Below are 144,179 nucleotides of genomic sequence, written 5' to 3'. Positions count from 1 at the left end.
ATAAATCTAAAATTTCATTCCAAACTTGGAACTATAGTAGGGTATCCCCACAAGATAACATTGCTTTTAAACTTCAAAACGTTTATCCTTCCTCTTGGTATGGTTAATTAAACTTGAACCTTTTCATTGCAATAAACACATAGTTCAAACCCAAGCACCTTGAGAATTTTCAATCCAATAACTCGATTTCTCCCATCCAAAGGCAACTATAATTTCAACCATCTTGGCATTCCTCGACCAATTCATCTTACCTAGGTCTTGTAAAGAGTTCCTCATACTATCGCTTTATCCTCCATCTTATAATTCTTCTTCCTTTTAAGTACGTTACATAAAGAACCAAAACACTATACATTACTCGCTCCACCAACTTCAATACCATGAAAGTGATCATGACCTATTAATCCTTTCAAAAATTTTCTTGGAACATTTTGACTTTAACATCTAGTAATCCTTAATAGAATTTATGGTCTCTTCTTCACCTCTTTCTTACCTTATAAAGAAACTTTAATCTCGTAACTAAGAACGTATGCCTTGTGATAAAGTTCCTTGTAGCACCACTAGTTTTATTCTCGTAATACAAAACGTAATATTATTCCTCAGTGAATTTCCAATTCACCTACCTTATTCTATAGCTTAACCAAATACATCCATTTCTTTCTTTCATGTCATAAGTGCATAACACTTCATAGTTCTATCAGGTTTCAATATCCTTAAACAGAAACATATGTCCATTTCTAACAGTCCCTCCATGAATTAAACTAACGCCAAATGACCTTATTATGATCCTTCTTTCTTTCCATAACACAAAAACAAAATAGCCATCTCATACTAACTTCTTTCAGGTTGTTAAACTAGCAATAACAATCAGTCAATACATAAAGAGACATGAAGGCTTTTAAACACATCTTCCATAAAACATTTAATGAAAGAACATACCTAGCGAGGATGAATGATTCGTGAATAGCCATAAGGGACACAAAACCAAGACTTACATCGTAAGTCAATCTACAGAACCTAAAACTTAGGTTCTGATACCGACTGTAACGACCCAACCTTTTTTAGTACTCTGATAAGGGTCGTTACTCATAATTACACATTTACATTCAAAATATTTTGACCATTGAGGAAAATAAATTTCATTAAAATAATAAACATAGTTTTCCAAAATAAATAACAACTAAGTAAAACCTTTGTTCGAGGCCCCTAAAATAATGAAGAAAAAAAATAACTTAAACAAATAAAATTTTGACCAACATTGAGTTTCAAATCAAAACTTTTAAATAGTTTGAAAACGAAACTGAGTAGAAGTGATGTCCCATATGGCACGATCACAGGTCCCTCTCATCACCCGCCGGTCCGCTCCTATAATTACCTGAAAAACATAAATTAAGAAATGTTGAGTATAAAATCTCAGTAAGTGATCTCATTACCGGGATCAGGCTATGCATCCACGAGCAAAGAAAAAATAGCCTGTGGCTCATACAGCTACATCGATTTTTCATGATGAAAGGAAAACCAAAAGACGTACTATCTTGCCTTGATACACATATCTAGCGGCCCATAGGCACACCGTCAAACATAAAAATAACATGAACGTGAACCTGTCGACTCACGCATGTCTAGTGGCCCGTAGGCACACCGTCAAACATGGAAATAACATAAACGTAAACCTGTCAGTTTACGCATGTCTAGCGGCCCGTAGGCTCGCCGTCAAAAATGAAAATAACATGAATGTAAACCTGTCGGCTCACGCATGTCTAGTGGTCCGTAGGCGCACCGTCAAACATGAAACATGAAAATAAAAGTAACATTAATGTAAACCTGTTGGCTCAAGCATGTCTAGCGGCCCATAGGCACACCTCAAACATAGAAAAATAACATAAACGTGAACCTTTCGACTCAAGCATGTCTAGCGGCCCATAGGCACACCGTCAAACATGAAACTTGACTTATAGGTCCTCTGAAATAAAACATGCTTCAAGGCGAGACAGTAAACCGCTCTATTGGTCTATTCATGCACCACATACATAATATCAGTACTGATTAGAAATTCGAACATGCTCATAATACTTATAATTGTCATGCAACAAGTAAAACATAATGAAAAAATCATGCTTCAAGAGTCCATTAGTTAACTTTATAATTCTAGACTAGGTCACCTGGCACAAAGGCACCGACAATAGTACCACTTACCTCAACTTGGTAAAAAACGCAAAACAAAATCTCCTTAGAACTTCTTTAGCACACTTGAATCAACCTAAAGTTATGGCTTGGTCCAAGACAAATTCCAAAACTCGATTCAATTAGCCAATCCAAAATCAATAACTTAATTTTCCACTATTACTCTCAATCTAAAAGAATAACCATCCAACAACTTACAAAACTTACCAATCTTGCAAAACAAAATGGTCTCTAGCTTGATGGTCAATGCCTCAAAACTTCCAAATCTTGAATCTAAATTTCACACCAAAGAGAGGTTACTAATTTAACCCAAAATCAAATGAATAAATTTCACCTCCCAAATTATAAGGAAAATAAGTCTTACCCAAGGTTTTTCTCAAGATTTCGGCAAAGATCGGGTAGTGGCGATAGATGATGCATCGGCTCGTGGATACTATAGATAGGCAGCGGGTGTTGCTGTTGGACAACATAAATTTTTTAGGCTAGCGGCTAGTAGCGAAGGTCTTACATGAGAAGGGTTTGTGAGAGTGGGAGAGAAGGAGAATTTCTAGTTTTACAGATTTTATTCAACAGCAATTACGAACAAATCACAACTTCAAACAACGATCCAACCGTTCAAAATGAAACTCCATATCTCTCGAACAGACTGACTAAATTTGAGCACGATCTATTGGTTCAAACTCCAGAAATCGATAATTTTGTGAAAGTCGTCGCTGAAAAACCGAATTGCTTTCTTTTTTCTTTTTCTTTTTTTTTCGTCTTTTCACTCTCATTTAATTTCGAAAAAATCTAAACTCTTTTATTTTTTTTTTCAAATTTTTAAAAGATAAATAAAATATTTTATCACAATATCTCCAAAATATCCAAAGATTCTATTAAATTTATAAATGAATTAATTTTTCAAATTATCTTAATTTGGCTCCAAAAACCAAAATTAAAGGCATAAATCCATCCCTATGATACAAATTAAATCCTTCCAAATATTGAAATCAATTAAACCACATGAAATTAATTCTCTTTAATTTTTTTTAAGTTGGCCCTAAAATCCAAAATCAAAGGAAACAAAATTCAATATTTTCAAGATAATCAGTTTGAATATCTAATCAATTAAATTCAATTTAATCAATAATTTTTTTTCAATTATTTCAATTTAACCCCAATTTAGGAAATTTAAAATCAATAATTTTAGATAATTAACTTAAATTTTCCTAAAATTCGGGATGTTACAAACTTTTAAAAATGTCTATTTTAGTCCCTGGACTTTTAAAAAGTGTCTACTTTGATCTCTACTATTAAAATTCTGTTAACTCTTATACAAAATGATGGGATGACTTGTGTTTTTAGATGACTAGTCTACCAAATAAATTAGTCACATTAAAAACATAGGATTCTTAATTTTGAATTAGATGGTAAAGTGATTTTCTATAAAACTCAAAAGTCATTTTGCGTTCAAGACTAAACGTTTGGTTGTTGGCATTTTACTTTACCTTAATTTTGTTCAACACATGCAATCATCAAAGAGTTAACATAATTCTAATAGTTGAGACCAAAATAAATACTTTTAAAAATTGAGAGACTAAAATGATCGTTTTTAAAAATTTAAGCAAGATTTAAAGTCAAGAACTAAAATAAGATTTAAACTAAATTATATTTGTATGCCTAGTTTGTTTGAAACCTAAACTAGAAGCCCTTGTGGCTTTGTGGTGTTGCTATAACCACTTGTCATTCTCTGTTTTTTTTAGCCAACAAACCAAAAACCATCCATTATTCAATTTCTTTTTTTGATTTGTATTCAAATTTGCATTTAATCCAGAAGGCTCTAATATAGCAGTGAGTAGCTTGCTGCCCAACTACTAATTAATCATCCTATTTAATTTTGATTATAATACTCTATTTATCAACATGCCTTTTTTTTTTTTCTTTTGTTCCAAGAGAGAAAATAACATACAATATCATAAAAACAATAAAGGACTGAGATATGATATCTTAGCAATTAATTATTTCATTTTCAAAATAAATTTTGCACATTCATTATATACATATTTTAGAGGTTAGAAAATTTTATAAATATATTTTTTTCTTCACAGGTTTGACTTCCAAAAACACATTAATTTATTTGATGACAATTTATTTAAATCCAAAAGGATAAAGAAATGATTTCCGATTTCCATAATTGGAAAAAAAAAAAAAAAAAAAAAAAAAAACCTTACGTGCTTACAGAAATTGGGTTCTTTTATGGTTTTAGTACAAGCTGGGCCCAGCCCACAAATATTGGTACATTTGTATTTGGGCCTTTGATATACAGCTTTGGGTGGAGATATTTTTGGGGAATTGGAGTAGAGGGCGGTTTTTGAGGTTTTATTCCGAAAAACAATAAAACCATCAAAGAATAAGAATTACGGTAACTCATGTGACATGCATATGGCCGCAAATTTCGAAATTTCTGATTGCTAATCTTTATTTTATATTCCGTTGCTATTTTTACAATTTTAAAAAGTTTTTACTATTTGTCCAAATGAAAACTTAAATTCTGCTATTTATCTGGTCAGTCTTTTTTCATATTACGAAATAGTATCTAATAAATTTTTAAAATTTTAAAATATTTAAAAATTCTTTATCAAATAGATTCTTGATACATGTATGTTCAAAATTAATTGATTTAATTGAATATAATATTAAAATTTAAGTATAATACAAATATTAAACTTTTAATTTTGTGTTTATTAGATTTGTGCATTTTAAAAGACGTTGAATATGTATTCCACACGAAAATAAAAGTTCAAGAATTTCTTAGATACAAAATTAACCGTTTAAAACCTTTTAGACACATTTAAGAATTTGGAACACATTGGACCGAAATTGAAAGTTATGAGACCTATTAGTTATTTTTTAAAATTGTTCGTAATTGTTTGTTGTTCATTGATGTGACATCTTTTTTCTCTCCTTCTCTATCTTATTTTGTTCTTCCTCCACTGTGGATGTCGTTGCTAGGCTATATCTTGTCCTGCTCCCTTGATTCATATATTATACATTTTAATTAAGTATCCTTTAATATTTGTACATAAGAAATTATTTGAAACTCACAACATGTGTAATGTTTTACCTTAGGCCAATAAACAATTTTGATATACATAGTAAGCGATAATGAATGGTGTAATATAATATAATATGTTATAATTATTACAAATATCATAAAATATGTATAAATTGGATGTCCATGCTAAGTATCCAAATACCAAGTGTCACTATCCACTACCTCATGTGTTGTCCATATGTCTCAAGATTATACATTATTAGTGTCTATGTAATTCACCTCCTACCTGTCAAATTGCCTATAATAGTGATATTTGGTGGGTTTTGGAAGACACATGTTAATGAGAAATCCAAAAAGCTCATAGAGAAATTTCCATATTTTCATATTTTCTATAATTTTTTTATTTTATTTAATTATTTAATTTATTTAAATATATTTTATTATTATATTATATTTTCTCCATATTCAGGTTCTTGATGTGCTCCTTAATTTTACAACACGTAATCAGCACAAGCTCTTGTTGTTTCCCTACTAAAGATAAGTCCTAAAGGTAAATCGATTTTTTCTTCTTTATTATAATTAATAAATTATATGTTATTTTACATATTTAGTACATATTAAATTTCTAATATAAATACAATGTTTTGTGATAGTGTTGCCATGACAAACATTACGAAATTAGAGTTTGCAGTCCTTGACATTAATGACAATAATTATTTGTCATGGGTGTTCGATGTCGAAATCCACCTGGATGCTATAAATCTTGGGGAAACAATTAAAGAAGAAAATATGATAACTGGTAGAAATACAAGCTATTAAAACTCAAATTATTAAAACAATGGGAGAAAGCGATGTTGAAACAGGCAATATTACGATTGAATATGCCAAACTAAAAGAAAATTGTGATCGCCAACTCTCATCGTATAAAATAGTTAAATTGCGTTATTCTGTGCAGGTACAATGCGATGGCGCGTTTTGAGTTTGCGATCCAAGGGTACCTCAAAGATGATTGCATAAATACCTTACATAAAGGCGATAGCATAATTTAATGAAACATTTGGACGTAAATTTGATAACGGTCAAAGCAGAAATTCAGTTGATGGTCATTGAAGACCATACCCTTGCAAATACATTGAGCTTCCTGTGACTATCAAACGGCGCAACAGGGTATGGAAATTAATGTTGCCCATCCACACAATCATTAGTGAGAAAAACTGTTTTGCCTAGAAGTCTATAAATACCCAATGTTACCAGAAGGAGCGCGCGAGGAGGCGAGGCGAAGCTGAGGGAAGGGAATTCTTGAGAAGAAATTAATTTTTGGAGAGGTCGAGAGACTCCCGGAAAAGCACGGATGAGAGACACCCAACCCTTGCAAGAGCAAGAGTCCACAATTCGGGAAAGAATTGAAGTGATAAGAGTAGTGTAAAAAGCCAGAGGAAGCAAGACATTGCTTACCTAGTTTGATACTTCCTACACCATTTATTATTTTGTACTCAAACACTGTATTTGCAAAAATGGAAACTTCATTTCAATTTATGATCAGTCTCTCCACATCATGCATGAGTAACTAAATTTGTGAATGGGTTGAGAAGTACTTAGCTAACATGACTTAAGCTATGCATTTTATGCGATCATCTTGTCTTATGTAAGCTTCATTCATCATTTGGAGTACTTGAGAGAGTAGTCTAAAGACAGAATCTAAGCTTGAGAGAGTTGGATTAGATCGCATAAGCAAGAGTAGAGACTTAGAAATAAGTTCTATCTGCTACATTCCATACACATTTCATGCATCCTAGAAATAGGAAATGTGGCATTATGCATTGAGAAATGTAGTGCTTAATATTTGTGTATAGCATGATCGCATGACTTGTACAATATCTTAAGAAATGCTAGCTAAATCTCTTCTCAACCCCTTCATTGTATACTTGTTACAACACCACCCTTTCATCGCTGCGCATTTAATTCCATCTTTAAACAATATTCTGAACTAATTTCATGTCTTCTCGTAATCAAACAAAATAACAAGTTATTGATGAAAAATTGAGAATCTCGATCAACTGGAATAACATCATTCCCTGAAGTGAATGTTGTAAATGTAATGATCCGACTTTTTAGGATGGGTGTTGGACCATTACTACATGCATATATAAATATTGAAATAACTATTCCTAAAAAATTGACTAAATCCAAAAGAATTATGTAAAATAACTACTATTATAAAATCTTAGAAAGGAACATAAAATCATTGTTCGAGGTACCCCTAAATCCAATTTTTTTTTTAAAAAAAAAAAACCAGATAAATACCGAATAAATTAATCAAAGAATTTAAATGTTTGACTTCTAAACTATAACATTGAAAACATGAGAGAAAAAAACATATGTGAAAGCGATGTCAAGTCCCAAGGCTCAATCACAGATTCTTCTTGTCATTCGCTGATCTATCCTTGCCTTTACCTAGAAAAACATAACAGAAAAGGATGAGTATAAGAACATCCAATAAGTGATCCACTATTAGGCCCATTAGGTGAATCTATTAGCTTTCCTATCGAGACAAAGGTGTGCATCCCGAACATAGATATAGGCATAGGCATAAGGCGCGAACTTGAAAGCACGCTTTCATAGGTAGTAATCTTGAAGGGTCACAATATCATAAGCATAGGTGATGATCCCATAAGGACACTAAAACATACATAGGAGATGTACAAAGCCCGATAGGAGTGCTAACAGTCACCATCAGTCTAACATGTAACATACAATGTTCAAATTTCATATTAAGCCATAACATAATATAATAATCTTAGTAGCATAACTCATGAGTTTCCAGAACAATCTCAATACTCCATCCATCAGTCAATCATGGCAAAACATTCCATCATAAATAAAAACATACTTTTAGTGTATTCATAATCTTAACATCGACTTGGGGTTCGAGGGTGAATTGGTAGTAAGACACTTACCTCAAATTTAGACCAAGCAAATTAGCAACCCATACTCTTCTTTATCTTGAGTAAAATTCTTGAATCAGTCCAAGCATTTTTTGGTGTTTTCATTGGGATTGACTTTAGTTTATTACTTTACTTTTACAATTCGGTTTGTAAGAGCCCTTTTGTTTTTGGGCATAATTGCAATCGAGTATGTAATTTGTTAAGTTTGGTTCATTCGTGATGCATTTCGACGAAAATTTGGAGGTTTCGAGGCCAAAATAGAGGAAAATCGAATCAGAAACACGTTGTATAGAAGTTTTCTACACAGTAGCGTCACGGATGACACTCTGACGCGGCAACAAAAAGAAGTTTCCGTAACGTCACGACGCTCCAAGACGCAAAGAACACACACGTTGGAGCCAGTTCGCTAGTGGTTCGTTGTTCACGGTTCAGTTCACGGGCGGTTGGCTTTTTCCCAGTCAGTTCAATAGTTTTTTTTTATATATATAATTGTAATAATTAGTTTTTTAATGAATTAAATTAATATAAATGTTATATTAATCTAATTACTTGTTAGAAAGTTAATCCTGATCCAAAATGTGTTTATTTATATATTTTGCATTGGATGTATAATTTTTTTTATGTCATAATATATGTCATATAGAAAAAATTCCACCATAGGTTATGCATTATTCATACATCATGATTTATAAATGTTATAATATAATTGCATGATTTAATTGAGAGCATCCTCATGCATCATATAATATAAGAGTTATAATATATGAATGCATGCATTAATAACATTACCATGCATCAATAATATTACCATGCATCATTTATATTATAATGGTATAATATATATTTAGTATTTATGGATGAATATTGTTAATTATTCTCATTAATTTAGTATATAAATATTATGTATGTTAAGTAATGAAAATGAAACTATATGGAGCATGACACTACTTTATGTAATTTATAAATGTTATAATCTTACTAAGTGATAACTTGTAGAAATACATGTTATTGTTCTCTCAAAGTTGGAATAATTAGGACTAAAATGATGTAAACACATTCATAATAAAGGAAAGACGCATGAAATTACATATATGTGATAAACTCATGCAAAAGTACTATTTAAGTAGAAATTGCATCACAAACGCACTTTAATGCAGAAATCAGGAGAATTTACTAAGTGTTGCAGACAAAGCCAACACAAGGAGCATGCGTCTAACTAATTCGATGCATGGTAGATACATTTAGCTCGTGCAATTAACGTCAAATCACAACTTGCAAGTATGGGCAACTAGCAGGCGACGTCTGAATAAGGAAAAATTGTAGGTGGCTAACTCAGGATATGGAATTTAATGCAATCACATCACCAAATGGCTGAGCTGGTTACCTATATAAGGAGAATCTTCCTACAAGAGTAAAGAGTTAGACACTTAGAAATTGTACAACTTAGAAAATCGGTAAATTCTTCATCTCTGCCGATGGCAAGAAAGAAAAAGGAGGAACGATTGTCATTTCCCACTGTTGGTAACGAAGTGCTACCGAAGAAAAGCTTGAGAGAAACATCTCCTTCATCCCTTCTATGTAGTTATCAAGAGCAAGCACAAAAACAAGCCAAAGGGAACAAGAGATTGAACACCCGACTTAACTCTTCTCCCTTACTTAGTATTTTCACTCATTGTCTTACTTGATTGAATTGAGATTTTATGTAACAAAATATATTTCTTTAATTCAATCTCCATTTTAATCATTTCCAAATTTCCATATGTCGAATTACTAAGTTGTTTGTGTGTGTGAAGTTTACTTGCTTGATATTTGCACAAAGTATATTGCTTGAATCCACATGATCAGTCGATTAAAGTAAAATCACTTAGTTACTCTAGGGTGTAGAGTGATTTTAGAGATAAAGTTATTCATTTCATTTATCTGTTCATTTTGTCTAACGCGTGCATCTTAGAGATAGGATAAATGTGGCATTTACAACGAGAGGTGTTGAGCATAAACTAGAGAACAAACTCTAAAAGCATCGCGCATATACACTTAGATTCTAGCAAGCATCTTTACCATTTCCACCTCATTTTCACCGTGCTTACATAGACTTGTTGTTATAACTAGGGAATTAACTCATACCATCTAACGCCTAATCGGTTCATCCATGTATCCTCTTCCTCTTTATCTGAACTCCTACTTCCTCTTGCAAGCGTGCTAAGTTAGTTTAGTGTACATAACCAACACATACATTTAATTAGTAAAACACTGCAAACAGATCAGTAGACCATCTTGCGTTAATCTACACTATACTCCTTGCGTTCGACCTTGGCTTACTAGGACACTTAAGCTAGACTTACACTTGTGTCTAGCTTAAGAAAACTTGTATGCAACTGGCAAAATGTGCTTGAACAGTAATTTATCACCTATCTGACGCATACCATTATCTTCACGCCAAGAAATAGAATATTTATTTTTCCACAATCATTTTCAAAATCAATCATCTTCAAAAGATTTCTTAGTGTGAAGATGATTTACTTAACTTGATAATGTTTAGGGATGAAAAGGATAAGGAAAAATGGGAAGAAACCACATAGAAGGACAAGAAAGCAGTTGGTTGACTTAAATTGATGGGACGAAGAAAAGGCGGTTTTGGCAGGATATAAATGACACATCTAGAATGGTAGTTCTTCCAATTTACTCATTCTATCTTCGTGATTTTGAACCAAATGAAATATGATTGAGTGTAGAAGAAACCCTAGAGCTGTCTGAGTGATTGAAGATCAAAAAGATTGAGAAAATTTGAAGGAAACAAAGGTTGTCTGAAAATTGGGTAAGTCTAAGTTTGTTGTTTTGAAGAAGTTTTCAAGACACTTAGAGGAGGATTTTGGCACCCAAATTTTTTATAAGCTAGTTAAAAGGTCCCTTTTTATTTCCATAAAATTTATTTGAAGTTTATTTGATTGGAAATGGTGTTCAGAAGCTTTGAAAAATTGGGTTGCAACAGAAATTTCACTGGGCAAGGACAACAACCAGCCACCCCCCCCCCCCAGGCACCCCCAACCGTGCACGCTTGATGCTGTGTCGCCACCCCCACCTGCATCAGTTCCCTCATCCACCTATCTGCCTAACCACCCGTGTGCATGTCTTTCGTCTGCCCAGCCCTAAGTCGTGCGTCTCTGCCGTGCCAGTACCCCCCAACGTGCCTCCCACGCCCACGCCTAGCTTCGGCCGCCCACAACAATTGTTGGTGTCTATTTGCTTGCTTTTTAGAATTTTGTGTGTTGGTAAGAATTTTTTAAGCCTAATTAGGATTTTCTTGATATTTTGACCCTAGAATGAATAGTTTTGAATTTTAAAGTGATCTTTGGGTTATTTTGGATAATTTATGAAAAATGGACTTAAGGAGAAAAATGTGAGGGTTTAGGAGTTAAATTGAGTTCAGTTGGTCTCATTGAATCACTAAGGGTTGTTTAGGATTAATATGATCTCTTGTGAGTGTCTAGTAACCTTGGGATTTTGTTTTAGGTCAAATTAAGTTCGAGAGGGCTTATAAGCCAAGAAACTCGTGCCCGTGACTGTGAATGGTTTTTTTTTTTAGTATTTTAATATGAAAATTATATAAGTATGATAATATGCTATGATTTTTGAAATATAATGGCATAATCTGTTTTACTTGATTATTATTTAAAAAAATGTTTGAATCTTGATTCTGAATTCCCATTGAATTGATATGAGCGAGATTTATGATAATGTAGTTTGAAACCTGATTTTACATTAATTTGATTTGTATGGTTTTGTAAGAAAACTTTTTGATGGTGATTTAAGGATGTTGAATGGTTTGTGAAAGTGGTTTCAAACTAAAAATTCTTATACTTGAGAGATAGTTATTTTCTTATACTACTTGAATGTGTTTCAGTAGCACCATTTAGGCGATTAAGGGTTACCCTGGTCAGATGTGGCCAGAGTATACCAGGAAGTCTGGAGAAATCTGAGCCTGTAGTAGCACCCGGGCTACTAGGGGACTACGGGGTCAAATGTGGCCAGAGTATTGATGACGGGCAGAAATACACATCATCTTAGGCATTTTATTTAGAATTATGAGGATTATTAAGTGAAATATGCGGCAAATATGTTAGAAATTCATGAGAAAATGAGTTTGCATCGTTCAGCATTAAGAATCTTGGCTAACCCAGCATTATGCGTTATTATGCTTTCAATTGTCTATCTTTGTAGCTAACGCAGAAAGCGGGCGCATACGCAGAAGCTGGGCTATCAGAAAGACGACCGCATGCGAAAAATTTCTCCATCACAAACGCGAACGCATACGTTCGATGCATGGGTGATGTGGCCATCAGACGCATGCATCCATCGCATAGGAGTTGCGGTCGTCAAGTGAATGCGGTCATCACATAGAAAGTTACGGTCACCAAGCGAATACGGTCATCACAAGATTGTGGCTACATGATGATAACCATAATAGAGGGATGAACGCAAGGTTGGTGGAATGCAACATGAACGCATACCTCGAGAGAATCAAAAGATGGTGTTGAAATTTCACCTACCAAGCCGCGAGTAGCAGAGACTCAGAAAAGGACCATCGCGCCGCGAATGTCAGAATCAGAGCAGGTTCATTAATGTTGTCGGCGATCAAGCTCTATAAATAGAAGTCGATGAGTAGAATTTCAATTTATCCAAGGTTTTTCACCTGAGGCTCGCCTTAGGGCGGATCCTTTTGATCCAGACCAAAGTGTGAAAAGAAAGCTTGAGAGTTCTTCATCTCCTTCATCCATTCCGAGTGACGACCAAAGCCTTCGCTAGAGTTAGATCTCGAGAGAGTCAGCTCCACCGCCCTTCCATGGTACCATCGGCAGCCTTAACACACATTTGCTGGAAGCAAGAAATTGCTTCAAGCTCGTCTTTCCATTTCTCTTCTTTTCTTTTATTGTATTGTATTACATTTTGGCTTAAGGAATTAATACATTTTGTGATCAATGCATTTCTATATTTTCCTTTGATTCCATCTCCATCTTCATTTACTTAGCATCTTTAACTTTCATTGCATCACTTAGTGAGAATGTTAGAATATCGCATACTTAATCATGCGGCATAGGAATATGAAGCATGTAGCAAACCACCGGGAGGTGTGCGTTACGTGAGTGTTGTGAGAAAATCTTATTTGCTTAGTGTGAAGCTGTAGCAACGCTTGTCTATAAGCGGACGCAATGCTTGTCTATGAGTAAAGTCAGCAATAACCAACTACTCGGGAGGGTAAGTGGTTGGTCGCATTAAGCATTGTAAGCCAGTATTAACTAGAGATAGGAATAATCTTACGTCAAACAGGCTTTTGCGGTTACCTTGTCTTATGCATGCGTCCATCACACCTTTAGAGCTACTCGAGAGAGAGTCTAAAGAAAGAACCTAAGACTTGAGAGAGCTAAGTTAGAATCGAGGCTCGGGAGAGCTAGATTAAGATTGCATAAGCAAGAATGGAGATTTAGGAATAAGTTCCGTTTGCTATTACAAATCACGTTCATTTGCGTCGGGCGTGTATGGCATGATCGCATTAGTTTGCATTGGCTGGGGTTGCCCTTGTGGTCAAGCTTAGGGTTGCGATGAAGACATCCTCACATTTTATCTATTTTTCCATGCATTTACTACGCGTCAACAGTTGTCGTGTCTCTAACTCTCAGTCATGTTCCCACTGCTTTGTCTGTTAGTTAGGAATAGGAGTAGTTTATAGCTTACAACACCCATCATTCTTTTATTCATCCGCCACAAACACATCACCACATACAGTTAGCTATAAGTCCCTGAGTTCAACCTCAGATCACCCGAGAAACTTGCGTTCGCGTTATACTTGGCATAAGCATAAGAAAACTTGTGACAGGAACGCATGGTCATCGCATATGAGATCAATGCATACATTTCATTCCAATGCATGACCACCGACGCATGAGTATAAACGCATAACTTAAGACATGCATCACATATTGCGTCCCTCTAATTTTACGTCATCAAGTTTTTGGCACCGTTGTCAGGGACTTAGCAGCTAATTGTTTATTGAGTTTTGTGTTTCTGCAGGCAACCTTTTTACCTTGGGAGTATTGTAGCTTGTGCGACCAAGTTGAAAATAGTATTGAATTGTAGGCGATGCGCCGAAAGCCAGTATTGACCCTAAGATAGAAGGGAAATAAGCTGCATGAGCTAAAGGTATTTCTAAGCATGTGGTGGCCAACATGCGGCCAACAATTGCCGGAAGTTCCAATAGTCAGGGCGAACCCCTTGACCTAAGCAGTTGAGAGAAATCTTCTGCATGGGAGACTTCTTGCGGTGATAACACTCCAATTTCTCCAAGGACGTCTTCTACTCTATATTTACATTGCTTTCCTAGTTAGTTTATTTTTATTGTTATTTTGGATATGCGGTTGCTTCCTTGGTTGTGGTGCGCTTGCTCCTTGTAGGTGCGACAATAATCCTCCTCGGTGCACAGCTACAACGGAAGAATTCCCTCCCTTCTTCAACGTATGGCTTCGATCGCATGAATTCCAAAGCATGGTCGCATGCATTATTCTACTTAAGGTTCTTTTCTTGTTATCTTTTATGCATTATCCTTTTGAAATTCTCCTTGTTCGATTGCGTTCCTTTGCGATGCATCTATGATGGTATGTATAATTCACCGCATCTGCTAACTAAGCATCGCAAGGCTCTCCTTACTTTTAATAGCTTCTTCAAATTTTGAAAGTCTAAGTTTTATTGCGTGCAAACCTCTGCTCAAACATTTGTTACCGCATTCCTATTGATTTTGTCTTTAGCTTTGTGCCGAGAGTGCTGCCAACCTCTAAGTTTAGGGGTGGCAGCGATCCCAGAAAAATTGCGTTCATTACATTGCGATCATTTCTATAAATATATATATATATAAATATTTTGGCAATAACAACTCCACTATCAATGCAATGGGGAAACGCATGTTGATAAGAGTTTGTGAAAGGTACTTACCTGTAGTTGGATGCACACATGACACACGTGGGGGCAAGCCAAAACGAAGGTAAGTCGCCAGGATCAATGTGATAACGGGCAAAAATGCACATTATCATAGTGCTAAGTTCTTAAACAATGTTGGATTGCATTGATGAAATATGTTACTTTGCGTCCATTAAGCATCAATTTCATAATATTGTGGTCGCATGCATTCAGCGCATTAGAACAGTTGATTTTTGTATTTTTGTGCAGAATATGCGTTAACGCAATGCAAAGATTGTGATCATAAGAATTCATTGGTTGAGTGTAACTTCACTGCAAGGCTTTGCGTTAATCATGCTCGCAAACATTCGCCCAAGAAGGATCGTCGCAACTTGGTCAGTGCAACATGGTGGACGCATCCAGATGAAAGGATAATTAAGAGCAATGGGATAGAAAGCTGATGACAGTCGAATTCAAATTAAGTTAACAGCCGATAGAGGTTTCAAAATACATTAAGCTTTGTCGGTAACAATTATCCGGCGCATTAGTCAGATATTAAAGCTGTCTCATCTGTACAACCAGGAGAGAGAAGCCGCCTTTCACCATGGATGCTCTATAAATACTAAGGCCATTCCTTAGAGAAGGGGTTGACGAGTTAACCAGTTGATTAGTTCATCGTTACATTCATGCCTCTGTCCATAGTTTTCCTTTCCATTTTAAGGTGGAGCAAGAGAAAAGTGGTGGTGTCGGAGATCGCTCAGGGCAACTCAAGAGAACCTTGGGACGTAAGAACAGAGAGCGGGCCGACTCTCGCGAGAGCGAGATTATCTTTAGAGCACGAGTAGAAACAGTGTAAACGCCTGACAGCAAGAGATTGCTACCAGGCTCTTTATTATATACTTGCATTGTTATTTTGTACTTCATCTTCATATCTATTCAATGGAAGTTCTATTTCTACATCTGCTCACTCTCTTAATACGCATGAGTATCTAAACTAGTCAAATGGATTGAGAAGAACTAAGCTAACATGACCTAGGAAGTTCATGGCTTGTGATTGTCTTGTTTTATGCTGTGCAAAATACCCTTTAGAGTTACTCAAGAGAGTGTCTACAAAGAACTTAATGTCTCGAGAAAGTTAGGTTAGAATCTGGACTCGAAAGAGTAAGATTAGGCTTGCATAAACAAGAGATGGGGTTTTAGAGATAAGTTCTATATGTCAACTTGCATCGCATGTATCCTAGAGATGGGAATGATATTATGTGGTCGTATATTTGTGTGGATGTCATGTTGTCATTGCATAAATAGAAATAGAGGTTTATGTGTAGACCCTGTAGACTTGTCGCATATATCGCATGCGTTCCAGCCTTAGAAGCCGTGGTATTCACACCGAGAGGTGGTTTACTGTTGTATGCATGTTGCATGATCACATAGCTAGAATGCATTCTAGGGAGTGTTAGCCGAAACCCTTCTCGACCTGTTCACTGCATATTCATTGCATCTCCCATTTACCAACTCTTTTCAAACTCCGTCGCATTTGTTATTCATTTTTCATCAACGCAAACAACAAACCCAAAAATTTATTTATTTAACCGGTTACCACAAAGTCTTCATAAAAATCACCAACGCAATCTATTTTCACAAGCCCCTATGTTCGACCCTAGACTTACCAGGAAACTCAAAGAAATTTACACTTGAATTTTGTTGGGGAAACTTGAGTGCACAATGCAAATCCATCAACGCATATCATTCATATTTCCACTTTATAAACACGAGCATCACAACGCATAAGCATAACTCCTCTGTTGGGCGCAAGCCAAATCAATCAAGACAAGAGTTAAGTTGAATATGGAATGCAACATAAGTTGGATGCCCGCATGACACATGTGAGGCCAAGCCAAAATGAAGAGCGTAACCAGGTTCAATGCCGCATTTTAATAAGAACTCACAAAGCTCTGAATTGTTTTGAATGAATGCATTCTCAAAAGCTGAACGCAAAGTTGCGGGAATGCATAAAAAGTTTTTTAGTAGAGGCTTGTCGGATTTAAACTTAGAAAAGATCTTTTTGAAGAAGCAGCCGAAGTGGAGTAAAGTGTTGCGGCCATGGTTAGAGGTATGTGAAAATTATATAATGAGAGGCTAGTCATCGCAAAGGAAAGCCAGAAGGTGAGTTGAGAATTTCTTGAGTATAACGCATGCTTGAGGACAAATATAATTCTAAGTTTGGGGGTGTGATGATGAGTAGAAATGCACGTCATCTTAGGCCTTTTATTTAGAATTATAAGGATTATTAAGTGAAATATGCGGTGAATATGTTAGGAATTCATGAGAAAATGAGTTTGTGTCGTCCGGCATTAAGAATCTCGGTTAACCCACTATTATGCGTTATTATGCTTTCAATTGTCTATCTTTGTAGCTAACGCAGGAAGCAGGCGCATACGCGAAAGCCGGGCTATCGTAAACACGACCACATGCGGAGAATTTCTCCATTGCAAAGGCGAATGCATACGTTCAACGCATGGGTGATGCGGCCATCGCATAAGAGTTGCGGTCATCAAGTGAATGCGGTCATCGCATAGAAAGTTGCGGTCATCGCAAGATTGTGGCTACATGATGATAACCATAATAGAGGGATGAACGCAAGGTTGGTGGAATGCAACATGAACGCATACCTTGGGAGAATCAAAAGATGATGTTGACATTTCACCTACCACACCGCGAGTAGCAAAGACTCAGAAAAGGACCATCGCGCCACGAATGTCAGAATCAGAGCAAGTCCATTAATGTTGTCGGCGATCAAGCTCTATAAATAGAAGTCGATGAGTAGAATTTCAATTTATCCAAGGGTTTTCGCCTAAGGCTCGCCTTAGGGTGGATACTTGTGATCCAGAACAAAGCGTGAGAAGAAAGCTTGAGAGTTATTCATCTCCTTCATCCATTCCGAGTGACGACCGAAGCCTTCGCCAGAGTTAGATCTCGAGAGAGTCAGCTCCACCGCCCTTCCATGGCACCACCGGCAGCCTTGGCACACATCTGCTGGAAGCAAAATGCTCGCCTTTCCATTTCTCTTCTTTTCTTTTATTGTATTGTATTATATTTTGGCTTAAAGAATTAATACATTTTGTGATCAATGCATTTCTATTTTTTCCTTTAATTCCATCTCCATCTTCATTTACTTAGCATCTTTAACTTTCATTGCATCACTTAGTGAGATTGTTAAAGTATCGCATACTTGATCATGCGGCATAGGAATATGAAGCATGTAGCAAACCACCAGAAGGTGTGCGTTGCGTGAGTGTTGTGAGAAAACCTTATTTGCTTAGTGTGAAGCTGTAGCAATGCTTGTCTATAAGCGGATGCAATGCTTGTCTATGAGTAAAGTCAGCAACAACCAACTGTCCAGGAGGGTAAGTGGTCGGTCGCATTAAGCATTGTAAGCCAGTATTCACTAGAGATAGGAATAATCTTACGTCAAACAGGCTTTTACGGTTACCTTGTCTTATGCATGCATCCATCACACCTTTAGAGCTACTCGAGAGAGAGTCTAAAGAAAGAACCTAAGACTTGAGAGAGCTAGGTTAGAATCAAGGCTCGAGAGAGCTAGATTAAGATCGCATAAGTAAGAATGGAGACTTAGGAATAAGTTCCGTTTGCTATTATAAATCACGTGCATTTGCATCGGATGTGTATGGCATGATCGCATTAGTTTGCATTGGTTGGGTTTGCCCTTGCGTCAAGCTTAGGGTTGTGATAAAGACATCCTCACATTTTATCTATTTTTCCATGCATTTACTACGTGTCAACAGTTGTCGTGTCTTTACCTCTCAGTCATATTCCCACTGCTCCGTCTGTTAGTTAGGAGTAAGAGTAGTTTATAGTTTACAACCCCCATCATTCTTTTGTCCATCCGTCACAAACACATCATCGCATATTGTTAGCTACAAGTCCCTGAGTTCAACCTCGAATCACTCGAGAAACTTGTGTTCACGTTATACTTGGCATGAGCGCAAGAAAAATTGTGACAGGAACGCATGGTCATCGCATATGAGATCAACGAATACATTTCATTCCAATGCATGACCATCGACGCATGAGTATAAGCGCATAACTTAAGACATGCATCGCATATTGCGTCCCTCTAATTTTACGTCATCAAGTATACCGAGAAGTCCTTAGTAACCTAGCTTGTGGTGTGTATCTATATTTAGTCATGAGGCAGCTCTGCGTGCACGTATGACCCATTTATTTGGTTTACACCGCGGGGGGCATTCCTTGTCCAAAGTAACCCATCGTTGTAAACAATTATTTGTAGAGTTGGTGTGGTTTTCTGATAACTCTTAAATGCTTTATAATGCGTTTTCTATGAGATATGATCATGCCACTATTTTACTAGCATGTGTTGGAAATGATGTATCTTATATACTTCTCCAATGATTTACTGAGTGATTGACCAACATGACTGATGTTTTAGAAAGAGAACTTATGTTTATTTTAAATTATCACTCACTGGAATTTAGCTCATGCTTTTCCATGTTTTATGTTTACCCCCTCTAGATAGCAATAAAGTTCTGAATTCAAGTTGCATTGTCCACTGCCACACGACGAGGGTATCCTGCTACATTGTAGGTTTACATGTTTTGAAGTCCTATCGTAAATAGTTTGCATATCATGAACCATATGTATTTGAGTTTTGGGAGTAAGGGACAAAAGTAGTTTTTGTTGGGGTTGATGCACTAAATCTCATGGATACTGTAGTTTGTAATCGTAATGTACAAACAATTTATTTATTTAATAAAATATTAGATGTTTTATTCGACATCTAGTAGCATTAACCCACAAACTAATAAACTAACATCCAAGGTTATTATATGTAACTTAAACATGTATGTAGAGACATACGGATGGATCATGTTTAAGTAATAACCTAAATGGTCTGGAGTAGATGGATAAGGTTGGATACCTTATCCTGGTGACATTACGAATACGACCCGCTTTGTTGATGTTACAATTGTTGTAAAATGCTACAAATGATCTGATCCCGATCATTCATGTAGAGATATGTGAGCGGGGGTGTTCTATACAAAATAGTCTGTATAAGACCGAACAACGAAACGACTATCCTCATTATATAATACCGTTCATAATAGAGACTTATATTTCACCAGAATGACTATAGGTGACAGGACCTAAATCCTGAATGAGTTATGAACTCCTACCTATGAAGTGTAAGCTCTTGTCCTTTTTCCTCTTGTTTATGCTTAGGATTAACCTAAATAAGTGAGCTTATTATGTACCTAAATGGATAACTTGGATTGTATGACCTAAGAAAATTTTTATACTAAATGTTAAAGTTAAAGTTAGAAATTATTTGACAAATGTAAGTTCTTTTAGAAACTTATTAATACTTGTTATTGTTGGAGCAACTTATCAGTAATGTGCACTTGACTAGTGAATAGAATTTGTGTTTGGCTAAGTGTTACAAGGAAAGAAATAACAAAATTTTGTGGGAAATACAAGTTGGCCGAGAGGGGAGTTAGACTAATTTGTCTTGGAAAATTATTTTTGGATTAATTTCCTAAAATCTAAAATTAATTTAATTTGATAGATTATTTAGGCTACAAAGGATAAGGAAAAATGAGTAACAGCCACATAGTAGGTCAAGCAAGCAGCCGGTTGGATGGTTTTGATTGGAGGAAAAAGTGTGCAGCTTTGGCCAGAAAATTAAGATTTGAAGAAGATGATGGTTCTCCCAAATCACTCAGGAAAAATCTACCATTTTTGAACGAAATCAAAGCTTATTGAGTTGGGAGTTTAACCTGAGTCTTCCGAGGTGATTTGAAGTCGAAAAAGTGGAGAAATTGTAAAGAAAGTGAAGGTTGTCCGTAAAACTCGAAAGCTCAGTCCGTAAAACTCGAAAGTCTGAGCAAGGTGTAGTCTAGGAGAGATTCTAAGTTGTATGAGACGAGTTAAAGGATAAAAGTTTGAGGTTAGTTAGCTTAAAGGTTTCTTAACATAGTTTATGAAGGAAGTATGTGCAAATTTTTCGCTTTAAGTTGGGTTAAAAGTTGGTTAAAGTAAAACCAGTGTTTTGTCAAACAGGGTAGCAGCAGGCCAGCCACCCTTCCAAGGCTACCAACCCCACCAGTGTGCCTCTTGCTATGCCAGCACGCCTTAGCTTGCCCAGCCCTGCACACCACTGCCACAACTAGCACCCATGCCCATTTTTAATGTCCAATTGCTTGTTTTTTAGCATTATTGAAGCCCGATTAGGATTTTCTTGATATTTTGACCCTAAAATGAATACTTTTGAATTAAAAAGTGATTTTTGGGTTATTTTGGGTAATTTGAGAAAAATAAGCTTAAGGAGCCAAATGTAAATGTTTAGGTGTTAAAATGAGTTCAATTGGTCACATTGAATCACTGAGGGTTTTTCAAGATTGATTTGATCTTTTGTGATTGTTTAGTAACCTTGGGACTTTATTTCAGGTCCAATTGAGGTTGGAAAGGCTTATAATCCGAGTAGCTCATGCCAATGATTATGAGTGGTTTATTTTTTTTAATGTTTTTATATAGAAAGTAATCATATATGATAGTATGCTATGATTTAATAAATGTGATGACATGATGTGTTTTACTTTATTAATATGTCAAAAATGTTTAATCATGATTTCTAAACTTTTGTTGGTTTTATAAGAGCTTGATTTATCAAAACGTAGTTTGGAATCAGAGTTTATATAATTGTGATTTGTATGGTTTTATATGAAAACCTCTTGATGGTGGATTCAAGGTTGTTGAATGGTTGTAGAAGTGGTTTCAAACTACTTATTCTTGTACCTGATAGATGGTTATTTTTCCATCTACTTGAATGTGTTTAAATAACAAAGCTCAGGTGATCAGAGGGGCTACTAGGGTTAGATGTGGCCAAAGTATACTGAAAAGTCTAGAGGAACCTGCGCCTATAGCGCCATCCAAGTTATCAGGGGGCTACCATCGGGGTCAGATGTGGCTAGAGTATACCGAGGAGTCCAGAGTAACCTGGGCCTGTGATGTGTATCTATGCCTAGCCTTAAGGCAGCTCTGCATGCACATATGACTTTGTGATTTGGTTTACACCGCAGGGAGCATTCTTTGTCCATAGTAACCCGCGGCTGTAAACGAGTATTTGGGTATGGAGTTGGTGTGGTTTTTTTATAACGCCTGAATGTTTTATAATGTGCTTATTATTGGGGTTGATGCCCTAAACTCTTGTTGGGTCCTATAGTTTCTAAACACTGTATTGAACAAACGGTTGTGATGTAATAATATGAGATATTTTCTTCACTGTTGTTTATGAAACATAGGATGTTTTAATTACTTTACCACAAACCAATAAACTAAGATCCCTGGTTGTCGTTGTAACTTAAGCATGTATATGGAGACATACAAGTGGATCATGCCTTAAGCAATAACTAAAATGGTCTATTGTATATGGATATAGGAGGGAAACCTTATCTTGGTGACACTACGGATGCAGCCCGCTTTGTAGATAGTTACAAGTTTTGTGACGTGCTATAGATGGTCTGATCTTGATCATTCATGTGGAGACATGCAAGCGGGGGCGTCCTCTACAAAAGAGTTTGTATAAGACTGATCCACGAAGTGTTATAGTCTCGTTATATAACGTCATTCATGACAGAGACTTCACTTCACTAGGATGACCATAATATGACCTTAATCCTGAATGAGTTGGGAACTCCTACCTTTGAGGGCGGTTCTTTGATTTGCATAGGTGTGAGTGGCCAAATTGCCGATCCAAACTAACCACTTTGGGGATTCGTCTGATTGGGGAGCTGGGAACTCAGCTACACAAGATGGAATTCACTTCATCCCCAAAGTAGGGGTAAGTAGATAGATTGCTCCCTTAAGGGTTGATTCTAGGGCTTGAATGATGTGGCGCCACATATTTTCTCATGGCCTGAGAAGTGTCCACTCATAGTAGGACTATGAGATATTGTTCATTAAAGGAATCAGTGGTACTTAAGAAGTTAGATGTAATTACAAGGGCAAAACGGTATATTGGCCCAACTGTACTTACAAGCATCTGTGAAGGGTTATCGTACTATTGATTGGTTATATCCGATGGACATAGAAATATATATGTAGTGAGAAGGTGTTCGAAAGTTAACAGATGGTAGATCTTGTGGCTAAAGAGTTTAGTCAACTATTCACGTACCGTTGGAGCTTCAAACTACAAGTCTATAAGGTCCCCTTGGTAGATCAATGGATTCAAGTTGAGAATTAGTTTTTGGGTCAATTTGAAGTGTTCAAATTGACTAAAGGGAGTTTGATTATATATGATATGATTAAACTAGTTCAATTATATATGATATAATTGACATGATGTATGAGATACATTAATTGGAGGAACATGATGTAAATATGATTTATATCAAGTATAGAAGAAAAGAACTATGGTTTAAATATTGCATATGATGTGACATTAAAACTATAGGTTATAAATATAATATGATAAGTTAGTTATTATATTTATTTATAATTAAACAATTATGAGATAATTGTTGGTGGTTTTCTCCATAATCGTGCGTAAAAGTGGGAGGTTGTATTCAATTTTCATAACTAAAAGGATAAAATGAAAATAGTTTTCATTTTGGAAAGTATTGGATAATCGCTTCATAAATTGTACACTGCCTATCGTTTAGCTCACGAGAGCCTACATGACAGCTCAAAGTGTTTTCCTAAACGATCGTGTACACGCGTTTGTCTAAACGATCGTGTACATGCGTTTGTCTAAACGATCGTATACACGCGTTTGTCTAAACGATCGCGTACACGCGTTTGTCTAAACGATCACATAGATTTTACTAAACGATCGTGTTGTTTTACTAAACGATCGCACACCTGAGCGAGATTCACTAAAAGATCGTCTAAATGACCAGACCTATTTTACTAAATGATCGTGCACCTTTTCTAAACGATCAAGCAGAAGTCTATACGATAGACTCAAACTTCTCCCACTTGCTTAACCATTGAATATGATCGTTCTTTCTTCCTTCCTTCTACCAAATCCAACAGAGCCCACACCTCCTGGATTCTCACTCTGAGAATACCAAGGTCACTGAGTGGTGGTGTCCAAGTTGCTTCTTGTTCATGGAGAAGACTGATCGTTTTTTGAGCAATAACGAGAGATTTTGGTAGACGATTGGCTTGCCGTTGTAGTGACAATGAGAGGTGCTGATCCAAGCAAGAGCGAGAGATAAATAAAAGAAAAGTTCTACAAAGGTGAGTCTCTTGTTCCTTTGTATTTAATTTGTTGAAAGCATGTCGTAATTTGTTCCGAAATGCATAACTTGTATGTATGTTTGTGAATGCTTGTTTTTCTGTCATAATGAATTTGGAACGATCTTGCTTCTGCTCATAGATTCTCTTTGATAAGAGTTCCTTCAAATTCATTGGACTATAACTTATGTTCATAAGGGTCATCACAATGTTGACTGGTTATATCAATGGACATATAAATATATCTGTAGTGTGAAGAGTGCAATTATCAGTCTTTAGTGGAGTGATCGGCAGTTATGGATGTTGAATAATTTAATTAAAGGAGTTTAATTAATTATTCAAGTACCATAGGAGCTTCAATCTACGGGTTCACAAGGTTCACTCTATAGCTCAACAGGGATTATTAAGAATCAATTTTTGATTAATTTGGATTGATCAAATTAATTAAGAGAATTAATTATATGTGATATAATCAAACTTAATTATATCATGTATTTGACACATTATAATATAAAGCTTAATTGAGAGGAAATACATTTTTTTAATATGATTCAAATATTAATTATGTGAATTAAATTTAGTATAAATGAGATTTATATTAAATACAATGCATTAATGAAATAATTAAAACTATAGATTATATCGTATTTGATACAATATTAAACTATTGGTTATGTGTTATATATATATATATACCACTTATTTAGATTAAAATTAATTTAATTTAATTTTAATATTAAATTTAAAAGGGAGGGAAATAACTTCCCTCCCCTTAATTTTATCTTAAACTTACATAGTGAGTGGGGGACAGTTTGAGATGTGGTGATAATCTTCTTCACCGAAGATTTAGGGGATTTCGTGAAGAAGGTTCAATTCTTCAAGGGTAAGTCTTTTCTTGAAACCTTAATTTATTTTCCCCCTCTTTTGCATGTTGTATAATTTTATGTGATAATGCATATTTTGTTCTGTAAATTTTCATTATGTGAAAATAAAAATTCGTTCGATCCCCGCTTCCACAATGGAACTTCACAGTTTCTTCTACCAGAGCATGGTTTTGGTCCCAAATTTTATTGTTCCAGAATTGATTTTACAGATCTGGTAGGTTTATGTATTTTTCCATATGATGAATGGATGTTGAATGTGTTGCAATTTTTGGATGTTTTGGGATTGGATTTCAGTTTTACTGCTTTATTTTTACAAATTTTGATTTGTGAGATTCTGGTGTTTTGGGCATAATTAAAGCTATAGAGTCTGTCATTTGAATGTCTTGAGTCGTTTGTGATTGTTTTGGCATTTTTCTGGAGAAAACGAGGCCAAAATTGGAGGAAAATCGAAGGAATTTGAAACTGTATAGTGGCTACTGTACAATAGTGTTGCAATGTTGTGCTAGCGTTACAATGCTGCGAAGGGCAGAATAGAATGTTCTTTCCGTAGCATTGCAACACTAGGTCACAACGTTGTAATGCTCCAAGATGAAAAGAATCAATCGGTTCGCACGTGGTTTAGTTCGTGGCTCAGCTAGTTCGCATTCAGTTCACTTGGTTTGAGTGGTTCAAGGGCGGTTTGGGTGCTGGGCGGTTTGATTTGTACAGTTCAAGGTCCCGTTCGCTTGTTTTGAACTGGTTGATCTATTAATTTTTAATAGTTAGTTGTTTTTAATTAATTAAATTAATATAAGTGTTATATTAATTTAATCAATTGCTTATAAGTCCATTCTCGATCCAATAATTGTTTAAATTATGTGTATGATGTATGGTTTAATTTATATAATTATATGTCATGATGTATGCCATATAATAAAATCCCACCATAGTTTATGCATTATTCATGTATCATTTATATTATAAATGTTATAATATATAGTTGAATGATTTAATTTTATAGCATGCTCAGTTCATGCATCATATAATATAAACGTTATAATATATGTTTGTATGCATTAATAACATAGTCATGCATCATTTATATTATAAGAGTTATAATATAGGATTAAATTGACTAATAAAAGGTTAAAGTTTAGCAAATCTATCTATAAGGGACCTTTTGTCTAAGGTGAGTTATGTCTAGGCTGGGGTATTTAAGTTGACAGAAACAAAACACCCATGCCTGGGAACCTATCTTGAAAGGTGAATTAGATAGATTTTAGAACTTGTTTTATTTCAAAGATAAAAGTTGTTTTTGAGCGGACTTAATAAATGACTTAGACTAAAATCAGTAGCCAAAATACTCTAGGTTAATGAACCCCTAGGTAGAACATTCAGTGGGAGGTACTTGAGACATTTGATGTTTCATTTAAATATCTCGCGTTTCTCCCTTTATTGTCCACTGTGAGATCTACCTTCGGCCTCGTGACACCATGGAAGTATCCCCCTAAAGGATGGTGTTTGGGTAGGTCAATATCAAGATGGATGGAGAGAATGTTCATAGTAAGTGGGAGTGGGAAGTGCAACAACATATCCCATGGTCTCTCCCGTTAGGTTGATTAAAGTTTCTGCACATCGCCTTGAGGCACCCTAGGAGTGTCCCCCTATAGGATGGAAATTTTACATGTTTATTTGATCTCCTGTAAGAGGATAAGATTACTTAATCTCTTGTCCTAATCTGCTTCTTCCCTATGGTGGGCTCATTAGGACGAGATTTTGGGGCCGAAAACGAGGGATCACACTTACGTGGAATTGTTAAGGGTTAACAGTTTTGGACCAAATAAATGGTGGCTGTTAGGTTCAGTTCCAAGAGTTGTTTATGCTTGATGGTTGAGAATGTCTCATCCTAGTGAAGGGGCATCTGATCACCCCACCGGTAACATTTGTCCTGCTTCGCTGGGGCATCATTGCAAAATAGAAGTTTTAATCACTTAGGGTACTTGGAAACTGTTTTGCTAAAACTAATTGGTTAAAATGTGGTTTAGCAAAGTCTTACAAAGTTTGTTTGTTTTTCAGCAACGATTTTTTAAAATGGATACAGACATAATCGCTTTGCTTAGCGCCGAAAAACTGAATGGTCACAACTATTCAAGTTGGAAACATATGATCAGGACGATAAAAATCATCGACTATTCAAGTTGGACATGGTTCATTGGATGATGAGTTATGCTTCCTTATCGGACTCGTTTTGGGGTTTCCCAGTGGAGACGGTGATACACATACTCAATTGTGTTCCTTCCAAGAGTGTTGCGAGAACACCTCTAGAGTTGTGGAATGGGCGTAAAGCTAGTTTACGTCACTTTCGCATATGGGGTTGCCCAGGATATGTGCTTAAGGCAAACCCCAAGAAGTTGAAACCACGGTCGAGGTTATGCCTCTTTGTAGGTGATCCCAAAGGTACACGAAGGGGTTACTTTTATGATCCGTTAGAAAATAGGGTGTTTGTTTCCACGAACACTACTTTCCTCTTGTCCATTGCCGCTTATTATAATTATGAGATTTGGCAAATGGACGTCAAGACGGCCTTTCTGAATGGCGATCTTGAGGAGACCATTTACATGGTGCAGCACGAGGGATTCATTATCCAAGATCAAGAGCAAAAAGTTTGCAAACTGAATTGGTCCATTTATGGGCTGAAACAGGCATCTCGATCTTGGAACATTTGGTCTGATACTGCAATCAAATTGTATAGCTTTGATCAAAACGTTGATGAACCTTGTGTCTATAAGAAGATCATCAACAATTCAGTAGTTTTCTTGGTGTTGTATGTAGACGATATCTTAATCATTGGGAATGATATAGGTCTACTGATTGCAGTTAAGAACTGGCTAGCGACCTAATTCCAAATGAAAAATTTGGGAGAGGCTCAATTTGTTCTAGGTATACAGATCTTTCGGGATCGTAAGAACAAAGTGCTAGCATTATCTCAGGCATCGTACATTGACAAGATGTTGGTCAAGTACTCAATGTAGGACTCCAAAAGGGGCCTACTGTCATTCAAGCATGGAGTCACTTTGTCTAAAGACATGTGTCCTAAGACACCTCAAAAAGTTGAGGAGATGAGACGGGTCCTATATGCTGTCGTTGGCAGTCTCATGTATGTGATGCTCTATACTAGGCCAGAAATTTGCTATGCTGTGGAAATAGTCAGTAGGTATCAGTCTAACCCAGGCTTGGGTCACTGGACCGCAGTTAAAAATATCCTCAAGTATCTTCGGAGAACGAGGGACTCCATGCTCGTGTATGAGTCTAGGGATTTGATTCTTATTGGATACACATATTCTGACTTCCGACTGATAAGGACCCTTGCAAGTCCATTACAGGGTCAACTTTTACTCTTAATGGAGGAGCTATAGTGTGACGAAGCACTAAGCAAGTATGCATCGCCGACTCCACGATGTAGGCCGAGTACTAGCGGCTTGCGAAGCTGCTAAAGAGGCCATCTAGCTCAGAAAGTTCCTAATAGAGTTGGAAGTTATTCCAGACATGTCTAAGCCCATCACCCTCTATTATGACAATAGTGGTGCAATGGCGAAGTCCAAGGAGCTCAAGAGTCACAGGTGCGGCAGACACATAGAACGGAAGTATCACCTAATCCGCGAGATAGTGCATTGATAACGGGCAGAAATGCACGTTATTATAGCGCAAAGATATAAAATAATGAAGGATTGCGATGGTAAAAATATGTAAAACTGCGTCCAAAAGCATTAAGTTTTGAACATTGCGATCGCATGTGTCCATCGCATTAAAACAGCTAATTTATATATTTTGTGCAGGAAAATGCGTTGGCGCAAGGCGAAATTGCGACCCAAGGAAATTAGCATCCGAGCGTATAAAAGATTGTGACTGTAAGGCTATGCGATCATATGTGTTCGCGAAGATCTACTCAAGAAGGTGGTCGCATAGAGCCAACGCATCAAGGTGAAAGCTTAATAAATCACAATGGGACAGAAAGCTGATGACGGTCGAATTCGAATTTAGTTGACAAGCCGTTAATGACACGCTGTAGCAAGTACACTCAACTTTTCGGTGACAATTATTCGACACATCAAATAGAGAATTAATGACATCCCATCAGTGCAATCATTCGAGAGAAAAAGGTCTTCACCCTGAAGCTCTATAAATACAGAAGGCCACCTTCGTTAAAGAAGTTCAGAGAGTTTGGTTCCGCTATTCAGAATTTATAGTTCTTCTTCACCATAGATAGTCGTAGTCTACAATTTTCTATGCTTATAAGGCAGAGGCGAGTGAAGGGAGAATACGCCGAGAGATCATTTTGGTTAACTCAGAAGAGTGCCGGGAAACATCGAAAATAGAGAGAGGGCCAACTCTTACGGAAACAAGAACATCTTTTGGGCAAAGTAGAGAAAACCTAGTGTAAAAACCTTGGGAAGCAAGATATTGCTACCAGACTCTCTATCCTTATTTTCCATTGTCATTTTGTATTCTTAACTTACTTATAAAATGGAAATTGCATCTTTATATCTGTCCACTCTCTGTACCTTACGCATGTGTAACTAAATTGTCGAATGGGTTGAGAAGCACTTAGCTAGCATGACCTAAGATCTTCATTTTATGCGATCATCTTGTATTATGTATGTGTCATTCGTCCTTTAGAGATGCTCGGGAGGGTGGTCTAAGGATAGAATCGAGGCTTGAAAAAGTTAAATTAGAATATAGAATCGGGAGGATTAGAACCGCATAATCAAGAGATAGAAACTTAGGAATAAATTCTATTTGCTATTAACGCATCCCATGCACCCTAGAGATAGGATATGATTGTATGCGGTCACCTTGAACCTGTGTGCATCATTCATCATCGCATAGGTAAGAAATAGAGACTTAGGAATAAGTCTTATAGACATCATCGCATACATCGCATGCATCCTAAAACTAGGAGCTATCGCATTTGCATTGGAAAATGAATTGCTCTCGCATGAGTGTAGCATGATCGTAATCTCAGAAATCGTTAGCGAAAGACCTTCTCAACCTGTTCCTCCGCATACTCATTGTACTTTCGTTGTTATTGACTCTTTTCTCAATTCCGCCGCATAGACTTTATACATTAAACAAACATACCAACCAACGCATTGTTTTATTTGCCATCGCAAGGTAATTGATAATTACTATCGCATACTGTTTCCATAGTCCCTGTGTTCGACCATGGGCTTACCAGGCAACTTAGTTGGATTTATACTTGAATCTTGCTAAGAAAACTTGCATGCACAACGCATATTCCACCATTGCATTCTACACCATTATTTCATCGCATTAACCACGCATCAAGTTTTTGGTGTCGTTACCGGGGACTACAGCAATACATTGTGCTAACGGTAACTTTTTTTTTCTTTACAGACTCTCCATCTCTATGCACTACTTTTCCTTAGGTAAGGGAAGAAACGGGCATCGTATGAGTGAAGGACAAAATCCTGAGCCCGATTACGACCCAGAGATTAAGAGAACTTTCCGAAGAAGAAGAAGAAATGGCCGCCAACAACAACAACAAGAGAAAGATCCAAACATGGCGAGCAACCAGAAAATGGAGCACCAAATACAAATAATATCATGGCGAATCCCATCTTCTTGGCGAACGATCACAATAGGCCCATCTGGGACTATGCGTCGCTAACCTCTATGATTTCTCACCAGCAATCATGAGGTCAGCTCTTGACGGATTGAGGTTTGAAATGAAACCAGTGATGCTGCAGATGTTTTAAACTGTCGAACAGTTTGGCGGTAGGCATGGCGAGGATCCACACGCCCACCTCCGGAGTTTAATTGAAATCTGTAATACGTTTGTATTCCCAAACACCTCTGCTGAGGAGGTTCGATTAACATTGTTCCTATTTTCGTTGTGTGAAGGCACGAAAATGGGCTCATTCTCTCGAACCAGGGAAGATTACATCATGGGAACAAGTAGTTGAGAAGTTCATGAAGAAGTACTTCCCCCCGACGGAGAACGCCAGAAGGAGGAAGTTGATCACTAATTTTGAACAGGATATTGACGAATCGCTCAGTGACGCCTGGGCGAGGTTTAAGAGGCTGGTAAAAGACTACCCGCATAATGGCTTACCAGATTGTCTACAGATAGAAATTCTCTACCACGGTTTGAACCCTGCATCGTAGACGGCTGATAATACGGCAGCAGCTAGTGGTTTGCTCGACAAGACATATGACGAGGCGAAAAATATACTTGATCGAATTTCAAAAAATCACGAGGACTGGAAAGAAAGTGATCGACGACTAAGAATTAAAGATAGTGACATAAATAATGGGGTCATCGCATCCCTACAAACCCAAATGAACACGATGATGAATCTAATACAAGGCATCGCAATCAATAGCACAAGAACGCATAAAGGGTTGGTCAACGCAATCCCTCAAATGACCACGAGTGACCGCGAGTTGTGTCATCTGTGGAGAAGCACATCTGATTGAAGAATGCCCTAGGAACCTGCAGTCAATATGCTTCATAAAGAATAACCCTTTCTCTGATACGTACAACCCCGGGCAGAGAAACCACCCTAACTTCGCATGGAAAAATTAACAACAAAATTTTCAACCAGTGGCACAAAAGGAAGGGCCACCAGGATTTTTCCCACGAACAAACGGTCAAACGCAAAACCAAGCCAACTATTCGCAGGCGTCACAATCTTCATCTTTGAAGAGTTTACTGAAGCAATATATTGAAAAGAATGAAATAGTGCTTCAGAATCAAGCGACGTTCATCCGCAATCTTGAAATTCAAATAGGATAGATTGCGGGGGAACTCAAAAGTAGACCGCAAGGAGCGTTGTCAGGCTCAACTGAGCTCCCTCGCAACTCTTGGGGTACAGGAAAGGAACAATGCCTAGCAGTCTTCTTGCTAAACGAAAAAACGACAGCGGAAGAAGGGGAAGAGACCACCAGAACCAACCCGAATGCAGTGACAATCAAAAACCTGTTGACATATGATTCAGAAGAGCCTGAGAAGATGAACCCAGAAGTTGCGTCCACCTTCAAGCTTTTAGAACACGAGACAGAAGTACAACTACCACCATTCCCCCAAGGATTGAAAAAGAAACAGAATGATGAAGGAAAGATCGCTACAGTGGCAGCAACGCAAAATACTATGATCCCATAAAAAAATGTGAGACCCAGGAAGCTTCACGATACCCTCCTCAATTAGAGGGGTCTACATTGGTCAAGCACTATGCAATCTTGGAGCGAGTATAAACTTAATGTCGCTGTCCATTTTCAAACGATTGAATATGGGAAAACTAACACCCACGACGGAGACCCTCCTACTCGTGGACAGATCCCGAGTACACCTGAAGGGAGAATTGAAGGATGTCGCGGTATCAATAGACAAATTCATTTTATCGGTAGACTTCATCATTCTATACCATAAAGCAGACAAAGATGCACCCATCATATTGGGATGACCATTCCTATCAACCGGCCGCGCTCAAATTGATGTACACAAGGGAGAAATCGTGATGAACATTAACGGAAAAAAGCTCCAAATTGAGGCAATCAAGATCCCAGAAGAACGAGAAAAGAAGAGAAAATCGTCTTGGACGTAAAAAGACCAGATTGAAAGGAATAAGCGATCCCTACGATTGTTATGCGATTCAAATTTATCAGGGATGAAATCTTTATTTGAAGTATCCTTTGAAATCTTCAAGAACCCAATTCTACCTTCTTATATCCGTTATCATCTTTACATTCTTTTTACTCTTTGCATGTCTTAAAAATATATATATATATTTTTGCTAACTCTGTCTTTTATTTGACCCTCTCAATGTTTTCTTTGCAACGATCGTGGTGATAATTTTATTTTGCCACCGCAATCAAAGAAAGCAGTTCGACATTAAGAAGGATGCGATCACAAACAATGCAGGCGACAAAGCAAATTTGGGGGTTGTATCTTTCCTTGACTTTTTCTATTCCAAATTTTGCACTCTCGCATCGCATTTTAACTTTGATAATTTTATCATCGCATCCTCTTTAGTCGGTACAATCATTACACATTAATTAATTTAGTAAGTCACCGCATTATTTCTCTTTGCCAATTATGATTTCAATGATGAAACGCATGCCTCTATTTTTTCGTATATACTAGAGTCAACTTAATTTTAGGACAGTCAACTCATGAAATATTTCTCGAAGTTAGTGGTCCACCAACTTTCTTACAAACTGACTTTTACGAAATTTCCTAAGAGCATCACATGAATTCTTTCAATCTTTCAGCAATGAGGACATTGTTGCGTTTAAATTTGGGGGTGTGGTATTCATTTTCAACCTTGCTATTTTTAGGCATTAAAAAAAACATAACGTTGCGATCGGATCCTACTTGTAGTTAGATGTCCGCATGACACACGTGGGGGCAAGCCAAAATGAAGGTAGGAATTGTGATCAACGCATAAATAAAATGATCGCAACTCTGCTGCCAAATGGGCATGAGTTTAGACTGAGAAAGAGCGCCTTGCTCGTAGTTGGATGCTCGCATGATACACGTAGGGGCAAGCCAAAATGAAAACTAGGCACTCGGATCAGCGCAAGGTCATAGGAAAAAATATATATGTCTATACTACGCAAGGATAAAAAATTAGTTGAAAACACCCCAGTTGAAATTTTTTTTTATGAAATAAATCATGTGATGCTCTGGAAACTAGTAAAGTCTTTTTTAAGGTTAAACTTGCGGTCCCTAAATTTTAGAAATATTTAAAGAAAAGACATGGATAAGAATTAAGGAGATTTTGGTACATAAGATTTGAATAAGGCAACCTTGAGAAATCTAGGAAAGAAGAAGGTCGATTTTCTAGAGAAAATCTTTAGTCTATGCTTGAGGACAAGTATTGTTTTAAATTTGGGGGTGGATAATGAGCAAAAATGCACGTTATTACAGCGCAAAGATATAAAACAATGAAGGATTGCGATGGTAAAAATATATAAAATTACGTCCAAAAGCATTAAGTTTAGAACATTGCGATCGCGTGCGTCCATCCCATTAAAGCAGCTAATTTATGTATTTTGTGCAGGAAAATGCATTGGCACAAGGCGAAATTGCGATCCAAGGAAATTATCATCCGAGTGCATAAAAGATTGCGACCTCAAGGGTATGCGATCATATGCTTTCGCGAAGATCTGCTCAAGAAGGTTGTGGCATAGAGTTGGCGCATCAAGATGAAAGCTTAATAAATCACGATGGGACAGAAAGCTAATGACAGTCGAATCTGAATTTAGTTGACAAGCTGTTAACGACATACTATAGAAAGTACACTCAACTTTTCAGTGACAATTATTCGGTGCATCAGACAGAGAATTAATGACATCTCATTACTGCAATCATTCGAGAGAGAAATCTCTTCACTTGAGGCTCTATAAATACCAAAGGCCACTTTTGTTAAAGGAGTTTGGAGAGTATGGTTCCGCTATTCAGAATTTATAGTTCTTCTTCACCATAGATAGCCATAGTTTGCAATTTCTTATACTTAGAAGGCAAAGGCGAGTGAAGGGAGAATACGCCGAGAGATCGTCCTGGTTAACTCGAAAGAGTGTCGGGAAGCGTCAAAAATAGAGAGAGGGCCAACTCTTGCAGAAGCAGGAACATCTTTTGGGCAGAGTAGAGAAAACTCAGTGTAAAAGCATTGGGAAGCAAGATATTACTACCAGGCTCTCTATCCTTACTTTCCATTGTCATTTTGTATTCTGAACTTACTTATACAATGGAAATTGCATCTTTATATCTATCCAATCTCTTTACCTTACGCATGAATAACTAAACTGTCGAATGTGTTGAAAAGCACTTAGCTAGCATGACCTGAGATCTTCATTTTATGCAATCATCTTGTATTATGTATGCGTCATTTGTCCTTTAGAGATGCTCGGGAGGGTGGTCTAAGGATAGAATTTAGGCTTGGAAAAGTCAAATTAGAATCGAGGCTCGGGAGGATTAGAACCGCATAATCAAGAGATAGAAACTTAGGAATAAGTTCTGTTCGCTATTAACGCATCGCATGCACCCTAGAGATAGGATATGATTGTATGCAGTCACCTTGAACCTGTGTGCATCATTCATCATTGCATAGGCAAGAAATAGAGACTTAAAAATAAGTCCTATAGACATCATCGCATACATCGCATGCGTCCTAAAACTAGGAGCTATCGCATTTGCATTGGAAAATGAATTGCTCTCGCATAAGAGTAGCATGATCGCATAACTTGAACGCAATCTCAGAAAGCACTAACAAAAGACCTTCTCAACCCGTTCCTATGCATACTCATTGTACTTTCGTTGTTATTGACTCTTTTCTCAATTCCACCACATAGACTTTATATATTAAACAAACATACCAACCAACACATTGTTTTATTCGTCAACACAAAGTAATCGAAAATTACCATCGTATATCGTTTCCATAGTCCCTGTGTTCGACCCTAGGCTTACCAGGCAACTTAGTAGGATTTATACTTGGATATTGCTAAGAAAACTTGCATGCACAAAACATATTCCACCATCGCATTCTACACCATTATTTCATTGCATTAATCACGCATCATGCATCGAGGGGACGTGATCGTCACGAAGATCACTTTGGAGCACAATGTTGTTGACCCGTTTACGAAGGCTCTCACAGCTACAGTGTTTGAGGGTCGCCTTTAGAGCATGGGTCTACAGGATTGCCCACGGCTGGACTAGGGCAAGTGGGAGATTTTCTTATACTTGGCCTTAGTGCCCTAGTTTATTGTTTTGTACTAATATTTGTACACCCCACTCGCTTTAGGAAAAGTGGGAGATTGTTAGGGATGATGCCTTAAAGTCTCGTGTCCTGTAGTTTGTAAACACATTTTGTACGAACGTTTGTGATGTATAATATATGATATTTTCTTCACTACTTGACTTTGTACATTGGATGTTTATTTGCTTTACCACAAACCAATAAACTAAAATCCCTAGTTGTCATTATGTAACTTAAGCATGTATGTGGTGACATACAAGTGGATCATGTCTAACCAAAATGGTATGTAGTATATGGATATAGGATGGAAACCTTATCCTGGTAACGCTATGGATGCGACCCGCTTTGTGGAACATGTTACAAGTGTTGTGACTTGCTACAGATGGTCTGATCCTGATCATTCATGTAGGGACGTGTGAGCGGGGGCATCCCACACAAAAAAGTTTGTATAATACCTGACCACGAAGTGTTAAAGTCTCGTTATATAATGACGTTCATGACAGAGACTTCACTTCACTAGAATGACCATATGTAACATGACCTCAATCCTGAGTGAGTTGAAAACTCCTGCCATTGTGGGTGGTTCTTTGATTTGCGTGGGTGCGAGTGGCCAGGTCGCCGATTCAAACCTACCATTTTAGGGATTCGTCTAATTTGGGAACTGGGAACTCAGCTACACAAGATGAATTTCACTCATTCCCCGAAGCAAGGGTAAGTAGATAAATTGTTCCCTTAAGGTCTTTTCCCGGGGCTTGAACGATGTGGCGCCACACACCTTCTCATGGCCAGAGAGGTGTTCACACATAGTAGGACTATGTTGTATTGTTCATTAGAGGGATCAATGGTACTGAAGAAATAAGATGTAACTACATGCCAATTGTACTTATGAGCATCTGTGAAGGGTTATCGTACTCATGATTGGTTATATCCAATGGACACAGAATTATGTCTATGGTAAGAAGAGTTCATTTGTCGATCTTTAGTGGAATGCCTGGTAGTTAACAGATGGTGGATCTCGTGGCTAAAGAGTTTAGTCAGCTATTCACGTACCGTTGGAGCTTCGAGCCATAGGTTCATAAGATCCCCTTAATAGCTTGGGGTCGGTTTGAAATGTTCAAATTGATAAGAGGGAGTTCGATTATATATGATATGATTGAACTAGTTAATTATATATGATATAATTGACTTTATGTATGAGATACATTATTTGGAGGAAATTGGATATAAATATGATTTATATCAAGTAAAGGAGAAAACACTATGGTTGATATATGATATCAAACTATAGGTTATGAATATAATATGATTATATTTATTATTAATTTAATTGGACAGTTATGGGATAATGACCAGGCGTTTTCTCTATAATCATACGATAGTGGGAAGTTCAATTCGGTTTTCGTAACTGAAGAATAAAATGAAAATTGTTTTCATTTTGCAAGTTTATCGAAGGAACACGCTTAATTGTTCACAGAGTGTTTTGCATTCGATTGCTTAGTAATTTAGAGCCTATACGATAGCTCACGTTTGCTAAACGATCAATTATACCAACGCGCGCCTTTTGTAACACCTTTTTTTCTATTATTATTTATGTAATTCAGTAATTTTTTTTCTAATTGAGGGCATTTTTGGAATTTTTGAACTTAAGTGTAATTGAAGGAATTTAGTTATTGACGTTGAAATTATTCAATTTGAAAATTAATGGCAGGAATTGATTGCATTTTGGGAAGGAAAGAAATTTAATAGAATAAAGAGGAATAGGAAAAGAATAAAATAAAAATAAATAAATATTATTTTATTTTATTTTCCTTCCTTTTTCTTTCTTTTTCTTTCTCCTTTTCTTTCTCTTCCCTTCCCTTCTTCTTCCAGTCGCCGACACCCCCCTCCCTCAAAATTTTCCCTCATCGCTGTCAAGCCCTAAGCAACCTTCAGCCCTCTGATCGCTCGCTACCCTTCGCTGCTGCCGCCGATCGTTAAACCAACGCCGTTAGTTTCGTTGATGGCATCTTCCATCATGCGAAAGGACGCCCCCAGTTCTATCTCCGTCAGTTTCTTCGTCGCGTCCCTCTAGCGCTCACGCCCGACGGTCATCCGACGCCTTCTTCACCGGTCAAATCAACACCGCAAGTAAGTTCGTAGAGCTTCCTTCAGTCAGTTCCACCACCAAGTGCGTTCACGTCAGTCATCGTTATTCGTCTCAGCCCGCTAGATCCGACATCTAGCCATCGTTTCTGCTTAGTTTCACTAGTCACCGTTGTTGAGAACTCCATGACCGGTGGGAGATCTAGTGGGTAAAGAGATTCATGAAATTTTTTGGTTTTCTTTGGTTAATTTTGGTTACCCACTTGATTTTGGTTTGGATTTTTAATATACCCATTATGGTTGGATGCTAGATTTGGAGGTTTGACAGTTTTGAGATACTGTCCAGTGGGTTGAAGGTTGTTTTGGTGTGTCGTAAGTCATTTTCCAGCAGATTCGAAGTTGTTTCGAAGGATTTTAGTGAGTACGAAGGTTTTGAAACCCTTTTTGGTTGATTGTTATTGCTAGAAATTGGTTATGTGAGCTTTAATTGTGACTTATGCATAGGTTGGAGTCCATTGGTGAAGTAATAAAGTGGATTTGGATTTTAGCCTAATTTTTTGGGTAAGTCATGTTGGTAAGTTTGGAATGATTGGTCTGTTGGACTTGTGCTTAAAAATTAAAAGTGATTTTTTATTTGTGTTCTATGATCCAATTTAAGGTTTGTAGGAAGCTAGACAGGAGTTTTTTCGCTTGGACTAATTTTGGGCTTAATTTGAGGTAAGTAATCTTAATACTAGAACTGCCCACGGGCCAGACACTAGATATATGCTAGCATGATAGATGAATATTATGACACAACGATAGCATGATAGACGGATAGTATAGTATGACCGATATATGTTCTTGTATGAGGATCTAAAAGATTTATTTGTACACTTAGATACTTACATGCTAGTATGAGATGATACTTAATTCAATGAGGTTGTATTTGATATGAGGATATTAAGGCATAAATGCATGTTGTAGAGCCACAATGTTGAGGTGCATATGCATGTTATAGAACCATGTTGTGATACTTGTGATGTTGAGATTATGATAGTATCTTTACTGATTAGTTAGATGCCCACTAGATGTTGTGTTTCCTTCGGAATTCACCAGAGATTGTGTTTCCTTCGGGATTCACCGGAGATTGCGTTTCCTTTGGGATTCACCAGGAGTCGTGTTTTCTTTGGGATTTACCAGGGGTTGTGTTTCCTTCAAGATTCATCAGGGGTTGTGTTTCCTTCAGGATTCACCAGAGGTTGTGTTTCCTTTAGGATTCACTAGAGGTTGTGGGTCCTACGGGACTTACTAGAGGTAGTGGACATACTTAACTACAATAGGATAGAAATCAGTTTTTCATGTATGTATGTGTCCTATGAGAACTAGAGTAGTTTATACGTTCCACCATAGGTAGGCATCTAGAAGACATAGATGCCTAGCCTGACCCCAGTAGTGGGGTTACTTACTGAGTATTTTATACTCATCCTTTCTCATGTTGTTGTTTCAGGTAAAGGTAGAGATGCGCCGGCGATTGACAAGCAAAATTCGTGATCGAGCCACTGGGACCCGTTTATTGCTTCCACTCATGAGATTTAGATTTCTTTTCATGTTTTTTTCTTAACTTTTAGTTTTGATGTTCGAAACTTACTATTAAGAATTGTTTTCAGACTTATTTATTAACATTTATGATTTATAGGTACCCTATTGTTTGTTTTTAATATTTAAATTTAATGAATGACTTTTGAATTTACCTTATTTATTTGCATTTATTTCACCATAAAAGGGTGTCGTTTTAAGTTCCATGCATGCATGTATTTAGTAACGGCCTAACTTGAGTCCTAGGGAGTCGGGTCATTACACCTTTACTAGACGATCGCTTATAGTTTACTAAACAATCACTTAGTGCCCGAGCTTTACTAAATGATCATATAGATGATCGCCTAGCTTTTCCTACACGATCGTGTAACACGCCTAAACGATCAAACATCTTGACTATATGATAGTCGTTGCCTTCTCCCACTTGCTTGATCGTTGTATACGATCTCTTTTCCTCCTTCCCTCTACCAAATTCGAACAAAGCCCACTCTTTGGATTCTCACTCTGAGAATACTAGGGGCTCTAAGTGGTGGTGTCATCCCTATTTCCTGTTGTTCATGTGAAGCCATTCGTACTAGATGACCGGGATGTTGCTGAACGATAGCTTACTATTCTGGCGAGAGCGCAAGGAGGCCGTTCATGGAGAGAGCGAGTTTTGCTGTGAAGAAAGTTTTCAACTGGTAAGCTCCTCGTTCTCTTGTTTATTTATCTTGAAGCATGCTAGTAATTTAGTTGTTAAATGCATATCTGTTTGGCGAATGTAAATGTGGAAATTCTATCACAATGGTTTGAAAAGAACCGCTTCCATTCATAGGTACTCTTGTATAAGAGTTCCTTCATGAGACAGTGCTAGCATTTTGTTCTTATGATCCCGAAAGATCTCAATACCAAGAACAAACTGAGCCTCTCCCAAATCTTTCATTTGGAATTGGGTTGCTAGCCAGTTCTTAACTGAAATCAGTAAGCCTACATCATTTCCAATGAGTAGTATATCGTCTACATATAACACTAGAAAAACTATTGTACTGTTGATGATCTTCTTGTAGACACAAGGCTCATCAACATTCTGATCAAAGACATAAGATTTGATCACAGTATCAAACCTTATGTTCTAAGATAGAGATGCCTGTTTGAGTCCATATGTGAACCAATTCAGCTTGCAAATCTTTTGTTCTTGACCTTGGACTATGAATCCCTCGTGTTGCACCATATAAATGGTCTTCTCAAGATTTCCATTCAGAAAAGCAGTCTTGTCATCCATTTTCCATATTCATAGTCATAATATGAGGCAATGGATAGGAGGATGAGGATAGACTTCAGCATGGCAACAGGCAAAGTCTCCTCATAGTTGACTCCCTTTACCTAGGTATAACCCTTTGCCACTAGTCTAGCTTTGAAGGTTTGCTTCTTTCTATCACCACCCTGTTTCCTCTTGTAGATCCATTTACAACCTATAGGTAATCCCATCAGGTTGATCTACTAGATTCTAAACTAAATTGAAGTACATAGACTTCATTTTGAGATCCATGGCTTTGATCCATTCATTTCTGCCTACATCCTCCATTGCCTTCTTGTAAGACAATGGATACTCAACCTCGCCATCAGCTACCATAGCTAGGATTTCAGTTAACCCATATAGTGAATAGGTGGGTTCGCAACCCTCCCATTACGTCGAGGTTCCCTCAACGCTTAAGGGAGATTTGACATACTAGATGAACCTACGTCAACAACTCTTGTTGAGGTAGCAGGCTCTTCAATAACTCTTGTTGAAGATTTAATAGTTTCTTTGGAAAGCTCATTCAACACGATTTTGCTTCTAGGTTTGTGCTCCCTTATATGATCCTTCTCAAGAAAAGTAGCATTTGTCGTTACAAAAATTTTGTTTTCTTTAGGGTCATAAAAATAACCCCCTCACGTCCCTTTGAGGTAGCGTACAAATAGGCATAACCTCGAACATGGTTCCAGTCTCTTAGGATAAGACTCAAGCACATGTGTTGGGCAACCCCAGATACAGAAATGACGTAAACTAGCTTTACGACCATTCCACAACTCTAAAGATGTTCTGGCAACACTCTTGGAAGGAACACAGTTCAGGAAATAAGCTACAATCTCTACTGCAAAACCCCAAAACGAGTTACGTAAGGAAGTATAACTCATCATCGACCAAATCGTATCCAATAGGGTTTGAATTCTGCTCTCTGATACACCATTCTGCTAAGGTGTACCAGGTGCTGAGAGTTGGGAAACTATTCCATGTTCTATCATATAGTTCTAGAATTCATAATCCAAAAATGCTCCACCTCGATCAGATCGAAGTGTTTTAATCATTTTACTTAATGCGTTTTCAACTTCAACCTTGAACTCTTTGAACTTTTCAAAGGACTCAGTCTTATGTTGCATTAAATAAATGCACCCATACCTCGAATAATCATCAATAAAAGTAATGAAATATTCATAGTCTCCCCTGGCTCGCACATTCATCGGACCACAAAGGTCTGAATGCACGAGCTCTAGAGGCTCTTTGGCCCTATAAGTTTTTCCAGTAAAAGGCCTCTTAGTCATTTTGCCTTCGAGGCATGACTCGCACACATGTAAAGAATTTTCTTCTAACTCGCTTAGAAGTTCATTATTCACCAACCTTTCAATCCTATTGAGATTAATGTGCCCTAAACGTAAGTGCCAAAGTTGGGCATTTCCTTTAGGAGAAATTTTAAGTCGTTTATGTTGAGTTACGACAGTTTTAAACATCTTTAATGTCATGGAGGGAATTTGTTGCTAACGACCTTAACACATACAAATTATTTTCCAGTTCAGCTGAACATATATCAACACCATTTTTTGAAATAAATACTTTATTTATAGAAAAATGTATTTGATAATTACATTCAAGCAACAACTTTACAAAAATTAAGTTCCTCTTTAACTCAGGAACTACATACATATCATTCAAAATGATAAACTTATTTTGTAAAGTCAACCGGAGACCTCCCACTGCCACAACTGAAACGACGTGCCCGATTCCAACTCGCACTGTCATCTCACCAGCACCAAGCTGCCGCCAAGAACTAATTTCTTGAAATGAAGAACAAAAATGGTTAGTGGCCCCAGAGTCAATAATTCAAGAAGAATCATCATTCTCCATTAAACAAGTTTCCAAAACCAGTAATTCACATTTACCTTGTTTGACCTTCTTCTTCTCAGCCAAATAACGTGGGCAATTCCGCTTCCAGTGCTCATCCTGGTTGTAATGAAAACATTTTCCCTTATCAATCCTCACTGCTTGCCTACCCATGGAGCAACAGGCTGTGGGTTAGTAGGTGCCTTCTCCTTACCACCCTTCTTCTTCTTCTACTTTCTGGTGGCGGAAGTAGAAGGTGCAGACTTAGTTCCTGAGGTTGAACCTTTATGGAACTTTTTGGAAGATGAGGCAACATTTGCCTCACCAACCTTCTTTTCCTTGCTTTTTAGTAAAGATTGGATAGTCTGCAACTCATTGAGTAGAGTTGTAAGGTTGTAATCAACCTTGTTTAGAACAGTATTACTTACGAAATGAAGGAAGCTTTCTGGTAATGACTCCAGAATTATGCTAACCTAGCCGGCCTCATCGATGCTCGACCTGTTCATCTCTGCCACATTGAAGTGGACCATCATATTGATAACATGTTCCCTAACAAATTTTCCTTTCTTCATACGCGAGTTGAAGGTGTACTTCAAAGCATCGTGCCTGAGCTGCACGGACGGTTGTCCGAACATTCCCCTTAGGAACTCCATGATCTCGCATGTAGTGATCATGGGTTCATGCTTATTGACCAAAACATCGTTAAGGCTGACCAAGATATACACTCGAGCCTTTTCGTTCGCCCGTGTCCATCTCTCATATGTGTCTCGAACATTTCGAGCAGTGTTAGAAGGTGGAATAGGAGGACACTCCTCCATAAGGACGAACCTCAGGTCATCGATGAACAAAATCGTATTAATCATATTCTTCCAAGTAGCATAATTCTCACCAGCCAATTTATCATCGGCAAGTAGTGATAAAGTAGCGATTGCCATAATTTTAAATTGCTGAAAAAATGAACAAACTTAATAAGTCTACTTGCATTAAACCACTTTTAGAACCAATTAAGTTTTAGCAAAATAGTTCTATTGTATCCTAAGTGACATTTATTTTGCAATGATGCTTCAGTGAGACAGAACAAAAGTCACCGTAAGGTGATCAAGTGCTCCTTCACTGGAATGAGATAATCTCAACCATTAGACAGAAACAACTGCTTCTAACTTAATCTAATAGACATCATTGTTCGGTTCAGAATTTGTTAACATCCATAACAATTCTGTGTAAGTGTAACCTCTTATTTTAGGCCCTAGAATCCCATCCTAATGACCCAACCTTAGGGAAAATCTGATTAGAATAAGAGACTAAAGCAACCCTATCCATTACTGAAGATAAGATAAAGAGTTGTGCAAACAGTCATCCTTTAAGGGACATTCCTAGGGTGCCACGAGGTGATGCACTAAAAATTTATCCAACTTAATTTGAGAGACCAAGGGATATGTTGTCACACGTCCCACTCCCACTTCCTATGAACATTCTCTCCATTCACCTTGTAATTGACCTACCCAAATGCCATCCATAGGAGGATACTCCCAGGGTGCCTCGAGGCCAAGGATATATTTCACGGTGTGAACTTTTTAGGGAGAAACGTGTAGAGATAAAGTGAAGTATCATATACCCCAAATACCTCCCACTAAATGTTCTAACTAGGGATTTGTTAACTTAGAAAATCTTACTACTGATTTTAACAAGTGGTTTGTTTATTTTGCTAAAAAACAACACTTTCTTTTAATGATTAAACAAGTTTAATTCAAGTATTATTAAACACTTTAATAGACTTTCATCAAATTTTCATGCATGTAACAAATCTATCTAATTGACCTTTCCAGGTAGGTTCGCAGGTAGGGGTGCGACGTTTCCATCGATTTTAGTACCCCAGCCTAGCCAGAACCAACCTTAGCCAAAAGACCCTTTATAGATATATTTGTTACATATTTAATCTTTTATTAGTCAATTTAATCCTAAAACCGAACTAAAAGATTAAATTTGGGTTTCTAATCTCATTAGGAACGTGATCTTAGGTCTATCTCAATCAAATTTTAAAACTCTTTTAAAACATGATTAAAGCCTTAGGTGTGCATGTAACTCTTTCATATTGATTTTAATTTTAATTTCATTAAATATAACCCTTATAACAAATGAAACAATTAAAACAGTCCACATTGCTAGCTAGACATTCACAAGGTATTTATAACTTTTATAAATAAACCTAAGTGTCATGCTTAATGCAATGTTCATTAATTACTAATATATAACTGTTATATAACAAAGTAATCAACTAAGCATACATTCCCTGCTAGCATACAACCTTATATTATAATACTTAGAATATAGATGATGCATGGATATACTTTAATGCATGCATATATTATAACTCTTATATTATACGATGCATGAGCATGCTTTAAGTAATTTAAGCATGCATACTAATATATTACAACGCTTATAATATAAAGATGATGCATGAATAAAATGCATAACCTATGGTGAGTTTTAAAACTATATGACATACATTATGGCATATAAAATAAATATACATCACATGCACATTTAATAAAATTTGATGAACCGGGATAATTTTCCTCAAAATAAAAAAAAAAATGCTAAACTATTACAAGAGTTGGAGTCAACCGGTTCGAACAGATGAATCAGGTCTTGAACCGCCTGCCTTGAAGTCTCGTCACTTGATCATGTAGCAAATCATTTGATCGTCAGTAACGCGTGTCGAGTGTAACGATCGTGTAGCAATGACCGCGTGGCTTAGGACTATGCGATGAGCATGAAAGTCCACACGATCGTGCAGCGCGCTTCGAGTAACGCATGCCACGCAATCGTGTAGCTAATGACTATGCGATGAGCATGATAGTCTACATGATCAAGTAGCAAGTGTCGAGTATCGTATACCATGCGATCGTGTAGCTACTTGTTGGGTTTTATGTCCTAAAACTCGTGGTTTGTAAACAATAGAACTTATTCTGAAAATTCAATAAGGTGTTATTGAATAGATGTTTTGCTTAATAGAAATCCAATAAACCTAAAAGTCCCTTGACTATTACATGAGTACTTGAACTTTATGTGGAGACATAAAAGTGGATCAGGTTCGAGTAAATAGTCAAAATGATCTATAGTATATGAATAAAGTTTGGTGTCTTATTCTGGTAACACTATTGGATGTGGCCTACTCTGTAATTATTACAAAGAGTTGTAAAGTACTACAAACGAAGTGATCCTAATTCTTACATGTTATGACATGAGGAGTAGGGGCATCCTGTGCAAATAGGTTTGGTACAAGATCAGACCACGAAATCAGTTACTCTTACTTTATAACACCGTTTACTATTTAAGACTGACTATTTCAAAGCGATGACCTAGGTAACTTGACCTTAATCCTGAGTTAACTATGAACTCCTGTTTATTCGATATTATCCTTAGATTTGCATAGGTGAGGGTTGGCTCAACAGCGTCGGCTCAATAAACTTCCATTTCAGGGGTAAGACCGAGTAGATAGCTAGGGACATAGGGTGCAAGAAGGAATTCACTCCTACCCGCTTTTAAGGATAGTAAAGAGGTTGTTCCCTTAAGTGTTGACTCTGAGTATTGAATAAAGGGCCTATACCCTCTCATTGGCCCGAGAGGGACTCGGTTTGTTGATTAGATCACAAATCAATTGTTCATTAGAGGATCAGTGGGACTTAAGGAACAAGAGGTAATCTCAGGAATAAAACAGATAATTGACCCAGCTGTTATTACGAACAATCTATGAAGGGTCAACTTACTAATCATGGTATATCGAGTGGACATAATAGATCTACAATGAGGGAAATTCAACTATGGACTTTAGTGGAGTGACCCATTAGTTAATGAATTGAGGTTAATTTGGTGTAATGAGTTTAGCCAATTAATCTCGGATTGTTAGAGCCCATGATCTGTGTGAGGTCCCCCAACTAGCTCGTAAATGAATTAGCTTTAGAGTAGCGTGATAAGTTAATTTGAAACATTCAATTTAGAATTATGAGATATAATTACACGTTTAATTTTAAGAATTAAATGGAATAGGAGAATTAATATTTAAATATGATTTAAATACATGAAGGTGGATTTGTGTAAAATTAATTTAATATTTGATATTAAATTAATTAGAATTATTTAAATTGTTTAAATAATTATTTATTAATTTTATTAAAAAATTAATTTATAAAATTAATAATATTTTTTTTATTTTTTAAATCAAATTTATTTTTGAAATAAATTTTGTAGAAAATGAAAAGTTAGAAAAATACAAATGGATTTTTTGTTTTTTCCACTACACCTTCAAAGTAGCTCATACATAACTCACTTCTTTTGGCTTCAATAACTCCAAGCATGAACTACATCTTATGCAACCATCTTCTTTGCATAATAGTCTACAATATATTGAGAAGATTGGAGTGGAATTGAGGCATGCAAGCTATAGAATTTTTGCTGAAAAATTCGTGTTGAAGAAGGAGTTCTTCAAGTGGGTTGCTGCAGTGAGCTCTTCTCCAAGTTCTTTTCATTCAAGCTTATTTTGAGTCCCACAACTCAATCTAAAGCTCCAAGAAAATAGTAGAAAAGATCTTAAGGTGGTCTACAACAAGATTTGGAGAAGTTTGCAGCTCAAAATCAAGATTTGAAGAAGTTCTACAAAGGTATAACTTGAAACCCACTTGTTTCTGCAAGAGCATGCTTTAGTATCTGCCAAAATTAATGAATTAGAGTGCTTATTGATCCTTGTTACTTCTCCTGCTTGCTGATACATTCCAACAATTGGTTTCAGAGCATCATTTAAGCATTCATTTCGGTTTAATTTTGGTGTGGTGGGTATTTTTCATGAGTTATATGAAAATGATATGTTTTTTGAGTTTTGGCATTTTATTTCTCTTTGATTTCTCGACTAAATTTGTAATTGGCTCTTGATTGATGACCTTATATGTGTTCTCAAGAGTGTAATTTATTTGGAGTCATTAGAGTTGAAATTAAGATGTAATTGAAGAAATAAGTGAAGAAGGTCAAGCTACAGATTTCAGTTTTTCAGCCTTTGTTTAAATCTAAATACAAAGCAAGAGCGAGAGGACTAGATGATCGTGTAGCTACGGACACTAGGGGTTAAAGTGTTGTAGACAATCGTGTAGCTACGGATGTTGGGCGTTGAAGTGTTGTAGACAATCATGTAGCTAAGGGTGTTGAATGATGCGTTGAAGAGCTATGCGATAGCACTACACGATCGTGTAACTATGCGCGGGAGCTAAACGATCAGTAGAGGCGCTATGTGATAGCGCTACACAATCGTGTAGCTATGTGCGGGAGCTAGACGATGGCGAGAGATGCTATACGATAGCACCACATGATCCTATAGCTTTGTGCGGGTGCTAAGTGATGGCACTACGCAATCGTGTAGCTTTGTGCGAGCGCTAGACGATGGCAAGAGGCGTTATATGATGCCGCTATACGATCAAGAAGACACTAGACGACCGCACTAGACGATGGTCGTCAGTGCTACACGATGGAACTAAACGATAGGCACAGTTTCTATGCGATAGGCTATGCGCGAGATCGTTGAGAGCAAGATCATTGAGTGCGAGAGATTGCTAAACAATTGAGCTACACGATGATCTTAAGCAAGATTCTTCAACGGAGCTAGCGAGAGTTGAATCGAGCGATACCAGAGCTGGCGAGAGTAGCCGGTTCGATCGGTTTTCTCGAGGTTCTGTCTAGTTCAGACTTTGCTGGTCCGATTCAGACTCTTCTAGTTCGGTTCAGATTTATCTGGTCCGATTCAAGCTGTTTGGGTTTGGTTTGAAGTGGTTCGAGCGGTTTGGAAGCAGTTTTGAAGTTGTTACTTGCTATTTTGTAATATGTAAGGCTTTTGTTTGCTTGTTTATGACAAAACTAAAACCATATCAGTTTGTGTTTAATATCTATGTATTTGACATATGTTATAATTAAATAAATCTTGTATAAGCATACAGCATGCCATGTAGATTTAAAATCTCACCATAGGAAGCATGTTACATGCATTGAAAGTATATTATAAAATGTTATAATATATAGTATGCATGTTTAGGGTTTTTTTATTTAATATAATTATTATATTAAATATTGAATGCCTTTGATGTATCGTATAGTCTCTCAAGTAATCGTGTAGTATGACTTTCTTACTCGATTACTAATAGCATCTGTGAGATATCTATCATGTGGAGTAATAAAACCAATTTTATTTATCCCACTTTTCCATAAAACCGAATAACTACCCACTAAGGGTGGTTATGGAGAAAAAAGAGTAAATAATTAATAAATATAAATAAATATGATATCTAACTTATCATACTATATTTATAACCTATAGTTTTAGTATCGCATCATATACAATATATAAACCATAGTTCTTTTTCTCTATTTTATGACATTTAATATAAATCATATTTATATTAAATTTCATAACTATGAATCTCATTCATAGAAAATATATTTGAACTATATTCAAATATTTTTCCTCCAATTAAACAATAATGTATCAAATACATTATATCAATTATATCATATATAATTTAATTAATTTAATTATATCATATATAATCAAATTCCCTCTTATTAATTTGAACATTTCAAATTAACCAAAAAACTGATTCTCAACTTAAATCCATTGAGCTACCAAGGGGACTTTGTGGACCTGTAGCTTGAAGCTCCAACGGTACGTGAATAATTGGCTAAATTCTTTAATCACATTATCCACTATCCATTAACTGTTGGGCACTCCACTAAAGATTGACAACTGCATTCTTCGTACTACAGATGTATTTTGGTGTCCATTAGATATAACCAATCAACGGTACGATGATCCTTCACAAATCGCTCGTAAATACAACTGGGCCAAATTACCGTTTTGCCCTATATTTACATCTAACTCCTTAACTATCACTAATTCCTCTAATGAACAATAGATCATAGTCCCACTATGATTAAACTTCTCTCGAGCCAAGAAAGGGTGTGGCGCCACATTGTTCAAGACCCAGAATTAGCCCTGAAGGGAACAATTTATCTACTTACCCCTACTTCGGGGAATGAGTGAATTTCATCTTGTGTAGCTAAGTTCTCACCTCCCTAATCAGACGAATCCCTAAAATGGTAGGCTTGTTGAGTTGATGAGCTAGCCACTCTCACCCATGCAAATCAAAGGACCACCCTCATAGGCAGGAGTTCACAACTCACTCAGGATTAAGGTCATGTTACCTATGGTCATCCTAGTGAAATGAAAATCCCAATTATGAACGACATTATATAACGAGACTAAAAATTTTGTGGTCTGGTCTTATACAAATTCCTTTGTATAAAATATCCCCGCTCGCATGTCTAATACACAAATGATTAGGATCGGATCATTTGTAGCACTTTACAACAATTGTAACGCCTACAAAGCGGGTCATACTCGTAGTGTCACCAGGATAAGGTACTCAGCCTTATCCATATACTATAGACCATTTAGGTTATCACTTAAACATGATCCACTTGTATGTCTCTACATACATGTTTAAGTTACAACGATAACCATGGATCTTAGTTTATTGGTTTTTGTTTAATGCAACTAAAATATCATATATTTCATAGACAGAAGTGAATAAAATATTATATATTATTAATCACAAAATGTTTGTTCATACAAGTATTTACAAACTACAGAACCCTAAGAGATTTAGGGCTTTAACCCCAACAAATGGAGCTTTCTAGGATTCACAATGTGTTCCATGTATCGATGTTGCGTGAATATGCTCCAGACCCGTCACATGTTCTAGCATCATGACCATTACAACTTAAGGAAAATCTATCCTATGAAGAAAAACCTGTACAAATCTCAGACAAAAAGGAAAAAGTATTAAGAAGCAAGATAATTCCACTAGTTAAAGTGTTGTGGAGGAACCATGCAGTGGAGGAAGCCACCTAGAAAGGCGAACAACAAATGAGAGCCAAATATCCTCAGTTATTCTCCTGATGACTTCTAGCTAACTTTCGAGGACAAAATAAAGAAAAAATGGGGTACTTACTTGTATGCCCTTGTTCTTTTTCCTCTTTTTTATGTCTAGGATTAACTTAAATAAGTGAGTTCAGAATTTACTTAAATGAATCACATTGATTATATGAGTTAAGCATGTTTTGTTGCTAAGTATTGAAGTTAGTAGTTGGAAATTACTTTACAAGTGCAAGATCATTTTTATTTCTTTACTAATTTAGTAACATTATTGATTGTTGGAGTATTTGATTATGAGTGGGCGATTGGCTATTGAATATGAGTGGTGATTGGCTAAGTGTTAGAAAGACAAAAGAAACAAAATTTGGTCGGAGGAATAAAGTGGGCCGAGAGTGAGGAGAATGAGTGTTTAGGTTTGAAAATATTTTTAAATGAATTCCTAAATTTATAAATTAATTAAACTTAATAAAGTTAATTGGGGATGAAAAGATTAGGGAAAAATGAGAAGAATCCATGTAGAATGACAAGTAAGCAAGTAGTTGACTCAAATTGATTGGATGAAGAAAAAGTAGTTTTTGGCAGCATATGAAGGGTTTTTTTGGAAAGTAGTTCTTCCAATTTATCTGTGCTATCTTCATGATTTTTGAACCATATGAAAGCTGATTGAGTGTAGAAGAAACCTTAGGGATGCCAAAGTGATTGGAGATAAGAAAGATTGAGAAAATTTGAAGGAAATAAAGGTTATTTGAAAATTGGGTAAGTTTAAGCTTGTTGTCCTAAAGAAGTTTTCAAGGAACTTAGAGGAGGATTTTGACGCCCAAATTTTTTGGTAAGCTAGTTAAAGGATCCCTTTTGAGTTCCATAATTTTTTTTTAAGTTTATTTAATTAGAAATGGTGTTTTTAAACTTTGAAAAATTGGGTTGCAATAGGAATTTCACTGGGCAAGGACAACAACCAACCACCTCCCCAAACGTTGTGTTGCCACCCCTGCGCGTATCAGCTAGCTCGTCTGGCCATCTGCTCGGCCACCCACGTATGTGTCTCCTGTCTACCTAGCCCCACACCGTGCGCCTCTGTCGTGTCAGCGCCTCCTAGCGTGCCTTCCACACCCATGCCTAGCTTCGGTCGCCCACACCTATTTTTTGTGTCCATTTGCTTTTTTTTAGCATTTTGGGTGTTGGTGAGCATTTTTTAAGCCTAATTAGATTTTTCTTGATATTTTGACCATAAAATGAATAATTTTGGATTTTAAAGTGATTTTGGGGTCATTTTGGATAATTTGAGAAAAATGAGCTTAAGGAGCAAAATGTAAGGGTTTAGGAGTTAAATTGAGTTCAAGTGGTCTCATTGAATCACTAAGGGTTGTTTCAGACTAATTTGATCTCTTGTGAGTGTCTAGTAACCTTAGGATTTTGTTTCAGGTCAAATTGAGATCGAGAGGGCTTATAAGCCAAGAAACCCATGCCTGTGACTGTGAGTGGTTTATTTTGTAGTATTTTGACATGAAAAATATATGCTACGATTTGTGAAATGTGATGACATGATCTGCTTTGCTTGATTATTATTTAAAAAAAATGCATGAATCTTGATTTCTAAATTCCCATTGATTTGATATGAGCGGGATTTATGAAAATATAGTTTGGAACCTGATTTTACATTAGTGTGATTTGTATGGTTTTGTAAGAAAATCTCTTGATGGTGGATTTAAAGATGTTGAATGGTTTGTAAAAGTGGTTTCAAATTACTAATTCTTGTACCGTTGAGATATGGTTATTTTTCCATGCTACTTGAATGAGTTTTAGTATCATCGCTCAGGCGATAACTATTAGAGTCAGATGTGGCCAGAGTGTACCCGGAAGTCCAAAGGAACCTGCACCTGTAGCGCCATCCAGGCTATCAGGGGACTATTGAGATCAGATGTGGCCAGCGTATACTGGGAAGTTCAGAGTAACTTGGGCCCGTGGTGTGTATCTATGTTTAGTCTTAAGGTAACTCTGCGTGCACGTATTATTTGGTTTACACCGCAGAGGGCATTCCTTGTCCAGAGTAAGCCATTGTAAACAAGTATTTGAGTATAGAGTTTGTGTGGTATTTTGATAACTCCTGAATGCTTTATAATGTGTTTTTTATGAGATATGATCATGCCACTATTTTACTAGCATGTGTTTGAAATGTTATTGACTCTTATATACTTTTCCAATGATTTATTGAGTGATTTGACAACCTTTACTGATGTTTTAGAAAGAGAAAACTTAGGTTCATATTAAAATATCACTCACTGGGCTTTAGCTCATGCTTTTCCCTGTTTTATGTCCCCTTCCCCCAAGTAGTGATAAAGTTCTGGATTCAAGTTGAGTTGTCCACTGCCACACGACGAGGATCTCCTGCTACATTGTAGGTCTACATGTTTTGAAGTCTTATTGTAAATAGTTTGCATGTCACGAACCATATGCATTTGAGTTTTGGGAGTGTGTGACAAAAGTAGTTGTATGGTTGTATAGTTATAGAAAGTGTTTATGTAGTACATGAAATTTATTGATGGTTTATACATAATAGGCGATGGAAAAGCTATGAAATGTGTTTGTGAATGTCATGAAATAGAATATGTGAATGGAAATTAAATGTATTAAATGATCATTGTGTAACTGTTTAGGATCATGTACAGGTTGAGTTGGTTAGTTGGATGCTAAATGCCATCAAGGAAAGTGATATTTAGCATCTTCACACCTATTTTTAGATTATGTGGGTAATCTAGGAGAGGTATGACAACTTAAATATAATTGGAACTCCTGAAGAGATTCCAAAGGTAATTGAATATCTTAAGAAAGAATTTTATATGAAAGATCTCGGAAAAATAAAATTTTGCTTTGGTTTGCAAATTGAACATATAGCAGATGAGATATTTATTCATAAGTCAAGTTGTGCAGGAAAATTTTTGAAAAGATTTTATATGGACAAAACACATCCATTGAACATTCCAATGGAAGTTTGTACCCTAGATGTAAAGAAATATATATTTCAACCTCGAGATGATAATGAAGAACTTCTTGGTCCTGAAGTACCATATCTTAGTGCAATTGGTGCACTTGTGTATCTTACTAATAATACAAGACCAAATATTGCAATTTCAATCAATTTGTTAGCTAGATATAATTCTTCTCCAACAAAAAGATATTGGAACGAAATTAAGCATATACTTTGTTATCTCTGAGGAACAATCAATATGAGTTTGTTTTATTCAAATAAACCAAAATTTGATCTAGTTGGTATCGTAGATTCTGGATAATTATCTGATCCACACAAAACTATATCTCAAACATTTTATCTATTCGCATGTGGAAGAACTGTTATGTCATGGCAATTGATGAAACAAGCCATAATGGCTACTTTATCAAATCATGTTGAAATTCTTGCAATTCACGAGACAAACCGAGAATTTGTATGACTAAGATCAATGACTCAGCACATTCGTGGAATATGTGGTTTATCTTTTAGTAAAATTCTTTCAACAATATTATACGAAGATAACACAACTTGTATAGCTAAAATCAAAGGAGATATAACAAAACATATTTCACTAAAACTTTTCTACACTCATGATCTCGAAGAAAATGAGGACATCACTGTACAACAAATTTGTTTGAAGGATAATCTAACTAACTTGATTTCAAAATCATTACTAGCCGCAACTTTTGAAAAAGGTGCATAACATTTGAATACGGTAACTCGGAGATCTTAAGTGACGTTTTCATGAATGGGAGCAAACATATTGTTTTAGAGTATAAATTATATGAAATACGTACTATTTTTCCTTTACTATTTTTTTTCCATTAGGTTTTTCCTAATAAGATTTTAATGAGACATATTTTATATATATAATGAGCATCTAAGGGGGAGTATTACAAATATCATAAAACATGTGTAAATTAGATGCCCATGCTTAGTGTCTAAATACCAAGTGTCACTTCTCCATTACCCCATGTATTGTCCATGTGTGTCAAGATTACACACTATTACTATCCATGTAATCCAACTTCTACTTGTCAATTTGTCTATAAATAGTGGCATTTGGTGAATTTTGAAAGATACACACATATTGATGAGAAATCCAACAAGCTTTAAGAGAAATTTTCATATTTTCCCATTTTCTATAATTTTATTTATTTAATTAGTTTAGATATTTTTATTATTATATTATATTTTCTCCATGCTTGGATTCCTGTTGTGCTCCTCAAGTTTACAACAAAAATATGATTTTTAGTCCTTGTATTTTTAGATTTGTTCAATTATATAGTCTCTGTACTTATAAATATCCAATTTTAGTCCCAATGTTTTTAATAACTTTCATGCAAGGAAATGTAATATGTGAATATGTTTTCAAAATTTTTAGAGTGAACATGCTAATAAATAACTAGAAGCTTTTTTTAAAATAAAAAAAAAAATCAACAATAAACAAGCAGTAGATATTGAAATTAAGATTTCTTGGAAGTACAATTACTAAAGCTAGACATTTGAAAATACATAGACTAAAATTGAACAAACTCTAAGTTCATGGACCAAAATTGTATTTTGACCTATTAATTAATTTATTAAATATAAGACCAAGGACAAAAATATTGTTATCAATGTAAATATCGGTAACTCAAATTTATGGATATATCGACGAATATTCTAGGAAAAATCACGAATATCATGAAAATCTAAAAAAATATTGTCAACTTTCAAGTGAAATTTTAGAACAAACTTAGCCATAAACTAGGACTTTAAGTACATAAATCAATAATTAGAAGGTAAACATAATTTGTAATTGAATGATAGATAATAGTGAAAAACGAAACATGATTATGAACTTAATATTTAGTTCAAGAGTTTGCTATCTAGTGAATTAGTGATTTAGTTTCAAATCAAGTAGGATCAATTTAGTTCAAGAGTAAAATAGGTCTAGTTTACTATTGATATTCTCCTAAAAAGTGTGTATTTTATATAATTATAAGAAGTAAAATCAAATTTCGAAACAAGAGTTGAAAAAAAAAACAGATGAGGAGTAAAGAGAGATGCCCAAATATAAAAATAGAAAAAGTATATATAAGGGAATATATATATATATATATATAAAGGGAGGAGAGATGATGGCTGTGAATTATAATAAGAGTAAAAAACAAACTACAAAGTATAAAATAAATGAAGATTGTATAATAATTATAAAAAAAAAGTTAAAACATGGAAAAAGAAAAAATATCGGATATTTAAAAAGACGACAATTAAACAAAAAAAAAAATTGAGTAGATAAACATCAACTAAGATCGAGCATATGCACTTGTGGATGAAAGTATAATGTTCCACCCACTCGACTCATTCATCGGAGTACGTTGGGCTAGAATGCCTCCATTCCTATTCCATATTTTATTTATGATCTTTGGACCTTCTCACTATGAATCCCCGTGCAAAGGCATATAAATATATAAGGTTCTTTGACCTCTTTTCCCCTCAAATTGATAGGGATAAGAATTCCTAGAAGAGTCTTGAAGGTCATTTTGTCATCTACGGAAAAGAATGCGTGATACAAATACTCCTATATGCAAAGGTCATTTTCGGTTAAAAATTCACATTTTATATACTTTTGTGTCATTAAAAAAACTCAAAATATCGCTAAAATATCGGCATATCATCGAAATATCTTTTCGATAATAAGATAACTTTTTTTTTAATAAAAAAGACATTATCCTTTGATTTTTCTATCGGTATCTCGGTTTTAGTAAGATTTCGACGAAATATCGCAATTTTTTAATCCTCACATAAGACCAAGGCAAATGAACCGTTGTTATTGGCTGTTCTTTATAGTTGTTTTATTTGTTACCATATTTTCAAGTGATCATAAATAAGGATTTTCATCATGGTCTACTTTTATGGATAAACCTACTAGAAATTCCACTTTTTATATATATATATATATATATATATATATATATATATATAATTTTTCTTGGGTTGGGACCCAAAGGTTTTCAACCACTCCTTTTGGGTTAATTATAAATGAGGACAAAATAACACAAAAGAGATTGAAGGATTAAAGTAATCATGATGATCATTATTGCTTTGCAACTAAGCAATCTCATCTCACCTCTCTCTCGTTTCTCTTTACAAATTTTAGGCCTAATTAGGTTTCGTGTTTTGATAATAATTGTTAAAGGCCGGTTTAGATTTCGTTTTTAGTGTTTATTTATTTTTTTTTATAAAAAAGTTAACCTTATAAATATCTATTCCACCCTAAAATTATCCAGAAATTTGACTAAAAATTCAATTGTTTTATTTAAAGATGCAAACCATGGTGAGCCATTGAGAAGAAACATGCTTAATTTTAAAAGATTAAATTAATGAACTACAATAAATCTACTTTTATACTAATTATATATTTTAAGACTCGCCTCATTTGTGAACGTGAAAATTTGTATAAAGTTCAAATAAATAACAAGTTATAATTAATTTGAAAAGATAATGACATTACAGGAATTTTAACACAACACATCTCATTTAATATAATGTTAAATCGTGCTTTAGTGATTGCGGTGGATATTCTTTTTTTTGTTTTGATATGATGTCATCTTCATTCGATTAAAGTTTTGGTGTTAGTTGTGTTATGTTTTCAAGTTTTTTTTTTTTATATGATTTTGATGATATATTATAATTGCATAAAATATGTCAATCGTATGAATGATATGTATCTCAAATATACTATTGATAGTACACTAATAAGGGTAAACTTGGTATAATAAAAAAAAGAAAATCAAATTTAATATTATTTTTAAAAAAATCGATAAATTGCTAATTACAATTTTTTCTTTTTCTTTTTTGCTACTTTTTACTTCACAAATTTTGGATAATAATGAAGTTAAAAGAGAGAAATAGTTGAAGTGGTTTCTTCCTTGAGAAGAGAAAAATATTGCAAAGACGACCTCCACAGTTTCCCAAGTTTTTATCTTTTTATTTTTGAAAGAGAGACGGTTTGATTCAATATTTATTTATTTATTTATTTTAGGATGCAACCAAAAAATCCAGATAAGAAATGACATAAGACCAACAACAACGAATCACTCGTTTAGACAGCAACAATCCTCTTATGCTCTTCCAACATTTCAATGCATCTTTGAGAGCGTTATAAAATTGTTACATCATTCTTGTCGTTATTCAAAATCACTGTAAAAGTTGCTTTTAATAATTCGTAATTAACTTAATATTTAATTTCATTTTGAAATGTGATTTTCATATCATAAAAGACATCATAAAAATATATTATGAATGATTAGATATTCGTTTTAGATCGATTTTGAAAATGACAGAAGTTATTTTAACAATTTCATAATCACTCCCAGATATGCATTTAGTCGCAAGCGAGTGCATCAAAATTAGGGGTATTCAAAAAAATTCGATGACCCGAAAAAAGATATCAACTCAATCCAACCCTTGCAGTTTGGGTTGGATTATGAACTCTTTTAGGTTGAGTTTAGTTCAAATAAATGAAAATTTTATGAATCGAGTTGGTTCATTGGTCACCTGAAATAATCCAAGCCAACCCAAATTATTATGAACTTATGATACAATTAGATATACATATATTTATTTTAGTTTTATTTAATTTCATAGTTTTTGGATAATTTATTTCCCAACCACTTTTTAAAAATAGTTTTTTAGCACTTTAGAATAAGGTTACATTATATAAATTGAAATTGAGTCGTTAATCTTCATTTAATATATGAAAATAGTTAAATCAAATTTTCCATATTAACATTTTACTTTCTTTTAAAATAAAGATTTAAATAAATGATTTGAGTAATTAGAACCAACTCAACCCAAATGTTGGGTTGAGTTGAGTTCATTTTTTTAAAGAGGGTTATTTGAGTTAAAAAACTTTACAATCCAAACAAGTGAATTGGGTCTAAAAGTTATTCAACCCAACCGAACATGTGAATACCTCTAACCAAAATATTATGACAACACATTGATCATTGGAAAAAAAAAAGACATCACCATCTCAAGAGCACAATGTTTCACCTCGTCAATGAAAAAGAAACTTCAGTTAGATTCACATAGACGACATTGGGCAGGATAACAACATCTAAATTGCTTGACCCAACCAAGGTATTACGAACAATAAGAGATAGAAGACCATTAAGACCATCACAAATAACTTTTAGTTAAAGAATTTTAACCTGTCACGCAATGATTACCATTTTGTCCACCTCCTTAGGGGAACCACGCCCAAGGATCCAAGTCTAACGATCTTGATTACTCCACCACGTCTTGTCATCACAAAGAGTATCAATATTGGTAGAAAAAAACAAGGTTAAATTTTCGTTGATACATGACATTTCCACATTAAACGAGTAACATTTTTTAGATGATTCCTACATAGAACATACACGGGATCAGCATGAACTCTATCATTTTTCAAATTAGATTTAGTATAATTAGGGTGTATTTGGTTAAACTTTTCAAGCATTTAATTTTGAAAAGAAGTAATTTTGAATTTTTTTTTAAGCAATCACTCAAAATAGGTTTTTGAAACATTTTTAAAATATATTTTAAACGGATTTTATCAAAAGAGTTTAAATTAAAATGACATTTTAGAAAACATTTATTTCTATATTCAATCCAAACAATGTCTAATATCCGGCTTTCAATAATTTTTATTTTGTGTAATGTAAACTTTACAAAATAATAGAATTCATACAAATAGAGCTCATTCAAAATACAATAAATAATTTACACGTTGTTAGTAAATTAGAAAATTAAAATTAAAATTAAAGTAATGTCGAGAATAGTTATTTTCTTAACCCATCCCCTCAAAAGAAAAAAAAAATCTTAATCCATCGTGACAAAAGAAAAATATCATCTTCCGATAGAAAAAGAGGAGAAAAGAAAAATATAAAAAAATGCATAAACTATATTCAAATACAAACAAATTATTGATTGTGTACACAGCTGTTACATCAGTAACCAGATTCCTTCCCCCCCCTCGAAATAAAAATGTTATTTTCTTTAAACGAATTATTTTAAAATATAATTTCATCAATTCCAAAACTTTACAAAATGGAATCTGAAATATCGACAAAACAAAAGAAATTTAATTTACAGTTTGGAAAGGGCAAATCGTGTAAATACCTACTTTTCTGGGGGCCCGGTTCTTGTGTCTACCTTCCTTCTCCCGCTCAGCAAGTCCTTCCCTTTCCACCTTGCTTTCGTTTTTTCTCTGCAAAACCCTAATTTAGCCTTGTTGATAAACAGAGAAGCAATTCGAATTATCACTAGCTCGCCACTGGGGGACCCGGGAAGACTTTTCTTTGTTGTCGTCTTGAGGTTTCCTGGAGCTCTTGACCGTTAATTTCTCCAGCACTTGACTTCTGGTCTGCTTCAACTGTAAGTACCAATTGTGTTTGTTTTTCTGGTGTTTTAACTTTTCCTGGTTGGGTCGTTTTATATTTGGAGTAGTTTTCTGTGCTCGAGTTGGAGAGACGTTGATGGTTGGAATTGATTTGTCACTTTAGTTGATACCTTTTAGTTCTCCAGCTCTTGCTTAGATGCCCATGAAGTATTCGGGAAAGGGAGTTTTGAAAAATTTGCCGATGTTGATTAGGGAAGCCATTTTACTCTGTATCCCACCATTCAATCGAGAACCCCATTTCCCCTCTCTGAAAGTTGATGTTATAGAGGAGTAACTTTTAGTTTCATGTTGCTGGCTCTTCTACGATATGGTTGATTCACTTCCCATTCGGCCGTATTCATTACATTTTTGTTTAACTTAATAACGCATGAGTTTTATTGTTTTCTTCATCAGGATGCCATTGCAAGTATAGGGAGATATGGATACAAATGAGACTCTGGAGGAGAATGGTAAGATGCAGCTTACTGAAAATGGTAAACTAGATGATAATCTGGGCGATGACTTCCTCGAGGATTTTGACTCTTGTTGGCAAGACATTACTGATCGGTTGACCATTTCGAGGATGGTAAGTGACTCTGTCATCAAGGGTATGGTAAATGCAATTTCTCAGGAGGCGCATGAGAAAATTACACGGAAAGAATTGGAGGTGTCTGAATTGAAGGAAATAATACACTCTTACCACTTGGGTTCCGAGAATACTAAGTTTTTGGCATCTCCATCGAGGCCGTGTCAGCAAAAAAGTACTGAATTTGACAGAAATGACAGCATCTGTGGTGCTCTCTTTGAGCATGATGAAATGAGAGAATCAATGTCGAGCCTAAGGAACACAGCTAAGGAAAACTTCAGGAAACTAAAGAAAGAAATTGATAGAATAAGAGGATGCAATTCAATTAGAAAGATCAATTCAGGATCTGAGTTGGTTGGACTTGGATTGAGTGGTATACTACAAGAAAAAGCATCTTCAAGATGTATTGACGTCGATAAAATAGTTGATGATCTTCAAGATAACCTAGATACTTTGTATAAGCGGGTGGAAGGTATAGTTCAATTGTCAAAAACATCTCTTGGTCAGTGGCAAGTTGAGCAGGAGTACCTTGCAGATATTGAAGGTATGGTGATTAGGAATTATATCTGGAGCATCCAACAAGAGTTTGAGGAGAAATTGTGGGACCAAAATGCTAAAATTTTGAGTAATGAAAGAAAGATATCAGGCGAAAAGATGAAAGAAATTTCATGTTTACGACAAGAACTAGATATAATTTCAAAATCACTATCTCCCTCTGAAGTTGGCCATTTGATTTCCTATAGTTCCATGGATTCTGACCATTCTCACCGCAAGTTATTAAGTAATCATATGACTTCATCAACTTTGCATTGGGAAGGAAATGGCAAACATGAAATGTCCAAGACGAGTCTTCCTGAGAATGTGGACCCTTCTCGTCTGAAGCATTTGGGCAGAGATGAACTAATTAATCATTTTAACACTGAGATGACAAAAATGAGTAGAAACCACGAGTCCCAAGTACAAGAAATTATTGAAGAAAATTTCACTCTCAAAAGAGAACTTTTGAAAGAAAGAGAGAAGTCATCTTTGTTGAAGAAGGATAAAGAGTTTGAAATACTAAGGAGAAAAATCCCCGACATTATTCTAAAATTAGATGACATTCTTTTGGAAAATGAGAAGTTACGATCATCTGGTGCTAATGATGAGAACCTAGGCACAATGAGGAATAGACTGGAGTCTCTTATTTCAGAAAATCACCACCTTAAGGACTTGCTTGGAGAAAAGAAAAAGGAGATTAAGTGTTTGTCTTCTCAAGTTTCAAGCCATGCCGAGAAAACGTCTCAACATTCTCTTTTACTTTCTAAGTCATTAAATACGATTGAACAAATTAAATGTGAGATGCAGGATGCACAATTTGAAGCCTCAGTTTGTGAGGATATAGTCAAATGCTTCTTAAGGGAGATGATGGATCAAATCAGATGTGCCACTGAGGAGTCAGCTATGAGATATGATATCATGCAAGGAATTTATGAAACTGTCTTTGAAGGAGCGTCATGCATAGGTGAGCTTGCTAGTACATCTGAAAGTGAACATTTGGATGAGGAGTCCATCGTTATGCAAGGTCTTCTAGGAGTGGTTTTACAAGAATCCTTGAAAGAAGCCAAGGAGAAAATGTCTGACTTGCACAACAGATATATGGAAGAGATGAGTACTCGACTGTCCCTTGAAAAAGAGGTGTCACATCGTGGAGAGGCATTAAGAGTAGAGGTTATTGAAAAAGAGAGGCTAGAAGCAGAACTAATGTCGTTTAGAGCATCATTAAAAGAAAAAGAACAGCTTGTGCGAGAAATAACAATCGTATTAGAAAAAGATAAAGAGAAGCTAGCTTTAGCTTATGATGAGGTTGGCTCTTTGAAGGATCAAACCAACAGGCAGGAAATACTGATTTTGAAAAGCCTTGAAGAGTCAGATACTACCAAGCTTAAATTGACAGAGGCCATGCAAAAAGTTGGATTACTTGAGGTGGAAATTTGTGAATCGAAACGGAACCTTGAACTAGCAATAACAGAATTTAGAAAGGTTGATGAAGAGAGAAGGATGCTTGTTGCCATGGTGTCAGAGAATCAGGAGACTAAGTTATTGGTCGAGGAGAAAGAAAAGGAATCTAGGAAGCAGATGGAATCACTCATTTTTGTTGTCCAGGAATTACTGAAAGAAGTTTTTGATTTTGAACATAGGGTGATTGACTACATTTCAAGGAATAATGAAAGGTACTTGACAAATACTTTGATAATTTGTTTTGGTACTATTGCTGCAACTTGGATTATTGGTAATCTTCAAGATTGTTTTACTCCTTTTCTTCTTTGTCCCGGCATGGCTATGCTTGATTATTTTGCTTCTATCGGGAAGCGAATACCATGTCTTCCAATCTTACCTTAGTTACCCCTGCTCATGTGGCCCGGAGGTGGGAGGTGGGGTTACTTGAGTAGGTTGCTTCTTTCTTGGCTATCGATGTCATAAGTGGATTACAGTTCTTCTGTTATCATATCACATTTTTTTCTCTACAAAGTATGGTCTTTTAATGAGGTTCTATAAGGAAAGATTGAATATTGAGGTGGAGTTGTAGCTCACCCTCACCAGGCCCCCAAGTTTAATATTAAGACACCTAACTTTACTTCAAAGTGTTGTCTGAAGTGCTAGACTATACTTTCTCATTTGTCTTTTTCGGCTTTAGACACATTATTATTTCTTATCATAGTGAGATTTTATCTTCTTATTCACATACATGAAGGAACTTTCTTACCTCACACACATGAAATGACTGATTCTTTTAAAACTGGTGTAGAACATCATCACTTTTTCTGGAATGCTTTATTTTTTTTATGTTCATTATCGTGAAATGAAAAACATGATCGAGTTTGCCTCTTTTTCTTCCATACTTTGAGAAGAGAACCTCAAGCTCATTAACTAATATGAAATTAGTTACAGACTTATTTTTTTATCGTTAAAAAAGCTGCTCATATAAGCTAATCAATCAATGGTTGATCACTCCATGTTTTTTTTCTTTTTCTTTTATTATTTTTTCTATTGAAACAATAACTTTCATTGAGAATGAATAAAGAAAATACAAGGACATAAAATAAGCCCTCAAAAGGGAACTCTCCAAAAGGAAAGGGTTCCAATTGTCAAAATAGAACCTATAGAACAATTACAAAAGTTTCTCGAAGATGAAGCTCAAAGAGAAACATGAAATCAAAAGAGAGACTAAACATTCGAGGGGTTCCTCCCCAAATTGCAAAGCACTCTGTTATTCCTCTCACCCCAAAGATCCCACAAGATAACACACATCCCAACAAGCCAAACCATAAGAGCCAAACATTTTCACTAAAAGGTGGATTGAGGAGAAATGCCCTGAGCATATCAATAGTATCCTTATGGTGTGTAAACATGAAACCAAAAGTCTGGAAGAAATGATCCTAAACTAATCTCGCAAAGGCATATCTCCACAAAATATGATCTAGGTCTTCCACTACCTTCTAACAAAGAATGCAACAGAAGGACTCCTAGTAATGAGGGCAACTTCTTCAACCGTCGATTCAGAGTGTTAACTCTTCCACGTAAAACCTGTCAAGTAAAGAACGTCACCTTCTGTGGAATCTTAATCCTCTACCAGGCAAAAGGAAAAGGTTTGTTAACTGGAAAAAAAATTATAAGAAAACCCATTCGAACAGTCAACTCGAACTTGAAAATCCCTTTTCCCAATCCTATAGTCGCACTCCCCTCTCAGAGACAGGAGAGAGGAAAAATCCGCTGCTTCACTATCGGTCAACGAATGCCTGAAACCAAAAGAAAAAGAAACATAGGTACTTAAGCAGACCAAAAGATGAGCCACCACACGATTCTTAAGGAAGATAAACGATAAAGACAAGGAAATGAGAGGAGCAGAGGGATGTTCCCCCACCCACCACTCCTCTTAGAAGTATGTTTCCTTCCTTTTCCCCACCACACAATGGACAAGTTGAGAGAAGGAGGGGAGCTCATGAGAAATATCTTTCCACAAATTTTGATAGGTGTCTTTAACTTCTCGCCAGTCTGCTACTCAAATAGGTGAGGACCATACTTGCTCTCGACAATCCTATGCCATAGAGTCTTGGGCTTGAGGGGAAAACACTAAAGCCATTTAGCCAACAATGCTTTGTTCCAGGTCCTTAAATTCCCAATTTCTAACCCACCTTGGTTAACAAGCTTATCAACAACCTCCCATCTCACTAGATGCGACCCTTACCTTCTTCAACTCCTCTCCAAAAGAAATCATGCATGAGCTTCTTGATATCCTTACAGACCAAGATAGGGGCTGTGAACGGGGAGAAATAGTTGATGGGGATGCCACTTAGAACAGAACAAATAAGGGCTAATTTACCAACTTTAGAGGAAAAGGTCTTCTTCCAAGAGGCCTTTTTTTTTTCTAGCCTTCAGTTGCATTCCAAAAAGAGACAACCTTTGGATTGCTTCAAGGAGGAAGCTCTAACTAAGAGGAGGGAAAAGAACCTAAATCACAACTCACCACCTCAGCCTGACTTTTGAGCTTCTTTGGGTGTCATAGTTGATATGCATAATTTGACACTTACCATATTAATCCTAAGTGTTGACATGGCTTGAATGAAGGCCAAAATATGTGTTAAATTACCGATTGATCCAAAATCTTAAACTGATAGGTGAAGGTAAATTTAATATTATATCACCTAACAATATGGTTCAACAAAAAAAAAAGAGTCCTTTCCATATGAAAAAAAAGATGGTATCATCGGCAAACTAAGGATCGGATTGGGCAACTTTCCTCCAGCCAACCTCAGTGGGTTCAATCACTTGACCTTGCACTCCCTTAGTGACAATCCTACTCAAAACAATCATCACTAACAAGAAGAGAAAAGGGGATAAAGGGTCACTTTGCTTGAGGCCTCTCATAGTCTTTATCTTACGCCTGAGGCTACCATTGATGAGAAAATAGTAGCTTACATTCCTTGTGCAACTCTAGTCCACACTTTCCATTTATACACTAACGCTTTCTTTTTCAGGACCCTGTCCAAAAAGTTCCAATCTACATGATTGTAGGCATTTCTAAAATCAATTTGGTAGATCACTTCTTTCTTCTTATGTCTGTAATCCTCTATGGCTTCGCTAGCTATAAGAGCTTGATCAAGAATTTACCTCCCAACTACAAATGCTCCTTGCGACTCAAAAATTGTCGACGGTAACATTTTTTAAACGATTGGCCAAGACCATAGCTACAGTTTTATAAACACTTTTAATGAGATACTCCATGTCTTAATCAAACCAAATAACATATCAAGACTCTTTTTACTCCATGTTTTGATTAAACAGAAACTTGTTTTGATTAAACAGAAACTTGTCATGAAGCTCGTTTCTTGAAGTTTCTAGATCAATATTCTTTCTTCGTAAGCATGTGTGTGAATGAGCCAAACTGATCCCTATATGCTTTTTTCTACCCCCAGTTTCTGCCGTTCCCCTACGACCTCTCTGTTTAGTTATCCATTCATTGGGATGCTTAAACCTCTTATTTTGCTCATAAATGAATAAAAATTACTAGTCTTGTAATTGGCCCTTTATATTTTTTTTATTTAAATGTTACGTGCTAGAATTTATGCTCCAAAGCCATTAATATTTTGTTTTCAGGTTGGGGAGTTTGAGTTCTGAGACAAAGTCACTTATCCAGAATGCTTCTATGGTGAAAAGGGAATGTTTGCTCTACAAGCAGAGGCTTGAGAAGAGGTGTTCTGATCTCCAAAAGGCTGAAGAAGAGGTATTAAAGCAGATTTTCCAAGTGAATCAATTTGTTAGTTCTATTTTCTGATATTGATTTTTTGCTTATGGAACTTGTACATGCAGCCAGGTGGATGGATGATTTCTATAGACTTTTTGACAATGATTTTCTGGTTTTTCTTTTCTTTAGAAATTAGAGTAGTATTACCGTTTGATTAACTACGGCAATCAATCTTCCTATTAATTTTATGTTTGAAACCCATTTTCTCATAAATGATTTATGTTTCTAAGATACTATCTCCAAGAGTTTTAAGAATCTATTATTATTTTGATGTAGAAGTTCAAAGTTCACAATTAATTAAATGAAAAAGATGCATGCTTGTCAATAAAGTTAAAGTTAGCATTGAGTTCCTCAACAAGGAACTTCCAGATGATTTGGTTGCTTGAAAGACATCTAGAAGAAGCGTCATAAATAGTAAGCCGTTGTGAAATTCTGCAGTTTGTGGTTCATTAGATGGAATTTATAATCCACGTGTTGAATTATCGTTTTATCTGGATATGGTATTTGTTCTCTTGTTATTCTCTCACTACTCAGTATGTCTGGTATAGACTTACAACTATTAATTTGCGTTTCTGTTTCAGGTCGATCTTTTGGGGGATGAGGTTGATGCTCTTTTACAACTTCTTGAAAAGATGTACATTGCTCTTGATCATTATTCACCAATATTGAAACATTATCCTGGAGTAAGCTACTTTTCCTTTAATTTTTAGTTGCTTTCTTTATTTTTTAATACACTTTTGTTAATTCTTACCGATGTCTCCTGTCAAGAAATTGAGAAGAATAGTTTCAATTCACAAACTATTGTTTTTACTGAAAATGTTAAGATTTTAGGATTTGAAAATATTCAGTTCATTACTTGAATGCAGAATACATGCTTTGAGAACCTTTTTGTTCATCTCCTTGAATATTGGAATTATACTGTGAAAATTTGAGAGGAGCGGAGATAGGAGTGGATAAATAAGACTTTTGAAAATCATATATGGGGATATATAGAAAACTACTTGAGTTTTAAGTGGTTCAAGTCTCAAGTCTCTCTCTCTCTTGCATCTGATTCCTCTAGTTATAACAACTAGTCTTCAACCAACTTCTTACAAACTGCCTTTTCAATTCCCACAATCCACATTACCTTTTCTCTCTACTCCCTATCAAAAGCTTTCATCTTTGGGTGAGCACAGGGATACAATTTGAAAATCTTTCAACTATTCGATTGAATGGAGGACTTGTATTTAAATGAATTGGTGATAATGTACTATAGATTAACCTTTTGGTTCTATTTCTTTGAGATTTATATTTTCTCTAAAATAGTTTCGTCATCTTTGTACATGCTGAAGGAAGAACTTTTGGAAGGTTGACAACCAAAATTTATTTTGCATCTTTAACCCTGAAATTCTTATCCTGATTGCACTGCAATCGATCATCTTGATTGCTAGATTTCACCCACACCTTTCATTTGTTAAGGATCCGTGGAGTCTAGTAACCATTGACTGTCAGCTTGATATCTAATTTTTTGAAATTTGGTGATCATTACTACATATAATTTGGTTTTATTTTTTAAATTTATTTATTTCCGGTTAAGTAGTGTTGACAAACTAATAATTTTGCCCCCAAACAAATAAAAATAAAAAGAGAACAGATATTAGTTACATTACCACAATAATTTTGAGGTCCTCGGTGATTGGATACATTTTTTACTTTAATTTTTTTTACATTACCACAACAATTTTGGGGTTCGTTTGGTTATCTGACTTTTGTGGATGGTTATATTGCGTGTGCTCGGAGTAAAATAATTTGTGTATATGTATATATATATATTCACTTATGCCTTAAATTTGCCAATAATTTATACTTGTATTTTCTTTTGTATTATAGATTGTTGATATCTTGAAGCTTGTAAAAAAAGAATTGAGTGGTGATACGAGAGAGGCTTTTTGACATGCTTTGACGAGGTAATGTCTACAATCAAATTGTCACATCCTAATCCATTGCAATCCTATGTATTGACTTTTTAGCGATGGAATACCTTGTAATCTTGATGCATCTTTGATTGGATTTCATTTGGAAGATGATAAGTACAATTGATTCTTGTGCATATTGGGGTCTTTTCTGGGAAACAATCATCATACCTTTTCTTTTCCGTTTGTTTTTCATTAGACAGGTAAAAAGCTGTGAGTTCCCTGCTGCAATGTTTAGCAATGCAGGATTTCTGGAAAAGGCATTTCTAAGCTATACATCGCCTCCGAAAGGGAGGAACAACTGTAAGTAGATAGTTTACTAGATGTGTGGAGGCAGGAAACAAATGTCCTCAAAACTTCAGTTACCAGTACTAATCTCATCCGACGTTAACCTGAGAAAATATATTGGCAGAAATGGGATTAACACAACAGCAATATAGATTGGAGAACAGGATTTATAGGTATAAAATAAGTGATTCTTTTTGTCTTGGGCTTGTAGGCTCCTCGTTTTCAGTTTAACCCTTAGGGTTCTTTTTGTTAGATGTTTATTGTTTCTTATAGTTCTCTTTTCTCTCTCTTTCCTCTGTTGTAAAGCTTCTTTCATCCAGTAAAAATCAAATGCAAGATAGTCTATTTTTACAGAACGTTCATGTTCTTTTCTCAATATATGGCTAAGATTGGGGTCGAATTTCATGAATCAGAACACTTCATCTGTCTTCTTCACAAGATGAAAGAAAGTTAATGTTAGAGTAGAGAGTTACGCACTTATCCAACTGGAGTTTTGTGATCAATCTGGAATCTGCAAGTTGTTAAGATAGGGACTGTCGGTGATTTCATTGTTTCTTTAGCTTAATGCCTGTAGGTGTTGTTTATGAGTCAAAATCATGCTGTGGACACAAGTTTGAGTTTAGGCTTTTTATAACCTCCCCTGTTCCTTTCCCTTTTTCTGCACTAATCTTAAACAAAATAATTGGATTGCTTGTCTCTCCTATATTTATATATGTATTAAAATAATCAATAGTTGTTGGCATATCAAATCGAATCTGAATAATGATGGGGGGGAAAGTCTTGGTTTTTTTTTTTTAAAAAATAAATTTATTTATTTAAATGTGGATGGATCCGACAAGACTTGGTTTTCTTGTGTTAAAATTTTGGGGCATCTGTGTATGGAGGGAGCTTTGATTGTGATTGAGAAGGCTAGCCAAATGAAGGGCCATTCATGGCCAGATCTGTCCCTTTTTTGGTACTCTTTATTTCTTTGATGATTTGAAAATGCATTCTTTCTTTCCTATTCGTGATTAATACTTGCATTGGACGTTCTACTGACCACCCCCCCTTTTAATAAAAAAATTATTTTAATAAATAGGGAAAAGTACCTTTTGGTGTTGAGATTTTTTATCTAATTTTCATATAGTTTGTAAGTTTCAAAATGTTACACTTTTAGTTCTTTCGGATTTTAAGTTTGATTTCTATTTAGTATCTAGGTTTCATAATGTTACAATTATATCATTAAGGTTTAAGTTTTGTTTTAATAGGATTTTATATTTCAAGATGTATACTTTTAATTTCATTTTTCCACTAAATATTCACTTTCATATCTAGTGAGTATTTAACATTACCATTTATTTATTAATTAAAAAAATTATAATTATTTTTTATTATTTTTCCTATTTATTAAAATTAAATTTAGAATTTCTCTTCACATTTTTTTAAAATTAGTTAATAAACATTGTCGCCAAAGATTGAATTGAGTATTTAGTGAACTGAAGTCAAAAGTGTAAATATTAAAATTTAAGAACTAAATTGAAACAATTCTTAAATCTCAAAGGTTAATTATACTATTTTGAAACTTAAGTGAAAAAATTAAAATCAAACTCAAAACTTAGAAGTAAGGGTATTCATGAATTAAGATTAACAACTTATTTTCAATTTATAGTATGAAACTTGTTGTTACAAAGTGCTAAGAAATTATTTTTCGGAGTTATTGGAAAATAAATTATCTAAAGAAAAGAAATAAAATAAAATAAAATAAATATATGTATATATAATTGTATCATAAGTAAAAAAAACATATTTTTTGAAATTAATAATAATTTTGAGTTAGTCGAGTTTGATTGGGATATGATAGGTGAACCATGAAGCAACCCAACCCATAAAATTTAAATTTTTTTGAACCAACTCATCTTAGGTTGGGTTGATCGGATTTTCGGGTCATTAGTTTTTTTTTGAACATCCCTACTTAAAAGACTAAAAATACAATGTACATGGAAATTAAAATGGTAGTTTTTCTTCTTCCAGTGAAATGTACTTTTCTATTATTAAATGCAACAAAATATCACAAGACACCACTTTTAGATCTTTTGAGAATGTATAGTTTAATTGAGATTGGCTTAGCTGTCTTTATTTACTAGCTTACAATTATATATTATTGGTTGGTTTTTAATAGGGGTGTGACAATTTCTGTAACATATGGAATTTGGAAGGTTATATGGAAACAAATAAGGAGTTTTGGTGCAGTGGAGGCAACCTCTTTTGATTTTCAAAATCTAATTATTAAAACACATATGGAAATAAAGTAAGTAAAGCATGTGTATGGATTGGGTCCAGGCTCCAGGCTCCAGGCTCCAGCTACAATTTTAAAATATCCTAATTTGCACCTTTGGGGAAAAGGGGCTGTTTATCTTAGCATAACATGATTGGCTTTTGAATGCTATCTTTCCGAATTATACAAAATAGCAAAATTTTAATATCTTTCATAGAAGTTGAATAGAAGTCTGTCAGTGTCTATCAGTAATAGAAATTGATAGAAGTCTATCATTGATAAACGAAGTCAATCAGTATTTATCGGTATTTTTTTTACTAAATAGTTTGACATTTTTTCTACGTGTTGAAATTTCCCTTTCTAATTTTGTTTTCACTTCTTATTTTAGCGGATAAAGTCGAGAGGAGTACATATACCAAAAATTTGTTAAATCATAAATTTAGTTTATTTTCTAAATTTCTTTCTATTTTGTATCAAAACTTTCAAAAATATTTCTCTAAAAAAGAAAAATCTTTTAAAACTATTTAGTAGGTAAATGAACTCTCAATTTCGTATTTAACAAGTGGTTAAATTTTATAAAGTGTTTATTAGTTTCCTCTACTTTCAATTCACTTAAGTGAGTGTCTAATATGTTCTTAAACTTTCACTTCTATTCTCAATAAACTAGTAAATGTTTAATTATGTGTCTAAAAGGTCATTGACATGGTTTCATCAAATATAAAATTAAGATTTTTTTTTTTAATTTTTTTTTTGAATATGTAAAGATCTATTAGAAATAAAATTAAACATTTAAAAATATATTCGACGTTAAATTTAGAGACTTATATAATATAAAATCTAAATCTCAATATTTATTTGACACTTTTGTAAGTTTAAAGACCAAATAAAAATAAACTTTGAAGTTCATGACTAAACTTGTAATTTAACATTTTTTCGACAACTAACAATAGTTAGGACTAATTCAGTCCTTTTTTTTTTCTCCAAAAATTATTCCATGAATGCACGAGTCAAACATACGTTCTCATCAACTATTACTACAAGATTGACTAAAAAGAAAAGGAAAATTATTCCTATAAGATATGCATGACCCTAAAACACATCGAGAAGCAGTATAATTTTATCCTAGATAAGTAGCTTATCAAAGTATTTGATTAAATATTTTTGAAGAAATACTTAATTAAGGTCTCGTTTGTTAATAATTTGATTTTTATTTTTGAAAATTAAACTTATATCATTCACATTTCTTACAATAATTTGCATATTTCTTAAGTCCAATGGTTCAATTCTTCGTCAAATTCTAAAAACAAAAACAACATTTTGAAAGCTATTTTTTTTTCTTTTCAAAATTTGGCTTGGTTTTTTAAATCAATGGTGGAAAGTAGATAATAAAGGATTTAAAAGTAAAAATAGTATTAATAGTTTTAATTTTCGAAAACAAAAAATAAAATGATTACAAACGAGACATAATTTTTTTTTGCTTATGGGCTGAAAATAGGCTCAACCGTGAATCAATCTCTACTCTTATTTTGTAGAATGATCAATATTTATTGATCTATGTTCATATGGAGCCAAGAACTAAGCTGAAAGTCAAATATAGTTATAGAAATGGGAAGTGAGAACAAAGTGGAAGGCAATTGTTAGATATAAAATGAAGACTGAGTTTTGAAGGTAAGTGAAGAGTGAGGACTGTTTAGAGGTACCATGTGGTACGGAATGGCAAAAAAGACAAGCAAAATGGCCTCTAATTTATAGTTTAAAGTGTAAGAGAATGGTAGTTTTTTGAGGAAATGCCGCAAGAATAATTGCTTTTGCTTATCTTCCTCCGGACATAAGCATGTGACCCATCTCCCAAATAATGGAGCCCCATCTCTGGCAACCCAAAACCTGCCTCTTCCATACCAACTCAACAATGGCCATAAAGTAAAGCTGTGTGTGTGAGAGAGAGAGAGAGGGAAAAAAACACAGTGAATCAATGAAAACTTTGCATTTCAGTTACATTTACGGGAATTTGTATTGTATTACGTGCGTGCGTTTCAATGGTGTCAGATCTTTTGGCTCTTTGGTGAAGAAGATATGGTGAAAAACTAATTTCGTGTCGACCCTTCTTCTATTTGTTTCCAACAACAACAATCCGTGTTCTAATTTCTTTTTTTTTTTTTTTGAGAGAAAACCCCACTTCAAATGCTCCTTCCTTGATTTTCTTGTGGGGGGTTTGTTTTTTTTTTTTCTTCTTTTCTTTTCATTATCTGTTTATTGGGTTTTTTTCTGTATGAGACCCCTTTTCCCCTTCTGGGTTTTTGTTGTTCAGATCTACCAGTTAGCTGAGGCTGTTGGTTGGAGATAAAGGTTGATTCCAATTTCTTAGAGGAATTTGCAGTTGGGTTTCTATGGCTCTTGATTTCTGATGCGCCTATTAGTTTTGTTAAGGTAATACAATGTTCTTGCAGTTGAAGTTTATTTGGAGTTGGGACATCCAACTACGGAATGAGTTTTGATAGGTTTGTGATTCCTGTTGGCTGAAAATATAATTGAAATTTTCTTTCTTCTTTATATTGAAAGAGCATATATGACAAGATTTCGTTTATTGGGGAAGATGGGGAAGTTTCAAATCCGGAAATTCTTGGTTCCATTACTACTTGTGATAATTTCTGAGTATCTACAAACTGGAGATGCCAACTTCAATTCCCTTTTCATTAACTGTGGATCAAGTTCAAATGAAACTGCTGATGGACGGAAATGGATTGGTGATCTGACTTCAGAAGGGAACTTTTCTGTGGGCAGTCTTGGTGCTAATATCAATGCCTCCACAACCACTTTAAATGGCGATTCAGTCTTTGAGCCGCTGTATAAAACTGCTCGGATATTTACTAATTCCCTGAACTATACTTTTAAAGGTGTTTGGGGTAATCATGTTGTTCGGCTTCATTTCTGCCCCTTTCCTTTTGAGAATCGCAATGTGAACGAGTCATCATTTTCTGTCTCAGCAAATGGTCTTCGATTAGTTTCAGAGTTCAGCGTTCCCAATGAGATTGCATATAAGAATATGGAGTTTCAGCGTTCTGGGGTCAATTCAAGTTCATTCTCTTTGATTAAAGAGTTCATTATTTCCGTCAATTCAGAAGCATTTGTTATTGAGTTCTCCCCTTCTGAGGGATCATTTGGGTTTATCAATGCTATTGAAATCGTTCCCCTGGTGGATGAGCTTTTTGGAGGTTCCATTGATAAGGTGGGTGGAAGTGCTGTTAGTTTGAATGTGAGTGAAAGGGGAACTGAAACTATGTACAGATTGAATGTTGGAGGGCCTGTGATCAAGCCCACTCAAGATTCAAATCTTTGGAGAATGTGGGAAGTGGACTCGAGTTATATGATTACAGCAAATGCTGGGTCTGAGATACATAACAGTTCTAATGTAACATATGCTTCCACGAATGACCCCATTGTAGCTCCTCTTCCTGTGTATGAAACAGCCAGAACGATGTCGGAGACTGAAGTGCTCGAGAAAAGGTTCAACATGTCGTGGAAATTTGAGGTTCATCCCGGTTTTGAGTATTTGATTAGATTGCATTTCTGTGAGCTGCTGTTTGAGAAGGCAAGAGAGAGGGTCTTCAAGATTTACATAAACAACAGGACTGCGGTTGAGAATTTTGATGTGTTTGTACGAGCGGGGGGAATGAACAGAGCATATCATGTGGATTTCCTTGAACCAATATCGTCCAAAATCAACACCCTTTGGATTCAATTAGGCCCTGATACGGCTGCAGGTGCTGCAGGAACAGATGCTCTCTTGAATGGTCTGGAAATCTTCAAGCTGAGTCAAAATGGGAATCTTGCGTACATTGACAGGTTTAATGCCTTGGAGGAATCAACGGGAAACTCAAAATCTCAAATTCTCTGGATAGGCATTGGAGCAGGTTTAGCATCTGTTGTTTTTCTTGCTGTTATTACCATTCTCATCATCTATTTCTGCAGAATCCGGAGAAGGAATTTCACTAAGAAGAACTCTTCTAGGTGGAGAGCAGGATCCAGTCATGGGGCCACTGTCACCAACACTTACGCCAGAGGGTCTTTGGGGGGAGGCCAAAGTGTATTTGGGACCTTGCCATCTGTCAGAGTTGGCAAATGGTTTACATTAGCGGAGATTCTTGCAGCGACAGATAACTTTGATGAAGCTCTGATGATCGGAGTTGGCGGTTTTGGTAAGGTCTACAGAGGGGAGATTGATGATGGTACTCTTGTGGCAATCAAGAGATCAAACCCACAGTCTCAGCAGGGACTTGCCGAGTTCGAGACCGAAATCGAAATGCTTTCTAAACTTAGACATAGACATCTGGTCTCCATGATCGGCTTTTGCGACGAGCAAAAGGAAATGATCTTGGTTTATGAATATATGGCGAATGGCACTCTTAGAAGCCATCTCTTTGGGAGTAATCTCCCGCCCTTGACATGGAAGCAGCGGTTGGAAGTGTGCATTGGTGCAGCCAGGGGACTCCATTACCTTCACACAGGAGCTGAGAGAGGAATAATTCACAGAGATGTGAAGACGACCAACATACTCTTGGATGAAAACTTTGTTGCAAAAATGTCTGATTTTGGTCTTTCAAAAACAGGTCCTGCTTTGGATCATACCCATGTTAGTACTGCAGTTAAAGGCAGCTTCGGCTACCTCGATCCGGAGTATTTCAGGCGCCAGCAGCTGAGTGAAAAATCTGATGTCTATTCTTTTGGCGTGGTATTGTTAGAAGTTGTTTGTGCACGAGCTGTCATAAACCCAAGTTTGCCTAAGGATCAGATAAATCTTGCGGAATGGGCAATGAAATGGCAACGCAAGAAGTTGCTGCACACCATCATAGACCCACATCTCAAAGACAAATATTGTCCAGAGTCTCTGAAAACATTTGGGGAGATAGCAGAAAAATGCCTTGCTGATGAAGGGAAGATTCGTCCAACAATGGGGGAAGTTCTATGGCACCTAGAATATTCTCTGCAACTCCATGATGCTTGGATCCGCACTAATGATGCACAAAATTCTTGCACAGTAAACTTAGAAGCACAGGCTGAGGAACAGAGGCTAAAGCTTGATGAAGAAGAGGAAAGCTCCAACATGAAAGCTTCAACTCCAACTGATCAGTTATCCTAATAGATTTGGTTACATAATTTGTAAGGCCAACTGCCTTCTGCCTATATTCAATTAAATTTTTTTTTTGTTATATTCTTTTTTGAATTTGTTCTTCCACTATAGAAGTATGAACCTTAGATTTTCCTGTTGCCTTCTAGTTCTATACTAATGGCTGCATTACTGTATTGCTCAAAATGTAATTGGTTATACACGATAGGGTTCTTTGCTTTTGTTCATTGCATTTCTTCACATACAGCTTTCAAATTCTGCACAGTTTCCTCCAAATATCATTTATATTGTTATCATTTGTTAGGTTGAAGTCTACTATCATTCTGGGAAAGTGAATTTGAAGTACTTTTTTTGCTGCTTATATTAAGTAGTTCTCATGAAAAACACATTTTAGGAAGAAAGTGATTGGCCAGAAATCTTATACAGTCAAAACACAACTGTTCTGAGCATCAATGGCCATTTCATAAACTCCTCCGAAAATACAAAGAGGGATGGAGATGTTCAGTGGAAGGTAACAACAATGCAGGAAATGTCATCGTAGCTCATCTTAGACAATGCCTTTTTGATCAATTCCTCTGAAGCCTTTTGAGCATCCATAGCCATTTCTCTGATGCAATCACAAGCCTCCTGGTTTGACATCACCTGCATTTTTAAACAAAAAAGCAAAACAAAGTACCATCTCAGTAGCTCTTGGGATCAAGCAGCCAGCCATGAAAGTTACCACCATTGTTTTACACACCATTGTTTTACAGTACAAGAGTGATTAACTATGGAAGGAGTAGTCCTCCAAAATCCCACATGGAAATCTCTGAGCTTTCTTTAGATCTTTCTTATTGGGTCAATGTCTTTGTTAACCATTCAGTATCAGAAGAAAGCCTTCAGGTGCCAAAAGCCCCCATTTTTCCATTTTTTCCCTCATATGCCGAGCGTTTGATTTAGAATGTTTTGTCAAGTGAATCGAGGATAAGACAGATGAGCAAAAGAAATGAACCTTCCAGAGGCCATCACTGGCCAAAATGGTGAACTCAGTCTCATTGTCAATAGTGAGGATCCTGATATCTGGTTCTGAAGTAACGTGTTCTTTCAGCTTTGCATCACCAAATGCCCTTGACATTGCTAGCTGACCATCCACCCGTGGCACACTTCCTATCAAACAAAAATTCAATAGTAAACAACACATGGAAAATCAACTGAAGAGTTTATTTGCAGATTCATTTGTTGTCATAGGACCTGGCATTTGTACAACAAACCCGCCTCGGCTCTCGACAAGCTCCTTCTCCTTCTCTGGTTCGTGATCAACCGTAATAGGCTTCGCTGAGCCATTCCTGCATATCACCGCCCGTGAGTCGCCTACGTGAGCCACAATTAGCTTATGTCCATCAATTAGTATAGCAGTGACTGCTGTTGAACCTCCTCTCTTTCTCACTTTTTTAGCCAAAATCTCTTCATCTGTTGCTTTATATGCTCTCCTGATTGCTCCTTCAGGGTCTTCCCAGAAATCAGGCTGTCCAAATTATTCACAAAAATGAAAAATGTTGAGTTACTTTTCTGCTGTTTTGTTGAACTTGAACCTTCCCCTCTAATGACGGTTGTTTTTTTTTGCTTTTTAAAAACCTGGCTCAAGATGTTATCAAACAGATGGCTCTGCAAGTACTCTGCGACATCGCGACCGGAGTGGCCATCAAATATTGCAAATAGTCCTAGCTTGTGGTCATCGACATGTCGTTCTTCGGCAACGATATAGTCCTCCATTCCATGATTCATTTTGCCTTGTACTAGATGCGATCCATAAATAACCTCTCGTCGTTTTATTTGCATCAAACCTCCCTCATCTTCCAAATCCTCCTCGTTGTCGTTTCTACTGTCATCTTCTTCCTACAATGTCAATCCAAAAACATTGCGTAGAACAGCATAAATCCATTGAGTAAGAATATGACATGTATAAAACAACATTACTCTTTATGATGGGCTTTTGAAAAACAAAGAAAAACATCCAATATCCAATGATAAGACAGTAAAAGAAAATTCTTGGAATCAAAATCAGGTAGAATTTGAATATCTTTGAAACACATCAAATCATTAGCAAGAAAAAGATACTAACAGTTTAATTTAATGAAAGAGAAATGTTCAACCAAAATCAAATCTGGTTAGACAGGGGAATACTTCTTAAAAATTTTGATATAGTTATGAAAAATAAAAATAATTCTCTTCATGTGATGTGGTAGTATATTTTCTTAAGAGGAAAAAGGATATGGAATGAAGATTAAAGAGGGAAATTCCACCTTCATTTAGGGGTTGGTGTGTGAAATCTTTGCAGAATGAAGTTTGGCAAATGAAAAATGATCATATAATTAAATTATAAGGTAATCAATAATAATAATAATAATAATAATAATAATAATAATAATAATAATAATTGAATTTAGAATGTTGGGTGTGGTGACGACATGTCGTTTTGTAAGCATATGGATACCACGTGGTTAGGAAGATCTTCGGTTTGGTGTCTGCCACCGCTTCCATGTGGCGCACGACAAAACAAAACGCCGCAACATTACATTACCTTTTGGCTTTTACAATTCATGCTTAGGCTTTGCATTTTATTTATTTTCTTTTTTAAGAGACAGGCTTCGCATTTGTACGCATAGAATTATTAAAATGGGTTAAAATCTCTTTTTTGTAATATACTTTCAGCTCTGTTATATTTGGGTAAAAATCTCTAATCTTTTTAGTACAACCACGACAAGAACGTGATCGAAATTTCTACTTTTAATAAAAAAGGTTATGTTAATTATTTTTAAATTAAACTTATTTTACTATTGAATGTCTAATTTTCGTATATATATTTTCAAATAATTTGAAAGTTAGTATCTATATTTAATTTATTGTTGATTTTTCTATAAAAATTTAGTCTCCCTAGATGAAATTTAAACTTCTTTTAAATTGAAAAATAGGATGAGATTTATTATTATTATTATTTAAATAATTTCAATAAAAAGCAAATTTGAAAAGATTAAATTTAGGATTTATACGAACTAAACTTAGACATTTGAAAGTATCTTGATCAATATAGAACAAAACTCAAATTATAAACAACAAAATGGTATTTTAATTCTTAAAATTTGTAACTATTTAGGGGCATTGTTAAGAAAATGGGGTAGAATAAACATGGTAACAAAGAAGAAAAGAGTTTTATAAATAGTTTAAAATATCACCACTATTATAATTGGTGTCCCAAACGTGAAGTGGTCGATAGTAACCCACTTCTAGTTGGTGTCCCAAATGACCTCTTAATGTTAAAATAATCAATTCTCCCTCCCTCCAATGTCTTTGTGACTATTTTCTTCGGCCAAAACGTTGATGATCACCTTCGACGACCAATTCATTGTGTTCATTTACATTTTTTCTTGTGTTAGATTACTAAGTTTCTCTCCGAATAACAATGGAGATTAGATGACAGACTTGAACCATAAATCTTTTCATCACCAAACATATTATTATACCAACGGCGGTATGCTAACTTTCATCTCTCTCACTAGGATAGTAAACACACATTCATTTATTGGATGAGAGAAATATTCTGAAAATTATAATGAAGACAATATGATGAATTAAAATTTTGAAAAGAACTCAACATAAAATGAAAATACACAACTTGCGACACAACCAAAATGATAAAATAATTAATTGTCTCTAAAACTTGGATTGAATGTTGGCTATTGTAGAATGATTAATTTGAAAAGCCTTTGCAAGAATATCGATTGGGATATCGGGCTTTGATTTAAAAACTGAATTTTCAATGGTAACAATATCTGGATTTTGGCTGCTAAAAGCTACAATCGCAATTGCAGAGCGATATGAACAATGTTTTGATGAAAGTTAATTAATCCAATGGGAAAGACAAAAGCATCACCCTGGTTCAGTGTCTTAATTAGTTATGAGACGGTTTTCTAGATTGGAAGTAACGAAGCCAACTAAGAGTGTGCCTTCGAAGAGGGTCAATACTTCAGTGGCATGAGGGTGAGTGTGGGGAATAACGATGTTGTTCGGGGCAAAGTCAAGGTGAGCAAGAGAGATGCCAAGAGTGTTGAGCCTTGAGATTTGGACAATATCAACGGGAGTTATTTGAGAGCCAACGGAGTTGTTTGTGTTGCCTGGCACATGCAATCCACTTGAGAAGAAGTCTTTGGCTTCTACAAGTTTGGGATCCTTGCAAATTATTCCATTCAATTTCACTTCTACGGATGCCAATTAAAAATAAACCAATATACAAATTAACTCTTTTACTTTCTCGTAAAATATTGGTAACAACAATAATAAAAAGATATTAGATAAACTCAATTTTTATCTCAAAACCAATTGATTATGAAAATTATTTGGATCTGTAACATAAAAATCTTGAAATGAGATAGAATCCGATGCGAAATCAATAGAATAAGTTAGGGCAAGGAAGGTGAATAAGAAAATTGGAGTGAGCATTATTATTAAATTTTGATGTGAAGTAGAGTTATTAAGGCCCGGGGTATGGTTTTGGTTTGAATTGTGTGAATGATTAACAATAATAAGCTCTATTTATAGGATCACTTTGGCGGCTATTTATTTAATAATAATTGAGGCGGCTTGAAGAACTTTAATTATTTCAAACCTTAATACCAATAACATGCATTTTTATTTCAAAATTGTATAATTATTAATGTTGTTGGAGTAGCTGTTGATCAATTCTGTAAAAAGGGAGGGCGGGCGAGGATCATAAAATTAATGGTTATTTTTAAGTTAAAAAACGTTTTTGGCTATTCATAAAATAACCATTTACTTTATCGACTTTGATTTATAACGATTTAATCTTTTATTTTCAATTTTGTAATAATTTAATCAATAAACTTTACTACGTAACAATTTAGTTCTTATACTTACAAATTTATAATAATTTAGTCTCTATTATAGAAATTAGAGTTAAGATTTAATAAGATTTTTTGCATAAATAAAACGATAAACTAATTAGAGACTCAATATTTTCATAAATAACAAAGTCTATATCAAAAAACAATAAAATAATAAAATTTGACATCTAATTTTGATAAGTTTATTTGCATTAAGGACTAAATTGTTATGAATTCAAAAGTACAAAAATTAAATTGTTACATAGTAAAGTTTATGGACTAAATTGTTATAAAGTTGAAAATATAGAGACTAAAATGTTACAGAATTGAAAGTACATGAACTGAATCGTTACAAATCAAAATTGAAAGATTAAATTGTTACTTTCATAAAAATTCAGAGACCAAAAGTGTTTTTCAACCGTTGTTTTTATTATGATTTTAATTCGTTGTTAAATTGGATTCCACAAATTAACAGTTTACTAGAAATTTAATTAATTTTAATGAAAATCATTGGTAAAAAAGTGATTTTTCAGAGAATATTAAAATCTACTTTAGAAATGGTTAATTTTATTTGTCAGTTTAAAATCTACTCTAAATTATCTCTTTAATAATATTATTTTAAATAATTAGCATGGAGTATCGTCACATATGTTTTGATAATGAATTATATTATTTCTAAAAAAATTAATATAATTTAATATAAAAATGATTTTAACTAAAAATTCTTAAAAAAAATTTAAAATCGTCCTAAACATATGAGTGCTGATTGATAATTATTTTATTTTTTTTTTTAAATTAAACTTATGAACATTACATTCACTTCCAAATTTCTTTTTTTGTTATCTACTTTTTATTAATAATTTAAAAAATCAAGTCAAATTTTAAGAACTAAAAAAAATAGTTTTAAAAAAGTTATTATTGTTTTTTAGAATTTAACTACATTAAGATATAAATTATTGTAAGAAATATAGATAAAATAGATCAAATTTAAAAAAAAAAACAAAAAATCCAATGCATTAGTCAAATTTGGCTTTAAAATGTGGTTTTAAAATAACACGATGGAAATGGTCAAAAGGAGTCTCAAATATGAAATAAAAGACAAATTTGGCTTAGGTTTGTCCACCTCCAGATAATTATTGTGTAAGTTGGTGGGCAAATAAAATAATAAATGATGGTTGGATAAATTAATATAGCAATATTTAGGTGCAATTTACTATGCCCTCTATCCTTTTACACATAAAAAAATATATATATATTTTTATTTTTTTAAAAAAACTTATCATGCAGTAATTTTTAATTAGATACATACCTAAAATTTTTTCAAAATCTTAAATAAATACTTTAATTAAATAATAATATAATAGATGACAAGTGCATTTTAGTTGCAACATCTTTTTACAACTTATTTAATTGTCCAATCATTAGATATCAAAATACTATTTTCTCTTTTTTCTTTAAATAATATTTTAAAAAAATTTCAATTGTATGGTTAAGATAAGCTGATAAGTATAGTCTAAGATATACTCAAATATTATTCATATTATATTTCAACACGTTAAATAACCTTTAATATTACGATAAGCAATATTGTTTTGAGGGCAATCGATATTTGGTAGTAATTATTATATCAAGCCATCAATATTTCGAGAGAACAAATATTTCAAGGATATGAGAAATTTATTATATCATATATATTTTTATATTACGTAACCAAAATCGAGCAACCCAAAAGAGTTAATACAATACATGGATCGTTTTTCTTTTGAGGAATAAGTGAAGAAAACTTTGACTTAGTTTTGAAAGGTCAGGTCTCAATCAGAAATAAAAAATTTGGATAAATATTTAGTAGTAACTAAAATGAGAATAGATAAAAGGCAGGATAATAAGAGAAAACACAAAAGAGCGATTAGGAAAAAGTTAAAAACAAAACTTAGATATATACGATAAATCCATATTTCATGCTTAAATAAAAATAAAAATTTCTTTTTTGGAGAAAAACTTGAATATAAATATACATCAATTAAAAGAAAACCAATACATCGACATTTAACTAGTATATATTCATCTCTACAAAAAAAAAAAAAAAAAAAAAAAAACCATTTGACTAATATATAATTAAGCTGATAAAATGGAAATTGTTGGAACTTGAGAGTACAACCGTGTATAACGAGAATACGGATTTGAAAAAAATATAATATAATAATAATATATAACAAAATAAATAAAACATAATATATATAAATAAACAAAATAAAACAAAGCAACAAAAATATGAAATAAGAAATTTCTCCACTTTCTCCAACTTTCTTTGAATTTTCACTAATGCATGTATCTTACAAGCTCCATCAAATGCCTCTATTTATAGGTAAAATGACAAGTAGAGGTGGTTTATTTAGACACTAACAATGAGTATTTACAAGACACATGACAACATATGTGGGGTGTAGAGAGAGTAACATTTGACTTTTGACATTAAGAATGAGTATCTATTTTATACATAATTTGTAAATAATGTGGACTTGTAATCACTTACTGATTTGAAATTTTGTAGCCTCAAGTGCATTCACTCATACGAGCTTTAGGAAGAGTAATTATTTTTTGATGAATATACCTCTCTTTCAAGTTTTTCCACAAGACACGGGGATTTTTCTCCATTTTCAATCTCTCGTGGAGATGACAACGAAAGAAAATCATAGCTTTTGCTTTGTCCTGACTGGATGTCGTATTTCTTTTTTTAATAGTCTCTTCCAAGATTCATAACATCTAGGTGGATTTCGACATCAAGCACCCATGAAAAATAATTATTGTCGTTATATTAAGGGTGGAAAATTCTAATTTTGTGAGATTTGTTATGACAACACTATTATAAAATATTGTGTCTATATTAGAGATTTGAGCTATTTTTAAATATAGAAAAATAAACCAAAATATTTACAAAATATAGTAAAATTTTAGAACTATCAATAATAAACGCTGATAGACACTGATAGACCTATCAGTTTCTATCAACGTCTATCATTGATAGTTCTAAAATTTTGCTATATCCAGTAAATATTTTCAACAGTTTTACCATTTGAAATAATTTCTCTAGAAATTTAATAGATATTAAATATGTAAAATAGCATTAAATTTATTAATTATAATACAGAGAAAAAAAAATCCGATCTACTTTTAGGACCTACCTCATCGAGGGAAACGACAGGAGCTTGTACTGATAACGTGTTGTGAATTTGAGGAGCACAATAGTGCACAACGAAAACACGAATATGGAGAAAATATAATATAATAATAAAATAAATAAAACATAATATATAAATAAACAAAATAAAATAAAACAACAAAAATATGAAATAAGAAATTTCTTCACTTTCTCCAACTTTCTTTGAATTTTTCCAATGTATGTATCTTACAAGCTCCACCAAAAATAAATTGATTTATTTGGACACTAAAAATGAATATTTACATGTGACTTTTGACATAAGAACTAATATTTATTTTACACCTAATTTATAATATTTACCATAGAAAATTTGTACTAAAATTGACTTTTTATTCTTCGACCAAACACAAACACGCTATCAAATTAAGGTCAAATTTAACCATAAATTAATTTAAACAAGCATTGCAATTTTTATCATCATATTATTTTTCATTAATTGTCCACTAATTGTTTCTTTAAGAAAAGTGTAAAACTCTTAATACGTTTTACAAAAAATAAAAAAAAAAAAAATCAATTAATGCACAAATTAACCCATTAAATAACTTTGCCAAATTTGCTCATTTTGAAATGAAAAAAATAGTTGACTAAATTAGTTTGGATTAGTGGTATTTCTGAAGGAGGTTAAAATATCTTTTTATTGAATTTTTTTAGTTCTTTTTAAGATAAAAAATCATATACAGTTACAATAAATAATTCTTGGACTGGCCGCGTAAATTCTGATTTGATCCAGATATTCAATCTCGCTGCTGAGATGCTCAATTGACTCATTAACCTTGATAGGAAGATGGCTTATTCAATAATTCGTGCATAAAGATAAAGAACTTTGATGAGAAAATAATTGAAGGTTATGAAATTTTTTAACACAATAATCTTGAATTTGTTATGATACCATATTAATTAGCTATCCAAATGTTTAAGATTTTATTTTAATTTCTCTTTAATCTCAATTCATTTAACCATAAACAAGGGATTTGCATACAAATGGCAATAAGATTCTAGATTTAGATTCATATCAATATATATTCGCCGGCCGCCATGTATGAAGTTTATAAAATGAATAGGGGGATTGGATTTATATGTTACCATTAATTTCAAACATATTATATATTATATATAATGGACGGCCAAATTAATTATTAGACTCCTTCAAATTCATCCACCTAATTTCTCCTTCATCCATCTTAAATTCTCTCTCTATAAAAATGAAGGTTTTTGGATTCTCATTTTACAAACTCAACATCAAAACTTTTAAATTCTCTTCTTGCAAACCGAGATCATATAAAATTACATCCTTCTAGATCCCTCAACATTTCTTCATTGGTCATGGCATCCAAATCTATCATTTTTGGACTTCTCGTCGTAATGTGCGTCGGTGTCGTTTTCGCATCTGATTCCAATCCTCTCCAAGATTTTTGCGTTGCAGATCTAAACAATATGGGTAAATATATAAATAACTATTTCAAACATATTTAATCTTTTAGTCGAGAACATATGTCTGCATTTTAATTAACTTAATGTTTGTTTATGAATTTGTAGTGAAAGTGAATGGAGTTGTATGTAAAGATCCCAAAGATGTGACAGCTAGTGATTTCTTCTTTAGTGGGCTTAACAAAGTAGGGAACACATCAAATCCAGTTGGGTCTCGAGTGAGCGCGGTGAATGTACTTCAAATTCCAGGGCTCAACACTCTCGGCATCTCTTTAGCACGTGTCGACTACGCGCCATGGGGTATCAACCCACCACATACTCACCCGCGTGCCACTGAGATCTTGACCGTCCTCGAAGGAACCCTTCTTGTTGGTTTTGTAACCTCTAACACCGAGAATCGTCTTTTCACAAAGGTGCTTCAGAAGGGTGATGTGTTTGTTTTTCCCATTGGTCTCATTCACTTCCAACAGAATATCGGGCATGGACCGGTGGTTGCTCTTGCCGCTCTCAGTAGCCAGAACCCAGGAGTTATTACCATTGCTAATGCTGTGTTTGGATCAAAGCCCGACATCTCAAGTGATATTCTTGCAAAGGCTTTCCAAACTGATAAATCCATTATCGCTGGAATTCAAGCCAAGTTCTAGAAGTCATTGGTTTAGGTTTACAATTATTACTTTTTATGTTTTGAGTTTGTCTTGTATGTGATGAAATCTTCGATTCTTTATTTGTTTGGATGTGTGTTCCTTTTGATTGTATTCGTTTTGAGAGTCGTTGATTTGTTTAACAATTAGCTGTAATTTTAATTGATTCGAATTGGGGTGTCTTTAACTTTAATGCACCATTTTACTTTTCAATTATTTGATCATTATTATGAATATTATAATAATAAATAGATGCCCATTGCTTAGTGTCCCAAAGCCATGTGTCACTCTTCATATTGTCCATGTGCCTTGTAATTATTCATGCTTGGTGTCTATGTAAGTCCACAACCTACTGACATTTTGTGGATCTTAAAATCACACATACATTAATGAGAATTCCACTTCCACTAATTTTCATATTATCCAATTTTATAATTTTAGTTATTTTATGTTTTTAGTTATTTTATTTTATATATCTAATATTATTATATAAATATATTATTATATTTTATTTTATCTATATCCGTGTTCCTGTTGTGCTCCTCAAATTCAAAACACGTTATTAGCATGAGCTTTTGTCGTTTTCTCCGCTAAAGGTAGGTCCTAGAGTGTTGCCATGACAAACCTTACAAAATTAGAATTCACAGCCCTTGATATTAATAGCAATAATTATTTGTCATGGGTGCTCGATGCCGAAATTCACCTGAATGCTATAAACTTGGGAGAAACAATTAAAGAAGAAAATATGACATCCAGTCAGGGCAAAGCAAAAGCTATGATTTTTCTTCATCATCATCTTCACGAGGGTTTGAAAATGGAGTACCTTACAATAAAAGATGCCCATATCTTATGGAAAAATTTGAAAGAGAGATATGATTATAAAAAAAAAGTTATTCTTCCTATTATGAGTGGATGCACTTGAGACTACAAGATTTCAAATCAGTAAGTGATTACAACTCCGTATTATTTAAAATCAGTTCAAAATTGTTATTATGCAGCGAGAAAATTACTGATATGTTAGAGAAGACATTTTCTACATTTCATGTCTCAAATATGCTCCGACAGCAGCAATATCGAGAGAAAGGTTTTAAACTGTATTCTGAATTAATTTCATGTCTTTTCGTGGCCGAACAAAATAACGAGTTATTGATGAAAAATCATGAATCTCGACCAACTAGAACAACACCATTCATTGAAGTGAATGTTATAAATTTTAATAATAATCGTGGTCGAGGTTGTGGTCGTGACCGTGGCAGAGGAAGAAATAATTATTATTTCGTAGTGGTCGTTCTAATCATTTAAATTTTAAAAGAACCACACAAAATGATGATCACAAAGAAAAAGCTCCACAAGATAAAACTTCAAAGAGTGTTGAAAATAAATGCTTTCGATGCGGAATGATTGAACATTGGTCACGTACCTGTCGTACGTAAAACACTTAATTGATCTCTATCAAGCCTCCTTGAAGGAAAAAGACAAAAATGTGGAAGAAAATTTTGCATACCAGGATAATGACATATTTGACCCATCCCGCACGACAAATTTGGTTGTGACGGACTTTTTTGAATCTCCTGAAGTGAAGATTGGCACAAATTGTGGCACATCAAGTGTTTCTTTTGATTTTGAGAATATCTAGACTTAATTTTATTGTTTTCTATTATCTATCTTCATGTTTTATTTTAGTAACTTTTGTATATTTTAAGTGTTATTTTTCTTATTGTAATTATTTTCTTTTAATGAAGAAACATGGATCATTTTCATACGTTAGGTGTTTCAAAAAAGAGCAAAGAAGACCTATGTCTAGCAGACAGTGTAACTACACACATAATACTTACAAATAAAAATAGTTATCGAATTTGACAATGCTGAAAACAAAAGTAAATACAATATTAGATTCAACAAACTTGATTGAAGGTTTTACAATTGACAATGCATTGTTCTCTAGTCAATCAAAGAGAAATCTTCAAAGTTTTAAAGATATACGTTGCAATTGTTATCATATTGAGATTGATAGTAAGAATAATGTGGAATTTCTATATATGATATCCACTGTCTCAAATGAAAAATGTATATTGGAATAGTTGCCTACTATATTTTCTGGATTGTATTATACTCATATATAAGTAATTGAAATATATGCAACAATGAACCTGAAGTTCATGAATCCAGACATATTTACAATTTGGCATGACCGATTGGGTCATCTAGGATCTATAATGATGAGGATAATTATTGAGAAATCAAATAGATACCCATTGAAGAACTAGAAGATTCTTCAATCTAATGAATTATCATGTGATACTTGCTCTCAAGAAAAATTGATAATTAGACCATCACCAGCTAAAGTGGGGACTGAATCACCTGCATTTTTAGAATGAATTCACGGTGATATATGTGGACCCATTAACCCACCAAGTGGACCATTTAGATATTTTATGGTATTAATAGATGCATCCAGCAGTTGGTCACACGTGTGCTTATTATCAAGTCGAAATCTTGCATTTGCAAGATTACTTGCTCAAATAATTAAGTTAAGAGCACAATTTCCTGATTATACAATTAAAACCATTCGTCTTGATAATGCTGGTGAATTTACATTCCAAGCTTTTGATAATTATTGTATGTCAATTGGGATAAGTGTTGAACATTTTGTAGCTCATATTCATGCACAAAATTGTTTAGCATAATCATTTATAAAACATTTGCAATTAATTGCAAGACCATTACTTATGAGAGTTAAGCTTCCTTCATCTGTCTGGGGACATGTTATTTTGCATGCAGCGTCATTTGTACGCATTAAGCCACTAGCTTATCCTAAGTACTCGCCATTACAATTAGCTTATGGTCATAAGCCAAATATTTTTCATCTGAGAATTTTTGGATGTGCAGTATATGTTCTAATTGCTTCACCATAACGCATTAAGATGGGTCCTCAAAAGAGGTTAGGAATATATGTTGGGTATGATTTCCCATCAATTATTAAATACCTTGAGCCCCTGATGGGTGATGTATTAACTGCACGATTTGCTGATTGTCATTTTAATGAGACAAATTTTCAACATTAGGGGGAGGAATTAAGAAGTTAGAAAAAGAAATTACATGTAATGCATCATTTAGATCCTCGTATAGATCAATGTGAACTTGAAGTTTAGAAAATAATTCATTTGCAAAATATAACAAATCAATTACTGTTGGGATTGGTTTCCTAATTCTCCCAGAGTCTCGTAATTTGTAAATTGTCACATTGTTATGAATAAAACAAGAGTTATTTTATTTTTCATTTACAAATATCCATAAACAAGCTCCATGGTTATTGTATGTAAACTTAAGCATGTATATGAGATATACAAGTGGATCATGCCTTAAGTGATATCCTAAATAGGTATGTAGTATAAAGATTAAGGAGGGATACCTAATCCTAGTGACACTACGGATACAACCCGCTTTGTAGAGGTTTGCAAATGTTGCGAACTACTACAAATGGTAGATCCTGACCATTCATGTGGAGACATGCGAGCGGGGGTGTCCTATACAAAGAGTTTGTATAAGACCGGACCATAAGATGAATAGTCTCTTTATATAACGCTATTGATACTTGAAACTTACATCTCACCTAAACAATCATAGGTGACATGACCTTAATCCTGAGTGTTTTGGGAACTCCTAACTTTGAGGGCGGTCTTTTGATTAGTATGGGTAAGAATGGCTAGATTTTCAACCCAACATGCTTACCTTTTTTGGGTTTTGCCTGATCTGGGAGCTGGAAACTCAGTTACACAAGATGAAATTCACTCCTTCCCCGAAACAGGAGTAAGTAGATAGATTGATCCCTTAAGGGTTGATTCCGGGTCTTGACCATACTGCCCACTGCTTCTCTTTGGAAGAGAGGGCTTTGTCATAGTAGAACTATGACTTATATTCATTAGAGGGATCAGTGGTACTTAAGGAGTTAGATGTAACTACAGGGGCATAATGATAAATTGGCCCAAATGTACTTACGAGCGATCTGTGAAGGGTTATCGCACTGTTAATTGGTTGATATGGATAAAAAATATATCTGTAGTAAGAAGAGTGCAGCTGTCGATCTTTAGTGGAGTGCTCGATAGTTAATGGATGGTGGATCTCATGGCTAAAGAGTTTAGTCAGCTATTCACATACCATTGAAGCTTCAAGCTACAGGTCCATAAAGTCCCCTTGGTAGCTCAATAGATTCAAGTTGAGAATCAATCCTTGGTGTTGATTTAAAATGTTCAAATTGACTAGAGGAAATTCGATTATATATGATATAATCGGTGTGATGTAGGAGATACATCAAGTGGAGGATTAATGTAAATATGATTTACATTAAGTACCATGAAATAGAAAAAGAGCTATGATTTATATGTTTCATGAGATGAAATATTAAAACTATAGGTTATAAATATAATATGGCAAGTTGGTTATCATATTTATTTATAATAATATTAATTATTGGATAATTATCTCTTTTTCTATAATAACCAATTGAGTGGGAGGTTATTGGTAGTTTTATGGAAACCGTGAGGTAAAAGGAAAAATGTTTTCCTAAATTTAGGAGAGTTACTTAATTTAGAAAGTACTCACGAAAAGACTATCAAGTGGAATTGTTTCACTAAACAATAGTAAGTAAAGAGACTAAAAAAATCGTGGAGTGTTACTATACGATAGTTCATTCAGCTGGTCGTAGCTAAACGATCGCAGGGAATCGTCTATACGATAGGCTGCCTTCTTCTACACGATTGAGCATTCGTCTATACGGTAGATATCTCTCATGTCCCACTTGTTCAATCATCTACTCGATTGTTGTTCCTCCGGTCTCTTCCTCTAACCAAGATCATACAGAGCCCACACTTCTGGATTCTCACATCGAGAATACCAAGGTAACCATTGTGGTGGTATCCTCACTCATATGGACCGAGTTCGAGGTTTTGGAGGCCGTTCATTGTGTGTTCGTGTGGTGGTAGCTGTTGATCGTGCTGTGTTGCGGTCGTTGTGTTCGAGCGTTCGTGTACTGTTGTCTTGGAGACTGATCGAGCGTTCGTAATCGAGGAAATTTGAAGAATGAGTCTTCAAAAGTATGTATAGTTTATCCCTTGATCTCATCTGAAAGCATCTTATAATTTTGTATTGTGCATGACTTGTTAGTTTCCGTCTCTTGACTGTAATTATTTATGTCAATTTCAAATGGAATTTGAAACGATCATTCCGCTACTCATGGAAATTTTCATCTGATTTCATTCAATTGGTATGAGAGCCATGTTGTTCTGATATTCCAAATTTCACTTATGTTTTGAACTTCTTTTACAGTCGTGGTAGATTTTCTGTATTGCATTTAAGTGTTAAATGCGTTTGTGGATGGATGTTGATGAATGTTTATGGGTTTAATTGCCTCTGTTTAAAGCTTTCTTTCAATTACAAAGTGTTAATTTATAAGGGCCCCTGTGTTTTGGGCATAATTAACAAGCAATCGAGTATGTAATTCAAAGTGTTTGAGTTTGTCGAGTCGTTCGTGATGAAGTTTCGAAGCATGGAGATGCGGTTCTCAACTAGAAAGAAGACCAAGAGTTGGTTGTATTGTGTAGTCTCAGGTAAACGATCGTTGGGATTTGGCTAAACGATCGTGTAGATTTTTTTACGCGATCGTGTAGTATTTACTAAATGATTGTTTAGCTAATGTTAAATGATGGGTTAAAGTGTTTGCTCTATCGCGTAGTGTTGGTTGCCCGATCATGTGGACACTGGAGGTAAATGATCGAGCGGAAGCATTTGATGCTCATCATTTAATAAAAGGCGCACGCACTAAACGATTGTGTAGTTAGCATGCCTCATCGCATAGTTACTGACTAAATGATCACGTGGTATACGATACTTTGGTGCTCACTCAGCGATCGTTTAGACGATTGTGGTTCACTGCATCGTTATCTTTAATACGATCATTTAAGGTTTGCGTTATGCATTGCATGCTGCACGATCGCGTACCTCATGCTTCATCAAATAATAAAGGTACACGATCGTTTTTAAATGATCGTTTAGCTTTGGAAGTGTTGGTAAAGTGTTTACTCCTTCATGTAGGCGACCACTTCTTTTTTAGTACACGATCAGTGGAGACGCGGACTTCGACTGAATGGTTCAAGACCCAGTTCACCTGTTTGAATCAGTGACTCTTTGCTATTTGTAATAGCTAGCTTTCGTTTTGAGGATTTGAGGCAAATTATCCCGATTCATCAACTTTTGTTTAGTATACATGAGATGTATGTGGTTTATATGGCATAGTGTATGACATATAGATTTGAAACACACCTTAGGTTGTGCAATTATTCATGCATCATGTATTATAAGTGTTATAATATGACATGATGAAATTACAAGAGAGCATGCACATACATCATGAAATATAAAAGTTATATTTATGCATGCAGTAAGCATATTCATGCATCATCTTTATACTATAAGCGTTATAGTATAAGGATGAATGAAAGTATGTTTACTTGGTTCATTGCTTGGTTGTATAAGTGTTATATAAAAGTAGCAATGAATGAACAATGCATGGAGTATGACACTTAGGCTAATTTATAAGCGTTATGAATGCCTTGTATGTGTTAGCTTTGCGTTGTGGATGGTTTTGGTTGTTTCTGTTATAAGCATTATAATGGAAATTAGAACTAAAATCGATAAGAAAGAGTTGCATGCGGACTTAGGCGAACTCATGTTTTAAAAGGGTTTTAAAATTGGATTGAAATAGACCTAAGTTCAAGATTCTAATGGGATTAACAATCTATTTTAATCTTTTTAAATCGGTTTAATAGGATTAAATTGATTGGCATAAAAGATTAAAATTGTATTAAATCTATCTATAAGGGACCTTTTGTCTAAGGTGGGTTCTGTCTAGGCTGGGGTACTTAAGCTGACGAAAATGGAATACCCCTACCTGGGAACCTATCTGAAAAGGTGAATTGGATAGATTTTCTACAAGCATGTGATAGTTGGTCAAAAACTTTGTTAAAGAGTTTAGTGGCTAATGATAAAAAATTGTTCAACTTTCTAAGGTAAATGTTACTCTTGGGCAAACCTAAAAAGTCACTTAGTTAAAATCTTTAGCCGTATTTTTTCTAAGTAAACTAAACCTTAGGTTATAAAATACTCAGTGGAAGGAAGAGATATATATGATATGTCAATGATTCCACTCACGTTTCTCCCTGAATGTTCACATCGTGAGATTCATGTTTGGCCTCATGGTGCCCTAGAAACATCCCCCTTCGGATGGTGTTTGCATGAGTCAATATCAAGGTGGACGGAGAGAGTATTTATAGTAAGTGGGTGAAGGGTGTGTGTCAACACATCCTATGGTCTCCTTCATTGGTTTTCACCGTGAGATCATTCTTGCACTCCCTTGTGGCACCCTGGGAGTGTCCTCCTTCGAATGGGTTTTGTGCAGTTGGTCAATATCAAGGTGAACTCTAGAAATGAATAAGGTCACCTTAGTTTTTGCCCCAATCAGTTTTTTCCCTTCGGATTGGCTGCTTGGGGTGGAACTCTAGGGCCTAAAATGACGGGTCACACTTACGAAAAATTGTTAGGTCAGTTAATGATTTCTTGACCAAATCAATGATGGCTAGTCGTTATAGAAGCAAGAGTTGTTCTGGTATTAATGGCTGGTTGAGAATGTCTCAATTCAGAGGAGGGACAAATTGACCACCCTTCGGCGGCTTTTGTCCAAAACCTTTGAAGCATCATTGCGAAACTAGATGTCACACGAGGTTCATGTTAGTTTTGCTAAACCGTATTGGATGTTGTATGTTTTTTCAATGAGTATTTGCTTAAAACCTAACGTAGGTCAATGTGTTTTTATTTTTAGCAACATGTTTGTTTTTCCGTTAAATGCCTCTAGTTTGACCGATTTCATACAGTTGAAAGAGTCTTGTAAAACGTATTTTGTGGTAAATGACCTCGAGTTTGTCATGGTTGAGGAGTGTCCTCAAGTCCCAACCCTTAATGCACCATGAAGTGTTCATAATGCATATGAGGTGTGGATGAAGGCTAAGTCATCGATCCGACTTCACATTTTGGCTAGCATACTTGATGTTTTGGCCAAGAGGGTTGAGAACATGGTCATTGCACATGAGATCATGGACTCGTTGCAAACATTGTTTGAACGTCAGTTCTTACTTTTCGAGCACAGAGGGATGGATGACAAAACCAGTAGTGTCAATTCCCAAGTGAAACTCCAGGAAGAGAAAGCAAGTGTTGCTGACTCTATTAAAGTTCATCGACGAGAAGTGTTCTCTAAAATGGAACTTTGAGCTTATTTAGGTTATGATACTAATCCTGCTACTCTCCAAAAGAGGAGGATATCTAAAGACAGTAAATAAGATTAATTGGTCTTGAAGACGTGTTTGGTAGAGAATGATGATTCTGTCTAGATCCTTGATTCGGGTGCTACTAATCATGTCAGTTCCTCTTACCAAGGATTTAGTTCCTGGCAAACGTTGCCACAGGGAGAGTTGTCTCTTCGAGTCGGTACTGATAAGGTTGTTTCAAATGTTGTTGTAGGCAGGCTGAAGTTATTTTTGGACAGGAAACATTATCTGTTACTGGATAATGTTTTTGCAGTTCCTCATATCAAGAGGAACTTGATTTCAATTTCTTGTCTCATTGAACAAGGACCGTCTCCTTTTCTGAGAGTAAATTTTTTATTTTCAAGAATGGGATGGAGATTGGTTTTGGTTCAATGGAAAATAATTTGTATGTACTAAGGTTGTGAGTCATAAAATCCTTGCTTAATACTAAAATGTCCAGTACGACGACAACAACTAAAAGACCAAAGGTTTCTCCTAAGAATAACGCCCATCTTTAGCATCTAAGGTTAGGTCACATCAACCTCAATAGGATTGAGTAGTTGGTGAAATGTGAACTTCTAAAGATTTTAGAAGAAAACTCCTTGCCGGTGTGTGAATCATGCCTTGAAGGCGAGATGACTAAACAGCCTTTTACTGGAAAAGGTTATAGAGTCAAGGAAGCCTTGGAGCTTATACATTCAGACCTCTGTGGTCCGATGAGTGTTAGGGCTTGAGGTGGGTATGAATGTTTCATCTTTTTCATAGATGATTATTCAATGAATGGGTATCTCTACCAAATGCAACGTAAGTTTGACGCCCTTGACAAGTTCAAGGAGTATAAGGCTGAAGTTGAAAACGTGTTAGGTAAGAAGATAAAAACACTACGATTTGATCGTGGTGGAGAGTATATGGACCTCCAATTCTAGAACTATATGATAGAACATGGAATTACATCCCAACTCTCAGCCCAGGTACACCTCAGCAGAATGGTGTATTATAAAGGAGAAACAGAACCTTGTTGGACATGGTTCGGTCTATGATGAGTTATGCTCATCTTCCAGACTCGTTTTGGGGTTTTACAGTGGTGACTACATGTTATATTCTGAACAACGTTCCCTCGAAAAGCGTTTCTGAAACACCTTTTGAGTTGTGGAGAGGCCGTAAAGGTAGTTTATGCCACTTCAGGATTTGGGGGTGTTTGACCCACGTACTTGTGACTAACCTGAAGAAGTTGAAACCACGTTTGAAAGTTTGCCTCTTTATAGGCTACCCTAGGGAAACGAGGGGTGGATACTTTTATGATCCGAATGAGAGCAAAGTGTTTGTTTATACAAATGCTATCTTCTTGGGAGAAGACAACATAAGGGATCATAAACCACGAAGTAAGCTTGTTTTATGTGAGACTTTTAGTGAGATTGAGATTACTAAGAGTTCAACAAGAGTTGTTGAACAGACTGACAGATCAACAAGAGTTGTTGAGGTCGGTTCATCTAGTCAACCAACTCAAGAGTTGAGTTTGTCTCGACGTAGTGGGTGGGTTAAAAACCCATCGGATTGCTACATGGGTTTGACTGAAGCCCAGAATGTCATTTCTAATGGTGGGGTCGATGATCCATTATCTTTTAAGCAAGCAATAGAGGATGTTGAAAAAGATGAGTGGATTAAGGTCATGAACCAGGAGATGGAGTCTATGTACTTCAATAAAGTCTGGGAACTTGTGGATCAACCTGATGGGGTAAATATAGGGTGTAAGTGTATCTACAAGCAAAAACGAGGTGTAGATGTAAATGTGCAAACCTTTAAGGCTAGACTCGTGGCAAAGTGTTATACCCAGGTCGATGGAATGGACTATAAGGAAACTTTCTCACCTATTGTCATGCTGAAATCTATCAGGATACTCTTGTCCATAGCCAAATTTTATGATTATGAGATATGGTAAATGGACGTCAAGACTGCCTTTCTTAATGATAATCTTGAGGAGACCATCTACATGGCTCAACCATAGGGGGTTTGTAGTTCCAGATCAAGAGCAAAGAGTTTGCAAGCTTAATAGGTCCATTTATGGGTTGAAACAAGCGTCTAGATCATGTAACATTAGATTTGACAGTGCGATCAAATCATTTGGTTTTGATCAGAACATTGATGAGCCTTGTGTCTACAAGAATATCATCAATAACTAAGTAGCTTTCTCGGTACTGTATATGGATGATATCCTACTAATTGGGAATGATGTAGGATTTTTGACTGACATTAAGAAGTGGCTAGCCGCCCAGTTCCAAATGAAGGATTTGAGTGAGGCGCAGTATGTTCTAGGGATCTAGATCATTTAGGATCGTAAGAGCAAGAGGTTAGCCTTGTCTTAGGCATCGTACATCGATCAAATGTTGATCAGGTACAAAATGAAGATTCCAAGAGGGGTTTGTTACCTTTCAGGCATGGAATCATTTTGTCTAAGGATCAATGTCCTAAGACACCTCAAGAGGTTGAGGAGATGAGACGGATTCCTATGCTTCAGTTGTTGGAAGCTTAATATATGCAATGTTGTGTACCAGACCCGATATTTGCTATGCAGTAGGGATTGTCAGTCGTTATCAGTCCAATCTAGGATTATATCACTGGATGGCGGTCAAAACGATCCTTAAGTATCTTCAGAGAACGAAGGGCTACATGCTCGTGTATGAAGATAAGAACCTGATCCTTACAGTATACACAGACTCTGACTTTCAAATTGATAGAGATTCTCGTACATCGACATTAGGGTCAGTGTTCACTCTGAATGGGGGGGCTATAGTGTGGCGAAGCATCAAACAAGGATGCATTACGGACTCTATTATGGAAGTTGAATACGTAGCCACTTGTGAATCAGCTAAGAAGGTGTTTGGCTGAGGAAATTCCTTATAGATTTGGAAGTTGTTTGAAATATGGATTTGCCGATCACTCTTTATTGTGATAACAGCGGGGCTGTGGCAAATTCAAAGGAACCTCAGAGTCATCATAGAGGCAAGCATATCAAATGGAAATATCACTTGATCAAGGAGATTGTGCATTGCAGTGATGTGATAGTTATGAAGATCGCGTTGGAGCACAACGTTGTTGATCCATTTACAAAGGCTCATTGTTAAAGTGTTCGAGGGTCATATGGAGAGTCTAGGTCTACGAGACATGCGACATCTTGTCTAGGGCAAGTGGGAGATGATACTGGGGTATAGAGTATGCCCAAGTTTATTGTATATTGTACTTGTATTTTTCATATATTGTACATTAGTCTCTTGAGGCATTAGAACAAGTGGGAGATTGTTGGGATTGGTGTCCTAATCCTCTCGGAGTCTCGTAGTTTGTAAATTATACACATTGCTTTGAATAAAATAATAGTTATTTTATTTTGCATCTACTCATATCCAATAAAAAAAACTCCATGGTTATTGTATGTAAACTTAAGCATGTATATGAGATATACAAGTGGATCATGCCTTAAGTGATAACCTAAATAGGTCTGTAGTATAAGGATTAAGGAGGGATACCTAATCTTGGTGACACTATGGATATGACCCGCTTTGTAGAGGTATGCAAGTGTTGTGAACTACTACAGATGGTAGATCCTAACCATTCATATGGAGACATGCGAGCGAGGGTGTCCTATACAAAGAGTTTCTATAAGACCGGATCACGAGATGAATAGTCTCTTTATATAACGCCGTTGATACTTGAGATTTACATCTCACCTAAACGACCATAGGTGACATGACCTTAATCCTGAGTGTTTTGGGAACTTCTGTCTTTGAGGGTGATCCTTTGATTAGTATGGATGAGAGTGGCCAGATTACCAACTCAACATGCCTACCTTTTTGGGGATTTGTCTGATTTGGGAGTTGGGAACTCAGTTACACAAGATGAAATTCACTCCTTCCCCAAAGCTGGGGTAAATAGATAGATTGCTCCCTTAAGGGTTGATTTCGGGTCTTGAACATAGTGGCCATAACTTCTCTTTGGAAGAGAGTACTCAGTCATAGTAGGACTATGCCTTACGTTCATTAGAGAGATCGGAGGTACTTAAGAAGTTAAATGTAACTACAAGGGCATAACTGTAAATTGGCCCAAATGTACTTACGAGCGATATGTGAAGGGTTATCGCACTGTTGATTGGTTGATATGGATAAAAAATATATCTGTAGTAAGAAGAGTGCAGCTGTCGGTCTTTAGTGGAGTGCTCGATAGTTAATGGATGGTGGATCTCATGGCTAAAGAGTTTAGTCAGCTATTCACATACCATTGGAGCTTCAAGCTACAGGTCCATAAGGTCCCCTTGGTAGCTCAATAGATTCAAGTTGAGAATCAGTCCTTGGTGTTGATTTAAAATGTTCAAATTGACTAGAGGAAATTCGATTATATATGATATAATCGGTGTGATGTAGGAGATACATCAAGTGGAGGATTAATGTAAATATGATTTACATTAAGTACCATGAAATAGAAAAAGAGCTATGGTTTATATGTTTCATGAGATGAAATATTAAAACTATAGGTTATAAATATAATATGATAAGTTGGTTATCATATTTATTTATAATAATATTAATTATTGGATAATTATCTTTTTTTCTATAATAACTAATTGAGTGGGAGGTTATTGGTGGTTTTATGGTAACCGTGAGATAAAAGAAAAAATGTTTTCCTAAATTTAGAAGAGTTGCTTAATTTGGAAAGTACTCATGGAAAGACTATCAAGTGGAATCATTTCACTAAACGATAGTAAGTAAAAAGACTAAACGATCGTGGAGTGTTACTATACGATAGTTCACTCAGCTGGTCGTAGCTAAACGATCGCAGGGTATTGTCTATACGATAGGTGCCTTTTTCTACACGATTGAGCATTCGTCTATACGGTAGACACCTCTCATGTCCCACTTGCTCAATCGTCTACTCGATTGTTGTTCCTCCGGTCTCTTCCTCTAACCAAGATCATATTGAGCCCACACTTCTGGATTCTCACACCGAGAATACCAAGGTAACTATTGTGGTGGTGTCCTCGCTCAACTCGATTGAGTTCGAGGTTTTGGAGGTCGTTCGTTGAGTGTTTGTGTAGTGGTTGCTGTTGATCGTGCTGTGTTGCAGTTTTTGTTTTCTAGCGTTCGTGTATTGCTGTCTTGGAGACTAATCGAGCATTCGTGATCGAGGGAATTTGAAGAATGGGTCTTCAAAGGTATGTATACTTTATCCCTTGATCTTATCTGAAAGCATCCTGTAATTTCATATTATGCATGACCTGTTAGTTTCCGTTTCTTGACTGTAATTATTTATGTTCAATTTCGTATGGAATTTGGAATGATCATTCTGCTGCTCATGGAAATCCTCATGTCTGATTTCCTTCCATTACCAGATGCATTTATAGATGCAAAGAAAGTAACTAAGTCACATATACTAGCTGTAAATGTTCCATCGGAAATTGATATCCCAACACAACAAGTTGTCACTAATGAGTCTAGAATATGCCAAAAGCGTGGTAGACCAGTGGGTTCCAAAGATAAAAATCCTTGAAAACGAAAAATAATTAATAGTGAAAAAGACTTGGTTGAGGATGTAAATACCCATAAAGAAATCCTCGACATGATTAGTGAGGAAGGTGAAATACCTAAAGATAATAATGAGATTTCAATAAACTATGTCATGACAGGAAAAAGATGGAATCAAACTAATGTAATTATTGACAACATTTTTGCATATAATGTTGCTCTTGATGTTATATCTAAAAATGAGGATCTTGAATCAAAATATGTTGAAGAATGTCGACATTGAAAAAATTGGCTTTAGTGGAAAGAAGCCATCGAAGCAAAATTAAACTCACTTTCAAAACATCAGGTTTTTGGACCAGTAATCCGAACATCAGAAAGTGTTAAACCTGTGGGATACAAATGGGTATTTGTAAGGAAGAGAAATGAAAATAATGAGGTCACAAGATATAAAGCAAGACTAGTTGCACAAGGTTTTTCACAAAGATCTGGTATTGATTTTGAGGAGTGTATTCTCCGGTTGTTGATGCAATTACATTAAAATATTTATTTGGCTTGACTATGTATAAAAGTCTTAATATGTATCTTATGGATGTAGTCACAATATATTTACATGGATCTCTTGATAATGATATTTATATGAGAATCCCAGAAGGATTTAAGGTACCTGAAACATATATATCAAATTCGGGGGAATAGTATTCAATAAAGTTACAGGTAACTATATGAATTAAAACAATTAGGACGAATGTGGTACAATCTCCTGAGTGGATATTTATTGAAAGAAGGATATCAAAATAATCCAATATGTCCGTGTGTTTTTATAAAGGAATCACAATCAGGATTTGCTATTATAACTGTATTTGTTGATGACTTGAATATAATTGGAACTTCTGAAGAGCTTTCAAAGACAATAGAATATCTTAAGAAAGAATTTGAGATGAAAAATCCCGTAAAGATAAACTTTTACCTTGGTCTGCAAATTGAGCATTTAGTAGATGAAATAATTATTCATCAATCAACTTATACTGGAAAAATTTTGAAAAGGTTTTATATGGACAAAGTACATCCATTAAATATTCTAATGGAAGTCTGTTCATTGGATATAAGAAAACATATATTTCGACCTTGAGAAGATAATGAAGAACTTCTTGGTCCTGAAGTACCATCTCTTAGTGCAATTGGTGCACTTATATATCTTGCTAATAATACAAGACTAGATATTGCATTTTCAGTAAATTTATTAGCTAGATATAGCTCTTCTCCTACAAAAAGACATTGGAATGGAATTAAGCATATACTCTGTTATCTTCGAGGAACAATCAATATGTGTTTGTTTTATTCAAATAAATCAAATTTTGATCTAGTTGATTATGCAAATTCTAGATATTTATCTAATCTACACAAAGCTAGATCTCAAATAGGTTATCTGTTCATATATGGAGGAATTGCTATATCATGGTGATCGGTGAAACAGAATATAACAGCCGCTTCCTTAAATCATGCTGAAATTCTTGCAATTCACGAGGCTAGTCAAGAATGTGTATGGCTAAGGTCAATGACTCAGCACATTCGTGAAATGTGTGGCTTGTCTTCTAATAAAAATCTTCCAACAATATTATACGAAGACAACACAGCTTGCATAGCCCAAATCAAAAGAGGATATATTAAAGAAGATAGAACAAAGCATATTCCATAGAAGCTTTTCTACACTCATGATCTTGAAGAAAATGACGATATCATTGTACAACAAATTTGTTCGAAGGATAACCTAACAGACTTATTTGCAAAGGTATTACCAACCGCAACTTTTAAAAAATTGGTGCACAACATTGGAATGCAGCGACTCAAAGATCTTAAGTGATGTTTTCGTGAGGGGGAGTAAACATATTGTATTCTTTTAGGAGTATGTATTATATGAAATATGTATTTTTTTCCTTCACTAAGGTTTTTTCCTAGTAAGGTTTTAACGAGACATATTATATATATATATATATATATATATATATATATATATATGGGCATCTAAGGGGGAGTATTATGAATATTATAATAATAAATAGATGCCCATTGCTTAGTGTCCCAAAGCCATGTGCCACCCTTTCTATTGTCCATGTGCCTTGTAATTATTCATGCTTGGTGTACATATAAGTCCACATCCTATTTACCACTTTTCCTTTAAATAGTGACATTTGGTGGATCTTAAAATCACACATACATTGGTGAGAATTCCACTTCCACTAATTTTTATATTATCCAATTTTATAATTTTAGTTATTTTATGATTTTAGTTATTTTATTTTATATTATATTTTATATATTAATAACTATTATTATATGAATATATTATTATATTATATTTTCTCTATATCATTGTTCCCGTTGTGCTCCTCAAATTTATAACAATAATTAATTAATAATAATAATAATAAAAAAAGAAAATAGACCAAATTGCTTAATTGTAACATAAACATGTTTAATGTTATTGATAATCTGACACAACACATAAAGATCCAAAATTAAAAGCCAAATATATTTGCGGCGGAGAATAATAATTGAGAAGGCATTTAATTAGTTAACTAGAACTTGGGTTGAATGTTCCAAATAGGGTTCTGGTAAAGAAGATCTCGTCTGCTATTGTTAAGGTTGATACCCTAAATCTTGTAGGGTCCTATAGTCTGTAAACTTTGTATGAACAAACTCTTATGTGATTAATAATATATGATATTTTTATTCACTTTGTCTATAAAATATGTGATATTTTAGTTGCATTAACCACAAACTAATAAACTAACATCCAAGGTTATCGTTGTAACTTGAACATGTATGTGGAGACATACAGGTGGATCATGTTTAAGTAATAACCTAAATGGTCTGTAGTAGATGTATAAGGCTAGGTACCTTATCCTGGTGATATTACAAGTATGACCCATTTTGTAGGTGTTACAAATATTGTAAAGTGCTACAAATGATCTGATCCTGATCATTCATGTATTAGACATGCGAGTGGGGATATTCTATACAAAGGAGTTTGTATAAGACTCGACCATGAAATGTTTAGTCTCATTATATAACACCGTTCATAATAGAGACTTTCATTTCATCAGGATGACCCTAGGTAACATGACCTTAATCCTGAGTGAGTTGTGAACTTCTGCCTATGAGGGCAGTCCTTTGATTGTATGGATGAGAGTGGCAAGATCGCCGACTCAATAAGTATACCATTTTGGGGATTCATCTGATTGGGGAGCTGGGAACACAACTATACAAGATGGAATTCACTCATTCCCTAAAGCAGGGATAAGTAGATAAATTGCTCCTTTAAGGGCTAATTAGGGTCTTGAACAATGTGGTGCCACACTCTCTCCTGGCTCAAGAAGGGTTTAGTCATAGTGGGACTGATATATTGTTCATTAGAGGGATTAGTGGTACTTAAAGAGTTAGATGTAACTATAGGGGGAAAACGGTAATTTGGTCTAGCTGTACTTACGAGCAATTTGTGAAGGGTCATCGTACTGTTGATTAGTTAGATCCAATGGATATAGAAATATATCTGTAGTGCGAAGAGTGTAGTTGTCGATCTTTAGTGGAGTGCCTAACAGTTAACGGATGACGGATAATATAATTAAAGAGTTTAATTAGTTATTCATGTGTTGTTGGATTTTCAAGCTACAGGTCCATAAGGTCCCCTTGGTAGCTCAAAAGAATTTAGTTGAGAATCAGTTTTTGGGTTAATTTGAATTGTTCAAATTAATAAGAGGGAGATTAATTATATATGATATAATTAAATTGATTCAATTATATATGATATAATTGTTATGATGTATTTGATACATTATAGTTTAATTGGAGAAAATAAATATTTGAATAAGATTCAAATATATTTTCTATGAATGTGATTCATAGTTATTAAATTTAATATAAATATGATTTATATTAAATGCCATAAAATAGAGAAAAAGAACTATAATTTATATTGTATATGATACAATATTAAAACTATAGGTTATGTGTTATATTTGATATAATATATAGTTTAATATAAATAAGATATGATAAGTTAGTTATCATATTTATTTATATTAATTTAATTTAATTTTAAATAATAATTCATTTTTTTCTCTCCAACCACCTTAGTGGGTGGTCAAGTGGTTTTATGGCAAATGGAATAAAAGAATTTCTTTTCTTTTCTTCCTTAACAGACTTACATTGAGCACTACACGATTGAAGCTTTTACTATACGATAGAAAAACCATAGAATCGTTCTGTGTGCCTTCTCTAATCTTCTTCCCCCTCTAAACTCAAACTCCCTCCAAACTAAAATAGTCAGAACCCACCACTCCTGGACTCTTACCCTGAGTATACCAAAGGCTCCCAATGGTAGTGTCTTTTGTTTTTATTCGTGAAGTTCTTGAAGAAAGTCTTTAAGGTTTGCTGAGTTCGAGGTTCGTGACAGTTCAAGGGATTTACTCAAAGAAACGTTCTTCAAAGGTATTATCTCTTGAACTTTTTTTTCTCTATAAAAAGCATGCTGTAATTTGTTAAGAATGCATATCTTGTATGTTTACTGTAAATTTGTTTTTTCAATCAAAATGAAATTTGGACGATCCACTTCCGCTTAAGGATCTCTTTAAAACGAGTTCCTTCAATTGGTATCAGAGCCAGGTTGTAGTTCTGATTCTAAATTCCATTTTTTATTGAAATCATTTACAGTAGTGGTGGGTTTTAATTTTGCATTGCGTTTAACTGTTAAATGTATGTGGATGGTTGATGATGGAAGTTTCGAGGTAGTAATCTATGTTTATGGCTTTCTGTTTAAATTACAAAGTTAATTTGTAAAGGCCCCTGCGTTTTTAGGTATTAAACTTGCAATCGAGTCTATATTCGTTTAGTTTTGAGTCACTCGTAAAGCTTTAGAAGAAGGGTTGCAGAGCGTTTCGATGGAGAAGACGAAGTATTGTTGGTCGCATCATGTAGCTGAAGCTAAACAATCATTTAGATTTTGTTATACGTTCGTGTAGAGTTTTCTACACGATCGTGTAGCATCTGTTAAATAATCACATAGCTAACCCTACGCGATTGTGTAGAGTTTGCTATACGATATTGTTGCATTGACTACATAATCGCATAGGCGCTCGATGGATAGACAATCACGCGATATATGATACTCGATGCAAAGCTTGCGTGCTAAACGATCATGTAGACTATCATGCTCATCGCATAGTCAGTAGCTACACGATCGCATAGTATACGATACTCGACGCTCGCTACATGATCGTGTAGACTATCATATTCATCGTATAGTCATTAGCTACACGATCGCATGGTGCGATACTCGATGCACGCTGCATGATCGCATAGTCTTTCATACTCATCGCATAGTCAAAAGATACGCGATCGCATATACACGATCGTTTATACTCGACACCTTGTTACTTGACGATCAGGAGTTTGCTACACGATCAAGCTGCAAGGGTTCTTGGTGGAGCGGTTCCAAGTGAGCAATTCAAGACCCGGTTCACTTGTTCCGAACCGGTAGACTCAACTTTGTAATAGTTTAGCCATTTATTTCCCTTTTTTTTTTTTTTTTTTTTAGATTATCTATCTCGGTCCATCAACTTTAGTTAAATATACATGTGATGTATGTTTATTTTATATGCCATAATATATGTCATATAGTTTTAAAACCCACCATAGGTTATGCATTTAATTTCATGCATCATTTTATATTATAAGTGTTATAATATATTAGTATGCATGATTTAAATTAAATAAAGCATGCTCATGTATCATATAATATAAGAGTTATAATATATGTATGCATGCATTATAGCATATCCATACATCATTTATATTATAAATGCTATAATATCAGGTTGAATGTTTGTATCAAATGTATGCTATAGCTTAATTCATTACCTGTTTATATAAAAGTAATATATTAGTAACGAATGAACATTACATGAAACATGACATTACTTTAGGTTAATTTATAATTGTTATAAATAACTTATGTATTTCTAGCTTGCAATGTTGGTTGGTTTTAATTGTTTCATTTCTTATAAGTGTTATAATAAATGAAATTAGGATTAAAATAAATAATAAAGAATTGTATGCAAACCTTAGGTTATAATCATTTGTTCAAAAGTGTATTAAAATTTGATTGAGATAGACCTATTACGTTTCTAATAAGATTAGAAATTTAAGTTTAATCTTTTAAATCGATTTAATAGGATTAAATTGATTCCTGTTATAATAAATGAAATTAGGATTAAAATAAATAATAAAGAATTGCATGCAAGCCTTAGGTTATAATCATTTTTTTAAAAGTGTTTTAAAATTTGATTGAGATAGACCTAAGATTACGTTTCTAATAAGAAATCTTAGTTTAATCTTTTAAATCGGTTTAATAAGATTAAATTGATTCCCAATAAAAGATTAAATATGTAACAAATGTATCTATACATTTTGGGTTGTTTTTATCCTAGGAATGACGTGACAATCTTGTAGAACTACTTGTACATTTAGGCAGAGCAGCGAAACATCTTAAAGAGAGCGAGATCTGCGACTTAGTTTGTAACGAGTTTCTGTTTTGTAAGTTCCATATTTCTGACGATTGTCGTTTACGGCTGTTTGCTGCTGTCAAATTTGATCGTTGGAGGGTAGTTGGTTACAACAAACACGCATGCGCACACACGTATAAACACACACACAACAACTCTTTTGAGCTTTCAAACATTTAGGATGACAGACACGTATATATGTATGGAATAATAACAACCCTTTTGAGCTTTGAAGCATTTAGGATGAAGCTTTCATGTGTTTCTTGTAGGATTCTTCCCTTGTTAGACCTCTGCAGAGACTCTTGTTAAAACTATTATTTATATTTCTTAGTTTAGTTGTTTTTGGGATTTAACTTAAGAATTTAAACTTTTCCCTAAGAAAGATTAAAATCATAATCAAGATTCGGGAAGAAACTAACATAAATATCAAAAGTTCAAAGTTGAGTTCATTAAACAAAAGGGGTCTAATTTATTGGATGGACACAAATTTTAAAAATGAATATACAACAATGAATTGACATCAAAAGTAATTAAAATGAAAATAAAATTACAAAGAGCGAACACACGAGCATGATTTAAAAAATAGTGTAACTAAGATGTCCTAATACACATTGTATCTAAAACTTAGACTGAATTTTGGCCATTATAGTAGGATCAGTTTGAAAAGCCTTTGCAAGGATATTGGTTGGAATGTCGGGCTTTGATCCAAAAATAACATTAGCAATAGTAATAACACCTGGATTTTGGCTACTCAAAGCTGCAATGGCAACTGCAGGGCCATAGCCGATGTTTTGTTGAAAGTGAACTAGTCCAATGGGAAAGACGAAGACATCGCCCTTGTTCAATGTTTTGGTAATGAGACGGTTTTCTGGGTTGGAGGTGACAAAGCCCACCAAGAGTGTGCCTTCAAGGACAGTCAAGATTTCAGTGGCACGAGGGTGGGTGTGGGGAGCGTTGATTCCCGATGGGGCATAGTCAATACGAACCATAGAGATACCAAGTGTGTTGAGTCCTGGGATTTGGACAACGTTGGCAGGAGTCACTGTAGAGCCAAAAGGGTTATTTGTGTCACCTACCACATTCAACCCACTCATGAAGAAGTCTTTGGCTTCCACAACATTGGGATCCTTACAAACCGCACCATTCACTTTCACTGCACATCATAACAAAACCATATGGTATGACAAAATATTAGAAAAGTAGTTGCCAATATTTGAAATATTAAAGAAAGTGATGGACTCCAAGTGCTATTAAAAGAGCCTACATACTAAGTAATTAAATTAGAATGTAAGCTAGAAATGACATACTAACCAGGATTGTTTGGATTTGCCACACAAAAATCTTGAAGTGGGCTAGAATCTGAAGCCAATGCAACGGAACTATATATAGCGAGAAAGGTGAGAAAGAAAACTCGAGCAGCCATCGTCTAATAATGGGGTTATTTCTTTTGAGAACCCAACTAGCTAGCTAGATGTTCTTTAATGGAATATATAATTTTTGTGGATGGATCAACAAGAACCCAAAGAAGCGCTATTTATAGGCTAGTAATTAATTGAAGGACGAGGGTTGAAGAATTTCTCAAACTTTAACGCAACACGTATTTCTATTTGAAATTCTAAATTTATGGCTGTTTTCGTTATAATTTAATAAATTGTTTATTAACTTCGGGTTAGATGAAGACTGACATTAAGAGAGACTTAGTATTGTAGTGATTAAAAGCATATATATGAATTATATATGGTCAAACACTTCATAATAAAAGTAAATGACAAATCTGACCTAGCTTTGTATGTCTTACGTCCAGATATATAATTGTGTAGCAAATTGAGGATAAAAAATGTTTATTGTATAAATTAATTTCAAATAAATACCTCAGTTAAATAATCATAATAGAAGACAATTTTGAACTAGTTTTGTCCAATTCTTACTTGGAGATCATTTTTTTTAAAAATTATTATTATATGTAAATTGGAGGAACCAAATCTCTAACTATACCTCTCCGAAATTGATAGTATAAATATTATATCAATTGAATTATGCTTATTTAAATAATTTTTTTTTTGAAAAGATATATTAAAGAAGTTATAATCATACACAACCACCATTTCAGGCCACCAAAGTCCAACCAAATAAAAAAAAGAAAAAAAAAATCTCATTTTTCTAACATAAACCAAATGGAAATATAAAGTTTATATATAGCATCATATTATTTTCTTAGAAAAAAATAAGGTCACGTATTGAGTTTATTTATGACTAAAATTTAAAAATGGACCATACATTTTTTTGGGTTTGTTATGACCATCAGCATATTGAATGAGTATGGCTTTCTTAGATTTGTTCCTTATGTTAGATAACTTCATATCCCCATGTGAACTTTAGGCTAATTATATCTCTCATTGTACCATTTGTATGCATATACCTTAGGATGTGGGTTCATGGTCATGGATCTCTCGATCAAGAAATTAAAATAGATTTATTTCATGTTCAAATTTGACTTACATTAATATTGGTTTCAAATCGACATTAAAGATGGTGTACAATGTCGATTTAAAATCGACATTAAAGACCTTTTATAACACGATCTTCAATGTCGGTTGTTAACCGACATTAAAGTCCAGAATTTTTGTAGCATTTTTGTGTTTTTTCTTCATCCTTCATCCAATTTTGGTTGATTTGTCTTCGTCATTGTCTTTGTCTACGTTCGTCTTCATCTTCACTTCTGTGTACGTTCATCTTCATCTTATGTCTGCATTTGTCTTATTTTTCCGTTGTGATGAGGAGTGAGAGTGAGACTCAGCGAGCGAGATCAAGAACTGAGGAGTGTGATGGGGAGAGACATCGAGAATCGGGGAGTGTAACAGAGAGCGAGAATTAGCGAGTGAAAGCAAGCGATGGAGAGCGCGACCGAGAATCAGGGAGTGCAATGGGGAGCGAGAGCGAGAATGACTTCAACCGGCAGACCCTTGTGCGCATCTGGGGTCGGGGCTGGAATCAGGAATTCTTTACACTGATTACCAATAGGTGAAGTGATAAGATAAATAAGGGCTGGTTTTACAAATAACATTCATGCCCAAAATAATAAAAGATATAACACATGGTAAATATATTAGGGATATGACACAAGATTAACACCATATATTATTAATAGTAACTATCCGTGATAGCCATATTGGTCAATGACTAAAAGGCCCACGAAGTCCATCATTTCGCGCCTCTGCTTCCAGTTTTCTCAAATTGAAAGCAACTATCAGTGATAGCCATTGATTCCTACTATCAGTTACTATCACTGATAGCTGCTATTGATGATTAACTTTTAATTTGAGAAATATTAATACAACCTTAAAATAGTAACACTTGAAATATTAATTTTCAATTTGTTATCAATTATTAGTGGCTATCATTGGTACACTTTCATCAATTGGAATCAACCTTGAAATATTAATACTTAAGACTATGAATGATTATAATGGATAGACTTTTATAAGTAGTTATCAACATTGAAAGGAAACTATCAACTTTCAAAGATTAACATTTAAAGTTATAAGTGATATAGAAGTCTATCAATGAGAGGTCTATAAGTAACTATCACCGATATCTATCTAAGTCATATCACCAATATCATTAATATCATTCCCTTAATTGATATATTCCTAAGTTATATCATTGATATGTGTATATCACTGTGTCAGTAGCTATCACCGATAGCTTTTAGTAGTGGCTATCAATGATAGCTTTCATCAAACGGAATCGACTTTTATATCATTAATATCATCGATTTATGGATATCACCTAATTTTTATCACGATATCATTAATATCACTTATATTGTGGTTATCGGTGATAGCTTCTATTACTGATAGATAACATGTTATTAGAGATAACTTTTGTCATTTCTTTTTACCATCAAATAACATGCTATCTTTGATAGCTTCTATCACTGTTAATTAACATGCTATTAGTGATAACTTTTAGGCATCTCACTTACACTTTAGTTCGAGATTCAACTTTATAAATTAAATTCACTAAGTTGGCTATCAATGATAGACTTCTATAAATGACTATTAACTATGAAAGAAAATTATTAAAGATTAAGCTATCAATGAAGTTTAAATTAAAGATTAAGCTATAATGATAGATTTCCGTAAGTAACTACTAATTCAATTGAAAAGTTCTCTTTTTAATCGTTGAGGTTTGAATTAATTTCAATTATCTCTATGTGTCAATATTATTCACTTTTACTCTTAAATTTATTAATATCTATTTTCAGTCCTTTCTGAGAAAATGGTTAGAAACTTGACTCTAACAGAAATAGTTGAATAAGGGTGCTGAAGTGACAAAATTTATTTATTATTATGATAAATAACAGTTTTATACACGAGGCTTGAAATTTATGTCCAAATTGTCTTTAGGTTTGGAAATTCAACTATCAAATATGAAACACGTGATTTTCTTATCACATGGTGTCAAAAATAGTAACATTTTTCTTATTTAGTTTAAGAATTTAAATATTTTTTAAAGAAATATTAAAATCATACAATAGTTTATTTATATTTCATATTTCAGTTGCTTTTAAGATTTAGCTTAAGAATTTAAATATTTCTTTTAAAAAGATTAAAAATGATAACTAAGAGATCAGAGGAAACTGCCATAAACTTTAAAAATAAATTTATTGTGAACAAAAGGGGTCTAATTTATTGAATAGAGACACAATGAATACAACGATGAATTAAACTTTAAAAGTAACTTCAATGAAAATAAAATTACATGAGCAATATGAAAGAAAAATAGCATGTATGAAGAATAAAAACAAAACCCCAATATCTAACGTGTCCTAATAGGTATTTTTCTAAAACTTTGACTGAATGGTGGCTATTATAGCAGGATCAGTTTGAAAAGCCTTTGCAAGGATATTTGTTGGAATGTCGGGCTTTGAACCAAAAACAGCATTAGCAATAGTAATAACACCTGGATTTTGACTACTTAAAGCTGCAATGGCAACTGCAGGGCCATAGCCGATGTTTTGTTGAAAGTGAACTAGTCCAATGGGAAAGACGAAGACATCGCCCTTGTTCAATGTCTTGGTAATGAGACGGTTTTCTGGGTTGGAGGTGACAAAGCCCACCAAGAGTGTGCCTTCAAGGACAGTCAGGATTTCAGTGGCACGAGGGTGGGTGTGGGGAGCGTTGATTCCCCATGGGGCATAGTCAATGCGAACCATAGAGATGCCAAGTGTGTTGAGCCCTGGGATTTGGACAACGTTGGCAGGAGTTACTGCAGAGCCAACAGGGTTATTAGTGTCACCTGCCACATTCAACCCACTCATGAAGAAGTCTTTAGCTTCCACAACATTGGGATCCTTGCAAACCGCACCATTCACTTTCACTGGAGGTCATTACAAAATCATATGGCAAAATATTAGTAAAGTAATTAGAAACTAGTAGATTCAATGTTATTAGGACGACATAAAGCTAGGAATAATTTAAGAATATATACTAACCTGGATTGTTTGGATCTGCCACACAAAAATCTTGAAGTGGGCTAGGATCTGATGCCAATGCAATGGAACAAGTAATTGCAAGGAAGGTGAGAAAGAAAACTCGAGCGGCCATTGCTAATGATATTGTTAAGAAAGTTAAGGGTATAGATGCTTTGGTTTGGATTTATGAATGGATTAACGATTGGAAGCTCTATTTATAGATCAATTACCGAGATTTAATAATTAATGGCGGGCTTAAGTATTTTGGTAATAACTTAAAACAAACACACATTTTCCTTTTGAAATAGTAAAATAATAATAATAATAATAATAATGTTGGAGTTGATCAAACTTGTAAGGTAAGGGCAGGAAATTAATCAAATTAGAGAGATTTCACATTTGTAAGACTATGAATATATATATTGTTTTCTTTATAATTTAATTGTTTATTAATTTTGGTTTGGATGAAGACTGAGTTCAAGAGGGATCAGACTTAGTATTGTAGTGAGTAGAGAGGATATATCCACATCCACAGGGTTAAAAGTATATATGAATTATGGTCAAACACTTAAACCAAATAATTAAAATAAATGCCTAATTTATTTGACTTACTTTTATTGAATTATTTGAATGCTTCCATGATTTGGTGGTTGAAATTTTTTTGTTTCGATAAACTGATTTTAGATGAACATTTCAACTTTTTCATGTTGTTGGTTTGATAAGTTTATTATTATTTTTTATAAATATCGAAAGTGAAGTATGAAGATTTAAACTTCTAAATCGTAAGAATAAAAATATGTACTACACTATTATCATAAATTAATAACAATACCTTGAAATATATAATGTTAGTTTTTATGTAAGTTTTGGATCAAAATCTAGGCTTCAACAATATATTTTAATACGCGTGTGTGCTTCTTTTATATATATAAAAGATTTTGTACATGATTGTGAAAAAGAAACATAATTAAGGATAAAAGAGATCGTTCAACTTAAGCATAGCTCAATTAGTTAAAAAAAAAATATTATATCTTTTATCAAAAAGGTAAAATGTTTAAATTATAACTCCCAACTAAACGAAACTAAATAAATATATAAAAGAAATAATTTTTTAGGTCAATCAAGGCTAAATAGATTAGATATCACTAACATATAAAATATCTCAATCGTTTGATTTCACTTGACGTTAAACTCAAAAAAGGAAAAAAAATATTTATATATGGATAAATTCTAGGTATTTGAAATTCGATAAATTATTTGTATTAATTACTTAGGATTATTGAACTATGAGAGATAAATAGATAAAAGAGACCTATAGGTGAGTCAGTCCAAACATAGGTGAATAAATAAGATATATATTAACATATCAAATATCAATGGTTTGATCGACTCCTATAAATTTTGTTTAACTCAAAAATGAAAAACGATTGATGACAAATTCTAGGCATTGAAATTTGATAAATTCTTTGTACTATATATTTGTTTCCTTTTTAGTTCAACAACATTTGAAAATTTTGTACTTTTTATCCTTTCATTTTGGTAAGATTTTTATTTTATTTTTATAAAATACAACTATGATATGAATAGTACTCTCATTAATTAGTTATCACTTAAGTATCCTTTTTAAAATGACGTAGTGTCTATTGCCATTAAATTAATATTTATGAATGCAAAACTATAGTATGAACAAAGTGGGAACCATACTTGCATTGTAGTAGAATGTTTTCCTTAGTTCTAATTAATTAGAAATCATTTATTGACCCAAAAATTTAAATTGATGCATGATGGTTAATTTAATATTATATCATCTAATAATAACAAAATTCTTGGTTTAAAAGTTAATACAAACCTGGACTAATTAAACTCTATTTTTAACTTCTTTATTCATTAATATTAAAATGGAAAAAAATATCATTTAAAAGTTGCCTTTTTATAGAAGGAAAAAAGTATAAAAGAATTATAAATGAAATGTTGCTGCCCAGGATCGAACTGGGGACCTTTAGTGTGTAAGACTAACGTGATAACCACTACACCACAGCAACATTGATGTTTAATTTAGGCTTAATAACAATATACTCACTTAAAGTGACCACAAATATTTAAATCAATAATGTATTGATACTTTAGATCCATCATTGATTATGTGAACCAAAAGTTATTACATAGCATATAAATAATATAATTTTTAAAAATAAATAAATAAAATATGAGAAAAATTATACTGCACTAAAATTATACTGTAGTGGGATCAGTTTGGAAAGCCTTTGCAAGGATATCAATGGGGATGTCAGGCTTCGATCCAAAAACTGAATTAGTAATGGTAATAACATCTCGGTTTTGGCTACTCAATGCTACAATGGCAACAGCGTGACGATGACCACTATTTTGTTAGAATGGAATCAAACCCACGGGGAAAACAAAGACGTCACCCTTGTGCAATGTCTTGGTGATCAAACGGTTCTCAGGATTGGAAGTGACAAATCCAACCAAGAGCTTGCCTTCAAGGACCATCAAGATCTTGGTAGTACGTGGGTGGGTATGGGGAGCATTGATGCCCCATGGGGCAAAGTCATGCGAGACATAGAGATACCAAGGGTGTTGAGTCCTAGGATTTGGACCACGTTCACTGGAGTTACTTGAGAGTCAGTAGGGGTGTTGGTGTCCTTGGCCACATGCAACCCATTAAAGAAAAAGTCCTTAGCTTCCACCAAGTTGGGGTTCTTGCAAATTAGACCATTCACTTTCACTGTGAAAAGATAAAATCTTTAGTCCATATTAATATATCTGAGCATTGAAATTGTTAGTTATAATGATATATAATTATATTTTTTAGGTGATCCTATTTGACGATGATGAAAATAGTTATAACTGTTGGGGTTGATACCCTATATCTCGTAGGTTCTGTAGTTTGTACTTGTAATGTACAAAGGATTTTATTTATTTAATAAAATATGAAATATTTTATTTGACATTTAGTAGCATTAACCCACAAAACCAATAAAATAACATCCAAAGTTATCTTCTGTAGCTTAAATATGTATGTAGCAACATACAGGTGGATCATGTTTAAGTAATAACCTAAATAGTCCGTAGCAGATGGATAAGGCTGGACCTTGATCATTATCCTGGTAACACTATGAATACAACCCAGTTTGTAGATGTTACAATTTTTATAAAGTGCTACAAATGATTGGACCCTGATCATTCATGTAGAGACATGTGAGCGGGGGTATTCTACATAAAGAAGTTTGTATAAGACCGAACCACGAAATGACTAGTCTCGTTATATAGCGTCGTTCATAATAGAGACTTACGTTTCACCAGGATAACCTTAGGTGGCGTGACCTGAATCCTGAGTGAATTGTGAACTCTTGTCTATGAAAAAGATCCTTTGATTTGTATGGATGAGAGTGGCCAAATCGCTGATTCAATAAGCATATCATTTGGGGGATTCGTCTAACTAGAGAGCTGGAAACACAACTACACTAGATGAAATTCACTCATTCCCTAACGTCGAAGTAAGTAGATAAATTTCTCCCTTAAGGACTGATTCCAGGGCTTGAACAATATTGTGTCACACCCTCTTTTGGCACGAAAGGGGTCTAGTCATGGTTCTTAAGGGGTTAGATGTAACTATAAGGGTAAAACGATAATTTTGGCCCAATAGTAAATATAGTGGTATTTGTACGTGTAGGGGGTCGGTTTTCTTTTTCACGTTTTCTTCTCCTAACCAAGGGAGAATAGAACATTTTGTTAGTTTTACAAAAAAATCATCCCAAAAAAAAATTTCCTCTCAAATTCCTCCTCTCTCTTCCAAAAGAAGTAAAGCCCACATCTCTTGCAAATTCTCTACCCAAAAGAAAATACAAAAGGCTCCGTGATGCGTTATTTTATGTGGTGAAATAATGAAATGAATTGCGGTGATGGGAATGCATTGTGCAACAAGTTTTCTCAGCAGAATCCAAGTATAAATCCTACTGAGTTTCCTGGCAAGTCCAGGGTCGAACTCAGGGCTAAGGAAAACGGTATGCGGTGATAATTTTTAAGAAGACCTTGCGGTAACCAATAAATCAAAGAGTTGTTTTGGGTTGTTGTTTGCGGTATAAAATAAATGTATGCAGCGGAGTTAAGACAAGAGTTGATAATACGGAAGATGCGATGAATATGCAGGGAACGGGTTGAGAAGGGGTTCAGCTAAATCTTCCTAGAATTTCATTCATGTATGCGATCATGCAACACACATACAATAGCAAATCATCTCTCAACGCAAATACTACGGCTTCTAGTTCTAGAACACATGCGACATATGTGATAAAGGTTATAGAACCTACACATAAGCCTCTATTCTTATTTATGTGATGACAATTGACACACACACAAATAAGGCGACCATATAATATTATAACCTATCTCTAGGGTGCATGCGATGTATGTTGGAAAACAGAGGTTATCTCTAAGTCCCTATCTCTCACTTATGCAGATCTAATCTCGCTCTCTCGAGTCTAGATTCTAACCTAGCTCTTTCAAGTCTTAGGTTCTTTCTTTAGACTCTCTCTCGAGTAGCTCTAAAGGGATGTTGGGTGCAACATAAGACAAGATAATCGCATGCAATGAACTCATACCCATTTGGCAGCGGAGTTGTGGTCATTTTTTTATGCGTTGATCACGATTCCTACCTTTTTTTTGGCTTGCCCCCACGTATGTCATGCGGACATCCAACTACGAGTAGGATCCGATCGCAATGTTATGGTTTTTTTTTAGGTAAGCTAAAAATAGCATGGTCGAAAATAAATACTTCACCCGCAAATTCAATCTTTTGGCAATGTCCTCATTGCCAAAAGATTGAAAGAAGTCATGCGATGTTCTTAAGAGGTTTCATAAAGAGTCAGTTTGAAAGAAAGCTAACAACCCACTAACTTCTAGAAATATTTCATGAGGTGACTGTCCTAAAATTAAGTTGACTCTAGTGTATACGAAAAAATAGAAGCATGTGTTTCATCATTGAAATCATAATTGGCAAAGAGAAAGCATGCGATGACTTACTAAATTGATCAATGTTAAATGATTGCGGTAACCAAAGAGGATGCGGTGATAAAACTTTCAAAATTAAAATGCGATGCGATAACGAAATTTGGACTAAAGTTAAGGAAAGATACAACCCCCAAATTTACGTTGTCGCCCGCATTATTTGTTGATGCATCCTGCTTTGCGGTGATCTCTGTTCTTTGCATTGCGGTGACGGCATAAAATAGTTGCATCTTCGTGTAGCGCCTCCGCAATCGTTCACCTCGATCGTTGCAAGAAAAACATTGAGAAGGTCAAATAATATTAAAGAAAACAGAGTTAACAAAATTTTTCTCTTTTTTTTTTTTTAGATAAGCAAAAAGATAGTGAAATGATAATACTAAGGAGTAGATAAGTTTAAGATTTCAAGATTTCAACGGATACTTCACAAAACTTGCGTCCCTGATGGATTTAAATCGCTTGATAGCCAGGGACCACCCACTTTTTTCTCTTCAGAGTTTCTCAGGTCCACAGAGGCAACCTCGCAATGCCAGTCTTCTTCGTGATATACTTTTACTCATTGCCCATTAAGTTTGAATATGTTGGTTCCGTCATCATTAGATAACTCGACCGCGCCATGCGGGAATACCTTTCTCACTATGAAAGGTTCGGACCAACGTGACTTTAATTTCCCAGGGAAGAGCCGTAGTCGCGAGTTAAATAGTAAGACCTTTTGCCCGACTTGAAGGTTCTTCCCGCATATTTGTTTGTCGTGCCAACACTTTGTGTGCTCCTTGTAGATCTTTGCATTCTTATGCGTTAATCCTTCATTCCTCCAGCTCGACCAATTGATGTTTTCTCGCTTCTCCTGCTGTCTTTAAGTCAAAGTTTAGATTCTTCACCGCCCACAATGCTTTGTGCTTCAGCTCTAGTGGTAAATGACATGCTTTACCAAATACCAACGCATACGAAGACATGCCTATGGGTGTCTTATAGGCAGTCTAGTATGCCCACAACGCATCGTCCAACTTTCTTGCCTAATCCTTTCGCGAAGGCTTCACCACCTTCTCCAATATTAGCTTGATCTCTCGGTTGGACACTTCGGCCTGACCATTCGTCTGCAGATGGTATGCGGTGGCCACTTTATGAAGGATATTATATTTGTGCAGCAATTATTTGACAGTGTGATTGACAAAGTGGGAGCCTTCGTCACTTATTATGCCACGTGGAGTGCCAAAACGAGTGAAAATGTTTTTCTTTAAGAATTTAAAGACTACCGCCGTATCGCTTGCGGCGCATGCCACTGCTTCTACCCACTTGGACACGTAGTCGACGGCTAACAAAATATAATTTTGACCATTCGATGGTGGGAATGGTCCCATGAAATCAATGCCCCAGACGTCGAACAACTCTAGTTCCAAAATGGTGTTCATAGGCATCGCATGTTTCCATGAAATGTTATCCGTGCATTGGCACCAGTCACACTTCATCACGTAGTCATTTGCATCCTTAAACAGTGTTGGCTAATAGTATTCACTTTGCAATACTTTAGCTGCGGTGCGTTGGCCTCCAAAGTGCCCGCCATATGGTGAATCATGACATTGCGATAATATACGTTGTTGAGTAGCATTCGGTACACATAGTCGCAGAATCTGGTCTGCTCCCTTCTTATACAGATTTGGCTCATCCCAAAAGTATGATCTACATTCATGCCTGAGCCGCCTCTTTTGGTGGTCGGTGTAATCTTCGGGAAATTGCTAGCAAACCAGATAATTTACCACGTCTACGTACCATGGCAATTCTTCTATATGAAATAGCTGCTCCTCTGGGAACACCGCACTCACCTCTGACTGATTGTGGTCAACCTCTGGATTTTTCAATCTGGATAAGTGATCCGCAACTTGGTGCTCTGTCCCCTTGCAATCAATTATTTCTATATCGAATTCCTGGAGGAGGAGAACCCATCTAATCAACCTTGGATTCACGTCCTTCTTTGTCATCAAATATTTTATCGTTGAGTTGTCAGTGTGGATGAATACTTTTGTTCTCAGCAAATACGCTCTGAATTACTCCAACGCGAAAATTACCGCCGGCAGCTCTTTTTCTGTGATGGTGTAGTTGGTTTGAGCAAGATTCAAAGTTTTACTCGCATATGCGATGAAATGTAATATTGTTTTTCTCTTCTGTGCTAGTACTGCTCCCATCGCATACCCGCTCGCATCGCACATTAATTCAAAAGGAAGTGTCCAATCTGGTGCGATCAACACAGGCGTGGTCGTCAATGCATTCTTCAAAATCCTGAATGTGTTGAGGCAATTGTCATCAAAGTCAAATTTTCTATCGGCCTTCATCAACGCACTCAACGATCGAGCTATTTTTGAAAAGTCCTTGACAAAACGTCTGTAAAATCTGGCATGCCCCAAGAAACTCCTTACAGTCTTTACACTTGTTGGAGGTGGGAGCTTTTTAATTATTTCAATTTTTGCCTTGTCCACCTCTAACCTGTCCCTAGACACCTTATGCCCCAGCACAATGCCCTCTTTCACCATAAAATGACATTTCTCCCAATTAAGTACAAGATTCATCTCCTCACATCTTTTCAATATCTTCTTCAAGTTGGCATGACAGACTTCGTATGTGTGCCCATATACAGAGAAGTCGTCCATGAATATTTCTACGGAGTTTTGAAGATATTCTAAAAAGATGGCCATTATGCACCTTTGGAAAGTGATTGGCGCATTGCAGAGGCCGAATGGCATGCGGCGAAAAGCGAAAGTTCCATACGGGCAGGTGAATGTGGTCTTGTCCTGACCTTTGGGAGCAATCATAATCTGATTATAACCGGCATACCCATCCAAAAAGCAGTAGAAGTCATTTCAAGCTAGTCGATCCAACATTTGGTCAATGAAAGATAAAGGGAAATGATCTTTCTTCGTTGCCACATTCAGCTTGCGGTAGTCCATTCAAATATGCCATCCCGTGACGATCCTTTGCGGTATCAGCTCGTTATTTGCGTTAGGGACTACCGTCATCCCACCTTTTTTCGGCACGCACTGCACGGGGCTGACCCATGTGCTATCTGCTATCGAATAGATGATGCCCGCATCTAACCACTTGATTATCTCCTTCTTTTCGACCTCTTTCATCGCAGGGTTGAGTCTGCACTGATGTTCGATCGATCCTTTGTGGTTTTCTTCAAGACGAATTCGATGCATAAAGTATGCGCAGCTAATTCCTCGAATGTCTGCAAGCGTCCAACCAATCACTCACACATATTTTCTCAGAATGCTCAACAGCGCATTCTCTTGGTCTTCATTAAGTTCAGAGGAAATAATAACTGGTAGCTTTTCATTCTGCCCTAGAAATACATATTTTAGGGGGTTGGGCAGGGTCTTCAGCTCTATTAATGGTGGTTGTTTTAGGGATGGTTGCGTTGTTTTTCTTTCTTCATTTACTGTTGGCTCTTCTTCTTGGGTTGCGATCATCTCATCTTCCTTGTTTGTTCTTTTTATGATCGCATTGCATGCAACAATGGATGCGATCGCATCCTCATCTTTGTTTTCGTCTTCAGGCTTTTCTTCTTCATTCAAACTCTGGTCATCGTCAGATTCATTCAGGTCTTCTTCATCAAGATACTTCATGGCACGGATAATGTCGAACTTGACCTTCTGTCTATTTACGCTCAAGATGATCTCTCCTTTGTGTACATCAATTTGGGCACGACCAGTTGATAAAAATGGTCGCCTCAAGATGATAGACACATCCTTGCCGGCTTCGTAGTCCAAGATGATAAAGTCGACTGGTAATATAAATTTGTCAATTGTTACCAACACATCCTTCACCTTCCCCTTTGGATGCACCAGAGATCTATGATTAATTGAAAAGTCACTGTCGTTGGTGCAAGTTGCCCCACATTCAGCTGCTTAAAGATTGACAGAGGCATCAAGTTGATGCTGGCTCCAAGATCACACAACGCTTGCCCGATGTATAATCCTCCAATGGAGCAAGGTATAGTAAAACTCCCAGGATCGCGCATCTTCGGTGGGATTATAGATTTGGAGCTCTACGTCAACCCACCGTGGCAAACTTACCAGTGCCTCTCTTCCTTGTCACCATATCTTTTAGAAACTTTGCATATGCGGGCATCTCCTCAATTTCTTCAGTTAACGGAATATTAATATGTAATTGTTTTAACATATTCATGAAGCGTTGGTACTGTACCTCGTCATTTTTCTTCTTTCGGAGGCTCTGTTGGAAAGGTGGCAATTGTACTCTCAGAGTCCCCTGTTCTTTTGGCTCTGAGGTGGACACAATCTCTGGCTTTATCACTTTTTTTCTCCTTCTTCTTCTCGAGCCACCGCCATCTCAGGTTCCAGCACAATTGGAGCAGTCCGGCTAGGCTCCTTCTTCTCCCCTACCACAGTCTTTCCACTCCGCAATGTCACCACTTGACACTGCTCTTTACCCGTACCCCCTGGGTTGCGTGGGAGTTTTGTTGAACTCGGCAGGGTCCCTTGCGGTCTGTTCTTGAGTTCGCTTGCAATCTGCCTCATATGTAATTCCAGGTTGCGAATAAACGTCGCCTGGTTTTGAAGCACAGTTTTGTTCTTCTCGATATATTGCTTCAGAAAACTTTCTAAGGAGCAAGTTTGCGGTGTCTGCGAATTGCTGACTTGATTACTTGTCTGACCGTTATTTCGCGGAAAAAATTCGGGAGGCCCTTCTTTTTGCACCACTGATTGGAAATTTTGCTGCTGATTTTTTGACGCAAAGTTGGGGTGGTTTCTCCACCCAGGGTTGTACGTGTTCAAGAATGGATTATTCTTCACAAAATAAATAGACTGTGGATTTTGCGGGCATTCCTCCATCGTGTGTCCTTCACCGTAATTCGCACACCTCGCGGCAGTCTGATTGATTGCGTTCACTTGCCCATTATGCAGTGTTGGGCTGTTGATTACGATTCTCTGTATCAAGTTCATCATCGCAGTCATCTGACTCTGAAGTGATGCGATAGCACCATTATTTGCGTCATTATCCTTTATTCTCAATCTCTGATCGCTCTCTCTCTAGTCCTCATGATTTTTAGAGATGCAATCGAGGATGTTTTTGGCTTCATCATACGTTTTGTTTAGCAGATTCCAGTGGCTGTCGCATTGGCAGCAGTCTGCAAAGCGGGATTTAATCCGTGATAAAAGATCTCCATTTGCAAGCAGTCTGGTAATCCGTTGTGTGGACAGTCCCTTACCAACCTCTTAAACCTCGCCCAGGCATCGTTGAGCGATTCGTCCATGTCCTGTTCAAAATTGATTATTAATTTCCTTTTCCTGGCATTTTCAGTTGGTGGGAAATATTTCTTCATAAACTTCTCTACTACTTGTTCCCAGGAAGTGATCTCCCCTGGTTTGAGAGAATACGCCCATTTTCGTGCCTGATCACACAAAGAAAACGGAAACAAAGTTAGTCGAACTTCTTCGGTAGAGATATTCGGGAACACAAAAGTGTTACAGATTTCTATGAAGCTCCGGAGGTGGGTGTGCGGGTCCTCACCACGCCTTCCTCCGAATTGTCCAGTAGTCTGGATCATCTACAGCATCACCAGTTTCATTTAGTAGTCTGGATCATCTGCAGCATCACCAGATTCATTTCGAATCGAGATCCATCAAGGGCGGGCCTTATGATTCCTGGGGGAGAAATCGTAGAGGTTTAGCGATGCATAGTCCCGAATGGGCCTATTGCGATCGTTTGCTAGTAGGATTGGATTCGCCATGACATTGTTTACGTTTGGTGCTCCATTTCCAGGCTGCTCCGCCATATCGTCTTTATTTGGTTGTTGTTGCTAGCGGCTATCTCTTAATCTACGTCGAAACGCCCTCTCAATCTCTGGGTTGTAATTCGCCAGAGATTGAGAGCTGTAAAAAAATCAGAAAAATTACCATTAGCACACTGAATTGCCGAAGTCCCCGGCAACGGCGCCAAAACATGATGCGTTATTTTATGTGGTGAAATAATGAAATAAATTGCAGTGATGGGAATGCGTTGTGCAACAAGTTTTCTCAGCAGAATCTAAGTATAAATCCTACTGAATTTCCTGGCAAGTCCAAGGTCGAACTCAGAGACTAAGGAAAACGATATGTGGTGATAATTTTAAGAAGACCTTGCGGTAACCAATAAATCAAAGAGTTGTTTTGGGTTGTTATTTGCGGTATAAAATAAATGTATGTGGTGGAGTTAAGACAAGAGTTGATAATACGGAAGATGCGATGAATATGCAGGGAACGGGGTGAGAAGGGGTTCAGCTAACACTTCCTAAGATTGCGTTCATGTATGCGATCATGCAACACACATACAATAAAAAATCATCTCTCAACGCAAATGCTATGCTTCTAGTTCTAAAACGCATGTGATATATGCGATAAGGGATATAGGACCTACACATAAGCCTCTATTCTTATATATGCGATGACAATTGACACACACACAAATAAGGTGACCACATAATATCATAACCTATCTCTAGGGTTCATGCGATGCATGTTGGAAAACAGAGCTTATCTCTAATTCCCTATCTCTCGCTTATGCAGATCTAATCTCGCTCTCTCGAGTTTAGATTCTAACCTAGCTTTCTCAAGTCTTAGGTTCTTTGTTTAGAATCCTTCTCGAATAGCTCTAAAGGGATGTTGGGCTCAACATAAGACAAGATAATCACATGCAATGAAGATCCTAGGTCATGTTAGCTTAGTTCTTCTCAACCCATTCGATAAATTTAGTTACTCATGCGTGCTTTTAAAAGAGTGAACAGATGTAGATAAACAAGTTCCATTTTATAGATATAGAGGTTAAATACAAAAACTAATGTGAAATGAGAATAAAGAGCCTGGTAGCAATCTCTTGCTTCCCAAGGCTTTTACACTGTTCTTCTCTACTCTGTTCAAAAGATATTTCGCTCTCGTGAGAGTCGACCCTCCCTCTGCTTTTTCACGCCTCTGGGTTCTCTCTTGAGCTAACTAGAGCGATCTTTCAGCGTCTCTTCCCTTCTCTTGCTCTGCCTTCTAAGTAAAAAGGAAAACAATGAACAAAGCTATTTCTATCTAAGGGAGAATTATCTAACTGTCCGAACTTCTTCACTGAAGGTTTCCTTCAGTATTTATAGAGCTTCGGGGTGAAAGACTTCTTTTTTATGATTGCACTGATGGGATGACATTAATTCTCTGTTTGATGCATCAAATATTTGTCACCGAAAAGTTGAATGTACTTGCTACAGTAGTTCGTTAGCGGCTTGTCAACTTAATTCGAACTCGACCGTCATCAGCTTTCTGTCCCATCGTGATTTATTATGCTTTTCACCCAGTTGCGCCCACTAAATTGCGCCGGCTCTATGCGACAATCCTTCTTTAGCAGATTTTTGCGAGCATAAATCACCGCAAAGCCTTGTGGTAACGCTATGTTCGACTGTTGATTTCTTGTGATCGCGTTTTCTGCCTTGCGTCAACGCATTTCTGCACAAAAATACATAAGTTAACTGTTTTCATGCGATGGACGCATGCGACCACAATATTATGAACTTAATGCTTTTTTGACGCAATTTTATATATTTTATCAATACAAACCTTCATTGTTTAATAACTTAGCACTGTAATAACGTGCATTTCTGCCCGTTATCACTCTGCTTTGTGGTGTCCTCATTGAAGTGTTCGTAATAGATCGAAAATTATTTATGTGAAGAAGTTATTCTTCAAGGGTAAGCAAATTTCTTCCCTAATCTTTTATGTTTTAGCATGTTGTAAATTTCTTGTTTGATGCATAATTTTTGTACTATAATTTTTATTTTGTAAAAATAAAAATGGGATGATCACGCATCCGCATTCAAACTTCACTGTTCCTTCAATAACGACATATATAGTAAGGTTTTTCTTTAGACTTAAAAACAAAGGTTTATATTTTGAAAAGTTAAGAAATAGAATTAAGATCAAACTATATAGGTGGAAGTAGTGTTTATAAGTTTTTGATTATCAAGGCTATTTAGATCAGCGATGCAGCTTGGAGTTGACAAGGATCAGAGGCAAAAGCCATAGAAAAACAACAAAGTAAAAAGAGAGCTGAAAAGAGAAGTTGAGAAGCCATATGAATGGAGGGTTTTGAAGTTGGGAGAGAGCAAAAAAGAAAATGAAGAGTTGAGAGTAGGTTATGTGAGAAAGAGTACTTGAGGTGATATGAAATAATATGAAGGTTGTGGGTTTTATAAGGGGAATAATAATGGAGGATGAGGATTTTTTTTAAAGGGAAAAAAATAGAGTTGTGTGAACTTAATTAATTGGTAGAATTAAGAGTTTGCTTTAGGACATGGAGAAGATGGGCCGCCAATGACATATTAATTCATGGGTTATGGTTGGTCATTAATTAATTTAATCATGAGACAGACTTGGTAAACTTCTATTATATTAATTTTTACTTTCTCAAATCCTTGCCTATGTGAAAAAGGTAAAATATTATATTAAGTGAAAAATAAAAGGTAAGTTTATGTTCTATCTAAGTTGTTCTTTTTAGTTTGGATTGCTTTCAAATAAAGAAAAATGAGTCAACTTATTTATAAATATAGTAAAATGTCACTTTTTATCAGTGATAGATCGCGGTAGATATTTATCAGTGTCAGTGATAAAAGTCTATCACGGTTTATCACTAATAGACATTGACATTTTTCTATACTTGACAATATTTTTATCAGTTTTACTATTTTTGCTCAATTTTTTAACTGAAGGGGAAAAAGTCGGTCAATTAGTTAAGAGATGGTCAAACACTTACAATTTTTTTTTTTTAAATATTTTAAAAAAAACAACATATTATTGTGTGTATATATCTTGGGAAAACTGGATTTTTTTTTTCCCAAGATCACGATGTTGGACTTTTTTATTTTTTATTTTTTGAAAGTAAGAAGGATATATAATGGATACACTCTCCCATGCTTACTAAACTGAGCTTGGCCTCGTTTAGCAACATTAAAATCGTCAAAATCACTTTTGTCATTTTTAATATTACTCGAAAATACACTTTTGATCGTTGAACATCATTAAAATTTGGCAAACAAGGAGTTGCAGCCTTAAAACTTGATTTTAGCAAAGCATATGATAAACTTGAATGGAATTTCTTAAAACCTTTAATGATTCAATTATGTTTTCTTCTAACTTTGTTTCTCTTATATATAATTGTATCTCTTCAGCCAAGTTCTCAATACTTTTTAATGGTGGAGCACCAAACTTTTTCACCTCAAGTAGAGGCATTTGTCAGGGGACCCTCTTTCTCCTTACTTATACCTTTTAGTTATTGAGGGTTTATCTTCTCTTACTAACTCACCACCCTTTGTGCTCTCTTTTAAGTCTCTCAATACATCCATCAAGTCCGACCATCCTCTTCTATTGTTTGCTGATGATAACATTATCTTTTTTCAAGCAACAAAACAAGACTGCTCAATTTTGAAATACATCCTTTAAAAAATTGAATAAGCATCAGGAGCAAAGATTAACCATGACAAATCAACTATGCTTTTTTAACCGAATGTTCACAAAAAGAGAAGCACATTTCTCAACAATATTTTAGGTGTCCAAATGTGGACGACCTAAGGCACTATCTTGGTCTTCCTTCCTCTCTATCCAGAAGTAAAAGTAAAGAAATCAAATTCATCATTGACAAAGCTTGGAAAATAATGCAAGGATGGAAAGCTTCATTTTTCTCAACAGTAGGGAAGGAAATCCATATTAAGAGCATTGGTCAAACAATTCCTACTTATTGTATGAGCCTTTTTAAACTTCTCAAATAGTTTTGTTCAGAAATAGCCAAGAATTTCTTTCATTTTTGGTAGGGTTCTACTTTTAACAAGGAAAATTCATTGGATTAAATGGATTGATTTGTGTTTATCTAAAGTCTTAGAAGGCCTTAATTTTTGAGATCTAGATGGCTTCAAGCGAGCTTTAACTGCAAAGAAAGTATGGAGGCTCATAGATTAATCAAACTCTTTAGTCTCTAGATTCTTTAAAAGCATTTATTATAAAGACTGTTGTATAACTAAAGCTATAGCTAGAAGGAAAGCATTTTATTTATGGTCCAAACTAATGTAGGGTTGTTCCTTCCTAAAAGAAGGCTTACGATATAAAGTTTTAAAGGATAACTCAATAAAAATGTTTTCAAAGTCCTAACTATCTAAAGAGATCCCCTATAAACCTACTTGTTTTGATATCAGATTTCAAGATTGGATGGTGACAGATTTTATTTCTGAAAATGGTGAATGGAACTATGATCTTTTAAAAGCAACAACTATTGAAGATGCAAACATTATTAGAAATCTTCCCATAAACATAAAGCTTAATGATAGATGGATTCGGCACCACGATAGACATAGATCCTACTCTGTGAAGTATGGATCTAAGTGGTATCAAAGATCTCAATTATATGAATGTTCTTCGAGCAACAATAATATGGAAAAGATCGGGAAATCTCTATGGAAGCTTAAGATTCCTTTGAAAATAAAACATTCTATTTGGAGTATTCTTAAAAATATTATACCATATAGGTAAACTCTATTAAATAAGGGTCTCAGTATTATACCTGATTGCCCAATCTACTCATCTTCACTATTGTCTAACGATCATAATATTTTCAGCTATACTAGAGTAAAAGAAGTTTGACGTCATATCTTGAATATCCCATTAATCTTTGCAGATTTTAACAATAACTTCATTGACAGATGGTGTGCCCTTAATGATGCTTGTTCGCAGGAAAATCTTGAATTGATTGCCATTGGATGTGGTCCCTTTGGAACGATCGAAATTCCATTATTAATGATAAATCAGTTGCCCTTCCTAACATCAAAAGCAAATGGATCTTAGACTACCATAAATAATAACAATTTTGCAAATAGAAGTAATAATTGTAAAGGAATCCATAAAGAAACCTACAACAAACAAGTTGAGTTGGTCACCTCCCCCTAAGATTTTATTGCCTTGAACACAAATATTGCTTGGATTTTTTATTCCTCAGCTATGGATCTTGCTTCAGATTTCGAGATTTGAATGGATCGATTTTTCTTTTTCAGCATTTCACCTAGACTCTAATCTTGAATCTTCAATCTCAGAAATTCTTGTCGTTCTCGAAAGTGTGAAGTTAACCATTACACTGAATTTCTCCCATGTTATCGCCCAATCTTATCGTCAATAAACGATTTCATTATTAAATGGAAACAATAAAGTCCTAAATAAAATTGGAATATGGATAGAATAAATTAAGTCTTTTTGTAGTTCTCTTTGAATGTATTATTGGGTTTTATGCCCTAAAACTCGTAGATAATAAATGCTATCAATTGATCATCATCAATAAAGAGTTATCGATGTTAATTTGATAAATGTTATTGATTGTGTTGTATTCTATTTTATCTTAATAATCCTAAATCCGATAAACTAACATTCAAGGTTGTCTTATGAGTCTTAAACTATATATGGAGATATATAAGGATCAATGTTCAAGAAACATCCTAAAGGGTTTATAGTCTAGGGATAAGGTTGGGTACCTTATTTTGGTGATACTATGGATACGACCCACTTTGTATTTGATACAGACACAATGATTCAACACGTTCATGTAGGTGACACGCAAGTGGGGGTATCCTATGCAATATGTTTGCATAAGACCGAACTGCAAAATAGTAACCATTAGATGTAACGTCGTTAACTAGTTTGGTTCCTATTTCAATTGGATGACCTAGGCAACTTAGTCTTAATCCTGAGTGTATTATGAAGTCCTGTTAATGAGTGATTGTCCTTTGATTTATATGGGTGAGAGTGGGCAGTTTGTCCACTCAATTTTGGGACAAGACCGAGTGCAGAGCTGGAAACATAATAATATAAGATAGAATTCACTTTTTCTCGACTTCAGGGTAAGTAGATGAGTGTTCCCTTAAGTGTTATCTCCAGGACTTGAACAAAGGGCCTTACCCTCTAATTGGCCTAAGAGGGGTTTCTGTTTATTGGTTTCATAAACAAGTTGTTTAGAGGAGCACTCGTACTTAAGGATACAGAGGCAAGCCAAGGATAAAACGGTAATTTGACCCAGTTGGTGTTATGGATACTTGTGAAGGGCTAACTTGCTGATATTGGTTTATATCCGTGGAAACAGAAATATATCTGCAGCAAGAAGAGTGCATCTATGGGTCTTTAGTGGAGTGTACCACAGTTGACGAATATTGATTAATTTGGTTAATGAGTTTAGCCCATTAATCTCATATCGTTGGAACTTCTGATTTGCAGGTCCACCAAGTCCACTCGTTAGCTCACTAAAGGATATTAAAAATGAATGATTTGAATTGTTTAAATCAATTTGAGAAAATTGTATATTAATGTGATTAATATGTGATTGATTATGGATGTGATCTATAATTTAAATTAAGTTGGAGAGATATATTTGAGTGAAATTCAAATATTTAATTCAAGTGAATTAGATTCATAAAGAATTAATTAATTAAATTAATAGAGAGGTGATACATATAAACATATGATGTTTATTTATGTTAAGTAAATATATACGTTAGATTGGATTTAATATATAGATGGTTATTTAATTAATGTGCTAATTAATTAAATAAACGTTATTTAATTAATTGAGCACATGGATAAATATGGAAAAACTTGTTGAAAAGGTTAACCTTTCTCCATATAAATTCTTTCTTATGGCTCTTTTAGGGCAAGAATTGATTTTGGTGAACTTTCCCCTAGCGACCAAAATACAAATCATCTCTTTACTTTCTAAGAGAAATCTCTCTATTTTTTCCTCTTCCAATTAGTTGGATACCATCTATCCTTTTATTGAAATCCTTAAGAATAACAAGGTTATTCTTGTGGTCATATTCAAGTTCGATTTAGAAGAAGCTTATGCCAAGATCAAATAGGATTTTTCGTGGAACTCGGGAATCTTCAAAGGTAAGAATGATTCTTTCTTAGTTTCCCAGCTTCTCCAGAGCATGTTATTTCATATGTTTATCCTTCATATGTTCTGTTTTTTAACACTATTTTTGTTTATTCAAAAATTGATTTCGAGATGGAAGGCGTTTACACGCTTCCGGTCGGGATTCGATCCCTACCTGTATTACCTTCATACGTGTTCCTAGAAAATATAATCTTGTTGTTGATTCCATTGCTAAGTATCCTAAGAAAAGTCTTGTGAAGGAGTTTGGGTGGATCTCTTTCCTCCTAGTCTCATTCATCTAGCTGAACAATATGTACCTTCTTATTTGAGCACATTAAGGCCTTAATAAAAGTTCCTTTTACTCGGAAAAAAAAGCTAATTTAAAAATTTATTTTAAATGTGTTTGATACTATATTTATAAACTATAAAACTAGTGGTACGGTAATTACCCACTAAATATTAGATTAATTCTAAAATATTATCAATTTATTTCTAAATATTTTGTAATAATGTATAATTTATATAATATAATACAACATACATATTTTAATTCTAAAAAAATGAATTGAGTTCATAATCACCCTAGCACCATCACCTTTATTTATTTATTTAATTAAACAATATTTGGAACTAAAAATAATATTTAAATAAAAAATTTCCCAACAAAAATTTGATTTAACAAAATCACAAAATAATAATACCCACATTGTGAAATAAAATCAAACTTTTATCTTTTCTAAAATACTGAATATATATTTTAAAAAGTTGTTGCAAAGGAACGTAAAATTATATAACTTTGCTATGTCAAAATTAAAGCTCTAATTTTATCTAATATATTATTAATTATTTCTTTAAGTTATAATTATATTATATTTTACTTCTGAGATTGTGATACTAATGTGCTAAATGTATGGAAAGATAAATGTGAATAATCGTATGAAAAGGATAAGAAACAAGGTAAAAACATTGATAAATTTTTGTAACTTCTATTAATGTTAGACTTCTATCAGTTTCTATCTCTTATAGATACTAATAGACTTCTATTAGCCTCTATAAAAAAAGATTAAAATTTTACTATTTTGTGTAAATAATTTCTTTTATTCTTTTATCTTTTTATTTTTAAAAATCTCCCAATAAAAAATATATATATATATATATATATATATATATATATATACACACATAAGATTGATAGCACACATCCATAGTAATAAACTAGTTATTTTAAGGGCTATACTAAACCTCAAATTAGGCCTAAATACTTGACATTTCAAAGTGAGTTTCTGAAACTATCCATTCTATTACATTTTATTAAATTAAAAGAATTTGATTTTCAAAATAGGGTGCCCGTCTAGCTCAGTTGGTAGAGCGCAAGGCTCTTAACCTTGTGGTCGTGGGTTCGAACCCCACGGTGGGCGTTTTAATATTTTTTTAAATTCTAATTTTATTTCCGAATTAAAAAGTTAATGATGCATGTGATAATTGATTATCCACCTTCTATTTAGCTAGCGGATGTTTTTATAGTATTTTTGTATCAATATTCATTGCTTCAAAAATTATTTTAATTTTCTCCATCACTTAATGTTGAGAAAATAAAAGTTAAGTTACCAATAAGAAATTCTTTTCACGAATATAACAAATTTAGAATTGAAACTTTGTTTTGTAACATTTTTATGGTAAAAAAAATTGTTAAAACTTAATATGATTTCTTACATGTTTGTAGATAGATAGGCTTATAAATAAATATTAAAATTTAATTTTGATGGAATTTTTATGATGGACTAAAGGTGTATTTGGTTTAATTTTTGAAGTATTTAATTTTAAAAATAAGTCATTTTGAAAAAAAGAAATGAAGTGTTTTACAACCACGTAAAATAGCTTTTGAAACACTTTCAACACTTTCATAGTTTATTTTAAATGGTTTTTATCCAAAGAGTTTAAATAAAAAATGATTTTTTTGAAAAACATTTTTTTTCACCGGTCAATCCAAATAGACCCTAAATTATCCCTATAAAATTTACAGTATATGAACTAAAATCTTTAGCTATGGACTAAAATGTGTTTTATATATATATAAACCTTTCGTGAGTTCAACCTCAACCAAATTAAAATAATATTTAAATATTTGTTAAAGTCATATTGGCATTTGACATGACCTTCTTCTTCAAGATTCGGTCTCTAATTGTTGTACTAAAATCAAATAAGATTTAAATATAAATTAAATATTTTGAATTATTTCATATGATATATGAAGGAACTCTATGAGGAGAGATCCTTTCAGTGGAAGCAAGATCGTCCCAAATCTATTTTTCATTGAATATAAGTTTTACAGTAAATTAATAACAAGATATGCATTTACAGTAAATTATAGCATGCATTAATAAAGGAAAACTTAGAGTTTCAGAAACCCTTATCTTTCAAGATTATTCTTCAAGAGTCCATCGAACAAATCACGAATGGATCTCCTTCTCCAAAAGGAGCACCACCAAACAGAGCCTCCTGTATTCTCCTTAGAGTTTGAGAATGGTAGGAGGTGTGGACTCTACCTTAGGATTTTGGAAGAGGGAAGGAGATGGAGAGGAGGAGAGGCAGGAGAATAACTTTTCTTATCTTTTCGTTTGTTTTTTTTTTTTTTTAGAGAGAACTATTCTCTCAGTATTTCATGGAGGAAGATGAATGAGCATCATCCCCCTCTCTAACCTCTCTCATCACGTATTAATAAAATTAAATTAATAATAATTATACATATAATAACAACTTTATTATATGTATATAAACCATATGTTATATCCCATATAACACATAATTTGTAGTTACATATTATATCAAATACAATATAACCTATAGATGTATTTTCTTCAACCATACATGACATTTATATAAATCATATTTATAGTAAACTCATTTATATGAATCTCATTCATATAATTGATATTTGGATCATATCCAAATATTTAATTCCTCTTATCTTATTTATGATATTTAATATAAATCATATTTATATTAAATTTAATTACATGAATATCATTCATATAACTAGTATTTGAATCATATTCAAATTTCTCTCATATTACCTTATATTATAATGTATTTTGAATCATATTCAAATTTCTCTCATATTACCTTATATTATAATGTATTAAATACATTATATTAATTATATCACATATATAATTAATTTAATTAATTACATCACATATATAATTAATTTAATTAATTACATCACATATATAATTAATTTTCTCAACTAATTTGAACACTTCAAATTAATCCAAAAACAATTCTCAATTAAATCTTGAGTTACAGAGGGGGCCTTATCGACCTATAGATTGAAGTTTCACGGTACTTGATAATTAATTAAACTCTTTAATTAAATTACCCAACATCCATTAACTGTCGGTCATTCCATTAAAGACAAGTACAGCTGAGCTAAAATTATCGTTTTGCCCTTGTAGTTACATCTAACTCCTTAAGTACCACTGATCCCTCTAATGAACAATAAGTCATAGTCCAACTATGATCCCTCTCAAGCCAGGAGAAGGTGTGACCACTATGTTCAGGCCCCGGAATCAGCCCTTAAAGGAAAAATTTATCTATTTGCCGCTGCATTGGAGAAAGAATGAATTATGTCTCGTGTAGTCGTGTTCCTAGCTCTCCAATCATACGAATCCCCAAAATGGTAGGCTTATCGAGTTGGAAATCCGACAACTCTCACCCATACAAATTAAAAGACCGCCTTCATAAGCAGGAGTTCACAACTCACTCAAGATTTAGGTTATGTCACCTATGGTCATCCTAGTGAAATGTAAGTCTCTATTATTAACAGTGTTATATAAAGAGACTAATCATTTCGTGGTCTGGTCTTATACAAACTCTTTGTATAGGATACCCCCGCTCACATGTCTCCACATGAATGATCAGAATGAGATCATTTGTAACACTTTACAACACTTGTAACACCTACAAAGCGGGTCGTATCCGTAGTGTCACCAGGATAGGTACCTAGTCTTATCCATCTACTACAGACCGTTTAGGTTATTATTTAAAGAAGACCCACTTGTATGTCTCTATATACTTGTTTAAATTACATAAAATAACCTCGAATCTTAGTTTATTGGATTGAGTATATACTGATAAAATAACTGTTATTTTATTAACAACAATATGTTTATACAAAGTTTACAAACTACGAGATTACAAGAGATTTATGACACCAATTCCAACAATATAGCCTTACTAATATTATTTTTAAGGCAGTTAGAATTATTAATCACCCTCATTGATCAGCTGAAAAAAATAATAATAAAGCATAAAATAATCAATCAACTTTTAATGAACGTACAAAATATTCCAACCAAGCAAAACAACAATTCCAAAACGAAATAATAATAGTATAATAAAGAACAACCTAATGACAATTGGTGAATCTAGCTGACAAGAGTCTGAGACAAGAAATGAAAAGTAGCCTCTACACCACTCTTCACATATCACGTACACTCATATTTTATTGCAAAGAAAACCCTAATAGACCATAACACATTAAACAAGTCTATATATGAAAACCTTAGAATTTAGACTGAATATTGGTGATGGTGGCCTCATAAACTTGGAATGATGTGGCCAAAATGTTGGTTGGAATATCAAGGTTAGACCCAAACACTACATTTGCAATAGTGATGACGCCGAGGTTTTAGCTACAAAGTGTAGCTAAAGCCACTGCGTGTACGTACCGATGTTCTATTGAAAGTCATGAAATGCATGTAATATGGTTTTATTAAAGTATAATATAATTATTTTATTAAAGTCATGAAATGCATGTAATGTGGTTTTCTAATTAACTAGAATCGATTGTTAATTAATTAAACGACAGAAAACATGATTATAGGGCTAATAATTAGTTTTATAATAGTTATAAATTTAATTTTTTATTAACAGTCAACCTATAATAAAGAGTTGTATGCAAAATTATGATCTTAGAAAATTGGAACTAATTTTAAAATGTTTATAATTAATTTAGATCTTAGATCACATTAATTCTAATAAGATTAGAATTAAGTCCTATTTTTTAAATTGATTTAAAATATGACTAAGTAGGACATACAGGACTTTAGGTTATAAAAGAACTCTATCGGTGAAGTTCTGTCTAGGCTGTGAGTATTTAAGGTAATGGTTTACGAACACCTCTTACTTGTGAACTAACCCAAAACTTAAGTTGAAAGTAACCTTAGTCTTATAAGCATGCAATATCACTAGGTTAATTAAATGGTTTAACTCACTTAGAACTTCAAAGTAAAGACCTTTTTTTTTATAAGAGATAATAGGCATAGACTTAGATAGATTCATTAGTTGGTATTTATCTAAATGAAATAAAACCCTAAACCCGTAAAACATTTTAGTGGGAGGTAAAAAAAAATGGTATATATGATATATAAATTTATAGCTCTCATGTCCCTATGAGTTCAATGAGATCCATACTCGGCTTCATGTCGCCTGGGCACGGCTTCCCTTTGAAAAGTGTTTGCATGGGTCAATACCAAGGTGAATAGGAAAAGTGTTCATAGTAAGTGGGAGAAGAATGCTTGTCAATGTATCCTACGATTTTCTCCATTAGGTTGCATCGTGAAATTCCTATGATATGTCTGCGTGTCATCCCAGAAAGACCACCCTTTCGAAGGGCCTGATCATAGAATTCATGTAAACTCCAGTAATTGATAGAGTTTCTTAGATTAATCTTCAACAATTGTCTTTCCTTACAGTAGCTTGTTGAAGCATATCTCTGGGATCTGAAACTGGTAGGGTCATACTTACGGGATGAATTAAGTTAGTTAATGAATCATCGGCCAAAAAATGGTAGCTAAGAACTATAGGAATAAGAGTTATTTTAGTATTGGTAATTAGCTGAGATCGTTTTAATTCAGGGGAAAATAGTTGATACCCTTGGGTGGCTGTTGCTCTAAACCTCTGAAGTATCGTCATGAGAATAAAATCAATAGTTTAATTAGGGTTCTTTGATTGTTTGTTTTTGCTGAATTAATTTGGTGCTTGTATTTTGTGTAATGGGTTGAGGAAAATATAACTAATACAGTCAATTTTATGTTATTCTTTTCAGCATGTCTTCCACAATTATATCCTTGCTAAAGAATGAAAAATTAGTCGATGAAAACTATGCGACGTGCAGATCTAACTTGAATATGATTCTAGTTATAGATGATCTTCAATTCGTCTTAACGGAAGAGTGTCCTCCAATCCTTACTCGAATGCATCCCAAGCAATCAGGGATGCTCATGACTGTGGGACAAAGACCAATGACAAGGTCTGAGTCTACATCTTGGCAAGTCTATCTGACATTCTTACCAAGAAGAACGTGGCCATGATCACTACACGTCAGATAATGGAGTCCCTTGAGAAGATGTTTGGGCATCTGTCTATTCAGATCTGGTACAAGTCCCTCAAGTACGTTTATAATGTATGAATGAAGGAAGATCAATCAGTGAGAGAACATGTTCTTGACCTGATGGTTCATTTCAATGTCATTGAGATGAACGATGCAATCATTGACGAGCAAAGTCAGGTGTCCTTTATTATGGAATCTCTTCCGAAGAGTTTCCTCCAATTCCACAGCAATGCAATTATGAATAAAATAGAGTACACCATAACTATCCTCCTAAATGAGTTACAGACTTATCAGCCTATTATGAAAAGTAAGGGATCGATAGAAGAAGAGGCAAATGTTACCCATTCCAAAAGTTTCAGAAGGGTTCATCCTCTAGAACTAAGTTTGTTCCCTCATCATCTGGTTAAGAACTAGAAGAAGAAAAGAGGAAAGGAGAAGGCTCCCACTGTTACGAAAGGCAAAGGCAAGGCTAAGGTGGCCGACTAGGGTAGATGCTTCCACTATAATGTGGATGGTCACTGAAAACACAATTGCCTCAAGTACCTCGCTGAGAAGAAGAAAGAAAAATAAGGTAAATATGATTTACTAGTAGGAGAAATTTGTTTAGTCTACAATAATCATAATGTCTGCATACTTGATTCGAGAGTCGCTAATCATGTTTGTTCTTCTTTATAGGGAATTAGTTCCTTCCGGCAACTCAAGAAGGGTGGAAGTGATATCGTTAGTTTGGAAGTGAGTTTAGCTCATGATATTAGTATGTACTCCCTCCTCATAATTCAAAAATATAATTCCCATCTCCGTAATTATTGTATTAAAAAAAATATATATATATTTTTGAGTGATTTTGAAAATATCAAAGTCATTTTAACAATTACAAACTTCAAGTCTAAGAACTTTTCTTATCTTTTCGTTTGTTTTTTTTTTAGAGAGAACTATTCTCTCAGTATTTCATGGAGGAAGATGAATGAGCATCATCCCCCTCTCTAACCTCTCTCATCACGTATTAATAAAATTAAATTAATAATAATTATACATATAATAACAACCTTATTATATGTATATAAACTATATGTTATATCCCATATAACACATAATTTGTAGTTACATATTATATCAAATACAATATAACCTATGGATGTATTTTCTTCAACCATACATGACATTTATATAAATCATATTTATAGTAAACTCATTTATATGAATTTCATTCATATAATTGATATTTGGATCATATCCAAATATTTAATTCCTCTTATCTTATTTATGATATTTAATATAAATCATATTTATATTAAATTTAATTACATGAATCTCATTCATATAACTAGTATTTGAATCATATTCAAATTTCTCTCATATTACCTTATATTATAATGTATCAAATACATTATATTAATTATATCATATATAATTAATTTTCTCAACTAATTTGAACACTTCAAATTAATCCAAAAATAGTTCTCAATTAAATCTTGAGCTACAGAGGGGGTCTTATGGACCTATAGATTGAAGCTTCACGGTACTTGATAATTAATTAAACTCTTTAATTAAATTACCTAACATCCATTAACTGTCGGTCATTCTATTAAAGATCGATAGCTGCACTCTTTGCACTACAGATAAATTTTTGTGTCCATTGGATATAACCAATCAACAGTGTGATGACCCTACATAAACTGCTCATAAGTACAGCTGAGCCAAAATTATCGTTTTGCCCCTGTAGTTACATCTAACTCCTTAAGTACCATTGATCCCTCTAATGAAGAATAAGTCATAGTCCAACTATGATCCCTCTCAAGCCAGGAGAAGGTGTGACCACTATGTTCAGGCCCCGGAATCAGCCCTTAAAGGAAAAATTTATCTACTTGCCGCTGCATTGGAGAAAGAATGAATTATGTCTCGTGTAGTCGTGTTCCTAGCTCTCCAATCATACGAATCCCCAAAATGGTAGGCTTATTGAGTTGGAAATCCGACGACTCTCACTCATACAAATCAAAAGACCGCCTTCATAAGCAGGAGTTCACAACTCACTCAAGATTTAGGTTATGTCACCTATGGTCATCCTAGTGAAATGTAAGTCTCTATTATTAACAGTGTTATATAAAGAGACTAATCATTTCGTGGTCTGGTCTTATACAAACTCTTTGTATAGGATACCCCCGCTCACATGTCTCCACATGAATGATCAGAATGAGATCATTTGTAACACTTTACAACACTTGTAACACCTACAAAGCAGGTCGTATCCGTAGTGTCACCAGGATAGGTACCTAGTCTTATCCATCTACTACAGACCGTTTAGGTTATTATTTAAAGAAGACCCACTTGTATGTCTCTACATACTTGTTTAAATTACATAAAATAACCTCGAATCTTAGTTTATTGGATTGAGTATATACTGATAAAATAACTGTTATTTTATTAACAACAATATGTTTATACAAAGTTTACAAACTACGAGATTACAAGAGATTTATGACACCAATTCCAACAATATAGCCATACTAATATTGTTTTTAAGGCAGTTAGAATTATAAATCACCCTCATTGATCAGCTGAAAAAAATAATAATAAAGCATAAAATAATCAATCAACTTTTAATGAACGTACAAAATATTCCAACCAAGCAAAACAACAATTCCAAAACGAAATAATAATAGTATAATAAAGAACAACCTAATGACAATTGGTGAATCTAACTGACAAGAGTCTGAGACAAGAAATGAAAAGTAGCCTCTACACCACTTTTCACATATCACGTACACTCATATTTTATTGCAAAGAAAATCCTAATAGACCATAACACATTAAACAAGTCTATATATGAAAACCTTAGAATTTAGACTGAATATTGGTGATGGTGGCCTCATAAACTTGGAATGCTGTGGCCAAAATGTTGGTTGGACTATCAGGGTTAGACCCAAACACTGCATTTGCAATAGTGATGACGCCGAGGTTTTAGCTACAAAGTGTAGCTAAAGCCACTGCGTGTACGTACCCAATGTTCTATTGAAAGTGAATGAGTCAAGGGGAAAACACAAATACATCTCCTTTGTAAAGCACGTTAGTGAAAAACCAATTCTTGATGTTGGTGGTGACGAAGCCGACTAGAAGAGTGCCTTTGAGAACTGTTAAGATCTTAGTGGTGCACGGGTGCATGTGGAGAGGGTTGATGCCACATGGAGCATAGTCCACACGAGCTATTGAAAAAAACAATATTTTTACAAAAATACCATTTTCATAATAAAATTTAGAAAACTACAATATTAAGAAAATATCCAAAATATTTCCTAAAATACGTTATTCTTAAAGAAAAGGAAAATAAGTATAGTTTTGTTATCTTTATTCAAGTGCATCTTATTGAGGTTGATGCACTAAAACTTGTGAGTCTTATACTTTGTAATTGTAATATACAAACATTTTATTTATTTAATAAAACATGAGATATTTTATTCGATATTTAGTAGCATAAACCCATAAATCAATAAACTAACATTCAAGGTTATCATTTGTAGCTTAAACATGTATGTAGAGATATACATGTGGATCATGTTTAAGTGATAACCAAAATGGTTTACAATAGATGGATAAGGCTGGGTACCTTATCCTTGTGACATTACAAATATGGCCCCTTTATAGATGTTACAATTGTTGTAAAGTGCTGCACATGATCTGATTCTAATCATTCATATTCTATACAAAGGAGCTTGTATAAGATCGGACCATGAAATGACTAGTCTGATTATATAACATCATTCATATGAGACTCATATTTCACCAGAATGACCATAGGTAATGTGACCTGAATTCTGAGTGAGTTGTGAACTCCTGCCTATGAAGGCAGATCTTTGATTTGTATAGGTGAGAGTGGCTAGATCACCGACTCAATAAGCCTACCAGTTAGGGGGTTCATCTGATTGGGGAGCTGAGAATATAGCTACACAAGATGAAATTCACTTCTTCTCTAACATTGGGATAAAATGATAATTTTGGCCCACTTGTACTTACGAGCAATTTGTGAAGGGTTATCGCACTGTTGATTGATTGTATCCAATGGACACTGAAATATATCTGTAGTGCGAAGAGTGCAGTTGGCGGTCTTTGGTGGAGTCACCGACAGTTAATGGATGTTGGGTAATTTAATTAAAGAGTTTAAGTAATTATCTAAGTACTATTAGAGCTTCAATCTCTAGGTCCATAAGGTCCCTTCTATAGCTCAAGAGGGATTATTGAGAATTAATTTTGGATTAATTTGAATTGTTCAAATTAATTGAGAGAATTAATTATATGTGATATAGTTAATAAAATAGATTTGATACATTACAATATAAAGTTTATTTGAAAGGAAATAAATATTTTAATATGATTCAAATTTTAATTATATGGATTGGATTCATATGATTAAATTTAGTATAAATGTGATTTATATTAAATACCACAAATTAATGAGAGAATTAAAACTATAAGTTATATTGTATTTGATATAATATAAAACTATATGTTATGTGTTATAGATATATATATATATAATATTTATTTAGATAAAAATTAATTTAATTTAGTTTAATTTTAAAGGGAGGAAAATAACTTCCCTCCCCCATTTTCTCTCTTGATCCCACGTAGAGAGTAGGGTGTGGGAGAGAGAGTGATTAATGCATAATTTTTCTTTTGGTTGGTTTCATCATCTTCTCCACAGAGATGAAACAATCGTAGACTTGGGCTTTTGTAATTTTTCTCTAAAAATCTCTTCCTCTCTCAAACTGTCTCCCTCTTCCCAAAATACACAAAGCCCACGCACGCCTCCTGTATTCCTCATCCCCTATAGAGAATATAGAGGAAATTCCTGTGGTGCTATCCTCACTTATCCATTCGGACAAGAGGATTCGTGAAGAAAATTTTTAGTCTTCAAGGGTATGATTTCTTCTCTCTTTTCCTCTTTAAATGCATGCTTTAAATTTTTTACTTAATGCATAATTTTCTTTTTGAATTATGTAAATTCGTTGTTAGATGAAAAATTAAAAATTGGGTTGATCCCTACTTCCGCTACGGAAGTTCACAGTTCCTTCACATCTCTTATTTAACTGAAAGTTTGACTATATATATTTTTTTCATTAATTTGAAATTGAATTCAGCTTCAAAAGTGGCTTGAAAAAGATTGCGTATTGCACCGTAATGTATGATCGGAAGTGATTTTGATATTGTTAAAAGTCACTTCTATCATGTTCAAATTACTTCAAAATGTTGGGTTATGCCCTAAAACTCATAGATAAAAAATGTAAATAATTGACTGTCATCAATAAAAAGTTATCGATGTTATTTCAATAAGTGTAATTGATTGTATTGTATTCGTTTTTTCTTAATGACCCTAAATCCAATAAACTAACATCCTAGGTTGTCATATGAGTCTTGAAATGTATGTGGAGACATATAGAGATCAATGTTTAAGATACAACCTAAAGGTTCTATAGTATAGCTATAAGGTTTGGTATTTTATCTTAGTGACACTATGGATACGACCTACTTTGTATTTTATAAAAACACAATGATCCAACACGTTCGTATAGGTGACATATAAGTGGGGCTTTCTTTGCAATGGGTTTGTATAAGACTGAATCGTGAAATAGTAACCACTAGATATAACTCCGTTGACTAGTTAGGTTTATATTCCAATGGGATGACCTAGGACTTAGTCTTAATCCTGAGTGTATTATGAACATCTATTCACGAGGGATTGTCCTTTGATTTTTATAGGTGAAAGTGGCTAATTCGCCGATTCAATATGTCTACCATTTTGGGGACAATATTGAGTGGGGTGTTGGGAACATAATAATACAAGATGGATTTCACTTCTTCTAGGACTCACTACACAAAAACACCCCTTTCCCGACACTTGAAATTGTCGGGAAATGGTCAAAAATGCGTTGGTAGAACTATTCCTAATGACAAACTAGTCGTCGGAAATTTGGTTGGGATATCCCCGTAAGGAGAGCATCTCCCGACGCGGAAACATATATCATCGGGAGTTATTGGAACTCCCGACGCTAGGCATCATCGGGAGATAATCATTTAAAAAAATAATAAAAAATTACAAGTTTTGTCAAATCGATTTGGGCATTCTGTCAAAAATTTTCAAACCCATTTTAGACAAATCCAACCAAATCCATCAAAATGTACACTAAAATATGAGTAAAATTACAAGGTTGTTCGACAAAATGCCAGAAAAAAATTGTTGAAATCTAAATTCTAATGCCTAATTTACATTAGCTTGGAAGTCAAAATACAAGTACGACTACTACAAAGTGTTCAACAAAATGTTGCAATAGCAAATAAGCGATATAAAAGTTTAAAATCGTGATCTACAGAAAATAAGTAAATTTAAAAGTACGAAACCTCGTTTTTAAACACAAGAACAGAGAAAATCTTAATTGTTTGACGAAATGCCACAAAGGTAAAATAATCCGAGATTACAGAGTTGGAAACCCGAATTTCGGGTGAAAAAGTAGTACTAGAAAAGAAGTTTTACCCTGCTTTGTTAAGGTTTGGGCCCTAAAGTCTCGTGTCTTGTATTTTGTAAACAATTTTGTAAGAACACTTGTGATGTATAATATATATGATATTTACTTCACTTCTTGACCTTGCCCATTTAGACGTTTTTTATTTTACCACAAACCAATAAACTTAATATCCCTGGTTGTCTTTATGTAACTTAAGCATGTATGTAATGACATACAAAGTGGATCATGTCTTAAGTGACAACAAAAATAGTCTATAGTATATGGATATAGGAGGAAAACCTTATCCTGGTAACACTATGGACGCGACCCGCTTTGTGGAATTGTTACAAATGTTGTGAGTTATCACAGATGGTCTGATCTTGATCATTCGTGTAATGGACATGCGAGCGGAGGCGTCCTATACAAAGAGTTTGTATAAGACCTAATTTCGAAGTGTTAATGTCTTGTCATATAACTCCGTTCATGACTGAGACTTCACTTCACTAGGATGACCATAGGTAACAGGACCTCAATCCTGAGTGAGTTAAGAACTCCTGCTATTGAGGGCGGTTCTTTGATTTGCATGGATGCAAGTGGCCAAAGCACTGACTCAAACCTACCATTTTGGGGATTCGTCTGATTTGGGAGCTGGGAACTCAGCTTCACAAGATGGAGTTCACTTCTTCCCCAAAGTAGGGGTAAGTAGATAAATTGTTCTCTTAAGGGCAGATCCCGAGACTTAAACGATGTGGCGCCACCTTCTCATGGTTCGAGAGGTGTTCACACATAGTAGAACTATGTTGTATTGTTCATTAGAGGGATCAGTGGTACTTAAGGAGGAAGATGTAATTACAGGGGCAAAACGGTAAATTGGCCTGTTGTAATTATGAGCACCTATGAAGGGTCATCGTATTGATTGGTTATATCCAATGGACATAGAAATATATCTATGGCAATAAGAGCTCAACTGTCGGTCTTTAGTGGAATGCCATGTAGTTAACAGATGGTGGATATCATGACTAAAGAATTTAGTCAGCTATTCATGTACCGTTGGAGATTCGAGCTTTAAAGGTCCCTTGGTAGCTTGGA

The 144,179-nt window shown here is 34.7% G+C and overlaps 6 protein-coding genes, 2 long non-coding RNA genes, 3 other non-coding genes and 2 pseudogenes across 15 annotated transcripts; 6 read left to right on the top strand and 7 right to left on the bottom strand.

Annotated features, from left to right (window-relative positions):
- Positions 1 to 31,265: 31,265 nt before the first annotated feature.
- On the bottom strand, positions 31,266 to 31,372 carry LOC120074866 (small nucleolar RNA R71). The gene has a single exon (XR_005481143.1). It is a non-coding gene; the product is annotated as a small nucleolar RNA R71 (small nucleolar RNA).
- A 6,472-nt stretch (positions 31,373 to 37,844) lies between these two features.
- On the top strand, positions 37,845 to 39,844 carry LOC120072933 (uncharacterized). 4 transcript variants are annotated; one of them, XR_016528282.1, is made up of 3 exons: positions 37,845 to 38,316; positions 38,419 to 39,403; positions 39,597 to 39,844. It is a non-coding gene; the product is annotated as an uncharacterized LOC120072933 (long non-coding RNA). The 4 variants fall into 4 exon arrangements; XR_016528283.1 differs by lacking the exon at positions 39,597 to 39,844 and having other exon boundaries at positions 37,848 to 38,312; positions 38,419 to 38,524; positions 38,612 to 39,590; XR_005480632.2 differs by lacking the exon at positions 39,597 to 39,844 and having other exon boundaries at positions 37,848 to 38,316; positions 38,419 to 38,524; positions 38,612 to 39,590.
- An 11,567-nt stretch (positions 39,845 to 51,411) lies between these two features.
- On the top strand, positions 51,412 to 53,015 carry LOC150036960 (uncharacterized). The gene is made up of 2 exons (XR_016528716.1): positions 51,412 to 51,610; positions 51,712 to 53,015. It is a non-coding gene; the product is annotated as an uncharacterized LOC150036960 (long non-coding RNA).
- A 6,814-nt stretch (positions 53,016 to 59,829) lies between these two features.
- LOC120073235 (myosin heavy chain-like protein) lies at positions 59,830 to 69,217 on the top strand. 2 transcript variants are annotated; one of them, XM_039025959.2, is made up of 6 exons: positions 59,830 to 60,196; positions 60,615 to 62,996; positions 66,421 to 66,547; positions 67,150 to 67,251; positions 68,438 to 68,514; positions 68,724 to 69,217. In XM_039025959.2, the coding sequence occupies exons 2-5, from the start codon at positions 60,640 to 60,642 to the stop codon at positions 68,498 to 68,500; spliced, it is 2,649 nt and encodes an 882-aa protein (XP_038881887.2). In that variant the 5' UTR covers positions 59,830 to 60,196; positions 60,615 to 60,639; the 3' UTR covers positions 68,501 to 68,514; positions 68,724 to 69,217. The 2 variants fall into 2 exon arrangements, with proteins under 2 accessions (XP_038881887.2, XP_038881885.2); XM_039025957.2 differs by having other exon boundaries at positions 68,720 to 69,217.
- Positions 69,218 to 72,792: 3,575 nt separating this feature from the next.
- On the top strand, positions 72,793 to 76,414 carry HERK2 (hercules receptor kinase 2). The gene is made up of 3 exons (XM_039025697.2): positions 72,793 to 73,138; positions 73,371 to 73,489; positions 73,622 to 76,414. Exons 2-3 carry the CDS (start codon positions 73,467 to 73,469, stop codon positions 76,197 to 76,199), a joined length of 2,601 nt encoding a protein of 866 aa, XP_038881625.1. The 5' UTR covers positions 72,793 to 73,138; positions 73,371 to 73,466; the 3' UTR covers positions 76,200 to 76,414.
- On the bottom strand, positions 72,832 to 78,768 carry LOC120073069 (putative protein phosphatase 2C 28). Its single transcript, XM_039025680.2, has 5 exons — positions 78,748 to 78,768; positions 77,802 to 78,062; positions 77,418 to 77,691; positions 77,179 to 77,333; positions 72,832 to 76,829 (listed from the first exon to the last, which is right to left on the bottom strand). Exons 1-5 carry the CDS (start codon positions 78,766 to 78,768, stop codon positions 76,689 to 76,691), a joined length of 852 nt encoding a protein of 283 aa, XP_038881608.1. The 3' UTR covers positions 72,832 to 76,688.
- Positions 78,769 to 79,877: 1,109 nt separating this feature from the next.
- LOC120073089 (putative germin-like protein 2-1) lies at positions 79,878 to 80,663 on the bottom strand (annotated as a pseudogene).
- Positions 80,664 to 85,517: 4,854 nt separating this feature from the next.
- LOC120073070 (putative germin-like protein 2-1) lies at positions 85,518 to 86,577 on the top strand. Its single transcript, XM_090312281.1, has 2 exons — positions 85,518 to 85,722; positions 85,821 to 86,577. The coding sequence occupies exons 1-2, from the start codon at positions 85,608 to 85,610 to the stop codon at positions 86,354 to 86,356; spliced, it is 651 nt and encodes a 216-aa protein (XP_090168407.1). The 5' UTR covers positions 85,518 to 85,607; the 3' UTR covers positions 86,357 to 86,577.
- Positions 86,578 to 107,222: 20,645 nt separating this feature from the next.
- Positions 107,223 to 108,282, bottom strand: LOC120074152 (putative germin-like protein 2-1). The gene is made up of 2 exons (XM_039027171.2): positions 108,089 to 108,282; positions 107,223 to 107,930 (listed from the first exon to the last, which is right to left on the bottom strand). The coding sequence occupies exons 1-2, from the start codon at positions 108,198 to 108,200 to the stop codon at positions 107,395 to 107,397; spliced, it is 648 nt and encodes a 215-aa protein (XP_038883099.1). The 5' UTR covers positions 108,201 to 108,282; the 3' UTR covers positions 107,223 to 107,394.
- A 3,160-nt stretch (positions 108,283 to 111,442) lies between these two features.
- On the bottom strand, positions 111,443 to 112,436 carry LOC150036959 (putative germin-like protein 2-1). Its single transcript, XM_090312126.1, has 2 exons — positions 112,275 to 112,436; positions 111,443 to 112,159 (listed from the first exon to the last, which is right to left on the bottom strand). The coding sequence occupies exons 1-2, from the start codon at positions 112,384 to 112,386 to the stop codon at positions 111,624 to 111,626; spliced, it is 648 nt and encodes a 215-aa protein (XP_090168252.1). The 5' UTR covers positions 112,387 to 112,436; the 3' UTR covers positions 111,443 to 111,623.
- Positions 112,437 to 114,222: 1,786 nt separating this feature from the next.
- Positions 114,223 to 114,295, bottom strand: TRNAV-UAC (transfer RNA valine (anticodon UAC)). Its single transcript has one exon. It is a non-coding gene; the product is annotated as a tRNA-Val (tRNA).
- A 190-nt stretch (positions 114,296 to 114,485) lies between these two features.
- LOC120070053 (putative germin-like protein 2-1) lies at positions 114,486 to 121,403 on the bottom strand (annotated as a pseudogene).
- Positions 121,404 to 131,547: 10,144 nt separating this feature from the next.
- On the top strand, positions 131,548 to 131,620 carry TRNAK-CUU (transfer RNA lysine (anticodon CUU)). The gene has a single exon. It is a non-coding gene; the product is annotated as a tRNA-Lys (tRNA).
- The last annotated feature ends 12,559 nt before the right edge of the window (positions 131,621 to 144,179 follow it).

This window comes from Benincasa hispida, chromosome 3, assembly GCF_027475165.1.
Source record: "Benincasa hispida cultivar pf3 chromosome 3, pf3_genome.v1.1, whole genome shotgun sequence".
In the NCBI taxonomy this organism is placed as follows: domain Eukaryota; kingdom Viridiplantae; phylum Streptophyta; class Magnoliopsida; order Cucurbitales; family Cucurbitaceae; genus Benincasa; species Benincasa hispida.
Note: the sequence above shows the minus strand (reverse complement) of the source record. Positions and strands in the feature narration are given on the sequence as shown.

What these genes read in the sequence shown, in the direction of transcription:
- LOC120073235 (XM_039025959.2), top strand. Translation starts at nt 60,640, where the DNA reads ATGGATACAAATGAGACTCTGGAGGAGAATGGTAAGATGCAGCTTACT. An exon ending in ATTTCAAGGAATAATGAAAG is followed by an intron (nt 62,997 to 66,420) that starts GTACTTGACAAA and finishes TTTTGTTTTCAG; the next exon opens with GTTGGGGAGTTTGAGTTCTG. An exon ending in TATTGAAACATTATCCTGGA is followed by an intron (nt 67,252 to 68,437) that starts GTAAGCTACTTT and finishes TTTGTATTATAG; the next exon opens with ATTGTTGATATCTTGAAGCT.
- HERK2 (XM_039025697.2), top strand. Translation starts at nt 73,467, where the DNA reads ATGCGCCTATTAGTTTTGTTAAG. An exon ending in CGCCTATTAGTTTTGTTAAG is followed by an intron (nt 73,490 to 73,621) that starts GTAATACAATGT and finishes TTATATTGAAAG; the next exon opens with AGCATATATGACAAGATTTC.
- LOC120073069 (XM_039025680.2), bottom strand. Translation starts at nt 78,768, where the DNA reads ATGAATTGTAAAAGCCAAAAG. An exon ending in TGAATTGTAAAAGCCAAAAG is followed by an intron (nt 78,063 to 78,747) that starts GTAATGTAATGT and finishes TTGACATTGTAG; the next exon opens with GAAGAAGATGACAGTAGAAA. An exon ending in GTTTGTTGTACAAATGCCAG is followed by an intron (nt 77,334 to 77,417) that starts GTCCTATGACAA and finishes TTTGTTTGATAG; the next exon opens with GAAGTGTGCCACGGGTGGAT.
- LOC120073070 (XM_090312281.1), top strand. Translation starts at nt 85,608, where the DNA reads ATGGCATCCAAATCTATCATTTTTGGACTTCTCGTCGTAATGTGCGTC. An exon ending in TGCAGATCTAAACAATATGG is followed by an intron (nt 85,723 to 85,820) that starts GTAAATATATAA and finishes ATGAATTTGTAG; the next exon opens with TGAAAGTGAATGGAGTTGTA.
- LOC120074152 (XM_039027171.2), bottom strand. Translation starts at nt 108,200, where the DNA reads ATGGCTGCTCGAGTTTTCTTTCTCACCTTTCTCGCTATATATAGTTCC. An exon ending in GGCAAATCCAAACAATCCTG is followed by an intron (nt 107,931 to 108,088) that starts GTTAGTATGTCA and finishes TATGATGTGCAG; the next exon opens with TGAAAGTGAATGGTGCGGTT.
- LOC150036959 (XM_090312126.1), bottom strand. Translation starts at nt 112,386, where the DNA reads ATGGCCGCTCGAGTTTTCTTTCTCACCTTCCTTGCAATTACTTGTTCC. An exon ending in GGCAGATCCAAACAATCCAG is followed by an intron (nt 112,160 to 112,274) that starts GTTAGTATATAT and finishes AATGACCTCCAG; the next exon opens with TGAAAGTGAATGGTGCGGTT.